The sequence below is a fragment of the Lagopus muta genome, chromosome 1 (assembly GCF_023343835.1).
Source record: "Lagopus muta isolate bLagMut1 chromosome 1, bLagMut1 primary, whole genome shotgun sequence".
NCBI classification, from domain to species: domain Eukaryota; kingdom Metazoa; phylum Chordata; class Aves; order Galliformes; family Phasianidae; genus Lagopus; species Lagopus muta.
Genome location: NC_064433.1, coordinates 174422488 through 174566666, shown reverse-complemented (window position 1 = coordinate 174566666; position 144179 = coordinate 174422488). Strand labels below are relative to the sequence as shown.

Here is a 144179-nt window from a genome sequence, read left to right as displayed (position 1 = left end):
CACGTCCTCTTGGGATCAGCATCGTCACACACTGGTTACAGCCTCTTTCCTTGGGTTCAGACTGCTAACCTCACTACTTCGGGGATTTTTCACTATGTCATTTTCATGGGATTTCAGGCAGATGTCTACATTAAAATGATTGCCATAATAGTTCCGATTCCACTTGTTCAAAATTATTTACAATTTAGGAGAGTACTTAAATTCAGAGTTCAGAATTTCACCAAATCACCAATGGCTTCAAGAAGAGATTCCAGAGCCCTGAGCAAAGAAAGAGAGTAAATGGATGTAAATGAAGACCTTCTAGAGTTATCATAAGCATGAATCTTGTAAAAATGAAACCTGGGATGCGCTTGCAACAGTCAGAATGGTATTTGTTTTTGGAATCAGTTACAACCCCCCAGCAGTTTCAAAGCTGGGGCAAAAGAACTAACGGTGGCTGCAGGCTGCAGCTGGTGTGCGTTCAGGGCATGCACTCGATAGAGTGCTGTGTTCAGCTCACCCCACAGTTTTACACCAGCGAACTGATGGCTGATGTAAAACACCTGACCTCGTGATCACCTGAGCTGGCTCCTTCCTCCTCACCCCGTGTCCCCGGGGCCCACTGCTGCTGGGCTGGCAGAAGCAGGAGTGGCTCCACGTCCCCGAGAGGCCAAGCGGTGCCCATGGGCCGTCCCACAGTGCTGCGTATCGCTGAGCTCTGAACTGCAGCCAGCTGGCTGGCTGTCGGCACGCAATCCAAACACTGGCCAAGGCTGTGCTGGCTTCAATAAAACCTTCAGGGCTGCAAAACAGGTCAGAGATCTCAAAGAATACAGCTTTTCCACAGTAATGATTAACAGGACGGTGGCAAAAGTCCCTAAGGCTTTGACTGGCTCTGTATGCACACATGAATACACCAACGGGAAAAACTATCCCAGAGAGCCTCTTTCTAGGAGAAAAGCCTCCCTCATGGTGGGCTGTCCTCAACAGACGCCATGGCCAAGAGCCCCTAGTTTCTTCTGGGATAGCAGAGAATGCCCCAGTGTCGCATTTAAGCCAAAGTTGAGAAGCAAGGATGGAAGGTCAGGCAGGGTTGCTATTTCCCTCACTTGTAGAATGGACCAACACTAGACCAGATTCCAGCTTCCAGTTCACAGACATAAGTCTGGAACTTTCCTAAATTCATAACCCCTGACTGAAAGTAGTATCTGTGAGACTGACTTGAATTGATACAACATGAACTTGAGAGCTGTGCTACACATCAGTGCATATCCAGAAAATAAGTGGTTACCTGTGAAATTCCTTATTTACAAAGGGAAATAACTTCCCAGTTAATGGTGGATCCACACAAATGTTTGCCTTTTTCATAACTTCCACTCATGGCATTTGAATGTGGTAAAATTAATTTAGAAAATTGTCCCATGTTTTACAGAGTACATCTTATTATCTTTCAGGAAAATACGTTTTTAAAAGAATACAGCTGTACTGCACAAGCAGGTTATTTTTTACATGTATCTGTGGATGTGTCTGTGTATATACACTCATATAATAGGTTTATAGAGGCATGTAAATGTGTTCTGTTGTTAGACAGACTATCAGAAAGAATAACATTCATAAAGAGATCTGAATCATTAAACATGCCTATTGTCACTCTTCCACTATGTTAAAAAATCTTCCAAAATGCCAAACTCTGGGGAATGAAGTATGGTGGAGACAGAATTCCCTCCTGACCCTTGTCAGCTTCTCTTTGGGATCTAGGGATCAGCTGTAGACACGTGAAGAACATCTGTGGTTCAAGCCCAGTTCTCTTTGCAGTAATTAGAGACATCAAGTGCAAGTACAGAGTCTTATACCTGAGGAGGAATAACCAGATGCAACAGTACAGGTTGGGGGCTGACCTGCTGGAGAGGAGCTCTGCAGAGAAGGACCTGAATGTTCTGTTGGGCAGCAGGTTGACCACGAGCCAGCAGTGTGTCCGTGTGGCCAAGAAAGTCAATGGTATCCTGGGGTGCATTACAAAGAGTGTGGCCAGCAGCTCAAGGGAGCTGGTTCTGCCCTTATATTCTGCCCTGGTGAGGCCACACCTGGAGTACTGTGTCCAGTTCTGGGCTCCCCAGTTTAAAAAAGACAGGGATCTCCTAGAAGGAGTACAGCAGAGGGCCACAAATATGATAAAGAGCTTGGAGCATCTACCTTATGAGGTAAGGCTGAGTGACCTGGGTTTGTTTAGATTGGGGAAAAAAAGACAGAGGGGGGGATCCGATTGATTTCTATAAATATCTGAAGGCAGGTGGGAGAGAAACAGATGAGGCTAGGCTCTTCTCAGTGGTGTGTAGTGATGGGACAAGGAGCAATGGCCTAAAACTTGAACATAGTTCCATACAGACATGTAGAACAATTTCCTTATGGTAAGGGTGACAGAACACTAGAACATGTTTGCCCAGAGAAGTTGTGGAGTCTCACTCTATGGAGATCTTCAAGACTCATCCAAAACCCTGTTGTGGTTTCTATTATAGGAATTATTTTCAATTATAGGAAACCTGCTTTCCAACCCTAGCAGTTCTGTGATTCTGTGATACCTGCGATTTCTGCTTGTTCTTTCAGTTGAAATTGCTCAAGCACAGCTCTGCTCTGTGCTCCTAGGGAACCTAAAGCAGGCAGTGGGGCGTTGAGAAGCGCAAAGAATGCCAAGTCAAGCCCACTGCAATCAACATTTCCTTCCTTTGTCAGGATCTTGATTAGCAATCTGATCTTTGCATGAGTTTCCTCTACCCCAAGCCAGTGTCAATAGTAAAGCAAATGGATAAAATGTAAATACACACCACAGAACTCTCGAGTTGAAGTGGATAACATTCCTTGACCTTCCCACTCATAAAGCTGCTTTACTTCCTCCTCTACAGTGAAGATTAGATGTTATATAGTGTTTACATTCGTTTATATGGCTACATCCTCCAATCCTTTATTCAGCTAAGCCTCTGCCAAAGCCCAGGTGCAGGTTTGAAGGGCAGTAGGAGTTGTGGCCTCCCGTTAACACCTCTTACCCTGGTGTTCAACCTTGCTCATGTGCTCACCTGAGACTGAAGGCTGCTATGGAGGAAAAGACAGTGATTGCTGAGCTGGGGGAATTCAAACCCGTGAAAGACTGCTTTGTTTAGCTCAGAAAAGCAAGCGGAGGGAACAGAAATGCAGCTGAACCCAGTCTCAGCATCAGACTATTTTTGTGTATATTGTTAAACCTTCTTTTGTGTGCATAAAAAAGAGGAAGACAATAGCTGAAGAAGCAATCACTGGAATTGTGACTCCAGCTCTCCAAACGCTTATGCCAGTTTGACAAAGCAGCTCTTTGGAAACAATGGCCCAACGCTGGTGAAGCACTGAAGGGAGAAAACAAGCCATCCAAATTAATGGGATGCAGCCATTCCGTTTGTTCTGCACTTGTCCTTAGCAGAAATACCAGGAACTTTCTTTAGTATGGCAAAATAAACTGAATACAGAAACAATTTCTAACAATTTTTAAATCAGCAGTCTAACAGAGAACTGATCATTAGTGTTTTAACTCTGCTTACTAGTCTATCTCTATGTAGATAAATAATTTAATTTGCTTTATGGTATTATTTAGATTAACTAGCTGGTGCTTGCATGGCACACTAAATATGTAGAACACTATAAATGTTCATATCATGGAATACCCTGAGTTGGAAGTAACCCACAGGATCACTGAGTCCAACCCCTGGCTCCACGCAGCACCACCCAACATTCAAACCTTATGTCTGAGAGCACTGTCCAAACACTTCCTAGAAGTCATTTCATGCAGTTTGGAGTACTTACAGGGTATTTTACATGAAATTAAAACATTCTAGACTCCATTCTTTTCTTTGCTGAGGATCAAATGGATGTTTCAGACACCTCACCGATTACTTAAGTATTGCCCAATAATAAATGTAATAGGAAAAAATAATAACATTGCAGACAGACAATATTCCATGTTCACACACCCCACAACCTCCCCCAGCCTTCCAGGAAAATCTCTGAGAAGAATCTGAAGTCACTATTTAATTGTTTTTCAGTTAGTTGCTCATTTCTGCTTTGGAATGAAAATATTTATTGATGATCGCACTGTCAGGTCCTCCAAGAAAAATGGCTTTGGGATCTTCCTGAAAGCAAAGCTTTGAACACTGTAGTATCTGTTTTTAGGGAACTATGAGCATATCTTCTTCCTTCCTTCCATAAGCTGCGCTTGTGTTTTCTCTGGCTGCCTGTATTCTGCATTTTCAGCCTCTTCATTTGCTTCTTAGCAACACATTTTCAAGGCAACAGCACCCACACTTTTGCCATTACGCCTCAATATTCAGTGTGTAAAGACAAAAGAATACAGTTTTCAGTTTAGCTGATCTTTATGTCATGTTAAGAGAAGCAACTAGAAAGGAAATAACAGCATATCCAGGTGCAAGAAAGAAGCAGTGCTGACCACCTACGACCAGAAAGAGCATCCCTGTCCTAATTCTATGATTCTATAGTCACTGGAGCCTAAGGAGCATTTGGACAATGCTCTCAGACACAGGGTTTGGATTTTGGGTGGTTCTGTATGAAGCCAGGAGTCGGACTCAGCCATCCTTGTGGAACTCTTCCAACTGGGGATACTCTATGATTCTGAGACTCTAATTCCTACCATGACTCCAAGGCAGTGACCTTTCCCCCTGCCTCCTTCAGATGCCACGTTGTCAGAGGTCTTAAGGACCAGCCAGGCTGCTGGGCACTGGGAAGGGCTCACTCAATCAGATAAGGGGTAACATTTCAGCCTTGAGGTTCCTCCTGCAAGAGCATAGACAGAACAGTCCCATCCAGTTCATTGCAGCAAAGTCACTTACACTGAGTCAGAAGAATTGTTCCCAGGAAAGACTTCCTCTTCAAAATGCTCAAGCACCAATTTGATTTAAAAGGCTCAAATTCTTTGCCCTTTTCCAATAACACATTCACTGAAGCCCTTGGAGACATGCTTACATCACTGGTAGGTTCCCATTTCCCATTCTGTTTCCACTTCCTCTAGTATTTAAACTGTTCTGTCACACATTCTTCCCTTTAGTCTGACTTTGCTCTGCTGTGCAGAGGTTTCAGCCAAAGACCTTGGGCCGGGGCAGATTGAAAAAGGGAAGAAATAGGCTGGACACTAAATAGAGAAAGAAGGAGCCAGATGGTCCAAATTCCCCTTCGGTATTTTACTCAGAAACTGCTCAGTAAGAAATGCAGAAGAAGTCATAAATGCTGAGCCTAGAAGTGCTTCATTCCAATCTTTCTGAAGCAGAGATGCCATCTGGGCCTACTGGGAAGACAGAGATATGAGCTGATGTTCACTGAGGCAGGAACTGGACTTGCACCTCCTTCACCCTTGAGGTGTGCATTGACCACAGAGCAGGGCAGGCAAAACTGGGGAAAGCATTCAAGGAAGGTGTAGTAGTGGCTTTGTTTGTGGTGCCACTATTGGTTGGTGTCCACAAAGACTCCCCTGAGCAGCAGATATTTTTCTAGCTCTAGAAGGCAAAGCAGAGCTATGATTTGGGTATTAAAGTGTCATTTTTCCATAGTTATATGGCAACACGTTCTAAATGAGGCTGCCACATCATATGAACAATGACACCAGACTTGATACACTTGGAGATTTTTCCTTGTGTAACCCAGACCCTGCATGTAGACCTGACACTGACCTCGTGTACCAGCAGGCAGTGTCGTGGTAACTCTGTTGTTTAAAGGGCTTTTCATTCTTGATTTCTTCCTGCAGGCCAAGAGTTGGGGGGGCATGGAGATGGTAGGGAAAAGAAGCATCAGTATGGAAGAGTGGATATGGATGTGGAAATGGATCCATTCCCATCTGCTTCACAGACCCCACAGCCCATCTTCTAGCCTGGGAATTGTATGTCTACCAATGGACAGGGAATTTAAGGTAGGTTCTTAAACGTTGCATTTACCTGTAAATGGCAGCACAGGTTGTTTGTATTTCCTTGCACACATCTGGAGCAGTTTAGCCCTCAGAAGCAGCTTGATCTCCAGTTCTACAGATACTGCTTCTTTCCTTCCATTCTGATCTCCACTGTCTGCTCTGAACCCACACTGTCATGCATGGGGAAACACTTTGTGTGCAGCTTTGTGTTGCAGGGTTCACACATCTCTAAAAGATTTCCTTTGGGCTTAATGAATGGTACACACTGGCCTCGCTTAGCATTTACACAGCATTAACAGACAGGAGACAGAGGATATTGCTTTATGGCTAGAAAGATACAGGGAAGGCTGACAAAGGTGATCAAAGGTACAGAGAGGCTTCTGTGCATGGAAAAAAAAGGTTGAGAGAGTTTCTGAGACCCCAGTCCCCTCTCCCCCCTCACCCCCCAAAAAAAGGGTCAGGAGGAAAAACTGAAGAGTTATAAATTACAATTAACACAAAAAAAGATGAAGAAGGATGAAGAAGGAACTACCTGTCACCTTTTCTTAATGCAAGAACTAAGAAGACTCAAACAAAATCAGCAAGATGCAATTTCCAAAGAAAACTAAAAGAGATTTATTTTATACAGACTGGAATTTGTACAGATGAACCATGTTTAAATCTATAGAGTTCCCTGAGACAGAATGTACGGTAAATGTACACTGGTTCCAATCCATTTTGGACATCCTCATGGAGAAGAAGTCTATCCCATGTACTAAGGCCCCAAAGGCCCCCAAGCCAGAAACATCTGCATGCTGGAACAGATTTATTTTGAAACATCTGAATATTATGACTTGGTCCTAATTTTCCTTGAGCCACTTGTGTTGGTTTTCTCCATTGCTACTGAGCATCAACACAACCTTAACAAAACTAAATGTCCTTCTCTCTTCAGCCACTGCTGGGAACAGGATACTGAGCTGGCTGGGGTTGGCTCAGTGCAGCCATTCCTACCTTCTCACCCCGCTTTGGTGGCAAGCAGGCCTTTTCTAAGTGCATTGAGAATGGCCCAGTGACTTCAGGAACTGGGTAAGGGAACTCCCATGATACCACTTTACAACTGCTAATTGTAAATAGTCCCAAAGTTGAAAATAGGATTGAACGGAGCTGTACCATCTAGTGCCTGGCCATCTTCCTTGCACCCCAAGATGCTAAGGACCAGGAAGGGGAACACAGCCCCCTCATCTTCTCCTCCTTCCTCCTCAGCTCCAGCAAAAGAAGTACAAGCTCCTTAATATATTATTTCCCCTTTGCCTCTGTATCATCTCTTTTTCCCATCCACATGCTTCACAGCATTCATGCATAATGGCCACCATGGCACAGCAGCATCCACTAGGCTGGCAGATTTTTAGGAGCAGATGGCCAGGGATGTTGGGCAAGATAAAACTATTCTGTTTCTGCACAGAAGCACAGCAGCTTGGAGCTGAGCAACGTTTTCTTTCTTTCCCATTTCCCCTGAAAGCAAATACTCTGCAACATCAGCAAAACGTACATCCGTACATCGTATTTTACCCCTGCAGCAACCTAAGATCACAACACTCGTAATCATTAAATCCACTTGAGCTTGGCCTCCAGTGCTGGCTTCTCAATCCCACTATTTAATACGAATGATGAGATGTAATCACCATCCTGCTTGAGCTGCCCCCATCACTGCTCTCACTGCAGCTGCCAGGAAAATCACAGCACAGAAGCTCAAAAAAGAAAAAGTAGCTGTAAAATGGAGACTTGGGTGAGGGCAGCAGCTGTGAGAGCCCACAACTATGTGACACCTCGGGAGCAGGCACAAACAGATATGGGTTTGCTTCATTCAGGGTGCAGCTGTTTCTACTGCAATACTAGCAACTGAGCAGCCCCACACGTCAGCATCATCATCTCACTGCAGAGCAAGGCTTGTCATTTTCTGTGCCTTTTGACCAAAATGCTGCTTTGGAGCCTGTCCAGGCTGGGGCTCTCCCATGCAAAGGAGACACACCGGTGGCAAGGCTGTTCTGGAGCTGCTCCAGGAGCCATGCCTACCTGCCTGTGACTGACTTGTGGCACTGAGAGACACGGTTAGTGGGGATAGTGGCTGTGGGCTGATGGCTGGACTAGATGATCTTAGTGTTCTTTTCCAACCTCAATGATTCTGTAGGGCTTTGGTACTGAGTGAGGTAACTCCTTACTCAAGCTCTTCTTCCAGCTGGAGGGTCCATAAGTGCTCTCCCTTGTGCAGGAGCTTTGTAGTCCAGCAGGCTGAGAGCTCAGCTACAGCTGTTTGCTCTAAAAGGTTACCTAAAAATGTCATTGTCTCTATCTGGTTAGCTACTTCAATTGCACTTACAGAGACAGATTTTCTTTGAAAGCTCTGTCTCACTGCCAGGTCAGGCTGAACTCAGGCCATTCAACACAGAGGGGACACTGAGAACTCAACTATTCTGCACACTCAAACAAAGGAGGGATAATTGGTAGCTGCAACAAGTGGCTTCCCAACTTGTATGCACTAAGTAATGCCTAACGTGGGTCTGCTCTGAGTAGGTACCATCCATGTGGTCATGGGTAAAAGGCATCCATACAAAACTGGCCCTTGTCAGCAAACCAGGAGGAGTGTTTGGGAAGATGGGATTAGGATGTCATACGATCTGGACTGACTGCAGAAATGGTCTGAAATCAGAACAATTAATTTCATGCAAAATAATGTACAGTTTGGCACTCTTGAGAAAGACAGCTGAGGGTCATATGGAAAGAGTCTTCAGGCAAGAAGCAGATCCTTACACAAGGTATAGAGAGTATATTCTCTGTCTCTACCAACAGTAGGACAAAATTATCAGGCTTCTATGAATACTGTGGGACACTTCCCAGGCCTGTGGATCACCTACAGGCTGTCATGGGATTTGGGTGTACATTCCCTTTATTTGACAATGTCTTGGTTTTGGAAGGATGGCCAGGTGCAAGGGACAGGGAGATGTCATTTATCCCAGCAGCTCCTAGCTTCACTGCTCACAACCAGCCTTGTATAAAAAGCAATTGGCTTTCGAAATCAGGACTTTTTCTCTCGGGTACTAATGACTCAAGGGAAATTGAGGGAAATTGTACAATCTGTGTAAGCACCACAGTAAGTCAATTTGAGGACTTAGAAAAACAGGCTAGACCAAAAAAAACCAACATATCCCACTACTTTCAACTTGCCTTTGACTTTGGGAAATCATGATAATGCTGGGAACTTCTCTGTTAATTCTATCAGTGCTTGGAAACCAAGTACCTTGGGGCCTTAAAAATGCCATCATCAGGCAGCCCAAATAGGTAAACAGACATCATGAACCAGAAAGTTGGCAGGATGTATTTGGTAGAAAAGTCTTTAAAAAGGAGATTGTCTTTAATAAAAGACAATTATAACAACATGTGACCATAGCAACACCGAACAGAGCTGCAGAATGGAAGAGGTAAATACTCCCTTTAGCAGATGGATAGCTCTCCTGTCTTCCATTGAAATTGTCTGCTGAAAGGCTAACATCAAAGATTTGTTCAGAAAATTGTTATCTCTGAACTCCCTGTGCACACACATTTCCCCTAGGCCTCAGGAAAGCTTTTTCTTTTCACAATGTGAGTGCTATTTTATGGGGATGCATTTGTATCAGTTTTCAGACAGCAGCCTTGGGAAATCTGCAGGAAGCAAGGCTCCATCTTGTTCAATCCTGCAGCAATGAGGCCTGGTCTTCCCCTCCTCCCCAAGGAGATCCCTGCTGCTCACTCCTTTGAGTAGCTGTGAGCAGTGTTTTGGTCTCTAAATTTCTGCTTAACATCGCCAAGCTGATGTGGGAAAAAGAAAAAGAAAAAAAAAAGAGATCATGTCAACAGGAACAGGGAATTCTATGATATACAAATAATATGGGTGTTAGCTTTGTTCAGTGCTACTTTTGTTCCTTTTTGAAAGAAAGAGTTTATTTTCCTGTGAGAAGCAGAGCCATCAGCCACTAAGCCAGGTCCACCATTTCCACACAAGCAGAGAAAAAGCTGTCCTACTAGTCCCATGGGCCTTTGGTTCAGTATTTACTTTTCCCTTTCGATTCCCTGCATGAAGTATTTTCAGGTGACCCCGTGTGGGTCAATAAATAATATATCATCCTCTAATGAAAAAACCTAGCTACGTCAAAGGCGCCTTTCAGTCTGAAGCTGGCTGGAGTTTATCTCTTACCTTCAACTGGCAGTTTAGAAACATTACGACAATCAGATAAACAGAAATGAATAAGCACTTCGATGGTTCAATATCTCACCCCACAAGTGACAATAAAAAGCTCATAACTTTTCAAATGGCACATTTATACGTGCTGCACGCAGAGGAAGGGGACTTGCCCTGAGGAAGCAGAGTGGCAGCGTGCTGCGCTGAGCCCAAGGAAGTGGCACACAGTGCCCACACACAGCTTACACAGCTGCAGCTAAAGGGAGAACCCACAAATACCGTTCTCCACTAAATGGTTAAGTCCCACTGGTAGGACTTCAGATCATGCAGCAGCCAATGTTTTACCTGCAGGTATCATGAAGCTGTAGGATAAAAAGGATCCCTTGTTCTCACTATTTTTCTGGTGGAAATAATGAAGGTGATTCGTGGGTGTGACAGGACAAGATCAGAATCCAGAACTTGTGAACCCCGGAGCTTAATTTCCCGCTCTGTGCAGAAATGCTGTGTATAGTCAACAATACTTGAAGCAGAGGAGATGACAGTCTCACCTTGCTCCTAGAAGTGCTCCTTGCGCTTGTGCAGGAACTATCCTGGGTGAGACATTTTGTTAGGGTAACTCCACTGGCTTCAAGGGATCTGTAGCAGAAGGGCCTTTTGTTTGCATTACTGCTAAGTCATCGCTGACCCTACTCAGCACCTCCAGCTGTATGGAAGAAAACATTATATACACATTTTACAAGCAAAGATGCTGATTTTCAACGCAACCTTTTCAGGTTTAACGCGTGGGAGAAATTGGTGACTTCTTGAATGGTAAACAGGAACAATTTTTTTTCATGTCTAGCTCTTCTCTTGCCAAACAATGGTGTTAGTGTGACTCCAAGGCCAAGCCAAGTTTCTCACCAAACTCATGTGCAGAGCTGGGAATGGCAGTGGGTTAAGACAAGACCATGTTATACAAGTGCATGTGTCACACTGTCCATTGCTACAATACAGCACGTGGGGATTAGAATTGCAGAATCATTAAGGTTGGAAAAGATCTCTAAGATCATCCAGTCAAACCCCAACCCACCCCACCGTGCCCACTGACCACGTGTGCCGCACCCACACGGCTCTTGAACGCCTCCATAGAGGTGACTGCACCGCCTCCCTGGGCAGCTGTGCCACTGCCTCACTGATCTTTCTGAGAAGAAGTTTTTTCTACTATCCAACTTGAACCTCCCATGGAACAATTTAAGGCCGTTCCCTCTCATCCTATTGCTCTCACACGGGAGAAGAGCCCAACCCCACCTTACCACAGCCTCCTTTCAGGCTGTTGTACAGAGCCATGGGGTCTCCCCTGAGCCTCCTCCACACTGAACAATCCCAGCTCCCTCAGCCGCTCCCCATCACACTTGTGCTCCAGACCCCTCACAGCTTGGTGCCCTTCTCCGGACACATTCATCACACCCGTGATGAAATGTAACATGCTCTGCAGCCGGTCCGTTCCCAGGGTCTCAAGTCCCATATTGATCAGCAGAAAGTACTGATGCAGCACCAGATACAGTGGGCACAGCCCCGCCCCGACGAGGCCGCGGTAGGTCAGGTGGCACTGGTTGCTCGGATTTGTCGCTGCGGGTCACCAGCTGTGGCGGCCTGAAGATGCCCGGCAGCCACGTGCTCCCGGGGAGCGCCCGCGTCCTTTGGACCGGGGTGCGACCGCTGAGTCGGGGGGACGGCGCGCACAAAGGCTCTGGAGGCGAACCACCCGGCCCGATCGGCACCGGAGGCCCGCGGGCCGCCACCGGCGCCAAACACGTTCCCCGGGGCACGCGAGGCGCGGCGGGAGCGCGGTCCGGCGGCAGCTCCTCGTTCGAGGCCGGGCTGGGCCGCAGCAGCGCCGCCTGCGGGGTGCGGGATGCCGGCAGGGGGCGCCGTTGGGCCGCGGCCGGGTGGAGGCAGCGCCCGCTGGCACCGAGCGTGCTGCTCCTCGGCTCGGCTGCTCGGCTTTCTCCTGGCAGAGCAACGAGGGTGGCTCGCAGTCAGCGTGCACACAATTAAATCTTAAAAGCTTTCCTAAGCTTTACCCTGCAGTTAAAGCAGGGGCACGGCTGTTCTTACATTCTCTTGCTAAGGCGATCCCGGTGCAGGGCACTCCCAGTGCTGGGAGTTTGTGTTCCGCCCTGGTGAGGCCGCATCGGGAGCACCGTGCCCACTTCTGTCTGCCCAGCTCTGCAAGGCAGGGAACGACCGGAGAGAGCCCAGCAGGGAGCCATGAAGATGACTGGGGTTTGAGTCACCTCCTTTACAAGGAAAGGCCGAGAGACTTGGGGCTCTTCAGCCTGGAGAAGACTGAGAAAGGATCTCATCAATGCTTTCACATATCTGAAGAGCTGGGTGCCAGTTGGACGGAGCCAGGCTCTTTTCAGCAGTGCCCAGCGACAGAATGTGGGGCAGTGGGCACAAACAGGAACACAGGGAGTTCCATGCTAACACAAAGAAGAACTGCTTTGCTGTGAGGGTGACAGAGCTGCCCAGAGAGGTGGTGGGAGTCTCCTCTGGAGACATTCAAAATCCATCTGCATGTTTTCTGGTGTAACCTGCTGTAGGAACCTGCTTCAGCAGGGAGTGGGACCTGATGGGGGTCTCTTCCAGCCCCTATGATTCCATGATTCCATGAATTACCAATGTCCCTGGTTCAAATGAAGCTTGAACAATTTTCACTCCTCAGGCCCCTCAGAGTCAGTCACCCAGTCCTTCTTCTCCAGCCCCATCAGAAAAAGCAAGAAATTCAACTGTGACTTCAAGCTGTTCGCTAGACACCTCCTGCCTATCTGACATCTTTGTTGGCCTCCCTGTGGCAGCAGGGATCTGCTTCTGGGATGCCAAGAGGAGTGGCATGAGTGGCTATGGCCTTTCCCTGCCAAGGACACCGAGACCAAGTAGAGCTGCCACGAAAGGAAGAAATTGGAAGGTGGTGAGGCACTGGCACAGGCTGCCCGAAGAGGCTTTGGTTGCCCCGTCCTTGGAGATGTTCAATCAAGGCCAGGCCAAGCTTTGAGCAACCTGATCCAGTGGAAGGCATCCCTGTCCATGGCAGGGGGTTGCAACTGGGTGAGCTTGAAGGTCACAGAATCACAGAATCACAGGGTTGGAAAGGACCTCAAGGATCATGAAGCTCCAACTCCCCTGCCATATGTAGGGCCACCAACCTCCCCATTTAATACCAGACCAGGCTGCCCAGGGCCCCATCCAATCTGGCCTTGAACACCTCCAGGGACGGAGCATCCACAACCTCTCTGGGCAGCCTGTTCCAGCACCTCACCACTCTCATAGTAAAGAACTTCCCCCTGACATCCAACCTAAATCTTCCCTCCCTCAACTTAAAACCATTTCTCCTTGTCCTGTTGAAAGGTTCCTTTCAACCCAACCCATTCTCTGATCTATAAGTCTATGACAGTACTCAGACACTACATGATGTTATTTCTGTGCACACGTGTGCACACTGACTGATTTGATGGAGGTAAAAAGGTGGATGCTAGCAGGCAGAGGAAGAAAATGAAGGGGAAGGAGAAAAATGTCAACACATTTGGAAGGCAGAAAATGTTTCCTAAAAGCAAAGGTGGGGGGCCAAAACCAAGTGGGCACAAGAAAGCTGTAGCGAGGATAAGAGATGGAATTTGAGGTGGGGCTTCCTACGGCTTGTGGGGGGACAATTGGCTGCAGCTGGCAGATCTGTCTCCCAAGAATTACTTTTTTTTTTTTTTGGCTCTGCATTGTTTCTTTGGCAAAAACAAGCACAGTGTTATCTGGAAGTTATAGGAGACAAGTGTGTGTGGTCTAAAATATTGTTCTGATACCTGAGCATAGGTCTTCATACTCCTTTTGAGACTGCACCAGCGCAGTAAGTGCATCAGCAAGCACTTGAGAGACCCATTTTCATTTTCAGCAACTGGGAGTCTTTTCTGGAGAATCATAAAAACTTGTTGAAGAAAAGGCCTATAGATGTTATAAGCTGTCTTTCTGCCAATGCTGGATTATTCTTAGAGCACATTCCTACAGCTTTATTTAGTTACATTTTAAACGGTCAATAAAACAAATTTACTCTCTAATCCATCTTCCTGAAAGCTCTGCTGATATGCAGCTTAAGTTTGAATTTTGCAGTTCCCACAAGTATTTCTTGTTCTCTTTGAGATAAGTTGGGTTTAGGATTGAGCAAAACAAGAACAAAATAAGTAGACAGATAACTGGATTCTCAGTTTGGATTTTAAGTACTGGCAAAATACTGCTGTTGTTTAAGTGCAGTCTGCTGCAATAACTAACATACAGTAATATGTGTGGAAAATATTCAGTGTTGTAAATACAAGCAGTTGGAATACAAGGAAAAAATCAATTAACTGTGGCTGTCAAGCTGTTGCTTCTTTGGGGAGTCCCCTATTAACATAGAGGTTGCCCTCTGTTTAGTACGTGATGGATATTTGCCTTTGGAAAGTCCAAGAGTAAGTGAGCTTGAACTCAGGTCTGAGTTCAGGCTGGCAATAAGAATTTGAAGAGTGCTCTGAAAAGTGGCAGTCTGGGACAGAGTCTGCCCCTACGTGAAGGAAGATTAAAACTCAAGTTGTTCTACGATGCAGCCAGAATGACTTATGGAAAGCTTTAAGAAATGGCCAGCTGCAACGTCAGGGGACTTACTGTAGCCTCCACTTCTATAGTCACTCAGATGTAGTGGTTAACTTGAATAAGCAATAAAATGAAAAGGAATTGTTCCTGTTCTCTTAGGAGTGGAACGGAGGTTGTGTGGGTGCTGGTATTTCCCAGATGCTATTACTGTTCTCTGCAGTTTCTTCTCCTTTGTTTCACAGGGGTTGTATGAAAGCAGTCTGTACAACACCCTCTCGCCATCCTCTCCTTCCTTCTCCAAGCACATGTCAGCAGCAGTTGCACTTTACTGAACCCCAGGGGCCTCCCATGAGCTTTCAGCAGGGATGTGCTGCTGACAACTGGATGAATGTGTAACCAGGAAGCTGCTGCAGAGCCTGCAGGAGATGTCCCCATGCCAATGCTCATGCTGCCTGACCACTACCCTGATGCCATCTTCACCAACTGATGGCAGAGATGTTGCTGGTTGCAGAGGAATGTAAAGACTTGCCAGCACTGGGTCTTGTTCCAGGTTTCAAGAGAGGAGTGTGCTGTGCTGGTTACAGGCTGTTCTTCTTCTGCTTATCCCCTCCGAGCAAGCTTGACCCCTTCTGCCCCTGCTGTCTCCAATCTGTCTGCCTCCTAGAGCCTTCCTCCCCCCACACCTTTTATCCTTGGATGAACTTAGTGCAGTCAGGCATGCTAATGAAGATATTTCCTTTCCCTCCTTGCTTCTCTGTGCCAACAGGACAGATGTCAAAAGCAGAGGATTGAGAGGCTTTCAGCCTCTGTTCCATGGCACCCAGCAGCTGAAATACGGTGCTGCAGAAGAAGTCCTGCTCAGACGTTGACCTGTGGAACAAGCATGGGTCTGTTTGAAGTGGCCCATGCACAAGATAGTCAATGCACCAGGGATGTGGTGGGGCACAGCAGGATCAGTGAAGGCATAAAACATCCCCACATACTCTGGTTTCTAAGAATTCTCTGGGGAACATGAGGAAAGAGAAATCAGAGGCTCATAAATTCAGAAACATTGATGATTTGTGGTGTTGTTATGAGCCCAAGACCTCTGCTATTACATCCTGCAATATACACAACAATCATCTGCAAAACATTTTCTTCTAATTTGGTTCCTGGAAACAGCTGAAACACCACAATCCTTCTACAAACAACAAGCTCGTGGCAGACCACCAGCATGGGAAAATTCAGTTCAAACAGTCTCTGCATTGCAAAATAGTAAAGCCACCAAAATCCTGGTGATAGTGTAAATGAGAGGCTAAGCTACAGGTGACAGTGCTTGAAATATGCTCAAAAGTTATAGCTACAAATCTGCTGAATAAGAAGTGCCACAATGCTCACTTTGTCCTTGACATCCACTAGCACTGAGTCAGTAACAGCAATTATTTAAATTTCCAGAAAAAAAAAAGCAAAACAACAACTAAACAGCTTCTCATTAAGTCATCAGAAAGCACATTTTCCCCAGCTGAGTCACCCCTGAATGACTGTCCTTCTGAGTAATGAGATTCTTATGCCACGGTCCCTGCTGCAGGATCCCTGCTCCGCAGATCTTTCTGCTGCCTTGCTCGTGGCTGGCTTATCCCTTGCAGGCTTCCCAAAGGAAACAAGGCAAAGAGTCACTGCTGGATCTCCATCAATGCAGTCTGTTTTGTCCTCCTACTTGTTTGGGGACGCTCGCTGCTGACTGGGACAGCCCTTGCAGGCAAGGTTGGGCCTTTCCTCACTGTACAGACACCTCCTGTCATTAAGCTTTTATTTGTGTCTCAGTTTATCAGCTTTAACTCCACACCAACTTATTTCACCGTCAGCATTAGATTCAGGTGTACTTCTTGGAACAAACTGAGCTAAAACTGTTCTGCTGCATTCCCAAGCATGAAATAGGGCAAACTACCACAGTTTTCAGCATGACCAACTTCAGAGAACTTGCTTCTGGAGAAACTTTTCCATCGCTGTACTGACATGACTTGTATATAAAGCGTATTCATATTGCTTTTGAATGCTGAACAGCTTGGGCCAGCTTCTGAGCCACAGCTCGTACTTGTTCAGCATGGAGGTCTCAGAAGCTAGTAGCCCCCATTTCCTTCCTCCCTGAGCCTGGTATGGTCAGAAACACCCTTATGCACAGTTTTACATCCTCATATCTACTGATAACTCCTCCCTTACAATCAGAGCCACCATCCCAAGAGGCTGGGCTTGAGCTCTGAGCCAGTATGTTCTCCCGCGTCACCCCACAACTCTTCCAGCTGACTCAGGCTGCTGCTTGGAATTCTCTGGGAGTAAATTGCCCCAGCAGGACTGCAGGCAGGGATCAGAGAACAGCCCTGGGAACTGCAGAGGAGGCTGGTTGAAGTGCCTGGATTCAGATGAGAAGGACTGGCCATGCCAGTGAGCTGGGGGAAATGGTGCCAGGGGATAAAGTGGCAGAAACACTGGGGATGGTGAAGTGTGGGATGCTGTGGGATACCGGGGGGAACAAAGGCTTCCAAGAGTTACTGGCACAGACAGCCTTCAAGTTTGATGTTTGCTAACTTCTTAGGAACCTGAATGTTTTTCTACCTGAGTGGCTTGAGTACATGTTGTTTTTGCATAATAAATTTTTTCAAATGATCTCTTAGAGTATTTCCCGCAAGGGTTGAGTGTAGTGGTCTGAGCACTGTGTAACAGGACCAGCTTTTGAAGGGATAAGATGTACTTTCAACTAATTGCCTGTGTGCTCAAATTCTGTCCTCATTTCCCAGCTCCTCAAGCAGTGGCCTTATCAGAAGAGCAGAAGTACTTGTTAGAGGTTTCAAGGAAATGGTACAAGGAATGGACTGATGTTGTTGCCACCCATACAGAAAAATCTATTGCAGGTAACATCATTAAGGGCTCCAATAATTAATTACACCGTATTTGGTAGTGGTACAAATTTTCTGAAGAGGCAGCATAGGTAGAACTAACACTTATACCAAGTCCACAGCAATAAGTGCAGCTATGAATACTCTTTTGGTACATGTGATAGCACATGTTACCCTGCACATAGCAGAGGGGTTGAAACTAGATGATCATTGCGGTCCTTTTCAACTCAAGCCATTCTATGTGATGTATAACTGAAGGTTATCAGCAGCTGATGAAAGCATCATCTTCCTGAGGCAGGCAAACCTCTTCATTCTTCTTCTCAATTTTTCCCTGTGCAGTGAAAACATCAGTAGGAGCCCCACACTTCCATTAACATGTACATATGTGCACTGCAAGAGATTTGAAAATCTTGACTCATCTGAAGATGGAACAAAGCACCTGATGCTTGTCTGGAAAGCTGCAGTAAGTCCTACTCCTATGGGCACATGTGCAATCACATAATCTCTATCTCAAGATCCTGAGCTATCATAGAACACTCTGACTTTTGGTCTTCTAGTACAGATATCAAGATATCTGTAAACAATTCTGATGGTTCAGGAAATTACAATTTGACCTGCATTGCCTGTTTCAGTGTTGGAAAAGAGTTAGTTCCAGGACATGTGTCGTACATAGCAGCACTCTATTTTGTTTTTGTGTATGTGTGTATGTGTGTTGGGGGTGGTTCTGTCGGTTGTTTTTGGGAAATGAGACTTGTGTCCTCCTAAGCAAGTGGCCTACACCTCCAGTGTCAGTACATTGCACCTACATTGGGGATTCTTCTTTCTCACAGAATCACAAAGGGGGCTGATGTTGGGAGGGACCTCTGGAGGACATCTGGTCCAACCCTCATTCAAGCAGTGTCACTTAGAGCCAGTTGCCCATGAAAAGTGTTTGATCATGAAAACCTTGGAAAACGTGTTTCTCAGTTTCTCTTGCCGAAGTTTTTTCATTCTGCAGCGAAAACTTTCCTTTGGACTGGCAACAATGGAAAGAGGAAGCATAAACCGTCTCCCCTTGAGTTTTGTTTGCCTCAGAGAGAGATATGTTTGATATTCTGTGTATGTGTGATTCTATGTGCAGGCCAACCTGAGTGAAGCTGAAGTACCTGTGAAATATCATAGAATCATAGAATGGCCTGGGTTGAAAAGGAACTCAAAAATCATCTAAGCAAGGACTTCAAGTTGCTCGTGTCATTTGTTACTGGGTTTTCTTTGTCATCAGACCATACTATAAGCAGATCATTGAGTTCTGTGCTGAGACTTCTCTGGAAGGAGGTATTTTCAAGGGCAGAATTGGCCATGATAGTGAGCAGGTATTGCTCAGCCCTGGATTCACCCTAGCATTTCTCTGTCTGTCTCTGCACAAGTAAATCTTGTCCAGTGCTAAAGAGATTGCTGGCTGGTTACTGAGTGTGCTCAATTTGCCCAGCATCTCATATATCACTATCTTTCCTTACCAGAATTAATAACATTTTCCATATAAAGGAGAAATGTTCATGCTTGTTGTGAAATCACAGATGCTCCTGTTTACTTGTTTAGTGCAGCAGAGCTGCTGGCAGCCTGCATCTCACATGCATCGTACGCATGTGCCTCTGGTGGGGAGTTGCATTCCTGCCCTGCCCATGTTCCTGTGGGCAGCATCTGAGGGCTAACAGGAGGTGGCAGAGTGGGTACAAGGAGGACTCTGGAACCCCCATCAGAGACCACATGGGGTTTTCCCTTCCCAAGGAAGGGAAGGAGGAGGTGATGTGGGAGGAAAGTGAGGCTCCCTGCACACATCTGCTGCCTGAAGCAGGGATGAATTTGTCTGCACAGCTCAGACATTTCTGAAGCTGCTGAAAAGCCATTTCCTTTTGAGTAGATGTGCTTATGAAAGCAAAACCATCGCCTAGGTCCGTGAAAGCAGGAAGACACAGCCACAGTTTAAAGTCTGCCAGTTACGAGCAGTGTGCTTCACGCCTCCAAAGAATGCAACTCGGGGCTTATTTCTGAGCCCAGAAAGCTCCAAGTAATATTTTCTGCAGCATCATATTCTTGACACAGCCACTATGCTCCCCCACTCCTTGCTAATTCCCTTTCTGCTGGTGAAAATTATTAGTTAAAACACAGTTTTAAAAAATTCTAAGCAAATGAATGGAAGAAAAAAAGCCATGACATCAGCAAAACATACTAATAGATATCAAAGGGACGCTGCCTTCAGCTATACCCATCAAATACTGCTGACGTCAACGCGGGGCATATTTTAGCCTCCATTGCTTTGCATTTAGGATGCTGAAGCGCATTACATATAATTGGCTCCACCTACATGTAATTTGTTGAGGAGGAAAGCAACAAGATGCAGATTCTCACCAGGACTGCAGGCACGAGGTGTGGTCCTGACAGCCTCACAGCTCTCCTGCAGACAGGCCTGAGTCAGGAATTGCCACTGCCTCGTGGTCCTCCCCTGCCTGCACTGGAGTCACTATGTACCCCTGTATCAGAATACTGCATGCAGTGGGTGCGGGTGGGGAATGTAACTCCTGCTTGTATTTTCAGCTTGGAAGCTGAGCACATGGCATCTCAAACATTACAGATTGCAGAAGGAAATACTGATATCACCAAAAAAGGCCCCAGTGCTAATGCTGGCTTGATCATTCTAATCAGAAATTAGATTTGTAGTAATAAGCAATATTGCTATAGTACTTAGAGCTTCACTACTGCCAGCAGGCAGGTCGGGATTCCATGTGAGCCAATGGGAGGAAAAGAAGGAAATGGAAGCATGCTGCTTTCCAAGCAGCGAAGAGCAGGGGCTGTTCTTAGCCAAAGGCTTCATGCTGGGATGGATCAGGCAACTGCTCTGCTTTGCCAGTGTCCCATAAATGTTTTTTGGACCACTTCAAAACCTGAAACTTCTTGAAGAAGAGTCCAAGATAGCCATGAACACTTTGCTTCATATGGATCTGATAGAACAACTGGTGCTGGCCTCTGGCAGAGCTGTGAAGAGAAGGCTTGCTGTGTTATGGACCAGGGCTCTGATTTCATGCTGCTCAGGAGCTCATGGCCTTGCTGGAGTCAGCAGAAGGTGCAGGTAGGTCAGACCTTTAAAAACAATGATAGATGTGGCACTGAGGGACATGGTTTAGTGGGCTGTATTGATAGTATTGGGCTGACAGACTAGATGAATAAGAGATCTTTTCCAGCTTTGGTGATTCTATGAAAAGCAGATCTTGCACTCTTTAGCTGCATCTGAAGAGGGAGGAATGAAGTTACATTCGTGCTGAACCTGACCTACTCAACCAAACAGCCTACTGCAGGCACTACATTGTAATATGATTGCCTTAATCTTCCCTCCTACAGACTGTCATTAAAAAAAAAAAAGTTTGAAACCCCTCCTGTAAGTCTTCCTGAATCTTTTATGTGTCTGTGCCTTAAAATAAACACACTGCTTTAGCAGAGCTGGGCTGGATCTGAGCAGCCAATTTCTTTGCAGAAATTCTTACTGATGCCCAGGAAGGGAAAACCACCACTGCTCTCCCATCAGGGGAGATGCTCACCTTTGGGAGTTTGGCTGCCAAGGTGGGGGCACCAGGCAGCAGCAGGGACCTTGGGGGTGTAGAAATGTGCCTCATCCTTTCCCATACAGATGGCCCCTGTAGGCACTCACTACTGCAGCATCAGACCACTTGTTCTTTAATTAAATCTCTCACATCGTATACCTGATACAAGGACATCTCATGTGAAGTGGAAATAATACACAGAATGCTCCCTTGAATGCCCAAGGCACTTGAAACTCAGATTCCCAACATCTGTCCCTGCTTTTCTCTCTGTTCCCAGCAGAGCAAAATGAGCAGGGCAGGAAAAGGTTCAAACATATGGCTGCAGGTCCTGCCTGCCCAGCAACACGCAGCAAGCAGAGAAAGCTGCAGGGAGCAGCTCTCAGCATTTCCAGTACAGACTGCTGCTCAGAGAGGCTCTGCCAGGGTAGAACACAGCCAGCCGCTGTGCTGAGAGATATTTGCTCAGATCAGCCCATGCCCCTTTTTTGCCGTTGTTGTGTTTCTATCTTGAATAACAGAATCATCTATCTTTATATCCTGATAATTTGTAAGACACTGCTCAGTTAACTAAAATATTAGCTGACCGTAAGGACCTAGAATGTGCCAGCCTGTTCTATCACTGCCTGCAGGGCTTCTCCTCTTTACCTTGGTGCTTGGAGAGATCCTTAAATGTGGTCAGCGAGGGTTGGGACTGGAAGGCCAAGTCACTGCCTGCTCCAAACAGGCCACCTATAGAATGTGTGAGTAATTCATATTAGATAGAAAGGTATCTGTGGCTGCAGCTACAAAATCCTTCCATGGGATTATCATCAACTCCAGGCAGCCTTCTTGGTTCTTTTTCCTTTGATTACAGCTATGATGTTCTGGGACATGAATACTTTCTTTTGGCTCAGCTGCGAGAGGTGTGATGCAGTGGGTGAGAGGAGCACCTGAAGATGTGTAGGCTGTGGCCAGGGTGCTGCACTTGGCTGCACTTGGATGCTGACTGTGATTTGAGTGATTTGCATAGGGCTCGGAGGTAACACCACCTCCCATCCGCTGGGATATTTGCTCACATAGCTGGTTCAGGATGTTTATAGGAGTTGAACACCAGCAGAGCACTGCAGGGCAGGTTGGCCACAGCTCTGGCCCCTGTGCTGGTACCAGCATCAGTATTTTCATATCAACCCAGGAACCAAAACATCCTGCAGTTAACAAGCCCTGCCCCACCTGTGGCCAATCTAATGGAAGTTCTCAGAAAAGACTCAGCGTAATCATAATGAAAGGCTGTAAGTAATCAGCAAAAATGAGCAGTGATGTGTGTTTTGATAGAGCCATTGGAGGAAGAATTTCTTTTTAATGGAAAATATACTCTAGGATGGAAAGAACACGAAATTCAGCCTGCAAAAGCACAGGTCTCTCTCGACTGGACAAAGTGCTGTAATAAAAACCTGAACTAGTTGGAGAGCCTGGAAGGGAAGTGATGTGCAGGAGACGTGGGCCTGGGCACCCTGCTCCAGGTGTCCCTGCTGGAGCAGGGCTTGTCCTGGTGGGCAAAGAGGTCCCTGCCAATCCCAAACCTTTACAGTTTAAAATCTAAAGTTTGACGTGTTGAGATCTTCTGGCTCAGGGGACCTTTCCAAAACTTGTATATTTTTTCTCAGCTGGAATAGAAAGGAAATAAAACCCAAATATCAGACCCTCCTACAAGATGCTGACATCCATTTTGACTGACACAACAGCAACATAAACTGTTACGGCGAGGACCAACATCCAGTGTCTTCAATCCAAAATGCGGTGTGCTCGTCTCTGCTTGAATTAAAGCCGGGCAATTAGCACGGCCCTGCAGTAATGCTGCACAGGCACCAGCTGGCGCAATAAATTATGGCTCTGGAATTGATTTCCCCAGCAAGCTGTGGCATGCGAGCAGCACAGGCTGGAGGCTGTCCGTGTGGGGAAGCAATGCTGCTGCTATGGGCTGTGGGGAAATAACGAGTGCAATTTTCAGTAACTGTTTATAAGGGAGAGACCAATGCATTTTGTGTTTCAGTGTAATTGGAATGAGTCCTCTCGACTTTGCCAGAGACTGTATAATGGCTTCAAACAAATGGGTTTTACCATAACTTTAGGTGATTATAATCAAATGTCACTTTATTTATTTTTCAGGGCGGATTTGTCAGGGGAATAATACCATGTTTTGAGTTATCACTGCAGTGAGAAGTGCCAACAACTGTCTTCAGATTTTTAGTACCCAATTAGCAGTGCGCTCCTCTCATTACTCGTTATCACAGATTCATTTCATTTTGCAGGGTTTTAGTGCAATGTTTACGAAGCTCTTCCTCCATTGAAAAGCACTGTGTCCAACTGGAGCAGTGTTTGGGCTGTACTGGCTCACACGGACGCTGAAATAGCAATGCACTGCATTAAGCTGAGGGTTGGGAATGCCATAGCAGATGGAAACAACCACCACCACCATTGAAGGAGGTGGAAATAAGGGAATCAGAAATAGTATTGATATCATCATAAAATAAAAATATGGGGAATGCAACAACATTTATGATCTCAAGAGACATGAATGCCTCCTGTATGTATGTCTGACATCCTCCATATGTAAGGTTTGCTGTGGTTGTTCCAGTGCGCACGGCCCCGGCCCCCTGGGCACATGCTATATAAACAGATAAACAGACCTGGTTCCCCCTGCTGTTGGAGGATAAGACAGTAACCCACCAGGATGTATAAATGAATGTGAGAGATGCAAATTTACAAGTAGATACTGAGAAAATTGTGGTATCATTAGCAGCAGACACCATACATCTGATGCCTCTGAATTCTTGGCCCTACACAGGCATCCTTTCGAAGGTGAGTTTCCAGGGTAATTTTGCTTAGGAAGATAACAACGTGGTCTTACTGATGCACTTGGTTTATGAATGACTAATTTTTAAGCAGAAAGCTTGTATTATATATAAATAGAGAGGAAGGAGAAGGTATGGTGTCTTTGTTAGGGAAATGAAGCTGACATTCTGCCCAAGCGTCTCCTAGTTTGCATGCAGGGAACAAATCTCAGGGCAGCACCAGAGAAGAGAGAAAGAACAAGAGGAGGATGGGAACTGTCAAGTTGGTTGGAAAGGGAAGGGAACAGAGAATGGGACCATGAGGGAGAAGGATCTGCCCTGGGAAGCAGGTATGAGTTAGGAAGTGGGGAGTGGCTCAGATGGAACCTGGGGCTTGCACCCCTGAGAAACTGGAGCCTGTGGGGAGAGTAAGGTGAAGCTGTGAGTGGGGTGGGAGAAGTGAGACAGATGGGAGAGGAGGAAACGGCTGACTGAGACTGATCTATGTGAGATAACAGGAAAAGTGTGGAGGCTGGAAAGGCAATAAGAGGAGGATACTGAGCTCAGGTAGGTAGCCTAGTTAGAAACACTAGCAAGAGGCACTTTAAGGGAGGAGCCATGTGCCCCACAGGGCCAGCTGGATGCAAATTATAGGTGTGTGGTACACAAGAGGTTACGTTAAGTAATAGTCATTCTTTGGCTTTAAAATAGAAAATGGAAGCAGCTATGGAAGAAGCTATTCTGTTTGAGGTATGGTGGGAGAAGAAGAGGTAATTGTCCTGAACTAAGGAGGAACTGTCCAGACTTGTGAAAACTCCACAGCGAGGACATTCAGGCAGTGGCACAGGCACAGGTCACCCTGTTGGGTCTCCACCTCAAGCATTTTCAAGATCATCCTATCTCTTGCTCTGTTAGCTCTAATGCCTGGCACTTTCACACAGATCCAGTGTTTCCAGTCCTAGAGAGTGATAAATGATGAACACCTCTGCTCCTCCCACTTGGCTTTTATTAAAGAGCAGAAAGCTACTTCAGTAATATTATCAAGTTTGCAAAGTCAAGCATGCTGAGGGCAGGATTGGGAGGAAGCCTCTCATCATCCAGATTCCAATGCCTATGCAATAGCATTCAAATATTCAGGCTGAAACCACTGTGGCATGTGAGCAGCGGCCTCCAGGTATTTACACGGGCTGAAGGCCTTGTGACTACCTGACAGCCTGGTGGACTGAGGGCTCCACCAGGTGGGATCTGCTGATGCTGAAGTGTTCCTAACAGAGCTATACCAGAGCCCTAAAATCTGAGCTCCTCATAACCCATCAGATGAGCTGGCAGGCAAGCAGCAGATTGCATTCTGAGCTCTGCAGCTGTTGCACCAGCAATCGGTGAATGACGTTCACACACGAAACATTTCAGTTTTCACAAATGATTGATTTCTGACAAAATTCTCTCTGCTGTCAATTTCCTGCCCAGCTGTAGCTCTGAAGAGAAAAGAGCACAGCAGAGAAGAGCTGTCCCTCTGCAGAAGCGCTGTCCCCACTTTGGTGATTTCCCTGGCCACTGGCAGGTTGGTTATCTCTGTTGCTGCAGGCTCTAACCAGAGGAAGATCAGATTTGAGAAGCATAGGCAAATTCCACGGGAGCTTGGAAGATCACAAGCAGCATATTGGGTCTGAGCCAGCACCTTGCTGCAAAATACTGTGGCGGGTGCTTGGTAGATGGCCCACTGCACACCCAACAAGCTGGAGCTTCTTCAAAGCTCCCTTCTGCAGTTCCACTGTTTGCCCAAGCAGATGGCAGGATTCCATTTTTTTTGACACTGAAAGAGAAGAAAATGTTTCAACAGAATGAGACCCCCTCTTCTCTCCAAGCTTCTTGGGTAGCACGTACATGGCAAGAACCAAACTGCTTTTTTTTAATTTTTTTTTATTATTTTTTTTTTTCATAGTAGTACTCTAAAACAAGCAAACAAAAATCCATAACACAAATTTTGCCATCAGAGAAACTGCAGATGACATCCAACCACCTGGCCTGCACAGTGCAGTGTGCCTTGGAGGGATGGAATTAGCTGCAGTGTTCACATCTCGCAGCAGACTGCCATGTCCTCATTCCTACAGGCACCTCCTGAACCCCAGTTTCCACCACCCCTGTTGGCTCTGCATGGCATGAAAGCAGCCAAAGGTTGGTCCCAGGATGAGCCTTCAATTAGGAACTTGGTGAATCTGCTCCACAACCATAGCATTTCAGCATTGGTCTTGTTCTTGAATACTGTGGGGCAGCACTAAACTTTGTGTCAGACAGAGTGCACACATTGCCCACAGTGGCCAGTATGCCTCCTTGTTTACTGGTTCTAATACAGCAAGAGAATCACAGAATCACAGAATGGCCTGGAGTTGAAAAGAACCTCAAAGATCATTTAGTTGCAACCCCCTGCTATGTGCAGGGTCGCCAACCAGCAGACCAGGCTGCCCAGAGCCACATCCAGCCTGGCTTTGAATGCCCCCAGGGATGAGGCATCCACAGCCTCCTTGGGCAACAAGAGAAACACTACATTTTGGGTTTGATCTTGGGCTTCTTTGAAAATAGCACAAGAGAAGCATTTGGGAAAGGCTAATCTTTACGTCTGGTAACCAAAACACTGTGCAAGACCAAACCAAACAGCAAACCCTCCTGTCAGCCATTGTACAGCTCAGAATCATACTTCATTAAATCATCTTTATTTCAGTATTTTATCAAAGACATACACGGTTTTCCAATTATGTGTACAGTTTTGTAAAATTATCATTTTTAATTTAGTTGATTACATGTTGCAGAAGGGGAGCTTTTCTCGTCAAACACCATATGTGCTTATCAAAGCCAAAAAGCTAAGGGCAACAGTAAACAGGAGCGACACTGTTCTAGAAGCACTGTTAAATCAGTTCTGAAGCTTTACATTTCTGTTTGCAAGAAGAAAACTTTTAGTGAACTGTGAATGAATTAATCATAACCATGTTTGGCTTTATTCTTCACCTCAGTTTTAGTTTAAAAAATCATTGATTTGCATTTATAAAGGAACAAAAAATGTTTTAAAAGAGACTATTTAAAGAAGACCGAACTTGTCTCCCACACTTAGTGTGTGAAAGCTCTCGCTGTTGATGTTGGTATTTCTGTATGAATAGCATTAATCATCCATAAACACAGATCTGCGCTCATAGATTTGAATGTGCTGTGCAATTATGGCACATAGAACATTTCTAAAGCTTTTACCACTGCTACTGTTAGCCCTGATGATTTTAAGCAAACAGGCTTTTAATTACACAAAAAATCCTTTTCAGTTGTATGTAGCTGTGTGTTTGCATTGCGATCCATGAGATGAATCTTTTATCTTACAGGAAGCTGCTGAAAAATTCTATTAATAAATCAAGACAGAATTGTCAAGTCCTTGTAAAGAGTTATGCTTCCAAACTTTATTAAGAACCTACACTAGAACAACCTCTGACCTCTTTCATAGCGACTAAAAGTATATGAAAGCTTTTCCAAAAGTATAGAATCGTAGGATTGCTCAGGTTGGAAAAGACCTTAAAGATCATCGAGTCCAACCACAACCTCACCATCCTACCCTAACTCTAACAACCCTCTGCTAAATCATGTCCCTGAACACCACATCCAAACGGTTTTTAAACACAGCCAGGGATGGTGACTCAGCCAGCTCCCTGAGGAGCCTATTCCAGTGCTTCACAATCCTTTCTGTAAAGAAGTGTTTCCTGATATCCAGCCTGAACCTCCCCTGGCATAACTTGAGGCCATTTCCCCTCATCCTGTCACCTGTCACCAGTGAGAAGAGACCAACCCGCTCTCGCTGTAAGCACCTTTCAGATATTGGGAGAGAGCAGTAAGGTCTCCCCTCAGCCTCTTTTTCCCCAGACTGAACAGCCCAGTTCCTTCAGCCTCTCCTCATAGGCCATATTTTCCAAGCCCTTCACAAACCTTGTTGCCCTTCTTTGGACCTGCTCCAGCACCTCCATGTCCTTTCTGTACTGAGGTGCCCAAAACTGAACACAGCACTCGAGGTGAGGCCTCACCAGTGCTGAGTACAGGGGCAGGATGACTTCCCTAGTCCTGCTCACCACACCATTCCTGATCCAAGCCAGGATGCCATTGGCCTTCTTGGCCACCTGGGCACACTGCTGGCTCATATTCAGCCGACTGTCCATCAGTGCACCAAGGTCCCTTTCCATCAGGCAGCTTTCCAGCCACTGCTCCCCAAGCCTATAGGGTGCCTGGGGTTGTTGTGACCAAAATGCAGGACCCGACACTTGGCCCTATTGAAGGTCATACAGTTTACCTTGGCCCATTGGTCCAGTCTATCCAGGTCCCTCAGTAGTGCCTTTCTCCCCTCTGGAAGATGAAGTAATGAAGTAATGCCTCTTTTTTTATGATGTTGGCCCACAGTGTAGATGTGGATGTTGGCATTACTGCAGTGGAGGCTGAACATTCCCACCAATATTCTGATACATGTTGCTGTGTGACAGATGGCAGCAGAGGGGCAGTCTGACAGAATGGTGTCTGACATAGAATGCATGTGGAGCAAAGGTGTGTCACTGAGTTCCTCCATCCAGGAAAAAATATCACCCACTGACATACATTGTTGGAGACTAAACAGTGGATGAGAGCACAGTGAGGCAGAGGGGGGTGCATTTCAGCAGTGGTGACAGTGACATTGGGGTACCTCCTCTGTTGCAGATTATTATGAGCAGGCTTTTGTTTATTGCTGGTGAAAATGCAGAGCTTATGGCAGTGACTATGCTGAAAAATAGAGTTTTGTGGCTGAAAATTTGTTCTATCAAACAGTGTTGTTGTGCTCTTCCATGTTGTAGTTTCCATGGAAACAAATAGGAGGCATTACTTTTGGAGTGGCCTATATGGCCACTTTTAATGTCGGGGGATTTTTATTGTAAACACTGAAAAAAGATTCAGAATGTTAATTCATAGTGAGACAGTTAGCTTCAGACACTTGGGTTTCAAAAGGTTTTGTTTTCAAATGCACAGCCTATGTGCCAGTATAAAAGGCACAATTGGAGAACGTCTGTGTTTAGACACTGCAGAGTTGAAGCATTTGCACATCTACACTCAACTTACATTTGCATGAATACATCAGAACATTTTTTAATTCTCCCTTACGCATTCTCTTCTCTTAGGAGAAACGTTCAGGAACTGACAAACCTGTGGAATATAACCCTCAAGCTGGCCATTAACAAGAATCAGTGATTTCCATATAATTATCTAAACCTCCACAACAGACTGATCCACCAAACACACAGAATGTTAATGTGAACACTGACTTCCAATCAGACATCTCCCTTCCCGTAATTAAAAAAGTAACAGCAACAGGGGGAAACTAGCACTGGTACCAAAATTAGTGGTCTGTGAGAAGTTCTTCAGAAAATTATTGATTTGAATGAGAAAATAGCTTCAGCCTTAGAATTACAGAATGAGGAAAATCATAGAATCACAAGGTTGGAAAGGACCTACAAGATCATCTAGTGCAACCATTCTCCTACTACCCTTGCTACCACAGGCACTAAACCATCTCTCGTAGCTCCTCATCCAGACACCTCTTGAACACTGCCAGGGACGGCGGCTCCACCACCTCCCTGGGCAGCCATTCCAGTGCCTGACCACTGTCTGAGAGAAAAAGTTTCTCCTTATGTCTAATCTAAACCTCCTCTGGTACAACTTGTGGCCGTTTCCTTGGGTCCTGTTTGTTGCCTGGGAGAAGAGGCCAAACCCCTGCTCATCACAACCTCCCTTCAGGCAGTTGTAGAGTGCAATGAGGTCTCTCCTGAGATTCCTCTTCTGCAGACTAAACTATCCCAGGTCTCTCAGCCATTCCTTATAAGACCTTATGCTCTTACCTTTTCCTTACTTTTTGTTCTGCAAAGAAAGATGAGGACTTTTACATCAAATCCACACCTCAAAGATGAGACGGGGAGGACTGTAGTTCTGTGAGAGTCCATCTGCTCCTACGGAGCACTCAAAATCCTCTACTTGGGAACTTTAGTATTCCTAGCTTCTGCACTATGTTCCGTATCTATATCTATATCTGTTCCGTATCAACAAAGGTATGCAAAATACATAACTCCTACTGAATTGAATGATTAATTAGATTTTTCCAATCTCTCTGCATGTGAACCCCTACAGTCTTTGCCAATTCTTGAGGGAGCTGACAAGAAAATACAGCGCTTCTCTTAGCATGTGCATAACTAGCCATGAAACATCAGAAAGTCATAGCATCATAGAACAGAATCCTAGAATCCTTGGAGTTGGAAGTGATCTTTAAAGGTCATTTTGTCCAACTCCCCTGTAATGAACAGGAACATGCATAGCTTGATGAGGTTGCCCAGGGCTTTATCCAGCCTCGCCTTGAAAGCTGGCAGGGATGGGAGATCAACCACATCTCTGGGCAACCTGTGCCTGTGTCTCATCACCTTCTCTGTAAAATATCTCCTATTACATCCAACCTAAATCTCCCCTCTCTGAGCTTGAAATCATTTCCCCTTGTTCTATCACCACAGACCCTGTTATAGAGTCTGTCCCCTTCTTTTCCATAGCTCTGCTTTAGATACTGAAAGTCCTTCCTATTCATTCACTGCCAGCAATGGACACAGGAGTCAGAATATGATGTAATGAAATTATCCCTGTGAGCAGATGCTAAATACCCCTCAGTGAGAAAACTACCAAATTGAGCATGTTACAGCAATGATGACTTGAATGAAAAAAACAGCAAGGATGTACCTCACTCCTAAATGCTGCTGTATCCACTGCACACAAGCAGAAGAGGAAGCAGTCCGCTTATGCAGCATTGTGCCCAGTGTCACTGCTAACTTTGTAAGCACTGCTTTCAAACATAGAATTTTTATGTGCGCTTCATGTACGGGCAGTGTCAAATTCAACAGTCATAGCAATGTTAGACCACAGGCAAGAGTCCTCAGTGGAACTGGATCACAGAATCACAGAATCACCAAGGTTGGAAAAGGCCTTCAAGATTATCCAATCCAACCACCCACCCATCACCAATAGTGCTCACTACACCACGTCCCTCAACACAGAATCCAAACGTTCCTTGAACACCTCCAGGCTCGGTGACTCCACCACCTCCCTGCGCAGCCCATTCCAGTGCCTGACCACTCCTTCAGAGAAGCAGAATTTCCTAACATCCAGCCTAAATCTCCCCTGGCGCAGCTTAAAGCCATTCCCTCTTAATGGTTGTACTCAAAAGTAATGGTCAAAGGCTCAGTGCCCAGGTGGAGACTGATGCTGTGTTGTGTTCCTCAGGGCTGGTATTCAGATCAGTGGCCAGCAGGGTGAAGAAGTGATCCTGCCCTCTGCTCTGTGCTGGTGAGGCCTCACCTGGAGTACTGCCTTCAGCTCTGGGGCTCCCAGCACAAGGACAAGATCAGTCAGACCAGGTCCAGAGGAGGTCACAGGGATGGAAAGAATAAAGGCTTTAAACAGAAAGAGGGTAGAATTGAATTAGATGTAAGGAAGAAATTATTTACTCTGAAGATGGTGAGGCCGTGACACAGACTGCCCAGAGAAGCAGCACATGTCCCATCCCTGAAAGCGTTCAGGGCCAGGTTGGATAGGGCCCTGCACAGCCTGAGCTGGGAGGTGGCAGCCAGCTCATGGCAGGGGCTTGGGACTGGATGTGCTTTAAGGTCTCTTCCAGCCCAGACCATTCTATGATTCTGTGACATTAAGCAGCCCCAGAAAGTCACAATTTCTCATTCTTGGTGACACATAGCAGCTGTGTTTTCATATTTCCTATATTGAAACTGACATTTGTGTAGTTTAAAAAATATTTATAACTACTCTCATAGATGTGTTTTTTAGGAAAGTTATCCACTGAATGAACAGCTGTGGCTACTGGTGCATTTGGACGTATCATAGCACAAACAACAGAAGATGCCAGCGTTTAGACCTGCAGTCCTGTAGTGCAGACTGATAGTTTGTATACTGCAAACATCCTGCTATCAGCCTGCACAGTCAGCTTTCTTCTCCCTCTCATCGCCCCAGATCACTGAGTCTGTAATGCTTATCAAAAAGCTTACAATATTCTTGTTGGTTTTACCTTTAAAAGTTACCAAATTTAGCCAAGAGCAATGTTCTGCTGCTTTGTGTTCCTTAACAATTACTATTACTCACTGAAGCACAACAATTATCATGCATACTTTTTAAAAATGCCAAAGCTCTTTTTTTAACCTTTTTTTTTCTATAAATATGTACTTGCACACAATCCCATAATGCAGAAAGAAAAAAACAGCTTAGAAACATAGTGGCTTTTGTCTCACTTCTTCACTGGTGAATTATGAATTTTCTGCATGTAATATAATAGAAGAAAAAAAGGCTAATTAGTGTTTTGATACGTGTGTGTGGAAAATAGCTCATGGTCTTCTATTGGCATCCCTCCTCCTAATTTGCAATTCAGAAAAACCAGAGAGTTACAACATAAAAAGTGAGTAACTATCACAGTTGAGTCTTCAACGTAGCCTTCCTGTTTTCTCAAAAAGGAAATGGAAAGATGCAGTGGTCAGTCTCAAAGCTTTTCATATACATAGCAAGTACACTCTTGTCGAATGCATGTTTCCTCCAGATACTCACTGAAGGCTCTTGGTGGCTGCTCTGTGAGTACCATGGAACCAGTGATATTTAACATCTTTGCAGTGGGATTGTGTGCACACTCAGCAACTCTGCAGATGACACCAAGCTGAGTGGTGCAGTTGACACGCCAGAGGGAAGGGATGCCATCCACAGGGACCTGGACAGGTCTGAGAGGTGGGCCCATGCCAACCTCATGAAGTTCAACAGGGCCAAGTGCAAGGTGCTGCACCTGGGCCAAGGCAATCCCAAGCACAGATACAGGTTGGGTGGAGAATGGCTTGAGAGCAGCCCTGAGGAGGATTTGGGGATGTTGGCTGATAAAAGATTCAACATGAGCCAGCAGTGTGTGCTTGCAGCCCAGAAGACCAACTGTGTCCTGGTTTGCATCAAGAGAAGTGTGAACATCAGGTTGGGAGAGGTGATTCTGTCCCTCTATTCTGCTCTCATGAGACACCACCTGGAGTACTGCATCCAGTTCCAGAGCCCCCAGCACAAGAACACAGAGTGTGAAAGAGAGCTGTGGGCTCCCTTGCTGGTGCAGAACTAAGAAGGTTTATTGTAGGTGCTTACAACCTTTTATACCCGTGAAACAACAACTGGTCACATGTAGAAGCCAAGCACCTTGTGTGTGTTTATGTCTGGCTCAAGTTACTGCTGAGCTTCTTTACTCATTAGCAAGATAATGACTTCCTTTATGCCACATCTCCCTCTTCTCTATTAATAGAAGAAGCATGGTTCAGAAACATTCCTAAAAGTAGCTAAACTAAAATTAACACACCGAACAAACGAAGGATTCTTTAGAGTCCAAACAACAGCCCATATCAACCAATCGCAATGGTTCAAATTCTTATGACTCCTTGGTGACGCAGCTGACAAGTGCAGTGTCTTGTCCCATGCTGTTGGTGAGAACCCAAACCACTGATGAAGGGTCTGTGATCATGTTACAGCAGATGATGAGGCAGATCATCATCATCATGACCCATCATGCTGTGTCCATCCCCAACGTGTTCCTGTGAAGACACAAGCATAGTCTCGGCCCCACGTTATCACTGTCCAATGACTTAGAAAATTAAGAACAAAGCATGCTTTAGCTATTCTTTCCTGAGGGGTCATACCTGCACTCCCCCTATTTTTTTTTTTTTAATATTATTTTTAATAGTAAAATCTGTTATTTTTTAAATCACTGAAATTACATATTCAGAACCAGAATGATGAAAGCCAAGCAGGTGCAGGTAAGACATACAGTTGTAAATATACACTTTACATTCTTACACGCCAGAAGATATTCAGCCAGTCAAGTTGAATTATACAACCAAATATTAGAAAGCTTCCTACATTGCCAATCTGCTGCGCATGAAGACGTCATTTAATAGCAAATATTGTTTTCTAATTTAGAATTCAGGCATAGCACAACTTTCAAGCATACTTTCAACATTGTTAGGCTTATCTTAGAACTTTCTGGAGCACTGAACAACTGGTACAACAGCTGAAAGGTTCAGAAAAACACACTGCACCAATGCCAACAGCTGGAATGAGTGCGAGTCCAAACACCAGCATACAGCTCAGCAGCAGCAGCTTTCACAGCTCCTGCTCCCACTCGCCGACCACCACCACGCCTGGAGGTTTGATCCTCCTTCTCTCAGAGCCTGTAGGCTCAGGATCTGCAAGCTTTGTTTTGAAGGAAGCTGAGTTCCAGTAGCTTCCACTCCAGCGCCTTTTGTTGTACAAATTCCTTAGTAGTGGCATTCCTTAGAACAAGCAGCACCTCTTCCCAGTCAGTGTTCGCATGATCAATCCCTAGCTTTGTCCAGCAAAGGGAAATCAGATGGGGACCGTAAGACTTCACTCACTCTTGCGCTTCTTTCAGAAGGATCGGGCCTCTTCCAGCCCATCTCTCCACAGGGCTTCTTTCAGCTCTTTCACTAGAGCATCTTTCACCTCCCTTTATTGCTAGAGCTTCTTTCAGCTTTCTTTTGCTAGAGCTTCTTTCTACTCTCTCGCTGGAGCTTTTTTCAGCTCCCTTTTTCACTACAGTTTCTTTCAGCTCTCACGCTAGAGCTTCTTTCAGTTCCTTTTCTCACTAGGACTTCATTCAGCTCTTTCGCTAGAGCTTCCTTCAGCTCCCTTTTTTTTTTTTTTTGCTAGAGCTTCATTCAGCTCCTATTTTCACCAGAGCTTCTTTCAGCTCCCTTTCTTGTTAGATCTTCCTTCAGCTCTCTTGCTAGTGCTTCAGCTCTTTTGCTAGAACTTCCTTTATCTCCTCTTCCCTAGAGCTTCTTTCAGTTTCTTTTTCTGCTAGAGCGTTATTCAGCTCTTTCAGTAGAGCTTCCTTCAGCTCCCTTTTTTTGCTAGAGCTTCTTTCAACTCTTGCTAGAGCTACTTTCAGCTCTTTTGCTAGAGCTTCCTTTATCTCCTCCTTGCTAGAGCTCCTTTCAGTTTCTTCTTTTGCTAGAGCTTCTTTCAGCTTCCTTCTTCTGCTAGAGCTTCCTTCTGCTTCCTTTTTTTTTTGCTAGAGCTTCCTTCAGCTCCCTTTTGCTAGAGCTTCCTTCAGCTCCCTTTTGCTAGAGCTTCCTTCAGCTTTCACAAGTTTCTTTCAGTTCCATCTCACTAGCTTTACAGCTCCCTTTTTTGCCAGAGCTCCTTTCAGCTCTCTTTCACCAGAGCTTCCTTCAGCTCTTTCACTAGAGCATCCTTCACCTCCCTTCTTTGCTACAACTTCTTCCAGCTCTCGCTAGAGCTCCTTTCACCTCTTTTACTAGAGCTTCCTTCAGCTCCCTTTTCCATTAAAGCTTCTTTCAGCTCTCTTTCCCTAGAGCTCCTTTCGGCCTCCTTTTTCACTAGAACTTATTTCAGCTCCCTTTTTCACTCCAAGGGGACCTTATAGTGGCCTTCCAGTATCTGCAGGGAGCCTTAATGAAAGTTCATGAAGACTTTTTGTAAGGGCACATAGCAACAGGACAAAGGGTAATGGCTTTTATCTGGAAGAGGGTAGATTTAGACTAGACATGAGGGAAGAAATTCTTTAATGTGAATATGGGAAGAGGTTGCAAGTGCCCTCTCCCTGGAAATGTTAAGGTCAGGTTGGTTTGGGCTTTGAGGAACCTGGTCTAGGGGAAGGTGTCCCTGCCTATAGCAGGTAGTTGGAATTAGATGATCTTAAAGGTCCTTTCCAACCCAAACTTTTCTGTGCTGTTCTGCTCAGGAACATGTCTTAGCAGAAGGTTGTTAGTTAGGATAGCATGGTTAGGTCATGGTCGGACTCGGTGATCTTTAAGGTCCTTTCCAACCTGAGTGATTCTGTTCTATGATTCTGTGGAAATGTACCTTAGTAAAACCTGGGTCCTATTAGCACTGTGTTTGGTAGTGCCACTGTATTCTCCCTCCTCGGTATCTGGCTCCTAATGGTTCTTTTGCTCATTCTAATAATATTGTAATATTGCCATGCTGAACTCAAGCAATCTCTAAAATAATCTGAAGGTATTTTCTATTAAAAAAAAAAGAATCATTTTCTAAATATGTTTCAGGTTCTGTAACAATGCTAGGGAGAAAAACAGAATGGCTTCCAGAATTTCTTTAAAAATACAATGAAAGGTAATTCAAAATTGTGGCATTTATTCAATGCCATGACTCCAAATACGTCTGCATTTGAAGAGAACTTTCACCAGAAAGGGACAGACAAAACAGCTCCAGCCCTTTTCAATGCAAGAAATGTTAAGCATTGGACTCCACTTTGAAATGGAGTTCGCTTATTTAGCAGACCTAAAGAACAAATAAAACATACACACAAAAAAAGCACAATTCTTTAGTAAGGAAGAAGAGCCCAGAGTATGGCACAATGTTTTGAACACACCCTAACTCCCCCAAAGCACTAGAAATCCATACCAAATGTAGTATTTTACCTTTTAGGTTTTTTTGTTTTAAATTTTATTTTTATTTTATTTTTTTAAATCTAGTATTTTCGTAAGTAATTGTAAAGTTCCTCTCCACATTCTCTGCAAGATCTGTGCTAGGCAACCTCTCTCCTGGTTCACATAACCTGTGGAATGCAGACATGATCCTCCTGTAATTAAAGCTCCCTGATGTTGCCATCAGGAATTCTATACAAAGAGCTGGCAGGCAGCATCTCTGCGTTTATCTGATTCCTTAAAATCTCTCATGTAGAGCCAATCACAAGCCATTAGAGGAAAAGGAAGAATACAATTCATTTGAGCTTCTGGGAAGGAAAATATTATGCAGTTCCTTTTAACGCTGATGTTATCTGCAATCTTCCTTATATATCCAACACGTTCTTAAACAAGCTCCCCCAAAAAGAACTCATCAACCATGATAGTGCATTGTGAGGTTTGGCTTACTTCACAAAGGAAGAGGCAGACCACTTTGTGAATGTTTTGAATACAGACCAAACAAAGTTATTTCTGCCCCGTCAGACTCCATTAATAAAACTGGAAACAGATTTCAGAGATCTCTGTATTTAAAAGATGAAGCCACTGTTTGTTTGCACGGCAGCTGACCTGCATAGCTCACTTGTAACAATCAATCAGAAGCAAGGATTCAGCAAAATGGACAGCCCTTGAGTACAGATGATGGAGAATATTAATTCCAGTAGTAACTGAGTATCTGGAGGCTTGCATGTAAAGAGACTAATGTATTATACATCTCACATCGTTCTGTGAGAAGTTAGAGGGCTTTGAAAGCCTCACAAGTTAGAGCCCATGAAATGTTCACATCAAGAGGGAAAGCAAAGACTGATTTTAGATGTATAATCTTCAAATCAATCCAGACAAACATGAGGGGAAAAACTGAACAACTTAGACTGTAAAACCACTCTAGGAGAGCAAACAAGCTGCATCTGGATTATCTGCATCTGGATTATTTAAACTTCCAGAAGAAAAGTTGCATACGTACTGACTTATCTTGAAATAAAGCAAATTAAGTTTTGCTAAATGAAAACTGAAGATTTTACATATCAAAATTTCTTTCAAAAAGATGCTTCCACTGGTCATCTTGGACCCACAGCTGAGAGACCAGGCCAAATAACGTAAGATAAATTTCATTTTAATAGTGAAAGCAACTAGTGGCCTCACATACTTCAGGTTTACAAACATCACCACAAAAAAAAGTACCAAAGTAATGTAAAGTTATACACGTATATGCACCAAGAAGTGCACATGCAATGCTGCGTGTGGAAACACTGAGACAGAGACATGGGGAGCAAGCCAGCATGTCCTGGTCAGCTTTGAGCTGCTGCTCCAGGAGGATGCAGACCTTCTGTAGGTCTTGTGGTCTGGCTGCCAGTCCATGCAGATGACTAAAGGTATGACAGCAGATCTGAAATGGTACAAAATCCCTATGTGCTAACATCTGAATTTCACCTAAAGACACGCAACCTGATATATGACAAACTTCTGACAACACAGTTCAATGTTAAGGTGTGTGTGTGAATGATTAAGTCCCTGTTCCACACAGTGAAAAGCCACGGATGTAATAATCACAACTTCAAATACAGCAGGGTACGATCTGTTTGTAAATAGTATGCCTATTCATTACAAACAGTAGAGTTCCCAAGCGGAAAATGACTTGAAACCAAATCACACTGGATATTGTCATCAGGAGCATTTTTAGTTCTGATGCTGAGTTCCAGTTCTTTGGTCAGTCACTTCTCTCTTATGCTAGCTCTGTAAATACTCTGACTTCTCATTCCTTCAGCTTCCACTCCCACAAAGTGGCAATCCGTTAGGTAACTTGGATGCACTCTTTATAAAGTTCTGATTTTTAGAGGAAGTCAGGAAGAACAGTATTCCAAAATACTCCCTCTCTTCTCTAACTCAGAAACCAACAATCGACTTAAAAACCAATTCTAGAGAACTACATCATGAAAAATGTAATTGCCACAGAACTACTTTTGTAACAGCAAACTGAGATATAAAAGGCACTGCATTTAAACACGTTCCTTCCACAGCTCAGGGCTGTCAGCCTAACACAGGACACTCCAGATACTTAGGGTGTGAAACACTGAAAAGCACAGAAGACAGCAGACTGACCATGAGGGCTCTGCAAAGGGTGCAGTACTTACCTTTAGAGAACATATTTTATTTCATATTAGTTTTTGTTCCAATATACAAAATAGAGGACCGTAGTCCCAATTAACATTTTACATAGTGACACAGCAAATCATTTCCACCATTTACAACAACTGACAACTTTCCCACACTCCCCCCCGTATTATAGCCAAGAAATAATTCCATACTGCTTTACATACCAAACAGTTATCTTTTGCACTTCCCTGCTTCTTTACTTTTTCTAACAAAGTTGCAGTTTCAGATAATAGTTTAATTGAGAAATTACATTATTTCAGCTGGAAAAAAAAAAAAAAAAAAAGCAAAGTGAAATATATAATTTGGAATACTATCTCAAAAACCCTACACAAAATAAAAGTCAGTGTCTTACAAAAATAAGTTGCAGAAGTAAAACCAGTGAATAAAACACAAGTGTTTTACATTTCGTTAGGGTATAAAGTATTTAGCAACTAGCCTCAGCTTTGAGCTACGCCACAAAAAAAGAAGGACCAAACATTTATCAATTAGTAAAAAAGAAACACGACAGTTCTTTAGTTCTTTTACAATACTGTACCTTTAGTATGCAAAGGACTTCATCCTTTAATGTGCAGCATTAATCAACTGCCTCACCCGTTAGCCCTTTTCCCACAGAAAGCTGAAAAAAGGTTTTAAAACTATTTTAATTCCTTAAGAAAAATCCAATCGTATTTTCTGCATCCCCCACAATATTGAAGCTTTACTTTGCAATGCTGGTTCTTGGACAGTTTGATCACTATAAATGATTTTATATAAAAGTGTTCTAGCCTAACCAGGGCTTCAGAAACTTTGTGTTTTACAAAAGCAGTTTGTTACAGTATGACAGTTGCTAAATAGCCCAATTTATTCAGTGACCCTGTTAAAGATTAGTTCAACTGAGTGAATAGGTGAAGTCATTTCCTGAGCTAAAAGATACAGGTAAGTAAATAGTTATAGCAGCAGACAGGAGACATTCTTTTTAAAGTTTGCAACAGTATCAATAAAATGACCTTAGAAAACTACAATAAGGTAGAAATCACTAGCTGAAGAAGGGAGACAAGGACATCCGAAACTTGATTGCCATCATCAGGAATGAATATCCCCCGACTTTCCAGAAGTTACATTCAGCTACTGACAGACAAAGTACTGTTAAGAGGAAGAATGTCAAATCACAGTAGTTCACATTTATTACAGATCAGGTGTTCTGTCAAGATTTAATTCTTAATGCTATTTCACAAACCTAAAGTGAAGTATAAGCAGTTGGTTTCAGAATTTTTCACCCTAGGGGTGAAAAACCCTCTTCTTTATACTACTTTTAAAGGAATTTGTAGTATATCTCCAGTCTCATGAAATTCTAAGCCTATTTCTTTTTAATGCTTAGACACAATTTGTACTTGAGACCTTGAGTGGTTTTTGAGACAGTCACCCACGTGACCAACATAAGTAACATAAGTGGATCCATTTTTAGGAGAGGGAATGATATTCTGAGAATGGTTCCAAACTGCTTAGAGCACAAGACATTAACAAACAATTAAAGAACTATCAAGACTGGTATACCACCACCGCACCACCTTTTTCTTGTGATATGCATTCATTAAAGTCTTCTATGTATTATTTTGATCACTTTTTACACATTAATGGAAAGATAATACTCTGATTTAATAAAAGTACCCCACTTAGATACCAGTTCCTCCAGAAGGAAATCTCTCTATGTTACTCATTTTTAAAGACATTGCAGGCATTGCTTTTAGACTTTATATCAGCTCTCTTTTTTTTTTTTAAAACATTTAAACATAATTAGTTTTAATTCAAATTAATACATAAAATCCCCAATACCAGCTAGAATAAAGGAGATTCTAAGTAACAAGATCCTAAGTAACAATAATTTATAAATAAACATATACTATTACAAACCAAACCTTTCCCCATACGGAGACTAAAAGCCATAATCTTGACTGATTGTTCCCGATCATACATTATAAATAACGTAAGCTTCTTCAGAGAAGCAAAACATAATTTGCCTCCCTGACACTAGTTTGTATCTTCGGTTAAACTACTACTATCAAGAAGGCAATTGGGCCCAGATATATCTTTTTGCTTACACAGTAACGTTCCAGCCTCGTTCTTTCAAAATTAAGCACAGGAAATTCAGTTTCCAAAGAGTCCTTTACCTCTTACATATGAAGTCTATATAAAATAGAGATCTCTAATGCTCCTATTGCACCAATCTGGCAGTGCTGCTAGAATCTGATTCAAATTCCACTGAATTCCATGAAAGGTTTTCCAGTGACCTTAATAGGCTTTGAATTAGGACCAGTATTTGGAGACAGTACATCCTAACAGAAAGCTCCTGCAAGAGTGGCTGGTATCTCTTTTTTGCTTATGAGATGCAGTGGAGATGTGCAGTCAGCATGATACCTGAGCAAATAAAATGAAAATGATACAAAGGTCTTAAAAATCCCAAGTTCTTTGCTTAGCCGTGTGCAAACTGTGCTACTGCCCCTGGAGCTTCCAGCTTCCTTTCTTTCAGTGCTTGCTCCAATGCAAGGCGTAACAATCTCTCTTCACTGTAACTCTGTAACTCCCCCTCAATCCCGAGACTGATAGAAGAGGATGTAACCAGACTCAGAGTTCTTTGAGATGTCTGACGTCAACCCGTAGAATTCTTCAATCGCTTGCGCATCGATTTTCTGTATGTAAAATACCAAACCCTTAATGTAAGAACATCCTGCATAACACACATCACATTAAGTTCCACTCTAGAAACTATTTTCAAAGAACTTCCACGTACTAGATACAGTTCTGAAATCCAAATAACTCTTACAATTCATTAAATTTTAGTTTCCTATCTGTCATCAGCCGCACAGATGGTAGCAGATACACAGGTTATGCACAGATGCGTGTTCACTTTTAAGGATTAGGTGAACCTATGAATGCAACCAGAGGTGCACTGCTTGCACAGGTTTCACATGGAATAATTTTAAAAATAACAATATTGTGCTGAGATGTTTAATTCACTATCTAGAATGTATGTACAATTTATCATTTTTAACCCTAAACACTGGAAGCTGATCAACTGCAGATGAGAAAAATCAGAGCTCAGAGAATGAAGGTTAACTTTTTCCTCAGTTCTTCATTCAATTTTTGTGGAAAGATTTTAAATATCTGTAAAGTGAAAAGAGTATATGCTGATTTTCATCACCTTAGCATACGAAACAAACTAAAAGCAAGCTATCTTGATGTTCTATGCCAAGGGCAATTAGGCTACAAACAACAAAAAGGCTGAAAGGTAAATCCTCCTTCACTTAGACTTTATTTAACCTCATTTCCATTGAAAGAATGGGAATCTTTCTCAGGAAGGAGCAAGTTATTCCAACTTGTCATGCGAATAACAGACAGCAAGATGCTTAAGATCTGGGAAGAGAAAAGATTCTTTCCTTCCTCCTTAGAAGGGCTCAGAGGGAAAAAATAAAGGAAAAAACCACAAGAAATTCCAGGTGTTACTGCTCTGGAATTGGAAATACTGCACTTTGTGAAATTATATGAGATCTACCACAGCAGCTTCTTTTTTCCCTGGAGGAAAGTGAACTTTTGACCTTATCAAGGTATTTCAATTTACAGTGCATCTTGATAAGACATACAAGCAATCCTTTTTAACTTTCCCCAGCAACCCTGCATATTTCCATGTTTGGCATTTACTATGTGAAAAACAATCCATAATGTGGCTTGGTGATAAGAAATTCTTACTACCCTTGACTTGCTCTGCCAATTAACACTGTAAGTCTAATACCTGTCTCGCTCATTTTCCTTGTTTTTAATTATGCAGTTTTGTATATTGTAAGGAAGAATGAAAATTATTCATTGTACAGGCTTAATTAAATTTAATAAAGGATTTGGACAGCATAATCATACTTCTGTTACTGCGTAAGCAAGGACAAGGTGGAGAAAAAGATGACAGAACAAGCAAAAAGCAGAAACAATCTAAAACAGTGACTGTTCTTTCCCTCAATAAAGAATAAAAGGTAACTGACAAAAAAAAAGCTGACAATGTCAAGACTGTTGAAGAAAATGGACAGTGATAGGATAAGGGGGAATGGTTTTAAACTGAGACAGGGGAGGTTCAGGTTAGATATTAGGAGGAAGTTTTTCCACACAGAAGGTGGTGATGCACTGGAACAGGTTGCCCAAGGAGGCTGTGGATGCCCCATCCCTGGAGGCATTCAAGGCCAGGCTGGATGTGGCTCTGGGCAGCCTGGTCTGCTGGTTGGTGACCCTGCACATAGCAGAGGGTTGAAACCAGATGATCTTTGAGGTCCTTTTCAACCCAGGCCATTCTATGATTAGTTAAAAGCTATTTATTTATTTATTAACTTGTTAGGAATTCTTGAATTCCTAGAAGCAGGCTAACATTAGCAACAATATCATAAGCAAAAGATTTTTCAAGGATTAACTTCTAGATTTTACATTGCAATCTGACACGTTTCAGTTTACTTTGACACTTGTTGCATCTTTTTCTGAAATCATCTAGGTCACTTCATCTAACAGACTACCAGACTGATGCAGCCCAATAGATCAGACATTGAATATATATACTCATACTATGAATAAACATCTTGTGCCAAGAAATTGTATACTCTCATAATGGTAAAATCAGTTCACCTGTGCTCTATTTGCCACATGCTCTGGCCGAAGGAACAGCTTACCAAATGAAGGTGGAAGACACTGGCAATAAAGAAGTTATAAAAATTGAAACAATTCAAATTGTTGTGCAGTCAAATTGTAAAGTGCAGCTCTGCACTCACAGTTCTTTCTCATTTGGAATGGGCATTAGCATGATAATGTCTTCTATGTCATCGAGCAGCAAACAGGCGTGCAAGTGCTCTGATAAGTATGTGAAAAAAATCCAGGGTTACTCAAAAGCTTACCTCAACAATATCATCATCAAAAAGCAACCAAAAATCGTGACTCTTCACTATTGCAATATAATGTCCTCTGTTAGGGCCACTGTAAAATACAATTAAAGAAGAATTCAGATCACAACACACACAAATGTACAAATATATTTCACTAAAGCGTGTGGCTTTTTTTCCTTGTAGTAAGTAGCATTTAACACTAATTAAATGGGCTACCATATAATTTCTGTTTGGATGTTTCTTTTCCTTTTTTCCACCAACTCAAATAGTTTTCTCAGCAACACCTTACATACCTATGTTTTACACATAAAATTAAGGACTATGCAGCCCAGGCATGAAGACATAAATGAAGGGAAATAAAATAGAAATAGAGATGTGAAATAAATAAATTATTCTAATGCTTCATAATGATTGAATAAATCCCAAAGAATTTCACAATCTTCATAAAGAAAAACACATAGTTCAACTACAATCTCAATATGATATCTCTTTATCTGTTTGAATGTTAAGGAAAAAATAAAGAAAAAAACAACTAAGTTAAACTAATAATTTGGGAGATTGAAAAATCCTTACAGCAATGAAAGGGTTTCCAATTTAAACTAAAACAGCTATAGTTATATAATTAACATAGTATAATTATATTATAACTGTATTATATATTACAGGGGGCCTATATATTAAGGGGGCCTGTGAGAGCTGGTCAGCATTTAAACAGCTCTTCTTCAGGATCAGTGTGTTCCTGTGAGCAAGAAAACAGGAAAGGGTGGCAGGAGACCTGTGTGGATGAACAAGGATGAGCATGCACAAACTCAAAGGGAAGAAGGCGGCTCATGAAATGTGGAAAAAGGGTCTGACTACTTGGGAAGAATACAGGAATGTTGTCAGGGCCTGCAGGGATGCGACGAGGAAGGCTAAAGCCCGCCTGGAATTGAATCTGGCAAAGGGGATAAAGGATAATAAAAAAGGCTTCTTTAAGTATGTTAACAGGAAAAGGAAGACTAGGGAGAATGTTACTCCCCTACTAAGTGAGGGGGGTGTTCTGGTAACAGGGGATGCTGAGAAGGCGGAGATACTGAATGCCTTCTTTGCTTCTGTCTTCAATGAAAAAACTCTCCCTCAGGAATCCCAGACCCTGGAGGTTAGTGAGAGGATCTGGGGAATGGAAGAATTCCCTTTAGTCAGGGAAGAGGTGGTCTGAGAGCACCTAGGCAACATCAGTGTACCTGATGGGATTCATCCACAGGTGCTGAGGGAGCTGGCAGAGGTGATTGCTGAATCACTCTCTGTCACCTTTGAGAGGTCTTGGAGAATGGGGGAGGTGCCTGAAGACTGGAGGATAGCCAATGTCACTCTGGTCTTCAAAAAGGGCAAGAAGGAAGATCCAGGCAATTATAGGCCAGTCAGCCTCACCTCTGTCCCTGGAAAGGTGATGGAACAGCTTGTGCTGGATGCCATCTCCAGACAACTGGAAGAAAAGGAAGTTATCAGGAGTAGTCAGCACGGGTTCACTAGGGGGACATCATGCTTGACCAACCTGGTAGCCTTCTATGATGTTGTCACTGGCTGGGTATGGATGGGGGTAGAGCAGTGGATGTAGTCTACCCTGATTTCAGCCTGATTTTACCCTGATACTGTCACTCAAGACATCCTTATAACAAAGCTGAGGAAGTGTGGGATAGATGAGTGGACAGTGAGGTGGGTTGAGAAGTGGCTGACTGGCAGAGCGCAGAGAGTCGTTGTTGGCACTGCAGACTCTGGTTGGAGACCTGTAACCAGCGGTGTTCCTCAGGGATTTGTGTTGGGTCCGGTCTTGATCAATGTCTTCATCAATGACTTTGATGAGAGGATAGCCACCTTCAGCAAGTTTGCTGATGATACGAAGTTGGGAGGATTGGCTGACACGCCTGAAGGCTGTGCTGCCATTCAGCGAGACCTGGACAGGCTGGAGAGCTGGGCAGTAAGAAACCAGGTGAGGTTTAACAAAAGCAAGTGTAGAGTCTTGCATCTGGGGAGGAATAATTGCATGCATCAGTACAGGTTGGGGGATGAGCTGCTGGAGGGGAGCTCTGCGGAAAGGGACCTGGGTGTCCTGGTGGACGACAGGTTGGCCATGAGCCAGCAGTGTGCCCTTGTGGCCAAAAAGGCCAATGGCTTACTGGGGTGCATTAAAAAGAGCATGGCCAGCAGGTCAAAGGAGGTGATCCTCCCCCTCTACTCTGCCCTGGTAAGACCTCATCTGGAGTACTGCGTCCAGTTCTGGGCTCCCCAGTACAAAAAAGACAGGGATCTCTTGGAAAGAGTCCAGCGGAGGGCCACAAACATGGTGAAGGGCCTGGAGCATCTCCCCTATGAGGAAAGGCTGAGTGAACTGGGTCTGTTCAGCCTTGAGAAAAGGAGACTGAGAGGGGACCTGATCCAGGTCTATAAATATCTAAGGTGTGGAGGACAGAGTGGCAAAGCTAGACTCTTTTCAGCAGTGTGTGGAGACAGGACAAGGGGAAACAGCTGGAAACTGCAGCATAGGAAGTTCCGCACAAATGTGCACAAGAACTTCTTTACAGTGAGGTGACGGAGCACTGGAACAGGCTGCCCAGGGAGGTGGTGGAGTCTCCTTCTCTGGAGATGTTCAAGACCTGCCTGGATGCCTACCTGTGCGACCTGCTGTAGGGAACCTGCTTTGGCAGGGGGGTTGGACTCGATGATCTCTGGAGGTCCCTTCAAACCCCTACAATTCTGTGACTCTGTGATAATGCACTGCTCTTCAGTTTAGGGCAGACAAGAAAATTCTCCATAACTGCAACATGAACAAAGAACTCTAAGAGCACCCTGATTGTTAAGCAGATTTCAGATAAGGAAATGATGCACTTACCTGAACCACGCAATTGAAAGTGAACAAGTATTTAATGCAGCTCTGGAACTGCCTTAACCTGTTAACAACACTCAAAGAATTTGTAGGTCTGGATTAGGGAGAATCTGTTATTAGAGTTATATGATATGGGATACGTTTCACTTTTCTTTTGATATAGTTAGGCTCACATAAATACTCCTATGAATACACTGTTACTACTTTCCAAAGTGATCTGTGGTGGCAACAAGGCCATGTATTCTGTCCGGATTAGTAGCACCTCCTCACAATGCTTTCTTTTCTAAGAAATTTTTAAGAGATCTTTAAATGCTATTAGCTATGTGATTTTGCGAGTTTCTTTCTTTTTTTTTTCCTCCATTAAAAAAAATAAAAAACACCTTAGCTTTTTATACAAAAATCTCCTTCATAATATACTGTTATTACCTTCCACAATGAACTACCACAGCAACGAGGTCATACATTCTGTCAGGATTGGTGGCATCTCCTGAGGTGTTAAATAAACGAAGCTCTAAAGGAAAAACTACTCTATAAGAGAGTTTTGTGTATCTGTGCAGCTGATCCATATATTTAAATCTCTTCAAATGGAGAGCCAGAATCATAGGCAGTTTTTTTACTTTCATCCTGAAAAAACAAGCAAACAAAAACCAATATTTCCAGTATTGAAGCAAACAATTCTGCTGATATTAACAAACAAGTAACTTAGACAGTTAAGTCTTTAAAAAAATGTTGCAAGTATTAATAAGGTGCTCAAATCATCACCATCCATGTAACAAATCCTGAATTTGTCCTGCACTGCTAAACTAAAACTGGAGTTGTATTAGAGGGGCAGTGCTTGGAGAGCTAGAGCCTGTGGGAAGCCCATGTGGGATCAGTTTGGGAAGAATGACATCCATGGGAGGAGGGCATGGAGCAGGGCAGAGAGTGACCTCAGAGCAGCAGCACAGACTGACATTATGGACTGACTCAGCCCCATGCTGCCCTGGGGGAAGGAGGTAGGAGAGGGTGGATAGGGGAAAGTGTTTGTAGCTTGGCTTTAGTTTCTCACTGCTCTCGTCCGTGTGCAATTGTGTTAGCAGTAAGCAATAAATTACATCAATATTCCTTGTGCTGAGTGCCTTTTGCCTGATCTCCCTTATCTCTACCATGAAATTATTCAACATATTTCCCCCCCGTGTCCCGAGGAAAAGGAACAGGAGCACAACGTGATGGAGTTTAGCTACCTATCAGAGTTAAACTAACACAGAGAATTTCAGACATACCTCCCTATAGCTTTCCTGAGTTTCCTAAAGCAAACCTAAACACCACTTAGTATACAGTGGAGATACTGCAACAAAGTTGTTCCAAAGATTCTGTTACAGTTCAATTTCCCATTAAACCAGTCAAGTCAAACAAGCATTTTAGAAAAGGCAATACTACTTTGTCACATTTATGCTACTTCAAGTTTTCACATCAAGCCCTTCATTTAACACTACCAAGAGATACAGACAGCACACTGTTATTCCCCACACCTCATGCTGCCAAGACAAGATAATGCTAAGCTCTAGCACAGTAATTTTGTACAAACATTGCAGCATTATTTTATTGAAGTCAAAGCCTGAAAGTGATAACCTAATTTTATTGATGGCTTGCTGGCCCCTTTCCCTTAGTTTGAGGGAGTGAAATTTTGCATCAGTGCCTACAAATTCACATCAGTAAACCATAGCTGACATGGCAACAGAGACTTAAATTCTCTGGGAGATAAATTTGCCCGCACATAATTTTATCAAACTGCCTTGAGCCATCAAAGTAGCTCCAAAGTGTCAACAGTACAGCCCAATGAAGGTTTCAGATGCGTCTACTAAGACTGCATTTTTGCAATGCCAGTAAATATGTTTGTACAGCATAATTCTTTTTCAAGAGATAAGGGACTGTGGACAAAATCCTTCCTTCCCTTTTTCTCATTAAAAACAGACTTGATAGTAGCTGTGGAAACCCTGCTAGACTCAATTTTTCTCCTTTGTCTGCAAGGAAACTAGGAAATGAAAAATGCTGGAGAAGGGCTGACAGATGGCAGAAGCACAGTTACTTTTTATTACTGATATATGGATATAATTTCTGCTCTGATTCTTTTTGCAAAATTAAAGTCCTCTTTTAATAAAAGAACTGTGTTTGATAGTAGGAGCTTTTTCAACAGAGAAGAAAGTCACCTTTGCTAGTTGAGAAGACACTATGATGGATAAACATTACGCTATAGAGATGGAAGAAAATTGTGACTGCAGTAAAACCAGTCACATTGAAAACAAGAAAAGGCTGTGTTTTGCCAGTATGTCCATGCCTACAGTACAGGCTTATGTCAACACAACTTATTAATGGTTAGGGATCATATTACCTCCCACAAAGAAAAAGAGCTAGGGCAACAGAAAACAACAGGACAGACCTTAGTTCGCAACCACCCTCGTACACCTCAATTAGTAAGCTTAAGCAACATATGAATGCAGACTTTGCAGATGAAACATGCCAAAAGCCACATGTTAAATCTATGGTAAACTCACAAACAAGAACCGGTGGTATAACCAGTACAGCATGTCCCCAGCTCCATGTTCCCATCCCTTCAACTCATCTATGCACAGACAAATCCTTTCTCAGATTAAAAAAAAAAATACAGCACACTACATAGAATCAAGAGGTTTTCTTCGAAGATGTAAACAAGACTAAATTAAATATTAGACAGACAAGAAATATTTTACACAAATGAACTCCATATTTCCATGGAACTTCTAATGCTTTCCATGAGCACTGCCATACAGATGTTTACCACAGCTAATTAAAAACTCAGAAAGTAATGTTACAAGCATAAGACCTTTCACCAATTCAGTCAGAATTATCAAACTGTTTCTTGCAGCAACGGTAAAAATGATTTAGTTATTCAGAGGAACAGAAATGCAGAGTCCCATAAAAAAATCAGTGAAATTTCATCATTATCAGCAATTCTTCCTTTATCACTCATAGCCCAACTTCTCTTTTTATCTTATTTTTGGCCTTAAGAATATTACTTTCAGAATGAGAAAAATAAATAATGATCAAAGGCCCCCCAGAACACTCTCGATAGATTCTCATTACTTACAAAAGGAGGCTCACTGAACTGAAGTAAGAGAAACATAACCAACTGACACTTTAGAGGAGGAAGAGTGAGAACATTTCGGAGAGAAAGCACTTTCTCCTCCTGCCTCATACACACACAGACACACACAGAAACACGAGTATTTTCATGAAAATACTTGCATTGTTCTTCCTTCTGATCTAACCTACCTTTTATGTGCTTCTTGCTTACTGCGGCATTCTTCACAGTAATACTTGTATTCACTGCACAGAGTTTCTGTATTGCTGAAACCCCTGAAAGAAAAAAAAAAAACATTATAGAGATAGTAGCTTCTTACCTAAAATATATGTATAAACGTATGCAAAAAAGCCCCATCATTTTATTAAGCTTACACAAACTAAAATTTGCTAAGTCAAATGTCCATGAGCTTTTAATTTTACTTCCTTCTTTCAAGGTCAAAAAAAGACAGGTAAAATATAGTTCAGATTTTTGCATCTACCTTAAGCAATGAGTAATTGAAGTATTTTGTTCTACATCAACAGAAAGATCTAAGAAGTCTTCATCTTTGCTGCTTATCTGCAGGGAAAAAAAAAAAGAGCAGATTAAAAGGTTTAAACCTGTTAAATTCATTCAACTCTTTACCAGTTTCACTCCTGACAGAATATATCTTCTACCTTATAATGGCTTCCCAAAACTTGTTACAAGTGAAATGTCTTAGCATGACAGACACTTGCAAGATCTCTGTTTCTAATTTTGTTCAGAAAGAGGGAAATGTACATGTGCCCAAGGAAGTAGAATCATTTAATTGTTCATGCTGGAAAAGACCTTGAAGACCACCAAGTCCAACCACAACCTAACCATCCTACCCTAACTCTAACAACCCTCTGCTAAATCATGTCCCTGAGTACCACATCCAAATGGTTTTTAAATACATCCAGGGATGGTGACCCAACCACCTCCCTGGGCAGCCTATGCCAGTGCTTCACAACCCTTTCTGTAAAGAAGTGTTTCCTGATATCCAACCTAAACCTCCCCTGATTTAGGCAGGCCAGAAGAGGCCATTTCCCCTCATCCTGTCACCTGTCACCAGTGAGAAGAGACTAACCCCGTTTTCTCTGTAAGCATCTTTCAGGCATTGGAAGAGAGCAATAAGGTCTCCCGTCAGCCTCCTCTACCCCAGACTAAATGTAAATGTAATCAAAGAAGAAATTTCATCACAAATCCTGAAAAATGGTGGTGGATTAAATCCATAGTGGTCCTGATAATCAGCAACGTTATTAAAACATTCATGAAATAGCTAGTGTCTCTCCTTTAGCATCTGGTAGTCTTTCCCTTTTGTACCTTGAGATATTCAGTGTTGCTGGTGAAAATGTCTACTGCCTTTTATGACTCCTACATACAAAGGTGAATGTTTTCAGAAAACAAGCCTGGTTGCAGTACTGAAAACTTGTTCTCTGACTCAAGAGACGAGAAGGGCACAGTTGCTAAGGGCAGCATACATGAAGAACAAAAACACAGCTGGTCAAGACAACTACTGAGAACTAACATAACTGGCGAAATAAAATGGAGTTGAGTAGGATCTTCTGCTAATATCTGTGAGAGGACTGGGGAAAGATTCCTCCCACTCTTCTATAGACATATTTCCAAGAATAAGTGCACACACAGAAAATGGACTGCTACACCAGTATGCATCAGGTCTATAATATAATTTAAATGTTTAAGTTTAGACTTCCAGAAATTTGTCAAGATGCTTTTTGGATGGAAAAAGAAGCCTCCCGCATCTTCAGCGGGTTGTGTGTTCCCCATCTCCAGGGAAGTAATACAGTTTAGGAGCATGGAGATGAGCCATGTTTCAAAATAACCCACTGCAAACATCACTTTCAGAACTACCAAACTTAACAGTGGTAGGCAAAGGAGTCTAGTGGAAATCCTAGGGGAAAGGGACACAACTAGGGCAGCTGACCTCAACTGGCCAGAAGAATATTCCATACCATAAGACACCATGTGAAAAAAAAGCTACAAAACTGAGGAGGGGGGATTAGCCAGAGGGTTGCAGTTTCTGCTTGAGGACTGGCTGGCTATCAGTCAGCAGGTGAGCAATCGTGTGTGTGTATATACACAAATATACACATATATATGTAACATTATTATTATTTCTCGCCTCCTTCTCTTTTTCAGTAAGTAGGTTTTATTTCATACCACAAATTCCACTCTCTCCCCCTCCACCCCCCTTCCTCACACCCCACTTCTCCCCCTTTTCCCACTGGCAAAGGCAGGAGAAAATGAAAGTCAGCACAACAACTGGCTGTTGTGCATTTCAGATCATGAAAAGCCATTCTATGGTTTATCAAGTGCATTTTTTTCCATCTATATACATAGTTCAGAAATTGCTATTCTTTGTTTTTAAGTTTTTTCAGCCACCAGTATCTGAACTGCCAATTTACTCACATAGTTTTACCAAAAAAAAATTAAAATTAACCTCCCATTCTAACCATGCCCCCTTTCTCTCCAGAGGTTCTATTTCCAATAAACATTACTATTTTCTGATAAATCATGTATTTATTTCCAGTAAACATCAAATCCTCAGACTAAAGTAATCTTATCTTCTATGCTACGTATTCCAACTATATACAGGATGTAAAATGAAGATGGACATGGTCAGAAAACCTCATCATTTGCAGAATGAAGTCCCAGTCTATTGAAAAACCCTCATGAGTTCTCCTAACACAATATATGCAGCTGAATAGTGATGTAGAATTCAGGCATTCCAACATTCTATACCTGGAGTTCCAACATATCTGCAATACTGCATTCAGGCCTGGGGCTCCAAGCACAAGAAAGATCCAGAACTGTTGGAATGGGTCCAGAGGAGGGCCACTAAGATGTTCAGAGGGCTGGAGCACTTCTCCTATGAGGAAAGGTTGAGGGAACTGGGCTTGTTTAACTGGGAGAAGAGAAGGCTCCAATGAAACCTCATTGTGGCCTTCCAGTATTTGAAGGGAGCGTATAAACAGGAGGCGGAACAGCTATTTACGAGGGTGATAGTGATAGGATAAGGGGGAATGGTTTTAAACTGAGACAGGGGAGGTTTAGGTTAGATATTAGGAGGAAGTTTTTCACACAGAGGGTGGTGACAGACTGGAACAGGTTGCCCAAGGAGGTTGTGGATGCCCCATCCCTGGAGGCATTCAAGGCCAGGCTGGATGTGGCTCTGGGCAGCCTGGTCTGCTGGTTGGTGACCCTGCACATAGCAGGGGGTTGAAACTAGATGACGTTTGAGGTCCTTTTCAACCCAGGCCATTCTATGATTCTAGTTAAAGGGACCAAGCCTTGTTCTCACATCCTGGATGTAATTTTGCACAGATTGCTCACCTGTAGCCTGATGGCCAGTGCCACAGACAAAACTCAGAATGCTACCACAAAAAAAAAGTATTACTTTTGGTTTGGAATTTCACTTAGCAATATGCATTACCTCACGCACAAAAAAAGACTCTTGCAGTTGTAGACTCCCATATATGCTAAGATAGAAACTATTTTTCAGTGAAGCTGAAAGGAAGGGCATGATTTATTGAGAGGGAAGAAGAGAGAGCAAGACATAGATAAGTCTCCATACTGCTCCTGTAAGAGAGACCACTGAGATTTTCTTTAATGTTACCCCTCAGCCTGAAGTATAACAACTTTCTATCATGGAGAGTTACATGAAAATGAGAATAAATCCAACTGCTGAAAAAGAAAACCATCATCATTTTGATCCAATGTTTTTGGCCCAAGACTGTTTCCCCTTTGTTAATAACATTATTTTCTGGTTCTCTGATACAACTTCCTGAAATTTTGAGGAGAACACCATAAAAATCAATGAAATTCTACGTATTTTTTTCCTATCAACTACCCACAATAAAAAGGTAATATTCACTCCGTCATATTTCCTATCTTTACAACAGAAGGGGAAGGAATCATAACAGGATATCACCTCTAGAGAACATAAAGACAATTTACAATCAGATTTCTAACTTGTTTAGTGTAACTTGATCCAAGACAAATCAGGTTTTTGTTTTATATATTCCGCTATATTCCATGTTTAAACTGAGGATAAATTTCTAGAATAGCCAGTTAAATAGAAGGGCTAATGAGTCCATGCATCCTGGAAAGAAACTCTTTTCTATAATCAGGACAACCAAAATTACAATGAACTCTTGCTCTGTCAGCTTTTAGAAAGATTGCACTGTTTTGAATGGTTAGAAGATGATCATTCCTATTTGGAAGTAAAATAGAAAAACAAAACATATCTCAGTTTGCATTAAATTCCACATTTAAGTAAAAAACCAACAAAAACTAAGGTTATTATCATTAAGAAGCACTAACTCACTTCTTGTTGCATAACCTGCTGTATAGCATTTTAAGTTACACTTTGAAATCTAACCGCCAACACCTTCAATAAGCATTAAAGAGTCATTTGTGTTCACTGTGTTTATTCACACTGGTATTACATACTTGCTATGTCTAAGCGTGTTTCTTTCTAAGTGCCTATTTTCAGTTCACTGTGTTTTAATCAGACAGAAGCTGATATGCTTAGTAGATTATTATTCCAGATTATTAGGGCTAGGAATACAGAAGAAAATTTATGATATTCTGATATTCTTCTTCTTGTGATATTCTTTAAAATTCAACTAGCCAGCTTTGAGCAGATGTGGCATATCCCATTCAGCAACAGCTAACAGAAAAACAGAACCAAGCAATATTAGGAAGGCTCAGAATTGTGATAGGTCCAGTAACTAACAAAATAATGCTGGCAAAGAATTCTTCAGCATTTTTAGACTGTGTTAAGACTGCACGTAGATCAAAATCCTGACAGGAATAATTCATGATGCCACAGTGAGGAATGGCAATGACATCAGTCCTATTAAGAGACTAAACTAAAGACATATTTTATGATAAGTAAATAGAAAAAAATCAGTACAAGAACTAAAGAAAAGTAATTTGCAGTTGCCATGAAGTAATAACTAGGGAGCATAAACCAGAAATAAAAGGTGGTAGGCAGAAATCAGCACTTAAATTACTCAAAATATCAGGATCTATTGAAGTCTGCAGTTGCATTACATATCACATTAGGAAACTTTTTTTTGTTGATTTTTTTTTCCCCCACATCAAAAAGATGATATTTCCAGAAGACAGAAAAAATACAAGTATATAGTTTTCGTCTGACTAATTCCTCCTTTCCATTGCTGAAATATGTGCATTATGTAATTAAGGCAAATAGGTATAGAGAGTCACACAAAAAATACAGTCATTTAGCTTTTTACAATATCTAAGGGCACAGACCGTGAAAGAATTACTGTAATTTTCATATTGTGCTGCTTTTTCTGAAGCAGGCAAAATTCAATTATAAGTTTTTCTCCAGAATAGCTTATTTCTTCTACTGTAGAACTATTCTCCAAGAAAATTTTAGCACAGCTCACTTAAAAAAGAAGCTTATTTCTCACGGTCCAGTAAGAAAAGAATTCCTGTGGACAGACATTTAAGAGGAAACAACAGTGCTATGATTTCAATGGATTTAAATTTCACAACTAGAAGTCTATGGAAACTGATTCAGAATGTTTATTTCTGGAATGCACGACTAAATATGACATGAAGTCTTTAAGACATCACTTTGGAGAAAAACTCCCCAGCCCTGTGCAGCAGGCTTCATTGCTCCTACAAATACAACAACTTAGACTTCTCTAATCTCAATTTTGAAGTTATGACTCCACAAACAAAATTCAACTGGGCATTTTCCTAATACTGATCAATACCTTTTTTATACAAATCATGCACCTGCTGCTGGAAATTTCTCATTGGCAAATTAAAAACAAAACCATTCATACAGATGTAAGATATCTGAGGAAAGAAATGAATCTAATCTACCAGTCTGTTGAGACAAATGAATCATGCAACGAGGTTCTGAAATGTGAAGAATTTGCTTTATGAAGGAAATACGGACTTACAGTTTCACACGTAAGACATCTGGTTTCATTTGTTAACGTTCCCTGAAAGATTTCATGAACCCACGTTGGGTCTGGTGGGCTGTTATTTTCATTATCAATATTGCCATTGGGCAAGCGACCATTTTGCTTCTCTTGTTTTCTTTCCTCTTGCAAGATATCCGCAATTGTATTTAACAGGTAGTTTAAGAACTCATGTGCATCCTGCTGCATGTAGTTATCAAAAAGCTCTATAAGATTAACAAAAAAAAAAAAAAGAAACAGGATATTTTAAAAATGAATTGGTTAGTGCTATACTATAAACAAGTTTTTTTAGAAAAGGAAAATTTCAAAATTAGTCTTTGTTTCGGGTTTGAATCATTTGTGATTTGTGTAAAAGCACCACCAAAATCAGGACTTCATTTATTAAGCCAACAATTCTCAGGGGTGGAGAAAGACATACCTTACATTCTTGTAAATAGCTGATGAGAATTACCAGAAAAGTAAGCCATTCTGCAAGAAAACTTGGCCATTACTCTGCTACTGAAACACTGGTGCACATACAGTGCTGCCCGAAATTTTATAGCTTGCTTTGGACCGTACTCCAGAAGTCAGTCCATAAGGATTTGGATCTCCAACAGGGGTATTCTACTTCTGACAAGCTTAGACCAATGTCTTGGATAACAAAGGGCATTTCAAATGGCATTAGACGTTGATATTTTCACAAATGAACTCGGAACAGGAAATATTTCAGTGGTTTATATATTCTATCGCATGATTAACACAAACTACAAGCAAAGGAATGATTTGAACATTTCTGTTTCTGGATAATATATAATGTATAATAAAAGTATGCACAAACAGTTGTTGACATTTCTAAGCATAGTTGTCATAGGATTCACTCAGCTGACAGCAAATAGTATCACTGGCACATATTTCAGTGGACTTCAATAAACTGAGACATCATCTGAGTCGACAAATCCTTTTTTATAGGACTAAGAAAAACAAATGGCACTGAACTTGATTTACTAACAGTCACTTTTCCCTTCCTGACCAGGAGTTCTTAGCAAGGAAATTTACCTGCCAATTTGAAAAGCATTCTATATAATGGGCTAATATCACAGATGTCTTTTTAGCAATTGCGCCAATTTCCTTTTAGTGCAAGAATATTAAGAGACTAAAAGAGACAGGCCTTCACTGGAGGGATAGTTTCCAGGATTGGAAAGATGAACATAAAAAAAAAGTCCTCAGTGAAGTTTAAGTTTAGAAGTGCATCCAGGGACTACTTCATAGCTTTGCCATCATTTGATTGCATCCAGAAGTAAACGTCGAATTGAAATACATAAAAACCTGAATTACTAGCAAGTTCAAGAGAAGGTGATGTTAATCTGTATCATCTGGAGAGCTGCAATGAAGCAGCCAAGCATATGAATCAAGTAGGTTATTTAATGAACACCTACAGCACTATTTTTGAGAAGGAAAAGTTCAACTCTGAATCTAACCACCTACGAAATCTTTATTTAATCAAGTACATCAAGGCTGCAAATCTCCTGAGGTTAAACACTCCAGAGATTCTTCACCATGCCACATAACAGATCTCTTAGGGATATCTCCTCAGTTGGTTCATTTTATGATTAGAAGAAATTTAAGCAAACATAACAGTATACCTTCAGCTGACCTCAAGCCAGTAGCTGCTTCCCAGCCTGTTAAGCTTCAAGGTAATTAATAGATGCATGTTGGATTCAGGCTTAGAAAACAAAGACTGAATAGCAGCATTGTAAAGTGGAATACGTGGAGATTATGTTTTCAGTCATTGCCCTGGTACAGCTGGATGCTTACTGGAACAGAATTTAAGTATGCAGTGCCAACCTATCCGATACTTTCTGCAACTAACTCTTCTCTAAAGTTCAAAATTGTACACCTTTACAATGAGCAAGTAAAAGCATATATGATGTCCACGTTATCACTGCTCAAAAAAAATTACCCATTTAATTCTATAGAAGAGGTAAGAGTATCATCAGCTAGAGACAAAAAAAGCAAACAAGAGGTGAACTTTCACATCTGATCAGAATATTTTCCAATATTGCCTTCTCCTGCTTAAAATTTGAGTGTCATTAAATAACTGAGCATTACAAACAACTTTATTAATAAAAAAAAAAGTAACTGTTCCTGTGATCTACTTTCTACTTTCCATTTGAACCATTCTCTACACAGTTAACATTCATTGATTAAATAGTGAAAGAATAATGGATTATTTCTACAAACACATTGAAATGCAAAGACATTCAAGTAAACTCACTACAGAACTGAATGAGTTTCCTATTCTGCACAGGTCAGAGATAAGAATCTTTTTTTTTTTTATAAGAAACATAAAACGTTAAAAATCCCTGGAAAACTCTAAAAATTTGGGATATTTATTACAGTTAGATAAAACTGCTTATTGATTTTAAAATGCATTAATTATTTAAGAAGTAAATCAACATAAGAAATGCAAAAAAAAAAAAAAAACCCTAAACCTAACAACTTAAAATTTATAGGATTTTAAGCTAGATTATGGCAGGGATGCCTCGATGTGCATTCCATACAGTCAATTTGGCAGACTGCTCACCACATTCAAATCATAACAATCTTTTCAGAACAAAAATAAAAGCTTTAGAGTGAATTCTGATTACGAAAGTACAGTTCTTAGACAAAACTAGCATGCAATTTCAGAAGCAGACACTGACAGAAGACTCAGTTATACACAAAGAGAGATGATATTCTTTCTGGACAGCTCCAAGGTTACACTCTTATTCTAAGGTTACCTCTACTTCACACTACAGCACAAAGAACACTTCTCATCCATAATATGTAGATATGCCACCATTTCAACTTCAGAACTAAGTCATACTTGCTATATTACACAAGAAAAAAAAAGAAGTTACCATTTTCTTTTCGTAATCTTGTTATAAATTTCTTGGGAGGTATAACTCCAACTTTTTTCTTCTGGGTGGCTATACTGTGGAAGAGGTCAGCTAAGCATGTAAGGAGATTCTCTTTTTTTCTTGGTTGACTTTTGTATGCTAAGACTTTGTCTCGAAATGGACGACAAAAATAAAGTGCCTGAAGAACTGAATTGCAGTAGCATGTATTCCCAAACTATAAAAATAAGAGAGAGATTTATTAGTTTGCACTGTGTTACTGTGGGGGAATAACATTTAATTCAAAACACAAAAAAATCCACATGAGCAAATTTTCTGTAAGTCATTTCTTCTTTACTTTTAAGATCACAAAACAGAAATGTGCTTTACCACAGAGTAAGAAGTATGTTGTATGCAAATATGACAACAACAAAAAAGTAGTGAATTTGATCAACGCTATAATTTTATCTTCCTGTAAATTTATTAACAGAATTATGCATTAACCCGGCTCAAAACAAATACCACCAATTTCACAGCTGCCCAGGTAAAAATAGCTATCCATATATCACATCTATTCATCTATACAAGAGTACAGAATAGGTACAGCATGACTTTGTACTGTGAGAAGAGACCTTCTCAGGCACCTCAGAAATTGGTTTCTCCACATCTTATTAGCTGTGATCAACATCAGAAGTAACTCCTTTAACCTGCTCTTATGTTTTCAGTTCTCATTTTAGGTGACAGAACTGCCTTTCTGGAGTTTTCTTAAAACAGTGAACTGTGGCTTATTGAGAATATGAAGCTATGTCAGAGGTATTAAGTCTCAAACAGAGGTGGGAAGGAAAAGAACTGACCATGGGCATTTTTAATGAGGTAGGTCACTGAATTGAAATGGTGCAGAGACAGCTCTAAGAGCATCCACAACTCCTGTTGTCAGAACACTGTGCATTCCTCTTCCCCTGACTTTCCAGGTCCCAGGCACAGCTTCCCTCAAGTCTTGCCATCACTGATGCTGTCTCTAACCCATCCCAATGTGACAAACTTCCCCATCACTTCTGTGAAGGCAACATGAATTGTCAGTGAAGACTCACTCATTTTATACAGCCCTCCTGCAGGAAAACCCATTATCTAACACAAAGTGACAAAATTCTTTATAAGGCTGTCAGCAAGTAATCTAACCTTTCAGCAGCAGTCACTCAGACAGCAAATTGAAGCACATACCTACTACGCACCTCCTCCAACATATGAAAATAATGTTCTTATTTTTTATATGAAATATTAGCAAATAGAGGCATGAAATTATAAGAAAACTCTCCCCTTCACAATTCATTAAGAACAGGTTCTATCAACAGAGAAAAAGGACAAAAGACTTTATATCTTTGGAGTAAAAGGAAAGCTCCTCTTTTCAGCTCTCTCCCAGTTCAGTGACAAACAGGAGTACTATGCAAGTTAATCAGAAAGCTAGCAAGGACACTGTTTATGTTAAAAAATTGAAGAAAAAAAGAAATACAAAATACAGCTTATAGAACACTCAAAATGCACTGAAATAAATTAATAAAAGGACAACAAGAATTAATAAAAAGACTTTTCAATGAGTCCTTCTCCTTCTTTCTTATAGCTCCCCTTCATATTCTGAAAGGCTGTTATCAGGTCTTCATTTCTCAGATTACTTTTGTGGCCCTCCTCTGGATGCACTCCAACAGCTCCACGTCCCTCCTGTACTGAGGATTTCACATCTGGACTCCAGGTGAGGCCTCACCAACGCAGTGTACGGTCAGGATCACTCCCTCTCTCTGCTGGCCATGCTGCTGTGGATGCAGCCCAGGATGTGGTTGTCTTTCTGGGCTGCGAGGGCACACTGCTCATGTCCAGCTTGCCATCCACCAGCACTCTGAAGTCCTGTGTTCAGTGCTTTCATCCCCAGCTTGTATTGACAGTGAGGGCTGACACAATCCAGGTGCACGTGGCTTTGTTCAATGTCATGAGGTTCTCCTGGGCCCACTACTTCAGCCTGCCTAGGCCTCTCTGGATGGCTGCAAGTGCTGCCTGCTTCTCAGATACTTCTCTCTCACACTCCTGTGTGCCAGACAATGTGTCCGTGCTGCCTTTTGTCCTACCAATACTGCCCAGTGCTAACTGTCAATCTGTCCTCTTGGCAACATAGAGGGCCCTGAACTGGACAGAGTGCTCCAGCTTCAGCCTCACCAAAGTAGATGAGGAGGGTCTTGATTTGCTGGCTGTGCTCTCCCTAATAAAGCCAAGAATACCAATGGCCTACTTCGCCTACTGCTGGCTCATGTTCAACTTGGTGTCCACCAAGAACTCCAGGCCTTTTTCAAGAGTGTCACTTTCCAGCTGGGTGCCCCCAGCACATCCTGGAGCCTGGAAAAGGACCCTGCACAAAGCCTCCATGCGGTTCCTGTCAGGCCCTCTCCAGACCTGCTGAAGTTCCTCTGGATGGTTGCACAGCTCTCCAGCAAGTCAGCATTTCCCTCAGTTTCACATCATCTGTGCATTCTATCCCATCATCCAGGTTGTTAATGAAGACAATGAACATGACTGAATCCAGTCTCTATCCCTGGGGTATTCTGTTCTTTACTGGCCTTCAACCAGACTCTGTGCCACTGACCGACAACCTCTAAACCCAGTCACTCAGCCAGTTCCAAATCCACCTCACCATCTGCTCATCTGGTCCATACTTCAGTCATACTTCTCTTTTAAGAGAAACAACGCACTATTTCAACTTCCACGAGAATGGAAAAAATGACTAATTGAAGTCATGACAGCTGAGCTGCATCTAAGTCAGCTTATCAGTAAGACTGTTTAATGACTGTACAGCATATACCAGGATTTTAGACTCCTAGACCACGTCAGTACTAAGAACCTAGAGGCAGAGATGTGTTGTAGTAGCAGGACAGCATTACAAGTAATTAGTTTCACTACAAAAAGCAAGATGACAGATCATGTTAAATCAACCTTGTTTTTGTATGTACTTTCCAACATATCCCCAAATAAAATATTTAGTAATTAATTTCAGACAGAATCATACAATTTCTAACAAGATACATTTTCCATGGGTAACACCAGAAATTACATTTTAAATTATTCCTGAAAACTAATCATCAAATTGAACCATTTCATATGATTTTCCACACTTGCTTTCCCCTTCAGGCTCAGTATTTTTTAACATCTCAATAAAAATGGCAGATGTGAAGACTTAATATCACCAACAGTTTCACAGATTTTTCCCTGTACTGTATTTATCCACTTAAGTTGGCATATTACCAACTACAAACAGTATATTCCAAATAGCTTTTTATTTTTTTAAGTCACAGTTTAATTGCAAGAAAGGGCTTCATAATTACCCTGTAAAAAGTGAAGTGAAATAAATGATCAGCTGAATTTCAACTATTATTTCATTGAGATATTTTAACAAATATGCTGAATATTTAAATACATTTCAAAATGTATATTCAATGACTGCATCGTTCAGCTTTTTAACTACTCACTCAGGGGCAATCTTGTGATCTAACCAATCCAGCTACAACATTTCAAAGCAATAGAATTAGGAACTGAAACTTACATTAACTAAACCAAAATAGTGTTCATTGACTGGAAATTGTTCTGGACCAATCTCTTTCTCCAAAGCTGAGGCATTGGCGCCCTAGGAAATCAAAAGCAGTAAAACATTAATGTTGCAACTATGCACACAGTGAGGTTAATCAGTTGAGAAAAAAAAAATTAAGTGAGGTTTTTTTGTAAAGATAGATGCCTTTCCTCCAAAGATTTTAAGACAAGCATGTACAGCTAGGAGTGGCAGCTCACACGCACTGCAGGCATCTGTAACACAGTCACAACTATGAGTCTGACCACAGCACACATGTGGGGAAACAAGCCACTCTTCAAGAACCAGATGTTTTGTCAGAACATGTGCACTGAGGTGTAATTACGCATTTCACATGACATTTCAATCTTCATTCTCACATATGTATACTGTACAGTTAGTTCAGTCAAAGGCATTTATCCCCAAGCAATCATTGATTTACTTTGACTACACACACACACACACACACACACACACACACACACACACACAACTACTGGTCACAGCTGTAGGCCTTGTTAACACCAGACCTGTAAATTTGGATCTCAGAAAAGAAATTTAGACTGGGGTTTTGCTGAACTCAGGCATGCTGAAGCAATCCCTCTAGTCAGGACATAGAAAAACAAAAAGAAATTGGAGAGAATGGATGAAACACTCTCCTGCCAGAAGCCTGAAGGGTGGAGGCAGTGAAGTTTGTGATCCAATCCATCAATCATACATGGCAAATTAACTAAGCATGTTTAATTAACTTGTTTCTTAATCCAAAGGCAAGCATACAGGCAAGATAATATTAGCCATGAATGCAGGAAAACCAGTCCTTTGAGTTCTGTTCTCTCAGCATGTTTAGATTGGCCACAAAGCCATTTCATACAGATCCAAAAGCAGATAGGTCACCCAGCAAGTCTTGTGTGCCATAACATAATACCTACATGCTTACAATAAGAGCATCTAGCACTCTCTCACCACCAGAAAGTTATCTAAATATAGTCCAAAACGCCCTAGAGATACAGGGTTCCAGATACATTCTGCTCAAAAACATCTCAAAGTTGCACCATTTTTACGTATTTTTAAATGGAATTAAACAGTTTTGGTGTACTGTGTTCATTAGTTTCAAAGCACAGCTTCCTCAGCAGCAACCACGTTAATGTAGGATCTCAAAGCAGGTGATGCAAGGCCAAACGGTGAGCTACACTCCAGGAGTGAATTCACACACTGCAACATATCTCACAAAAGTTAAGAAATGCAGACCATTCACAGAAAGCAAAGACTGCTCCACTTGCTGTGAAAACACAAACTACTCAGAGCATTTTTTTTACAGACCTTGACTTCTGTAAAATTAAAGGATAGCATAGTACAGCTAGCACTGGCCTACACTAGAAATGCTGCAGGTGCTGCCCAGCAGCTCTGTTAGTTATGATGCTCCAAGAAGTCAGAGAAAGTATCTTTGGTTACCCTTTGCTTCCAACTGATGCAACTGGTGCAATGAAAAGTGGATTTCAAAGGATGAAGAATTTGTTTTCATTGTTATTTAGACATAAAAAATTCTATTCTCTGGAAAATTCAAAGAATAAACATCTTTCTGCAGGTCTTATATTGATTGCCTTTAGTGAAAATCAATCCTGCATCACTTACGTTGCATACAACATCACTCTCTGTCTACATACATACATACACACCTCCTATCAAACTAACATTTGAGCATGTTCCAGTGTGAAGTCAGGCCTAAGTAAATTAAAAAATAGCACAAAGTACACAGCAAAGTATCCTAAAAACAGGTGTGACTCCTTCCCAACTGTATCTTTCCTTACATTAAAGATATAGCAAATGGCCACGGACTTTGTAGCAATAAAACTGACTCAAAATCATAAGCAGCATTAAAAACAGCTCTTAAGATTTCACAGCTGCTCTCAAATGGCAATGTTAGTGGTAAGGGATATAAGATCTCATTTGAGATTATAACACTCCATGACTACTGAATGCCTGTTTTTTTTTCTTGCAGCCTTACTGAAATCCACCCCTGAGTTCTGGCAAGGCGAACATTATTTACAAACAAATCAGAAAAAAAGGAAGTGAGGAGGCCATTTATCCTATTGCTCAAATCTCTACTTCATAAAAAATACATTAATTCTAGAACAGGTTTTTAGGAAATTGTCTGTTTTCAAAGGGTGGAGTGGCTGCTTTACTCCAGCTTTGGAAGGGAGAATATTGTGATCGAGACTTTGATGTTTCTGTTTGTACAGACTAGAACATTATATTTAGATTTCTAGCACAATAAACATCTCCCTAGTAAGTAAAATATGCTAAGATATGCGTATATTAACAATACAGTTCTCTCATTATTCAAGGCTATTTCATTCAGTGTTCAGACTTTCACATGAATTTCAGAGGATGACATTACTAATTTCAATGCAGTTGTTTATGAATGTTTTATCAGTACAAACCAGCACGGATGTTTTAAACCAATACAAAACCCCGCAAGCTACTCAGACTTTCCTCTACAGCTCTGCTTTTGTCTGTCATAAAGGATGTTATTCCTTCCCACAAATAAATAATTTAAACTGTGCACAGTGCGTTAGTTGCAAAGGCAGGACGTAGTATGTAGCAGGAGCTTGAAAGTATGTTAAACCATACACTCACATCTGACACATAACAACTATTGTAATATCTAAGTATCCCTCCCTCTGAAAGGTTTCTTGGGAATTATTATGGTAAGCACTATCAGCCCCAGCTGATCCTCACATTTTGCACATACAGATGCAGAGGGGAAGCACTGCAGTACCAACTATTGCAGTATCATAAGATCTTTTGGACAAGAGGTCAGCAGAGGAGTAAAGCACAAGAAGAGTCGCACCTCGTTACATCTGCCATGAAAGACAGGAATTGGGATCAGGAGATTTCACTCAAAGATGGCTGTGACAGAGTATAAAAGCTCTTCCTCTGCCATCTAACTTGGACACGGGAAAATCCCAAAAATGATCTTCTACTTTTTGGGGTGCACTGAGCAACTCACACAATAGACACTCAGTCTCCCATAGAGCAGCTTAGCTCTGTGCAGATGAGAGATGGGAACACAACCTTCGCTTAGTACAGGGGGCTGGTTTCCCCACGTGAGCCCAGATGTGGGAACAAACAGAATCACAGCACAGTTGGAACTGGAACGGCCTCTGGGTCCGCCTGGCCCAAGCCCTGCTCCAGCAGGGGCACCCAGAGCAGGGTCACATCCAGGTGCCTTTGCAAGACCTCCAGGAAGGTGTCTCCACAGCCTCTGAATCACAGAATCACAAGGTTGGAAACGACCTGCAAGATCATCCAGTCCAACCACCCTCCCATTCCTATTAGTACCACAAGCTACTACAGCATATCTCATAGCTCCTCATCCAGGCACCTCTTGAACACTGCCAGGGACGGCGACTCCACCACCTCCCTGGGCAGCCATTCCAGTGCCTGACCACCCTTTGAGAGAAAAAGTTTCTCCTAATATCCAACATCTGGGCAGCCTGTGTCAGTGCTCAAACTGCTGCTGCCCAGGCAGTCTGTTTTAGAGGCACAAAAACAACAAGCAGTAAAAGCTAATAACGCCATACTACTGGTATTTACCCATTTTTTGCATTGTATTCGTATCTTCGTATCACCACCACCTACATATCATCATGTCAGCATCTATAAGCACCTATGCATCACCAAACACTGCTTCACATCACCCATCTTCCAAGACAGTGACAATTATACAGGCATACAGAACACTACACACAACACAGCTTCACAGTGAAAACTTCAGCAAGTAAGGCATGTGAGAACATAATATGAAATCTTAACATGCATCTACTTTGGTGTCCTACAGTTCATCACTGGAACAGGAAGAAAGACCATAACTTAACTAACTTCATCTGAATCAGATCATTTGAAGCACTTGTTAAGAGACAAGTGCTCTGACGTGGAAAATAACACCATGATGTAATGGATGTTTGAAAATACCAAAATACTGACCTCTTAAACTCTGTGATTATTTCCATGTAGAACAAAGAACTACAACAAACAGGGAAGAAGCCAGTTACATAATGAAACAAATGTTAAGTGGTGTGTGTACTGGCTGATCACCGCAAAGATAAACTGCACTACACCACTATGCAGGCACTGTGAAAAGTCACCCACCTTGCTGAAGCAATGGTGTTGCTATTACTTTCACGTTTATTATTGCCCTTTCTTGCTGCCCCAGTGGTCTCACTGCCGGGGCACCATACATAGAATTACTACTGAGACCAACTAACAGCTAATGACTCAAAGATGCAAACCAACATATGGTAAAATTTAAATGGATGGAAGAATCAATTTAGAAGCACACACACCTCACCTAAGCTAGAAATAATGTAAAGGTACCTAACACTTTTAAAGGAAGAAATACAAGTGAAAAAAATAGCTATCCTACATGACAATACTGTCTAAAAACAAGTCAGCAAGCAGGCAAACAACAGTGCTTTTGAAGTGTCCTGCCTTGTTATCATCCAATCTAGCAGGCAGCATTTCTCTACACTGACTTGACTCAACCAGCCTAACATGCTTTGAAGATTAAACTGGTGTTAGTTCTACTATAGAGGGTGCTGATCTATCCCTTCCTAGATGAAAAATCAGTTGATAACACAGTAGGCCACCTTTTCAGCAGTTTGCTGTTAACAGTTTTAACTGTTATCCTACTGAGATTCAAGTTTCCTTAGTAAAAAATAATCATAATTTTAAAAAGAAATTTCTTACAACAAAATTTGTATTTGCCAAAGTTCTCTAGATGTCTTTTTCCCTTAACACATGCTAGAACCTTCCCTGCAATGCCCTTCACCTTCCCAAGAAACAACACAGACTGAAGGCGTCTGACATAACTAATGTTACATACACAAATGTAAGCCAAATTTCTCAAATATTACTGAGCTATGCATTAGTGAGCTTGAAGAAAAATGCATCATTGTGACTGAACGGCACTGAAAGTGAGAAATTCAGTATCCAGGAATAATGGTTTTCTCAACAAGAAGAAAACATCACAGGTATAAAATTAACTTACTTACAAATAAAAATCAGAGTATAAGCATTCATTTATAATAGAGCTTTCACTCTCCCCCCAGAAGTATTTGAAGAAATTTCCTTGTCTGTGCCACAACTGAAGGCACTCAGTTCAGAATTCCATAGCCTCTATCAATTAGTGCACTGTGACTGATGGAATCTTCCATGAAAGATGAAATACAAAACTCCACTCTTCAAACCACCTTTTATTAGAATATGTAAACTTGTATTTTTCTGTGTACTTATAGAACCCAGGCTTAAAACAAACAATATAGCTACATTAAATCAAATACAAACTGTATCTGTTATTTCAAACCAAACCAAAATGAAAAAACATTTCTTAGGATATGGTTTCCGGCCCAGGAAGAAGTGAAATATGCTGAGTGTGCTTCAGTGATACTCAGTGTTCATTTATCTGCAAAAGAACATGCTTCAGTAGGGCACAACTTCATCTTCTAGTTTGGATAGTTTCATGCTTTTGAAATACTTGTAGCATTATTTTTCTTCACTAATTGGCTTAAGATATAGTCCTGTGTACTCTAATTGCATGCAGCCCAGACAGAATGTTTTCTTAATGAGCACAAAGTGAACCATCCCTGCATGGGCAAAGACAACAGTACAGCACAAAATTACCTTCACATTTGCTTTTTGCTACTACACCAATTTTTTTGAGCCTGAGCACAGACATTGTATTTTCCTTCACAGCAGCTGGACAGACAGTCATACTTCCTTCTGTTTTGAACACTCAAAGCAAAGATAAATTACTGACAAATATGAACCTGAGACTCAATGAATCGGGGCTCAATACTTGGTCTTCCACTGACTAGATCCAAAAAACACAGAAAGATGCAATTCTCCTCAAGCTGCTACCCCATGCAAAATGGATTTTGTCAATTACCCTCGGAAGGAAATATGGAAGGAAATCATACCACAGAACAAAAGAAATGGTGACGGCAGTCTCAGTTTTATTTATCTTCTATAATTCCAGAACATTCCTGAGAGAACACTGTTTACAACAGCTGGTGATTTTGCTTCCACTTCCTCTGATCAGAAGGCTTTTACCAGCAGCACTACAACACATCTCATCATGGCACTTGCTAAGCAGGATCCCTAAAGGTCAAGAGCACTACCTTCACAGACTTACAGTGAAAGGTTGAATTACACCCATGGACCAGACAGGAAGTCTGTGAAATGAATGTAAAAAGAGGATTTGATGGTGACATGAGAAATCTTTCACTGCCTAGAAAGTACAAGCACTCAGAAGCATTATACTCACCTTCAAAAAACAAACAAGAAAACCACTTACCAAATCACCCACAACACAGAGGGAGAAAAAGTACAGTAACACATTTGTTAATAAACAGCACACTACATAATGTTTAAAATACACTTTTAATCCACAAAAATTGCCGTTTCATGAAAACAAATGCTGTTTTCCCTATTTCCACAGACTCACTAAAACTTCTTGAAGTTATGAAAAATGGTAAAAGTGCTCTTCTGCTCTGGTACATTTATATTGACACATGACTTTGATGTATTTATGCTAATACACTAAACCATTATGGTTATATGCTACAAAACTTATCTAGGGTTAAGTGGGTTTTCTTCTTCATATTTTTTTAAGACTGAAAGATCAAACAGATCTGATTTGAAATACAACATTTGTTAAAAGCATTTTACTTTTAGAAACTTCCTAAACCAGGAAAACAAAAGTTGACCCCTACCTGGGCCTTCTATACTCTTCCTTCCTTCAACAGATACACTAGAGAAATGTAAACAATCTTAATTAAGGGACAGACATCCTTCTACCACATTCTTACAAAATCATTCCTGCAAGTCTTGATGCAAATCACTTGCTTTGCCAATTTAAAAAGTAACAAAGCCCACATAAATGATCATCAGAATAATCAACCCTTGTGCAGTAATGGGATCAGCTGGTCCCACCGACACGGCGAAAAATTCACTGCTGGCAAGACTAGAGTCCAAGTAGGTATTCATTGTTTCTTTGTGCTTAGAACCCAATAAATGAATGTTCACATGTAAGTCAAACGACACAGGCACATTTCTATAATTGAAATTATTTAAGTAGTGAGCCAACTAAGAAATTCTGTGCTGTGACAAATACTGCTTTGCAGCTATACAGTTTCAGTGCTTTCTTCTTTATGTCTTGTATTTCACGTTTGTTTTATATGAATTTTTAGTTACATTTAGAGTCAAACGTGTCCAAAGTAATTGGTGCATTTTAAGCACTGCCCCAAACCCAGCATTTTAAGCAGCAAATGTGTAGCTTTATTTTTTTATTACTATATTGCAACATGTTGCACCTACAAAAATGACGATGACAAATGCCACAATCATGTCACAATCATTATGAAAAATTCTCCTTATTGCAACTCCAACCAATGAGTGAAGCTCCCTGCAGTGGTACAGGCTCTTGAACTGTCTACAGTTCAACACACACTTCTCCAAAAGTGAACTGGAACAGGCTGCCCAGGGAGGTTGCGGAGTCTCCTTCTCTGGAGATGTTCAAGACCTGCCTGGATGCCTACTTGTGTGACCTGGTGTAGGGAACCTGCTTTGGCAGGGGGGTTGGACTCGATGATCTCTGGAGGTCCCTTCCAACCCCTACAGTTCTGTGATTCTGTGAAAAGTGAGTGTAACAGAATCATGAAAACAGAACACATGCCAGAACACTCCAGTCCACTGATAAAGGCAGATTCAGGTCACCATGCCAAAGTGAAATGGCGTGGCTGAGACGCAGCACATGCTCCTCCTTGCCAGCCCTGCTACATAAGCAAGTCAGTCAGCTGGATGAAGGAGCACCACAATGCTGCTATTTTCCCTGTGTCAGCTCTCTCACCCTCTTGCTTTCTTTTCTGCTACCTCCTCACTTTGAAGCGATGTTTTTCCTTGCTGCAGCTCTCAATTATCACTCCTTTGAGCTTGAGTCTTCCTTATGCTTTCCTGCAGAATCTGTAAAAACTGATAATTGATTACTGTCTAAGTATCACAATTTGTGCTTGAGAGTAGAGTGCAAACTAAAGGAACAAGAGCAAGTACATAACAGCCATTCTGTCTGAGTTCAAGCCCTGGCAAACATCAATTTGCATTAAGTGCAGATTTCACAATTAGGTTTGAAAAACCTACTGTAAAAAGATAGTTCCCTGAGCAGTAATGAAGCCCATACATGCAAACCTATCTCAAAGTTTACTATAAACTCTGCCTGCAATTAAGTGTTTAATAAAACCTCTCCATTGTGACATCTGTGGCAGGTTGCACTGCTGCCTTCCCTAAGCTCTGCCTGTTTCCTCTCAGCAGCCTCCAGCCCCACATGCTTGTATTAACATCAGCATCTACAAGACCTCTTCATTCTTGTCAAATGTGACTGAAACAGGCAGGAGGGTACTGGGGGGTAAGGAGAGAGGCAGGAAAAGGATGGTAGGCAACGATTCAGCATGACTGGTGTGTGCACACGGTGCATTCAAAAATAAACCTAAAACCAAAAATTTCTACTGTAAGAAACACACAAACTCCTCAGGCAGAACACACTATTGCATCATTAAATCTACATTTAGTTACAGACTGTGTGTTTGATGGCATTTTTTGAAATCTGAATTAGTCACCGAGGACTTTCTACAGTAATACTAGCCAAGTATTACTGGCTACAAGTATTACTGGCCAATACTAGCTGACCCTGCATATGAGATGCTAAACTAGTAGGGAACAATTAAACAAATGCCTGAAACATTAAGCAAAAGATTTTCATGTCTAATACTACAGCTGGTGGATTAGCATCACATCTAAATTTCACTATGGTTTTCAGGTTGTGCTAACATAACCAACAAATTTCTAGAAGAAACACCGAAAAACAAGTACCAGCTATCGTAACTTCCTTCTGTACGTCTGAGATGGACATCTCCATAGCTTTTAATCTATCCTCTCTACTCCAGCTACTAGAAGACTTGATACCTTTCTATGACTGCTAAGCATTTGCTGGACTCTAGACAGCAGAAGCAAAGTCAGCAGGACTGTATTCAGCCCTAATTTTATGTGAGTATAGCTTGGGACATATCTTTGTTGCAAGTTGCACAGGTTATTTTACCATTTCTCAACCATGCATAAAACCTCCTATCATTCAGACAACTAAGAGTTGTTTTGCAGCTGAATGCATGGATGAGGGTAAAATGCCAGGATCTACTTCGACTGTAAAGACATTTAAACAAACCAACCAACCCAATCACCCATACCCTTGCCCATTTGGCAAAAAGAACAGTGCAGCACATAAGCCACACAAGAGAAAAGTTGTTTTCCAGTCGCTTTCTGCAATCTTGAGCTTTGTAATTAAGGCTTACTATAGCACAGGAGTGGTGATATAGGGAAAAGAAATCCAAAGAACCCTGAAGGGATAGAATAGGAAGACCTGCAGTACTACTGATATAAACACTGGAGTATAGATGCAGCATGAACTAATGAAGAAAAAAAAATCATTTTGTAGACAGAATGTGCTTCTGCAACATCATCTCAAAAGGCACTGTGGCCTTTCTGACATCACTCTTCACCATATCCCATTGGCCAGTGCTGGAAAATCCACCTTATTACTTTCCAATATTCAGAGCTTCAGAGAAAAGGGTGCATTGTATTTAAGTGAGTAAGCAGCAGTGAAAACTTGAATTTGGATACAAAAAAGAAAGTCATGAAATGAAGGACTGAGATTGAAGAGATTATTCAGCGTGGCTCCAGATAGGTCTGTTACAGGCCACCAGCACACAACATGTGTTAGGTTTGTGAATGCACAAACCATCTTGTGGCAAAAATTGCCTGCTGCTGGTTTCGTACTAGCCAGACGTCAGATGAGAATCAACCTGAGAATTCTTCCAATAGGCATGGGGAAAAGGCAAGGAAATGTTCTGAGAATCTTCAGAAACTTGTCTGAGAGTTTATCAAATGGTAGCTTGTCACTAAGAATTGCCAGAAAAAGAAAAAAAAGAAAAAAAGAAAGCATTACTCAGCATTTATATTCTCGTTTCTGCAAAATTAATGCTTACACATGATTATTATGACTTCCTTAACATTTAAAAGATCTGCCTGGCCATAACCACATCGTTCTCAACAATTCCTATGTAAATATCAAGTACCTCTCCATGCTACCTTCACTGAAACAGCCAATTCCTATATTAAGAACTGCTAAACTTTTACAGGGGGTATCCTGAGCCAGCTGTCCTCTCTCCTGCAGTACCACTAAATCTTAAGCACCAGAAAAGGCACAGGAAAAATCTCATGCTTGGGGTCTATCCAGCTCAGAATACACAATTACAATTGGACAAGAAATACCTCACTGACATCAGAATTTCGGCTTCATGGGTACAGACAATTAATTGTGAGGTTTTTAGTTGAAAAAAAATTGTTTAGGTACTGATTTGTATGCCAGTGACAAAACACCATTACCAACAACCACACACACAGGAAATTTTCAACCATATGCCTGGGTGATCCACACCTACAGCTTTCATACTGTTACAAGTAGAGAAGTGAGGTCCCATACTGGGCCTAAATCAAGGGACTGGCACTGAGTCTACGATGACAGAATGTCCAGCAGGCAGCTGTGGGTAAAGGCTCAAGGATCAATCACAGTCTAGTCTGAAATGTAACCGCTCCAGAGAACGAGAACTGCTGTTCCTTCATTTGGCCATACAAAGACCTTGGCGTACAGCTCCTGCATTCAGGGAATCGGACCCTTGGAGTTCAGATGAGAAGCTGTCATCTCCCACGTCGCAAAGAGCGCTGCTCCAGCCGGGGGGCGCCCACCTGAGCCACCTCCACAGGCGGCCACTCCACATTCTCTCGGGCCACCTCTGCAATGCCCGCTGGAGACACCGAAGCCTCCCTGCGGTAAGCTTTATGAAAATCATAAATCGGCGTCCAGAACGCACCCATCAGCATTTTCCACTGCTCAAAATCACAGCACGTTACAACGCCAACCCAGCAACAGAACAACCAGAGGCAGAGGCTATTTTTCCCCTCCGCTCTCTCCTCCCGCCCCCGTGGCAGCAGCGCAAGGGCCGCCGCAGCCCGGAGCCCCTCAGGACGCGGCGCGGTGGCCACGAGTCCCAGCGCGCGCTGCCGGACGGCGCACAGCGGGACGGCCCCGCGCAGCACCGGCACGCGGCTCCGCGGCCCGGGATGGGCAGGCACGGGCGGCTCCCGAGGAGACCCTGTCCTGAGCGCCTCCGTCGGAAAGCCCCCGAGCTCTGCCCTTCCCCTGGGTGCAGCCTCCCAAAGCCGATTAACTGCGCTGGCCCCCGATCCCCACCCACGGAGCGCGGTTCTGCCCCACCGCCCGCCCCGCGGACCCCTCCGAACGGCGCGGTCCCTTAGTCGCTCACTCACCATGGTACAGATGGAGGCGATTTTGGAGACCGTCATTAGGATTTCCATCCGCCCAGCGCCATCTTCCGCCCAATCACAGCGCCGAGCGGGGCCGGGCCGGGCCGGGCCGAGCGGGAGTAGGAGGGGATGGGGAGGGCAGAGCGTACCGCCCCCGCCGGCGCCCACCGCGGGACTCCCGCAGCCCGGCGGGCCCCCAACGGCAGTACGAACGACTCACGACTCGGCGCCTCGCAGCCTCGCCCACGCGAGCCCGTCCCGCCTCACGCCGGGCCCTCGCTCCGCCGGGTCACCGGCCGCCTCCCGGCCCGCCGCCCGGCCCCGCCCCCGAGCCGGCTCCCGCCGCGCCGAGCGCCGCCGGGCACGCATGCGCGGGGCGGGGCCTCGGCCGCCTGAGGCGTGGGCGTCGCGCCTCTGTGTGCGTGGAGCGGTGGCGCGTGAGGGCTGTGTCTGTGCGCTGCGAGTTTTTCTTTTCCGGGCGTTTCCGGCTCTCTCTGCTTCCCTCGCGCTGTCTCTAGATTAATGGCCCCGAGGTTTCACCGAGTCTAGCACCGACTCCCCCGGCCTCTGTTATTTCCAAAATAAAGTTGACCCGTAGAGTCGATGCTTGCATCAACCACTCAAGGTGTCTGCTTAGGGATGAGATGAATCATCTCCTCGACGTGTTTCTTCTTCTGTGCACTGCAGCAGCAATCTGGATGAGTCGTTCAAGATGTTTATGTCTACATTAGCCATGTTCCACCCTGTCTTTTTGCATATATGGAAGCATGGAGCAGATTGAGATGCATTACAATTCATAATGCATAAGGCGACCTAGGTCGTAAAGACATACTTTCACCATAAAAAACATACATTAATATCTATAAAACCAAATTATGATCCATTTTTCAGATTGGATATTAGGGAAAGGGTCTGCGCCAGAGGGCGGTGGGCACGGAACAGCCTGCCCAGGGCTGTGGGCACAGCCCCGAGTGCCAGAGCTCAGGGAGCGTTTGGACAGAGCTCTCAGACACAGGGATTGATTTTGGGTGGTCCTGTTTGGAGCCAGGGGTTGGACTCCATGTTCCTGTGGGTCCCTTCCAACTCGGATGTTTTGTGATTCTATGGTTCCATGATCCTCAGAAGTAAACATTCCTTAGCAACTAAGTTAATGGGAATAAAGAATAAGTTTTCCTTCAGCTAAAGCATAAGGAATGTGACTTTAAAAAGTTTTTATGTCTGAACTCTTTATTGAAATGTGAGATATTCTTGAGCTTTTATATAACAGCTGTGGTCTAGAAGTGTATATTTCAAAAGTATAGTATTTGAGAAAATGAGTGCTTCTTGGATGACTGCGTTCTGTAAGTGTTGCCACAGAAACAATGGGGGAGGACAGCATCAAGAGAATGAGAAATAGAAACAAAAGAAGTGGATTGGCCATCTATGAGAAAAAAAAAAAAGCAAGAAAGGATATTTGACCAGATAGACACATCAAGCCATCGGATATCCAGCAGTTCATCTACTGAAATTCAAAGCTGCAAGATAAATTTGTAGGAGGACTGCTTTAAGTATTAGTCAGCCACGCTGCAGGACATACTCCTGTATAACCCCAGGAGAACAAAGTGCTCAGAGATAGCAGAAGGACAATATGGCACAAAACTGCAAAATGTTATTTCACTACTGCAGAAGTTTGTACAATTAGTTGAGATATAATTCAGTTTGCAACCAATTATGTGACTTTGAGTGAAACTGTGAAGGCCATAGAGAACTGAAGGAATCTTGAAAGGCAGTCATGGAAAGCCAGAGATTGTCTTGAAGTTTCTATCTGTCTATAAATTATAGGGCAGAATATAGTTGGAAACACAGAGCAGATCACACCAAGAGAAAATTTAAATATTGTGCAATATTGATCTACATTTAAAAAACGTGGGGGGATACATGGCTATGCTGGCCTGTATCTGACAGGTGTGAGGCTAATTGTGGCTGGAGACTAAGCAGAGGAGCTGGAAAGATGTTGAATTAGTACAGGCATATTGAAAACAGCAACAGTGTGTAAACTGAGATGCTGCATTGTGATCAAATTGAAATCATGCAGAGATTGGACACCGTCACTTAATTGTCATGACTAAGCCCTTAGGGCAAAAGGAATTTTAAGTTTCTTCTCCTCTCCTCTCCTCTCCTCTCCTCTCTTCTCCTCTCCTCTCCTCTCCTCTCCTCTCCTCTCCTCTCCTTTTCTTTTTAACCAGTGTAGATAGGGTAGACCAGGATTGTGTGTGGGTGTGTACACACACTCACATTTGTGGAGATTGAGCTCTGAGAGCAGTTACAAGTTCTGGTAGTGCATATAGATCATTACAGTAACAAACCCTGTCTGAGAGAAGACATCAGTTCTATCTTGTATCCTCAAGGAGAGACAAGTCCACCTGATGAAGCGAGACAAGCATCTTTGCCAGCCTTAGGAGAACTTTCAGATAGGAACAGGGAAGGGAGATGGCAACACAGAGGGAAGAGAAGAAACAGTAGTCAAGGGCAGTAAGAAAATGGTGCAGCATGCATGTTGGGAATAAGAGACCTCAGGAATGATGAAATAGGGTGTGTGAGAGGCCACCCACCTCAAGGGTATGCACACAAACGCCTACAGACTGGGAAGCAAGCAGGAGAAACTAGTGCTCTGCAAGTATGACGTGGTGGGAGTTTGTTACAGATCACTTCATCAGGCAAATTAAGTCTTCTGTAAGGAATTTGAGGGAGACTTAGATCCCAGACTGATGAGGGATTTCATCCTACCTGACATCTGCTATAAGCACAACAATCACAATGCAAGCAGTCAAGATTTCTGAAAGGTGCAGATGATTTGATACTGGATGGGCCAGCCACAGGTGATTGCAGCTGGATCTGCCATGCCAGCAAGGCAGAACCATGGGATGTGGGTGGCAGTCGGTGTCTTGGTCACCAAAACCTTTGCTGCAGTGACTGAGGAAAGGTGTCTGTGATCCTGAGACCACAGGAAAAGAGCAGCAGACTACACACCCTGTGCTTTAGAGAGAAGACTTCAGCTTATTCAGCAGCTCTGATTGGAGAGCTGGCAAGAGAGCATGAGAATTGTCCATCCCAATAATGAGGAAAACAAATAGTATTTGTTTTCAGCAACAGGAAAGCAAAATTTATATGATCTAAAGAAGAGAAAAACAGTGACTAAATGGGAAATTAAGGTCAGGGTTATCATAAGATCTATATTGCATGGTAAATTCATTCTAGTCAAATGTTTTAGTATAGGCACAAGCAGAGCTTCTTAAAGATATGGTGAACAGGTCACGCCTGCAGATGTGAGCTGTGTTATGGAGTGGTAAATGAAAAGAAATTAAGAGTTCAAAGTGGCCAAGCCATTTATCTGCCTCTAAAGTCTCTCACACTGTGTAGCTGTTACAAAATGTTTGAATGACCATGATACCTAGAAACAAAAATCAGAGGCCAAAGTCCTTTGCCTAAGTAGACTCTATGTAAGACATTGAGAGAAAATCCATTCTGTCTTCTGAAGATTTTATAATCCAAATGTGTAGAGGCACCAATCGATACAGAGGAGCAAGAGAAAACATAACAAGTGTGAACTGCTGCCACTCACCCTGTGCCTCTCCTTGTTTCATAATCCCATGGTTTGGCAGCAGCCCAGCTTACTCAAAGGTGAGTGGGTAGGCTAGATTTTAAAACTGAAGATCAGCGCAGTTCAGGTATGTTTGTGCCTGTTTCATCTCTGCAACAATAGGAGGCTTTGCTGAGTCTGAGGAACATCAGGCTTTTATTAGTGTTGCTTGTCAACAGGATTGGTCCCATGAATCTCTTTCTCCACTCTGCTAACAAGTCAAACCACCAGCCAGTCAGGCTGTTGCTGCAGTATCTGAATGCAGACAGATTGCATCTGTTGTTGGACTAGTATGTAGTGTGACCAAAAGATCATAGCATAATAGGACCATAAAATAATAGGATATTTCTGGTTGGAAGGGACCTCTGGAGGTCTCCGGCCCAACCTCCTGCTCACAGCAGAGTTGGCTCTCAAGTCAGAAGGCTGCTTTGTGTGTATACTTCTTTATTTGCTTTGGAAACTCATAATTTTTGATCCAGATAGCTCTTGCAAAAAGACCACGTGAATTCACCAGCTGGATTTTGATTGACACATAGCCCAGTGAAGGTCATCCACCATCCTCATGGTGGAGTAACCAGCCCTGCTCTAAATATACACTTTAACTTATAGGCAACAAGTATTACAGGACTTACGCTACAAAGTAATTGAGTGGGACATAAAAGATTTTTTTCCACAATTTCTATTCCATAATTCCAAGAAAACCCGAAGCAGAATGCAAATTACACAGAATTGGAAACTTAACACATTATGTAAGTGAAATTGGATTCTTCTTGAGAACAAGAGACACTAATGAGAAATATATTTCAAAAGTGCTGTTATATCAAATCATCTTGGACTGACTGAAAATACTTCAATGTCTATATTAGTAAATTAGTATTTGTAAATTATGGTTCTAGTACATTTCCAGGAAATCAGGCTTTGTTCAGGACAGCTGTACAAGCTGTCTGGGAGCCATGGCAGGGAGTGATGGTTGTCAGACTGAACATGGGAGGACTCAGGCAAGCATTTCAACAGGTGAGACAACACATTTTATTCATTGTTTCAAAATAAGAAATTCAATCTCACTTATAAACAAGGCATCAAGAAATTCTTCTCACAGAAAACTATACAGTGATGGAAGACTATAAAATTTATGAAAATTAAGCTTGTACTTAAGATAAATATTATTTTATTCCTTACCACTTTTCATCAATAAATATCAGAATATTTTACAAATAAATATGAGAAATTATTAGACATATATGAGAATTATTAGACAAATTTTGTAAACAGGAAAAGATAGGTGAAGGGGAGTTCTCATGCAGAGTAAGTTTGGCTCATGTTGATTTATACCTTATTTCAGAAGGCCAAAGCTTTCCTCAATCAGTGTGGCTTTGTTTTTAAGCAGAGCGTAATATTTGTTTCTTGCAGAGTTCACAGATGAATTTACTTTAATACTTGCCTTTTTCGCAGCTTCATATGGATCACCTTGCTACATATGCAGCTGGTAAATAATTCACCTTTTATTATACAGAGGATTTTCAGCATCCGAAAAGTTTGAAGTTTAGAAGGGAAAGTAAATACAATAAATTAAAAATGCTACTGAACTGAATAAAAATTTCTATCAACAGCACTTAAAACACACATCAGTTAAGACAGTTGTCCTATAAGACTGTAAAATAGAAGAATTCAATTGTACTGAAAACAACAGTCTCTAGACTCAAAAAAGTTGGAGTTCTGCTTAGAAAAATTGCCCTTCTATATAGCAGTAAATTCTTTTGAAAAACACTGTCATATACTGCAAGAGAAATCTGTATATTTTGGGTCCCAGTGATCTTGATGGGATGAAAGGACGCAAACTGGGCATTAAAACAGTAACTGTACACTTTTTGATACTGTTCTGAACAGCTGCAGAGGCCTCTGCAGGTTTCTTTGGAGAAACAGGGCCACTATTTAAAAATGGGGTAGTTTAATATTGTAATGAAATACTATGATTGATTTCTTAAAAAGGTAATGGATTTGGTCCTTGACACATGCACTAGAGGAACCATTGTTATCAGCTCACTCTCTATGGAACAAAAACCTTGGAAGTCAGTGACAGTTCATGTGTGCGCTAAACCTATCTTGGAAAATCTATTACTAGAAGTGAGGTACAGAATCCTTCTTCAGTGCACGTGTTCTCTACCAGAACACCTGGCAAAGCTTCCCTGCTACAGTCAGCAAGACGGTATTTTTGTGATCTCTGCAGCATTTCTCCAAAAGCAAGATCAGCTGTCATGTTATAACAACATTGACGCACAGCATGACAACAGGCAGCCCCCAGGTAAAGAGTCTTTGTGCCATTTCAGCCCTCAGCCTCCTCCACTAATCAGTTCGTTACAGTACCAAGATGCAAAAGCAACTGAGGAGGAATATGTAAAACAGCATGCACATAGCAGATAGTGGAAAAGCACGTAGTGGAAAAAATGATCAATAGGGGGTGGAAAAATTACTCAAAACAGCTTTCTGGAGATAATCAAGTTGTTAAAGAGCATTTACTGTTAATAGTCTGTGTTTTTCTTTAAACTAATGGGTGGTTCATTATTTCTGTTTTAATAGAAACATATGTTGCAGTTAGCAATATTTTGTGTTTCCATAGATCTAAAGCAATTATTCAAGTGTGTGTTGCAATCAGTTCTTAAACAATGCTCTCTTTGTCAGCAATACAGAAGTAGAGTGATTTTAATTTTTCTCTCTTGGTAGATTTACACCCTGGAAGACCCACAGTTCCCTTCTTTACCTGCACATGGTCAGTTAAATGCTGCCATCTGGTTATACTAATAATTTAGTTTTTTCTACAAAGAAAAATATAAGATAGATTGTTGCATGTATATCAGAACTGACAGTGCTTAATTTTGTGTGTATTAGCACCCTGTGCCTTTACAGTGCAGTAACCCAGGCATCACCTCTTTGTCCTTAATGACCTCATTGCCTCAATCCATTTCTCCTGCAATTTCATTTCTCTCTGCCCCCCTACAGCATTTCTTGCTATTTGCCCTTCTTTTCCTTTACCCAATTTTGCCCCTTTTCCTGCACTGCTGCTTCCTCACAGGTTGGCTGTGGCTGCCTTAGAACAGCACAGATGCTGTTTAGCTCACGTTACTATTTTGCATATTCCATTAAGATCTCCATAGCATTTCACAGATATTAATGGACTGATCTTTAACATAAGTATGTGCTTCTTAAATATGTGCTATTATTCCCATTATACATATGGGAAAGTTGGTCAAGGTTATTTTTGGTTGGTCATAGACTGGTCAAGCTTATCCTTTGTTAATTCTCAGTTTCACTTCTCCTTGACTCATCATTACTTTGTTCTTTTCTGGCTGTACATATTTGTTGAGAGCAGATGTTGTCTCAATGACAGGGGTCGTCAGAGCGTAGCCAACTCTAATTGTTATCATAAGCCTTGTGATATCTGATAGTTCCCTTCATAGATCCCAGTCCCTGGAGTAAGGTGATGAAGATTACTTGAGTTCCTAGCTCAATAAGCTAGAAAACTGAAAGATGTGATAATAGAATACTGAAAATGTTCAAAACACTATGAAAATAAAGCACACTTCTTTTTTTTTTAATGTAACTATTTTGCTGTATTTTGTGGTATAATTGATTTTGTTTTGGATTAATGATTTAAGAAACTGACACATCTGGGACTGCAAATGTTAAGAATTATTTCCCGTTGTGGAAAGGAGGCTGGCTGCAAAAAGGAAATCACTCAATGAAGGCTAATGCATACTTGGCACAAATTTCAACTCTGCAAAAGCACCTAGGAAAAGAATAAGTGGAACTGTAATCATATGTGAAATGCCTTAATGCAGAGAACAGCATTTTTTACTCCTGTTATTTCTGTATTTGATTCTTCTTCTCTTTCAAGAAGAATCTATGAAGGCAGAAGAGAATTTTCTTTACTCATCTGAAGATACGTACAACTACAAGAAGACATTTGCTGAGAGACTTACAGCAATCAGCTCAGCACTTGACTTTGCAATAATTCTGGTTACTTCATACATTATTAAAAAGAGCATTTGGTAGCACTTAAAATGAATATCATTCAACTCTGTCTTTATGTACTCATACAGAAAAGTGAATTTTATGTGGTGTATTTTGAAGAAAGAATTTATGCTTACTGGAATTCAGCTAAGACTAAATAGAAAACATTACTTGAAATAAAACTAGAAATATGTTATAAGGCCCTTTCCTCCAGCAAGATTGTTTGCCATTTCATAAGCAATTAAAGACAATGATGTTAGGGACTCTGCTCAGAACAATTAAAGAGAAATACAAATGGCTACCTTGGATGCCAATAAACCAATACAAATTCACAGAGTGCTTATAAAATAGAAGAGTACTCCATAAACATTTTTACTTTATCAGTGTTACAAAGTTGGAATCATAGACTAATGCAATCTCTGCTACCTATGGAAGTTGTAAGTCCAATACTCTGCAAAAACAAATGCAGCTAGATCAGATTGCTCAGGGCCATGTCCAGTCAAGTTTTAAATAGCTCCAAGAGTGTAAATTTCACCAACTCTCTTAGCAATTTAGCTCAGTTTTGTACCACCTTTACTATAGAAATGTTTTCATTATTTTGAGTCAGAAATTTTCCATACTCTAACTTGTGTCCGTTGCCTCATCTTCTACTGTGCACCTCAGGAGGTCTCTGGCTCCACCTTCCCTGTATTCTCCCATCACACAGTGGAAAACAGATATAGAAGATCCCCTTTGCCTTCTTTGCTAGCTGAACAAAGCTAGCCCTCTCAACTTCTCCTATGTCCCTATGCTTCAGTCCATTAATGTCTTACTGGCTTTCTGCTGGGCTTGCTCCTGTATATCTTCATCTTTGCATCCTGGGGAGGTCAGAACTGGACACAGTACTCAGATGTGGTCTCACAAGTGCCAAAACAGAGATAAATAGATCCTTTTTTTGCTGGTCAATAGTCATGGATGTAGCTGAGTTTGCAGCAAGGGCACACTGCTGTTGTCTGACAGGATCCTCAGATGTTTTTCATGGAATTAATTATAGAATCATAAAACGGCTTAGCTTGGAGTGGACCTTAAAGCTCAACTAGTTCCAGCCCCTCTGCCATGGGCAGGGTTGCCAACCACTATATCAGGCTGCCCAGGATCCCATCCAACCTGGCCCTGAATGCCTCCAGAGGTGGAGCATCCACATCCTCTCTGGGCAGCCTGTTGCATTGCCTCAACACCTTAGTAAAAAATGTATTCTTAACATCTAAGCTAAATTTCCCATTTTACTTTAAAGCCATTCCCTCTTGTCCTGTCACTATCGGACCATGTAAATAGTTGGTCCCCTCCTGCTTGTAAGCTCCTTTCATTTACTCAAATGCTGCAACGGATTCTGCTTGCAGCCTTTTCTTCTCTAAGCTAAACAAGCCCAAGTCTCTCAATCTATCTTCACAAACTACTTCAGCCTTTTGATCGTCTTTGTGTCCCTCCTGTGGGTGGGCTCCAACTGCTCTGTGTCCCTTCTGTACTGGAGGCCCCAGGCCTGGACACAGTAATCCAGAGAAGGGCAGACTGGAGGGGGACAATTCTGTCTCCCTCCCTGCTGGCCACTCCTCTTTTGATGCAGCCCAGGATACTGCTGGCCGTCTAGGCTGCAAACACTCACTGATGGCTCATGTCCTTCTTTTCATCCATTAGGATCTCCAAATCCTTCTCCACAGGGTTGCTCTCAGTGTGTACTTCTTCCAGTCTGTACTCATATCTGGGATTGCTTTGACCCAACACCTTGCACTTGGATGTGTTAAACCTTATTAGATCTTTATATGCCCATTTTGAGATTCTTCAGCTCTCTAGAGATGGCATCCTTTCCTTCTATTGTGTCAACTGCAACACTCAGCTTAGAGTCATCAGCAAACTTGCTGAGGGTACGCTCAAATCCCACTGCCTTTGTCATTGATCAAGATGTTGAAGAGCACTGTTCCCAAGATGGACGCCTGGGGGACACCACATCTCAACATAGAGCTGTTGACAACAACACCTCTGGCTACAGCCATCAAACCAATTGTTTGTTCACCCGACAGTCCAGCCTTCAAACCCATAGCTCTCCAATTTAGAGATAAGGATGTGGTGTGGGAGCATGTCGAAGGCTTTGCACAAGACCAGTTGCCTTCCCTTTGTCCACCAGTGCTGTCACTCCATCACAGAAGGCCACCAGATTGGTCAGGCATGATCTGCCCTTGGTGAAGTCATGCTGGCTGTCTTGGATTGCCTCCTCATCTTGTGTGTGCTTTTCAGCAAAGCGACTTTCCATGCAGTCAGCTCTCAGCCTGTTCTGTTGCACTGGATTATTAAAATCTAAGAGCAGGACTTTCTATTTGTCTATCCTCAACCTCAATGTCCCTGTCATTCCATTTCTCCAGTCTCTGTCAGTCCCTCTCAATAGCAGTTCTGTCCTCCAATGATTTGACCACATTCAACAATTATGTATCATGCTCAAGCTCATCTGAGAATTGTCATGAAACAAAAGAAAACAACACACACCACGCTTGTTTTTATAATGCAATTTCATTGAGATTTCATCAGTTCAAACTCAGTAGGCCATTACAATAAACTGTTCTTATATACGATGCTCCATGTCACGCATTACACTTCAGATGTCAGGTATTACATTTCAGCTGCATATTTAGATCTATGTAAAGCTGAATCTCTTTTCCCTCCAAAGTTAAGCCTGTCTTAAAAAAAATAATGGCCGTAGGTTGTGCTCTGTTAAATATACTCCGTTATACTTTATAGTGAATAAAACAGTCACACGCTAGAAATCAGATAAGAAAAAGGGTAACTGAGACTGACCCCTACCAGTCAGCCTGAATTTTTTCCTAGAGTGTACTTGTTTTGCTTTGGCCAATCCATATTACACTGACTAATAGTCAATTCTGTCCATGCCTGTTTATTCCTTACAGAAAAAAAAAAATCTTTAAAGACACCGAGAGTTTTTTCTAAGCAAAATCAATACTATTTAAGAACTGACTTGGTGCCACTGCAGTCACCAGGAGGTCTGCCACTGCATGACAGTTAGATTAAAAACTGTCTCTTAGTTCTCAGTTATCAAGTTAAGGACAATCACTGAAACATTTAGGGCCAAATAAATAAATAAATAAATAATCAGCCCCTGGGGCTTCATATTTAATGGATTTGATAAAAAGAGGAAATGTCTCAGAAATAATTAGTGTACTGTAAGATAGCTGGACTGTTTTTACAGTTTGGATCGCTGATACTCAAGAGCAATGAGTGGGAATAGCAGCAAATCTGTGGAGCTTGCTGTGCATTTGGAGGCTCCAAGAGCCTGGATTACGTAGCCTAGAGGGACAGAGGTGTAAGGGGAACAGCATTCTTGTGTATAAATAATTACAGAAAAAAAGTCAGGGCAAACATCTTTATTCTTCAGGATAAGTTCATAACAGTTCAGACATAAACAGAAAACAGCAGTGTGATTCCAACCATTAAGCTCCTTGCTTCCCAAATTGTAGTCAGTGGCTGCTGCAGAGGGTTGGGAAGGGTTTAAGAGCAACTGTGAAAAATTAGATTATGAAAAAATAATAATTTAGAATTAATTATATGTTTCAATACCTTATATACTTCAGTACATTATCAAAAAAGCATGCCAACAAAAATTCCCACATTATGCAGATTTACTGCTGGCAGCAAGCAGGTCAGTTTCCTCTACAACAGAACAGTAGATAGTATCTGGCTGGCAGAGCTGGTAATTACCATGAGTGGCTAGTCACCTTTACTCAGAACTACATACACAGTGAAGCTGATGCTAACAACATGAGGTGTTGTTTGTTCCTGATTAGATGGGCTGGGCTCAGAGGAGGTTACACAGAGATAGGTGACCTCAAAAACACAGCAGCACTTAGGAGAAGTTTGAGAAAAAAAACTGCATTAATGAAACTGGTTTTCTGAGAAGCCACTCCACTAGTAAGAGAGGAAAGGGTCACTAATTGCTTTTCAAATGAAGTTTGATAAATGGACTATACTCTTTGGTACCCATGAAAAGCTGGTCTCAGTTACACAACAAGCTCCGTGCATGTTCCTAATGATTATGTTCCAAATGATTCTTAATGGTTAATAATGCAGTTTTTGCATGTATAGATATACATAGAATGCCATGTTATTCAAATAAGCCCCTGAATGACAGAATTTGTTCAATGTTTCATATTTTATGCAGATTTTATGAGATAATGGTAAAATATTTTGTTTGGCTTCCTGTCTACCTCTGTCTAGTACCATTTTGAATTAGTAAGTAATGTACAAGAAGCAGCAATGTACAGAAAACCTTCTCCAATGTGTGATGTGCTGACCTCATCACAATTTTTGGTCTTTGTATCTTGCCTTTCCTTTTCTCTCAAGGGCACACTGTCACAGTTTTGTGTCCCTCTCTCTATGAAATGCTTCACTGGTGATGCAGCTCAGTTATTACACTGATGTTAGCGCTTAGGCAACTCCGCAGCGAGCCGTTCAAGGAGTTTGTCTGTACAGTCATGTTCTTTGGAGGCAACTGGTTGCTTCAGTACAAATGTTACTGACTTAAACTCTGGGAAACTAGGCTCTGGCTTTTAATATTTACAGAATGGGTTTCGTGGAGGAACTGGACAGATTACTGGAAATAAGAAGGCTGTTAGAACCAGAATCATTGAGGTGCTAAAGAGACCTGTGAAAGGGAACAAAATATGACCTTGAGATGCCATTTAAGAGGATCTTTTTGAAAGGAGAGAACACTAGAATGACAGGATCAACTTCAGCACTTACACATAACTTTGAACAGTATATTTTTGATCAATAGTGCAAGGTAAATGCAGCACTTCTGTGGATGGGAGCCTGCTATGTGGTAAACAATCAATTTCATAATCTTGATTTCCCTTTTAAACTCTTGGGTTTGCCTTTCCATCACATTACAACTGCAGATTTTTATATTCTTTATTTGACACCTGATCTCAGTTATTTTTAAAATTTTTGCTCCAGCTATAATCAGCTGTTTTTGTTTGTTTTCTGTTTTGTTTGTTTTTCATATAAAGAATATGTTATGTAGACACATGGGAAATCTACACTCTACTGAAGTGGAATATATTTTTCACATCAAAGCACTTCACAAACTCTCATTTATTTAAATTCTTTACACATCTCTGATTAATAACCTCACAGAAATGGCTGTCACACTCCAGATCTTTGTACCATTTGGTCCTCTGAGATTAAGAACAAGCTAGATCCCACTGTGCATTTAGAAATTCAGTAAAGATTTCCTGGCAACCCCACATGCAGAATCATCATAGCTCATTTATTCTTTAGAGAGAGCTGTTGTCCAGGCAGATGCTGCAAGGAAGTGTCAGAAAAAAAAAAAAAAAAAAAAAAAAAGGAAAAGAAAAGAAAATGGGACTCCCAAAGACGATATCAGAATCCTGACTGTGGGAACTTGGTGACTGAACATGTTTTTCCGGCATATTTTCCGCTTTGAAAAATAAATTCATGTTTACCTAGTCTTCACACCCCTCACTTTGAATGGGTCCTACCTTTCAAGCTCCTTTTGCCAGCAGTTTTCAAATTTGCTCTACCTCCAAGTCAGCGAGACAAGGACAGAAATTCAGTCTTATCAGCACGTAGAGAGATTTCCAAAGTACAGCAATGGGTAGAGCACCAGCCTGTGATCTTCGTGGGATTTTAGATCTTCATGCTAAGCTGGGTGTTGCCACTCATGTTCAGCCTGATCTTGAGGATGTTATGTTTCTCAAGCAGAACCAGCTTCTTAATGTACAGTATAGGAGAAACTGGAATTAGCATCCTACAACTGCAGTTTGAACCTGCAGTTCAGGCTAGGTTTCTGAGGTGATGAATCAGGGCAGTGGGGGGAGCACGTGCAGTCAAGATACAGAGCTGTAGATCTCCCCTATATCTGCTTGCCTGCTTGCCTAGTAAATGATCTATGGTAACAAATTCTGAAATATAACTGTTTCTTTGAAATGTTGAGCATCAAAATAAATGTTAGAAATGAGAACATTATTGAAATTTCAAATAAACCCATCATGCTGTTTATTCAGGGGAAAAAAAAAACATAACAAATCCTGAATGTCTGACGGGATCCCAAGTAAAGCAGAGATCAATCCAGTCCACAGTTGCTGCTCCTTTATGAATTACGCTTACACACTCTGTATGCTGAAATCCATTTCAACATGTAGAGTTTCTTTCTCATTCTTTCCTGCTTGATGTGGAAATGTATCCTTTATGAAAATCACTGGCAAGGGCAAGGAGTTCAGCTCACTGAAAATAGTGATCTTTCTTCATTCAATAATGCCTTAGGATTGGATTTGGCCTCCTGTCTTCATTCTGCTTGATGTCCTTCCTGACATCTCTCTCTGTTGCCAATGCATTTCTTCACCCAAACCAGGACCGCTTCCTGGCACCTGGGCTGAATGCTTATTGAATGGCACACATTTGCCTTGCACAGGTATCAGAGGTATCAAGTTGGGTTTTTCTCATAGTGTGGAGCTGGAATACAGTCCATGCGTTTCCAACTACAACAGTTTAATGGGTTTTGTGCACAGACAGGGCCCCTCTGTGTCAGAACATGCTCCGCCAACTAGTTCTGCAGGCAGAACCTGACAGCGCACCTCATCCTTCACAGCCATTGCGGCCATGAATATTAAACTCACTGTAAATGTTGACAGAAAGGGCTTAGGCCCACTTTTTGTAGGACAACGTCAGAATAGCTGTGAAGTTAGTAAGCGGATCAAATATATTTTTATTTATTGCTTTAAGTAACAACCAGGCAGGCAGGCAGGCAGGCAGGCAGGCAGCCCGCCCGCCACACGCTTTCTGTCAGGCGCAGGGCAGGCAGCCCCGCCGAGGCCCCGCTGTTAAGGGCGGCCGCGGCACCGCCTCTTTCCTTTCCGCCCGCGCCGCCATCTTGTGAGTGCAGGCAGAGCCGGGCTGAAGCGTGGTGTGCGCTTTCAGGTGGCTCCGCGGCTCCGGGGAGGCGGCTGGAGGGGGCTGGAGGGGCCGTGTTGGCGGTGGGGTGGCTGGCTCGGCATGGGGACGGCAGAGCCCCGCGGTGGGGGATCGCTGGGGGAGCGGGGAGGCCGCGGCCTGCGGGGCGCGGTGTGAGGCGGCGCGCCGGGCCGGAAGGCTGCGGAGGGGAAAGAGGGTTAGAAAGGCTATGGAAAGGATAGAATAGGCTTTTTTCAGGACTTGTTGCGATAGGACGAGGGGAAATGGTTTCAAACTAAAATATGGGATCTTTGGGTTGGGTATAAGGAAAAAGTTGTACAGTAAGAATGGCGAGGCACTGGGGTTGCCCAGAACTGCGATGGGTGCCCTATCCCTGGGCACATTCAAGGTCAGGTTGGACGGGGCTCCGAGCGCTTGATGGAGCTGTAGGTGTCCCTGTTCACTGCAGGGAGTTGGACCAGAGCGCCTTTAAGGCTCCCTTCTGACTCAGGTGATGCTGTGATGAGTGGCATAGGTCAAAGTGAGAGCAGTTCCAGCTGGATGCGGGGAGACACGTTTTTGTTATTGGATCAGGCCTCCAAACAAGCTGTGCAGGGAGACTGTGCTGTAGTTTACCTTCATCCCTAAAGGATTTCAGAAGGACCAGGCAAAGCCCTGAGCAACGTCTGCTGTCAGTTTTGAGAAGAAAGCAGGGCTAGGTGACTAGCTAACATCCCGTGTAGCTTCTATTACAATCTTACGTAGATCCTGGATATTTGTTTCTTTCAGTGTCTAGTAATGTTGTTTTGACCCTGCCATTTGGAAGTGGTATCAGTATATTCTGATCAGGCCTAAGAGTTTAATTTTTCTGAATTTCCTGGACGTATTGTTGGTCACGTGTTAAGTGAATGAACCAGTCGTCCTGATTAATTTGCATTCATTTTTACAGTAATCAGCGAAAATGACGAACACAAAGGGAAAGAGGAGGGGAACTCGTTATATGTTCTCGAGACCCTTTCGCAAACATGGTGAGTATTGTAGTGAAAGCACTGTTTTAAGTTACTGACCTGTTGGGTGTCAGCAGTCCCCAGGTAGTAATAGAACTGACAGATTAAATCAAAGGATATCTGACACTTTAGACCAGAAATCCACAGAAAGACATGAAAGTAAACTTGCAGCTCTTACAACTTATGTATTAGCATTCTGAGGTCAAGCAGTCATCACTTGAAAATGAATTTGAAGGTGAAGACAAGACCTGAAACTTTATTTTTACTTAAAACATACAGTTTGCCTCTTAGCAGTGAGCCATGATAGCAGCCATTCTTAGTGATATAGTAAATAAATATAAAGCTATTGCTGGTTTGATTTTTAATCTGAAGTGTATGAAGAGATAATTACTGCTTAAAAGAAGTTTGATTTCTGTTTTACCTTCTTGAGATTTAATTCTGAGTTTGTGGTGGTTTTTTTAATTAAATATTTTAAAATGTGTGATCTGTTTTCTCTTTTCCTCTCTTTTCCTATGTTTTTGAGTGTGAAATGTGAGCTTCATAGTATCCACATCTGTATCTCTCAACAGGAGTTGTCCCTCTGGCTACTTATATGCGCATCTACAAGAAAGGCGATATAGTTGATATCAAGGTACTTTCTTGCACTTGCACTCTTGATGCACTGTGATTAAAAATACCTGAAGCAGTGTCATCACTTTCTAGTTTGTTTTTTTTTGTGGTTGCCTTTCTGTTATTTGTGTCATGTGTGTCAATACAAGTATCTGCTTCTTAATTTCAAAGTAGTGCAGGAACAGCAATGCTGTAGAGCCAATATTAATGCTTCAGCATCACCTATTTTTATTTGTATAATATATATTAGACTGTGAACTGTCAGTTCAGCTGAAAAAAGGTGAGTGAAATATGCCATATCTAATACTTGTTGCATTTTGCCTACTGGCACTGCTTGCACAGCTGTCATTCTAGTAGTTACTTACTTTTGCCTGATCTGCGTGCTCTGTTGAGAAGAGCCATAGTTTATGCTGCATAATTTATGCAGTATCATTTCCCATTAATTATTTTCTAGTTGATTTTAAATGGCGTGCCCTGTACTTCCCGAAATGTGTTGTGTCAGCTCTGAAAGTGTTTTGCCGAAAATTCCTGCTTTATTGAATCCTTTAGTTTCAGTTTGAAACACCAAATTATAACAGCCACAGAGAAGTTGGCATGTAGTTTATGGGGCTGAAAACAGAACTACGCCATTCAGAATTACTGCTTCTTGACATTCTGGAGCTTGATGATGATTGTCTCCTATGATTGCTTGCTGAAAGCAAAGTGATCAAATCATTTCACCGGCACTGAAAGCAACTGGAATGATCACAGAAGAATTTAATAGTTTCTAGGTGTAACATGTGTAGCAATAAATTCAAAGGTATGAACAAAAAGGAGCACATTTAAGTCTGGAATAATTTGATATTTCTGTTTAAATAACTTGTGAAATAAAAGCCCCTGGCATTGCTTTAATGTTTTTAAGCCAAAGCTTGTAAAGCTCTGCCTTCATTCTTGTTTTAACAGGGTATGGGTACAGTTCAACAAGGTATGCCTCACAAGTGTTACCATGGCAAGACTGGAAGGGTGTATAATGTTACTCAACACGCTGTGGGTGTTATTGTTAACAAGAAAGTTAAGTAAGTAACAAAAATTCTTAGTGTAAAAAGTTTTGTTCTGGGGGGAGTTGATGTGTAGTGGCACCCTCCTTTCACTTTGCCAGTTAGACACTTTTTTGTCTTGATTGGTCATTCAAGGTGGGTAAAGTATATGTCCTTTTAAAACCCAGGCAAATGGTGGTCATTTGTCTTGGATCCTGTCAGAGGGAACAGTTCTTTATTCTTCTGAGCAGCACTTAATGACATAATTACATAATGAGGATTTTCACCTGATTCGCATTTATACTGAAGACTTGCAGATACTATTTTGTGGTCGTATCCAGCTGTATCCATCTGATTTTCACACACTTCTGTCAGAAAAAGATGCTGCTTTTTTCAAGAGTGAGACTGAAGTACACTGGTAATAGTTAACTTGTTTGTGTAGTATAAGGTTAAGGTTACTTCTTCTCCACCAACTTAATCCTAAATTGCCAGCATGTTATCGTATGCTAATAAGCTTTCACTTACATAAATACTATCCAATTTACATCTGCAGGAATGTATTCTGAGTGATTTCCATTTGAAGAAGAATTATCTGCAGTTGAGTTTATAGGATGACTTACATAAATGCCATAAAACTACCTGAAAGGACTGTTTTTCAAGTGCAGTGCATTAAAAGCTGATACGTTTTTCTTAGGGGTAAGATTCTTGCCAAGAGAATTAATGTGCGTATTGAGCATATAAAGCATTCCAAGAGCAGAGACAGCTTTCTGCAGCGTGTGAAGGAGAATGAAAAGAAGAAAAAGGAAGCAAAAGAAAAAGGCATTTGGGTTCAACTGAAACGTCAGGTAATGTTTTTGTTGTAGTTGATAAGATTTTTGATGCAATTGGCTAAGAAGAAACAAAAGCAGAGTAAAGCATGAAACTAAAAGCCACCTAGAGCCAAATCAATTGACTAAAATGTTCTCTTGCACAACAACAAAGCATTAGGCTGTAAATAGAACTTTTTGTCTGTTTAAAAAGACGAGCACCACCAACAAAACATGTTAATGGAGCTGAAATCCAGGTCTATGGCAGATGGTGTTGGAGGTGTCTGTAGCTGCCCTCACTTGTTTCTATTCCTTTTGTAGGAGGTTCCTTCTTTTAGAGTATAGTGACAGCATGCAGCATGTCTCCATCTGAGCTGTCTGATATGCTTGTTGGCTGAACAGAACTGTGATGTTCCTGGATGAAACTGATGCCTTTACCTATGAGCAAAGGCTTCCTGTTCAGGCATTGCTACCAGAGGGTTGCTAATCAGCGGCAGAAGCTGTGGCCAGTTTCTAGAAGAGTGATGTTGTCTCTGGTTTAGTTGAATTTAGCTGCAACAGAAACTGTTAAAAGTGAATGACTGGACTTCAGAGGGAAGGTAGTAGCTATTGCTTCTGGAACTAGAGGGTACTTTTTGTTGAATTGGATTAGTAACTTGCAGATGAATTATTGTCTTCATTCAGCAGCAAAAGTCAAATCTGATAGCAGACTCCTTTTCTTACAGCTAGTCTTTGAAGCAGATTTTAGAGAGAGAATTCCTGTGGTGTTTGTATAACAATGCATTAAATTTGTCAACAGAACTTCTGTGTAAGGTTTCTTTTGAGCTTTTGTGCCCTGAGTTCTTTCTGTTTCTGTTTACAGCCTGCTCCACCAAGAGAAGCACACTTTGTGAGGACTAATGGGAAGGACCCAGAGCTGCTGGAGCCAATTCCCTATGAATTCATGGCGTAATGCATGTTGGAAAAATAAAGATCTGTTTTTGGACAAGTGTCTGTGATTGTGGCTGATTCCTTTGCAGTCTTTTTTTAAAGAGAATATTAGAAAACTTTTTCTAAGCTTATTTCTTTAGCTTACATTACATAGTGCTTTGTTGTTAAAAACATCGGTGCCTTTTGCTCATCAGTTTAGTCATTTATGTAGACCATAAACCTTGGGGATGCTGACATTTGCTATTGCTCGATGATGATCATCCTCCTTTGATTACCTAGTGAGGTAATATGAGAGGACATGGAATAATTTCACCGGCGAACTGAGAGCAAATAGCAAGAACTGTACGGTGTCTCTTAAGGTTAAGGTTTTTTTTAATGGGATAACAGCTGGTTTCAGATACCATCAATAGAAGCTTTTGGCTGAAGGGCCTCAGTTTAATACCAAGGAATAATTGGGGAAATGTTTTTTTCAAAGCACTTCTTGAGAAATGGCTATGGGAAGACAGTTGTTTCACCACTGTAGCCAGTAAAAGGGTTTTTAGGACATCCCAGAGTCAATATGCATTCTTAAATAGTTTAGAAGAATCTGCTTAAAGTGCCTTGATGAAGATGGGACAAGTCTTACCTGTTCATGTGCTGATGAAGAATGGCAGTGTGGTACTTCGACATTGCATGTTAGATGTGGAGTGTGCTGCCTTCACCTGAAGGAAGCATGCTGACTGCTAACTTTTGCTGCTTTTTATGCACTCAGCTTTTATGAGCAAATGCATTTGTCTTGGAGCAGTGGGATATGTATATTAAACTGTAGACTGTTATCAGCTTATTTGGCTTGGGAGCTTCCACTGCAATCTAAAATAAATGTTTGACTTGTAAGGTGGGCATTTTCCATTAGGCTTTATGTTTGTAAGAGTTAAATGAGATGCATTTTGGGGATGAGATGCTCTTTGGGGATGGTATTCCCATCTGTTTTCCTCCTGATGCGTGCTTTTGTGAGTTATTTTATACTTTACTGTGAAGACTGGAGTGGATTTGCTGTATCATCCTGATGGGAACATTATCAGCCATGAGTAAGTGTTGGGTAGTTTTAAACTAAGTTTTATGGGAGCTGTATTTCTGGAGTTTTCCACTTCATCTTGGTGATTTCGAAGGTTGCTGTGCAGGCAATAGCTGATCATGAGTGTCTGTTTGAAATCTGTGTGGGCTGGGAAGAGCAGGAGGGCGTGATTTCCTTCATCTGCATTCCCAGAAGTGATGGAAAATGAAACTGGGTTTGCGAGAGAAGAGAGCCTTTTTGGGTTTGCTGGGATGTTTGGGAGGACAGACTGGCAAAGGCTTAACCTTGTCATGTGTTTGTAGGTGCTGCCTTCTGGTTACTGCTGGGCTGCTATGGATTAGACCCACTTGCTGTGATCAGCAGTTAGCTATCCTGACAGCTGTGCCTACCCAGCAAAGCCATGCAGCTTTGTGTGGCAGCTGCAGCTGCTTATCCTAACAGACTTCTGTGAATTTTATTCTCTTCCACAATGATTTTGGAAAACTTCCTGGAGAAGGTTGCGAAGCTATAGATTTCTTTGATAGTTGAGCTAGTGCAATTTCAGTTTTGCAGACAATTCAGACTTACCATTCTGGAGCTGGTGGTCACATTACCCTTGTACAACAGGTGGAGAGTGGAGTGCTCATGGACCAGCACAAGCTGTTATGCTCCTGTGTGGTGCTGTGCATTCCAGGCAGCCTAATTCAGAGGTGAGGGCTGAGGTGTGTCAGTCCTTACTGCCTTGAACTACTGCAGCTGGTTCCCTTCCTCCTCTGCTGAATACTCAGAAGAGACACAGGAAAACCTGAGCTGTCACCTTCATCTCGTGCATCATTCGTGCCAGGATCTGAGCTTTCTTGGGGGCTTTGTAGGCAGTGTGATGCATGGTAATGCTTTGTGTGAGTGGGAACGGTCAGTGAAAGGGCAGAAAGGACTGGGGAAGAGAATCTGTGCCTGAGGAGCGAGGAAAATGCAGACACCTCACATTCCTGGGGGTAGGCAGGTAGGCAGCTGCCACAAGGGCATACAAATGAATGCTTCTGTAGTCTTCCGGCTTAGTGATAGAAGGAAATGCTGACATACGTTGTCTTGTCCTTGATCCAGTCAGTGCCTCAGCATCATAATCTGAAGGATGGTATCCTGCATGGGTACTGTGTTGGGATGGCCCCAGCTGGTCCAGAGGGTGCAGGGAGCTGTGTGAGCACACCTGTCAGAGGATGTGATCTTGGCTGTCCTGACACAGGTCCTCCTGTGGGCCTTTGCAGAAACCTTGAGGTGCGGAGGGCTCCTGTAATTCGTGGTGTGTGAGGAAGGTGTGTGTGTTCAGCTGGGCTTGCCGTTTGTATGGGAAGTGCCTTATGATTCAGGAGTGCTGCTGGTGTTCCCCACTGTGTGTTGGCACTCTGGGGCTGCAAATTTGCCTTTATATGGGAAAAAGATACCTATACCTGTTTAAGAATCAGGTTGCAGCTGGTAGATTTCATGCACTCATAACTGTCCTGGCTCAAGCACTGTCTAGGGATGCAGCTCCTGTGCTCAGCACCCGTACAGCTCAGGAACCCAGAAACTGCCAAGCTCTGGGTGAAGCTCCTGATTCCATTTTCTGCTGTCTGGCTTTGGGTGGTAGCTCTTGAGCTGTCAGTCACCATTTTGCAGACTGCAAACTGCATTTTGCAAACTGGCCAGCCACAGACCAATGAGGATTAGAAATGGGAGGCAAAGCCACGCTCAAATGTGGACTGGAAACTCATGGGGGCACAATGCACGCATGCTAGCTCACAACAGAGGTTCTCAATAGTGTTCCTGCACATAGGGAAGCTTTGTGGCTGCTGCTCATTGCCCCACATCCTCAAGACAACATCAAGACAACATCCTCAAGGTCCCCTGCCAGCCAAGCCCAGAGCTTGTAGCTGCCATTCCCGGAGGTGCTCAAGACCAGAAGTCCTTGGGGCGGGAACACAACTTGGGCTGAATGGTCTTTGTATGAAAGGCCTTACAGAGACTGTAGGGTTGGCAGTATGGGACAACTTGTGCAGAGCAGTACAGACTGGTGCTGCCAAGTAGGGTTTGCAGCTGAGAAGGAGATTCCTTGGAATGGCTTTGAAGCCCCTATGTCCAAAGGGGGGCTTACTCTGTGGTCATTGCTGATCTGAGCTGCCATGTGAACAAGCTGAGCCCAAATGGCTTCGGCCATGGCAAGGAGTTGCTTCATGGTGTGTTCTGCCTTGGTTTGTGCAGTCACATCAGTGTGTGACTGTCACCCCTTGTCCTTTGGGGTGTGGGCATCGGGCAGGACACCCTGAGCTCTGCAACTGGCCAGGAGCAAGAGGAGCTCAAGTTATGGGGATGATGTTTAGTGCTGCTGCTCTCACAGCTCAGCACCTGGCAATCTTCTGCTTGGAATGGACTCATTTTAATGCTGTTCTTTCAAGGGCATGCTGGATGTACCCTGATAGCTCTTTTATAAAGAAGTGTTTAAAAATAGGCTGTGTTTGCAGCGTGCACAAGGCCAGAGACAAGTGGTGGTGCATGACAATGGGAGCAGATGACAATAGCATGAACCTCTGGAAACCAAAAGCTTTTAGTGATAGAGGAGAAACCTTGTTTATGAAAGGGAAACTGCATGATGGGGAGTGTTGATGGAGAGATTTCAGAAGCAATCTGGGCTAAAAATGGCCTTGATGCTCCTGTAGAGGTTCTTGGACACTGGAGTAATACAAACAATAACAAACTTCGACAGACTGCTTTAACTGATGATGTTAACTGCTGGGAATCACACGTAGCCCTTCAGTACAGAACAGTGGTGTTGTTACCAGGTGGAGTTTCTGAGCCACAAAGGGAGAATTTAAATGGGCTAGAGTGTGGGTTTTTGGGGGCCAGTTGGTGCTGTGGGGTGCAGGGAGCCCGCCCCATTCTCATCCCAATGGTGCCAGGGGTTGGCTTATCTTGGGAGCGCCTCTGTGATGGCAGAACAGGGTGGGTGGTGTTGCTCTGGCAGCCTTCTCCTGAGCTCTTGAGTCACTGGAAGTTCCCAAAAAAGTGCTGAGCAGACATGGCATCTGGGCACTTGCTTGGGCTTAGGGAGAATGTAGAAGGGAGGATGAGAGAAAGTCAAGAACAGTGTGATTTGTAGTTGTGTACGTTGTGCTCTCGGAGGGAGGAAGGTGACAGCAGTGCCTGGCATGTGAAGAAGTGCCATCCTCTGTGCTTTTTCCTGCTGGCTTGTGTTATCTCTCTGACAGCAATAAAAATGGAGCATCCCTTGAATGAACTATTCAACTTGTCAAGACTTCTATCCTTGCAAAGCGTCGTGTTGGAGGGGTGGTGTTGGGGATACCAAGGCAATGGTTCACACAGGGATTTGAGCTGTTAGTGGATTCGAAGCTCCTTTACTTGTTGGGCTGTGACCTCAGGCCTGGCGTGGATCAACTTTCCTCAGAAACTTTATTTCCCTTCAGAAAAGCAGAAAGCTTATTTCAAACCCCAGGGTCAAGTGGAGTGTTTGAAGCTTGATGGTTGGTGATCTGCAAGGCTGGGGCTTCAGGCTTTGGGATTTTGACACCGGAGGGATGCATCCAGATGCATAACTGAGATAAAAGACTAAATCGTTTCCCTTGTAATGACTCGAGAGCCCAGCTGCGGAGGTGACACATAATGCAGGACCTGTGGGAACCAGGAGCTGAGCTCGATGATCCTTGTAAATCCCTTCCAACTCAAGATATTCTATGATTCTGTGATTCCGTCACCACTTGGGCTGGAGCCACACCCTACAAACCCACCGAGACCCCAAAGCCGCTCCGGGCCGCATCGCTGCCCAGGCTTCCCCAGCATCCTTGGGGTCCCACCGGGCGCTACGGGGACGGGCGGACGCAGATCCCGGTTTGCGATTCGGGAGCGCTCGGCGCGGGGTGCCGCGGGGAGGCGGTGGGCGGTGCGGTGCTGCCGGGGGCGGCTGCGGGGCGGTGCCGGCGGTGCCTTTAAAAGCGGGCGGCGGGGGCCGAGACGGGCGCTGCCGAGCTGAGCGGGGACGAGCCGGGCCCCATGCGCCTGCCGGGCATGTCCCAGCCCTTCCTGCTGGCTCCCATCGCCGAGTGTTCCCCGGGGCCGCCCGGCGCCGAGCTGCGGCTGGCAGTGCTGGGGGCCCGCGGCGTCGGCAAGAGCGGTGAGTGCGGGCTGTCCGTCCCTCCGTCCGCCCCTGTGCTCCCTATCCCTCCGTCCTAACGCGGCCGCTCTGTTTCAGCGCTGATCGTGCGGTTCCTGACCAAGCGCTTCATCGGGGACTACGAGCCCAACACGGGCAGCCTGTACTCTCGCCTGGTGCGGCTGGACGGGGAGCAGGTGGCTGTGCACATCCAGGACACGCCGGGCTGCCTCCAGGTACGGGCGGCTCCGGCCCAGACCCGCGAGGATCGGGGAGCGGGGGGGTCGAAAATCTTTGGGGGGGGTCACAGAGGTTCCCAGTGGTCATCCTCGCTGGCCGGGATGTACGACTCAGAACCCTTGAATTGTACAGGGTCACGACGCCGTGTTTTGGGCAGATTTGGCTTTCAGCCCTTTTTCCTGCTACCCACTGAGCCGCACTTCGCTCAAGGGATGCCCTGCGCTGTGCTTTGCTCAGCTACGGTCCATTCTCTGCCACTCAAGAGCTCAGCTTACGAGCGTCTGTTTCCTAAAAAGGAAACAGCTGGCCCAAGTCCCCCCAGGACACAGCTCAACCCCCTTAGCAGGGCTCTGTGCTGGGCCGGGTGCTCCCAGCCCCATGTCAAGTCCCGTGCCAAGCCCTGGCTGTGTCCCTCTACAGGTACAGGAGGACTGTGTGCAGGCACCGGACGCGCTGTTGAGGTGCATGAAGTGGGCAGAGGGCTTTCTTGTGGTCTACTCCATCACGGACCCCGGCAGCTACCAGGCGGTCCGTCCCCTCCACCAGCACATCCGTCAGCTCCACCCCGACGCCCGAATCCCCATCGTCGTGGTGGGGAACAAAGCGGACCTCCTCCACGCCAGGCAGGTGCAGGCCAAAGAGGGGCTGCAGTTGGCCAACGAACTGGGCAGCCTCTTCCTTGAGATCTCCACCAGCGAGAGCTTGCAGGGCGTCTGCGAGGTGTTCCAGTACCTGTGCCGGGAGGTCAGCAAGCTGCAGCACGCCGAGCGCCGCCGCCCGACCGTCATCCCGCGGCCGCGCTCCCCCAACATGCAGGACCTGAAGAGACGCTTCAAGCAGGCGCTGTCGCCCAGAGTCAAATAGAGCTGCTGCCGGGGGCCTAGGGGGGATGCCACAGACTTTATATTTTTGTAAGCTAGTGAATAAATAATAAAAAAAATCTTTATTTTTGCACTAATGCCAACGGTATGGACGTAAGTATGTTGGAGCGTGCGGTTTCCTTCTCGTTCTCTTTTGTTTGTGATGGGTTATTTTTACCAAAAAAAAAAAAAAAGAAGAAGAAGAAAAAGAGAGAAAGTGCTGCATAGCAACTGAATGGAGATGGTTGGAGAAGGGGATTTGCATTTGCCGGGAGGTTTGGTTCTGCTCTCTTGTGGGCTGGGGTTTGCTGCTGTACTCTGCTCAAGTGAGTTCTTTAGGCATTGGTTTCCTGCTTGTAAGATGGGCATGGTGCTGATGTAACGCCCGTATAAAATGCTCAGCCAGCCTTAGGAGGAAAAAGGAAAAGCAAAAAAAAGCCATATTAAACATGAAAAGATAAGACTGTCTGTAATAATTCCAGTTATCATCTTTCCTCCTTCTTGCACCTACAGTCAGCTGAGCAATGACATGCACTTAGCAGCATGCTGGTTTCTGCTCTGCTGCATTGTAGTCCCATCCCACAGTGCCCCAGGCCCCAGTGCTGAGCAGGAGGGGCTCTGCCACACGTTGCCATGGGATGAAGATGAGCAATCTGCAATGGAGGTGTGTGTGGGACTGCTGCTGCTTTCTCTGGAGAAATGCAATTGGGGGGACTGGTGTGTGGGCTCCATTAGAGAAAATAGCTCATTTAGAGGGAATCACATCTCTATCCTCTCCAGGGCCATTTCCTAGCCATTTGGAAACAGGTCAGACTATATACTCTGATTTTACGTAAGCTCTACACCAATCAGAGTGTTTTTCAGTAACAGTTTGCTGGCTGTCTAAGCACAGAACGTGGGCTTTGCACTTCAAATGTGCCTCTGAAGTATGTGTGATGTGTTGGTAAAAATAAAACTGCTCCATGCTGAGTGGAAAATGTGGAAGTGGAGCAATCCGTGCAGGGGAAGGCTTGCTGGGCATACACAGAGAACTCTGCAAAGGGGTTGATCACTCCACACCCTTCCCAGGGCATGTGTGCATTATGGGCCCTACAAAGGAAGCAGGAGGGCTGAAGGGAGGCAGCAGGGTTAGACCTAAACTGGGAATGGCAAGTGAAAAGCACAGTGACAGTCTGGACGAGTGAAAGTACTTCTTGGAATACACTGGAAAGATTTATTCACCATAACATGTGCTCTGCCAGGTCCAGGACTCTGACCTGGGGGCTTGGAAGTAGCAGGGTATGTGCTTAGTGGGAAAGACACTGCCCTAGTGGGGCTGATGACAATGCACAGGACACACATTGACAGGGAAATCTGAAGGGGAACTTCACTGTCTTGAAACTGGAGGAATATCTATGTGTCCATACAACATGCTAAGTCTTGGTGTTGTCTGAGGACTTGCCTCTCACTGCAGTTGTCCAAGAGTGAGGAAGAGCAATGGGCAATGACCTTTGTGTCTGTTGCTCCTAAGAGCTGAGGATGTGGTCGTGGTACTGAGGGCAGCTTGGTCAGGAGGCAGCCGCTTTCCCAGCCCTTGTGGCTTCAGGAAAATGGCAGGGCATGGCCTGGCCTTTCTTTGTGATCAGAAGGAAGGATGAATCTCTCTCTTTCCTCCCACTGCCTCCGCAATGGAGCAGAATCACAGCAATTTCCCCCAGTAGGAAGGATGAGTGGGTTTTCAGAAGTGGAATCATGCACTATTATGGCTGTTACTACATCAGCATCTCCACCTGTCAGGCTATTTTGTCTAGATATCTCCCAGAAATTAAATCACCCATCAATGCTTTAAGACTTCACAAATTTTAGAATAGCTGATGCCACCAACCTGCTCTGCGTGATTCCATTCAGGAGCCACAAATCCCAAGGTGATGCTACATACATGTAGCTTCATGGAGGTTCCCCTTTCCTTCTGCCCTGGTTCAGCAATCTGGACCCAAGCTGTTCCTCACTGCCTCTTGGCACATTTGGTGTTCAGTGCTGCACATTCACACTGTGTTTCTGTGGTGTGTTTTGATGAGGGACCATGGATGAGAAGGACCACGGACAAGAAGGACCACTCTGACCCTATAGGCAAGAGCTGAGTACCAGCTTTGGCTGAGGAGCAGAAATGGCCAAGGCTTGTATGGACCATCCAGCAGAGATATGTCCAGAATGACAGTCCCAAAAAGTTGGTTACGAGTTAGAGCACAGCTCACAAAATAGCAGATCAGCTTCAGTTTTGGATAACTGGTGACAATTCAGGCTTCCAAAAAGCCCCACTGATTCTCAGCCTTGCTCTTAATCCGCTTTCCTCTCTCCATGTATCAAAAATAAAAGGGGGGGGAGAAATTGATTTCTTTTTATTGAAAAAGGTTTTGAGATAATTGGTCTATGATTTTTTCTCACCAGATTCATTGCTTATTGCTCCTGACTGAAAGAAGCAGGATCAGATATCTAAGTACATATCGTGGCTTGCTATGCTGGTGCATACTGTGGAGCACAAGCAGCTATATTCCATTTTACCACACTAAAAAGAAGGTACAGACAAAAAAGAAGGTATAGAAACTGAGTACCTGCCACACTGACCAACAATATTTCATTTACAGCTGAAAAGCAATGTAGAAAAGTTGGCACAATAATTGCAGCACTCTCTGGACCAATGATAACAATCCATAAGAGACAGAGGCCTCACGGTGTGTGATGCTGTGAACTGCTGCAGCCCCCAGCACCCCCTGTCCTTTGCTGAATAAGCATTGCGCCAAAGGGCTTTGCCCACAGGCCTGGGCTTGGTGAACAGTGTTTCACCCTTGATCTGTGCTCAACACTCCCATTAATATGTATCTGTCCAGGAAATTGCACAAGGTTATTTAATAGTTCAGCCCACGTTACTGGGAAGTGGTAATAAATTCTTAAAGCTAGAATATTTCTCTTGTGAGATATTTGGCTCTTTTCCCATTACTGAAAACATCCTTTGCTCGGGTTGCAAATGGTCATGGTAAACATTGCATCTCCTCTCACGATGTTAAGCCAGTATCAGCAAATATTGCTGCTCAGCTCAGCTCAGCTATGGGAAGAGGAAGCTGAGCTCTGCTTGCTAGGTGGATCACAGCACCCTTCCTGCAGCTGATATCCCCTGTCCCACCGCAAACAAACCCCACATCAGGACCACAAAGGTCCTGCCTATTGCAAAGCCTTCCAGAAGCCTTTAGGAAAAGGTTTCAGCTGAACCACGCTCAGCAGGCAGATTTGCCACACACATCTTTTCTAAAATGAAGACGATAGATCCTTAATTCCGGGAGGCAGAACTGGCAAGAGCCCAAGGAATGCAGATATGATGGAGAAATCACAGCAACAGCAGCTCTGCATTGGCAATCCCTAGGATTTGCAGCAGCTGGGGATGTGTTGCAGGCACCTCAGAACGGATGTGATCAGGCTGGTTTGGGTGAAAGTGGGTGGGTTGCTTTCAGCTGCTGGGAGAAAAAGACCTGCTAAAGGACTGTTCTGTGGTTTTCATGCAACAAAAATAAAGGCTCTGGCTTTTATTTAGTGTGAGACTGAGACAGAGTGCCTTCTCTGTGCAAGGGGCTTCCCAGCTCTTGGCTGTGTTGCGTTGTTAAGGACAGCTTTGAGACACAACTGGTGCTTCTGGGGTGAACCCAGGCAAGTGGGTTTGGCTGCATTTTCACTGAAAAGAAAGTGCAGACCTTATTTCTTCTTAAAAGGCAATATAAAAGGTCAGCTTTGGAGATTTGATATTTTTTCCAACACAGAGCAAATGGATGCAGATGGAGGATAACCCCTGGAGTACCTCTAATACTAAAATAGGATGTGCCTGTCTCATGTCAGTGATCTTGGCATAGAAGAGCCCACTGAGATTTGTGGGCTTTTGGTAGGAGGCAGGGGCTGGTGCTAATTTGGGCTTGTACCTTGAAGATAAAATATGCATCTGGTTGTTGAGATGCTTGCTAATTTTAACTCCAGTTCTGAATAACAGAATAGTATTATTAGTCTGATGTAAAACTGCCCATACTTTATATGCAAAATTGCTGTCTCTGTAGTGAAAGAGTCTGCTTTGATTTGCCCAGATACTAAGGAACAGCAGACAATAAATATGCATGCAATTAGGCTAATTTCAATAAATAAATAGAGGTATTGCCTAATATATCTCAAATTCCAAGAAGCCATGCATAATATGCAATGGATTGTTTTCCCCATCCTTTGATTGTTTCAGGGATCTCTGAGCAAGCTTGCTTAGAAGATGTTAGAGTCCATTTACTTTTGTTAATGGGAGGCTCAGATACAAAAGCTGGTGAAATAGAAGCAAGATCTGAAGCAGAACTGAGTCATTTTAACCTGGGTAATGAGCTGTCTTGCTGCCTGCATCATCCTCTTGCATGGTGAGGGGAAAACACTGCAGGAAATTGGCACTTCCATGCACATAACACTGCATTCCACCCTTTGCTTTTTGTGCCCTCCCTTATCTTTACCATCCTGTTAATTCAGTCACCAGATCCCAAGTTTCTCAAGGCCCTTCTGGAGTGAAGCTCTTCCATCTCTGCCAAATGGAGATGGAACTCATCGCTTCTAATCTGTTACCATCTATAAATGCGCTGAAAGTGACCTCTGTGTCACCAGCTTGGTGACTGATGGAAATACTGAACAATATCAGCTCTTGTGTCATTCCCTGGGGTCCTCTGTTCATTACTGGCAGCCAGATGGCCCATCACAACATTGGTAATTATTCTTTGACCTAACGGTCCATCTGATGTTCCGTTTGTCTAACAGTTTATTCATCCAACCTATACTTACTGAGTTTTTACAAAGCGTCCAGTTGTCCAAGCTGTCCTTGTGAGCTTCTGAAGATGGGCAGCAGCCATGTAGTCACATCAGCATCCTTTGCTGAATTCCATCTTGTCCCATGGATGTGAATAACTTGTGGCTTCTCTTGGTAGACCCTCACTTGTTGCTCCTGCTGTTTGTCATCGCTTTCCTTCACAAATCATTTTGGGTACATGAAGAGCCTTTGCCAATGAAAACTTATGCAAGAAGGGCATTGAATACTCTGGCCTTCTGCTTGTCATCTGCCATTGGGTTGTCTCTCCTACGCATCAGTAGACCTACAGTTTCTCCAAAATGCCTCTTGCTGCTGGCGTGTATAACATCCCTTCATATTTCCCTTTGTCCCCACCAGTCTTAGCTCCAACTGGGCTGTGGCCTTCCTGATTTCATCCCAGAATGAATAAACAACGTTTGCATGCCCCTTTTTGTTGCTTTCCCATAATTCTGTTTGCTGTAAACTTGTTCTGTGCTTCAATTCACAACAAGCAAACAAGGGCACTGTCTTCTCATGAGTGCTCATTTTCACACACACACAACCTGCTTTCAGCCATGGTTACTATTATCTGGCCTCCCAAGCCTTCAGATGGGCTTATCTGTCAGCTCAGATCCTATCTCATTTGTGAGAGCCACAAGCTTAATGCTCCTACCTTCAGGCATTTTTGCACCTCAGCTTCTCCCTCTGGGGCTTGTCGTCCCTTCTTTACATTTAAGCTGCAGCACAGGGGTTTAGGCTGAGGATTTGGAAATATTCTTGATGAGAATAAAAAAGTTAACTATGGAAGAGGGTTCCAGCATTCCCATAAGATCTCACCCTCCAGAATTTCAAGGCTAGTCTAGAAATGCATACCAATAAACAAAGAAACAAGCAAGCAAGAAAAAATAAAAGGTGTCAAAAATAGCTGTTCTGAAGCTGACAAAGCTGGATGAATTCCTGAGTGCTACTCAGACCTAATTTTCTGATCTCTTCTGTGTACTGCCTACTTTGTTCATCTGTGTGTCTTCTACCCCTTTCAACTCCTTTCTCCAAGGCCAGGTCCCCAGAAGCCTTCCCCACATCTCCCATTTTTCATATCCTCTCTCTGCCCAATAGGGGAGCTGCTCTGGGGTGAGTCAGCCTGATATACAGAGCTGCCTCAGGTCCCCATTGCATCTTCAAGTGTCACCATCACACAAGGGGAAGAGATACCTCCACCTTCAGTACCACCATTCTCTTCCTGGAAAGCAGCAGCACTCAGTGGCTCTTCACCAAGAAAAACAGTGACATCTAATCAGATTTGGGAGAGCATCCCAGGTCCGAAAGATTCTATACTATAAGCATATAGTGGCACTGTAAGCATAAGTATAAACAAGCTGGCATGTACATCTCACTGCCTCTCTTTCCAAGCCCACCTGCAGTTCAGATCTGGCAGCCAAGAATCTGGATGCTCACTGTCACCTCAAGTCATGCATGTGGCAATTGTATCTGCCCCAGTTAACCGAGGCCAGATGTGGTAAGTGCAAAACAAACCCCAAAAGCTCCACACCTTCTAACATTCCTTGGTGACCCTGTGCAACCTCCAGCTTCACTGCACTTCTACAGTGGTTTCTGGAAGTGTTAAAATGTGGGGATTCTATGCTTTGATTTAGTTCCCAGTGAAAACTCTGAATTTGCTATAAAACCATGGCTAAGGTGGGATCTCATTTTTGGCTGGTATTTTGCTCACTACAAAATGTGAGAGAAAGATGATGTCTCTATCATTGGGTGAATGTTGTACGTATATAGGGATGCAGTCAAACAAGGAAGTTACAGACCTTACGACATAACTTGCTGTATAATAGTGTATAGCACTTACACAGCATTTAAAACTGGTAAACGTGGAGAGGCCTCCTGCAGTTTGTCAGCACCTGTTTTTGTCCCAGAGAAACTCTGGGGCAGCAAACTCCTGGCAGAAATCTTGCCCAAAATGAAAGGAAACTCAGAAGCCCTGTATTTTTTTCCTTTCTGTTCCTGGCCATAATCTCTGCATAATTTATCTGCCAGCCAGCTGCCTGAGAGATTTATTACGGACAGACATTTGCAATGTCTCTCCTGCCTGAATAGTGAAAATGTGCATCCACTGTTACCTGCTCTCAGGAAAATACAGTTTTCCTCAATACAAAGCTTCCACAAAGGCAAGCCAGATTTCCTTCCTCATTCATCACTCTAAATTATTTCTAACATCATATATTTTTGTGTTCCCAGTGTAAGTCTCGTGATGTGACTTTTACTTAAGAACACTGCCCGCTTGAGATGAATCTCTGCTGTCATTCAAGGAACAATTTCTAGCCTTCATGCTTGAAAAGATAAGTGATGAGCTGTGATCTAATGTGACCCCAAGGCTCAGAGAATGAGAAGGCATCCTTCAGCACCACAGCTTATTTTTCAAATCGTATGATTTTTAAATCATTCCACTGATGAGAAGACAGAGGTCTGAAGGAGAGAGGATGGCTCGTGGTGATTTTCTCCTTTCGCAGCATTTCTGTACATAAAGGAAAGGCCCATGGATCACTGAGTCCAACCTCTGATTCCAAAGAGCACCACCCCAAATCCAGTCCCTGTGTCTGAGAGTGCTGTCCAAATCATCCTTGATCTCCAGCACTTGGGGCTGTGCCCACTGGCCTGAGCAGGCTGTTCTATGCCCACCGCCCTCTGGTGCAGACCCTTTCCCTCAACCCCAGCTGCCCCTCCCCAAGCTACATACACTCAGATGTACCTCCCCAGATACAGAACCCAGCATTTTCTCCCATTAAATTGTATATCTTTGGTGATCACCCCGCACCCTGATACACCAGCATCTCTCTGTAAGGCCTTTCTAATCAGCAGCTTTGTGGTGCAGTGGCTTCAGGTTAAAAAAGGGTAGGCAAGGAATTCAGGAGCCTTTTCCTGACCTGATCCTGATCAAGAAGGGTGAGCAGTGCTGCATGCTCCTCACTTTGCTAGTGATGACCCAGAGGAGGAGGTGGAGGCTGGAAAGGCAATGGGACAGGCCAAGGTTGGTCCTGGCATCCTCCCCATTGAGAAATCTCAGCAGAGACATGCAATAATTTCTGCTGTGCTTTGGGAAAGGAATGGCTGGTTACATCACCCTGCTTGTTTTCCTGTTGCACTTCTCCAGGATTACTGAGATGCTTGATTCATCCCTTATGCTCAAAGCAAATGTTGCTCACTGAGGACTTCAGCAGCTTTGTTCAGTCTTCCTGGGGTTGTGCTTGGATGCTTGAGCAAACTACTACTAGCAGCATCTATGATCTGAATCGGGCTCTTGACACTACCCATCAAAACATGGCAGAGGGCTGCACTCTATTGGGAGAGCCAGAAGCAGCCAAAGAAGGAAACCTGCAGGAAGAAGAAACCTTGTGAGCATGAGCCTTTGCTTGGTGGAATGTGAGAAGTAGTCCTGTTTCTAAAATCACCTCAATGAGCACCACAGGGATCTGTGACATGGGAGCAGCCAGGGGAGGCTCTTACACCAGAGCTAGCAGGATAAAGCCTCAGCAGAAATTGGTAATGCTCAGTAAGTCTTACGAAGGCTACTCCAAAAGCGTTGCCTCCTATTTAATGATTTTGGAACACAATATCAGAGATGGATGTTTCTGGTATGGACACAGAGCTTGAACCTTCCTGCCTACATTCCATTAAATTTTGTTGCTGTGCAAAATATGGCAGCAGAGGGGCAATCTTAATAATACATTTCTTTGTGTGATGTTGTTGTTTTAAAAGTATGCACAACACTTTCTCATGAACTTTCCACCAAGCAGAGGCACTGGCTCTAGGCCTGCTGAAAATAAAACTCTGGTGCCCACGGAGGGCTGCAGGACCTCACCTTGTTCCTGTGTCCTTCCCCAGTGTGAGGTTATTAGGGTGGGACACTAATGGCTTTTCTTCCTGGGAAAGGAGATGAATGCGATCAGCAGGTAATTGGGTTTGACCCTGCTGTGGTAGCCCATTGGTGCCTGGTCACAGTGGAAAGCAAAGTGCCTGTCCTCTCGTCACCCCTCCCTTACTCTTCCTATGCAAAGGCATTGGAGAAGGCAGTGTCTAGAAGCCTCCATGACTGCACAGGGTCATCAGGGCATCCTCCTCGAGGCCACAGTTGCTCAGTTGGGATGTGTGGGTTTAGTGAGTGCCAGCTTCCCTTGGACCTTCCAGTTCTGGCCTGCACATCTCCCAATATAGTCTGTAAGTGCCGGCTGATATTTATTTCTTCCTCAGAAGCATCAGACAGCCTTCAGTAAGATTCATAAACCTCGTGAGTGCTTGACCCTTCCTCCAGAGGCATCCCTGACACATGGCTGCTACTTATTTTTGTCAGGGCAGGGTTACATGCCTGTGGAGACCCAACTTTCCCTTTTCTATCTGGAGTGCCTGCAAGCCCCCACATCCCAGCTGCTTCACTTTGCCCTCCAGAAATTTCTACGGGTCAGGTGAGGAGAGAATATGAGTAACTTGTTGGGTTAACTTTCATCTTCTCCTGGATTGCTTTGTGGGCACCAATCAAGATGCAGCTGGATAGAGGGTTTTTGGTGCTCAGGGTTTCAGAAGCGTGACTGCAAATGCTTGGTTGCACAGCTGAGCCAGTGAAGATGGGAGAGAGAGTGGTCTAAGCTGGGAAATGCTGCTGTGGGCCATTTCACTACTGCTTCCCAGCAGAGGCAAACATCACTTGTCTTTTAGCCTAATTTCTTTATTCATCTGCCCACCACAGGAGCCCTGCCAGGATATCACATAGGATGAGTGGTTTGAGGAAAATCTTCAGTTCCAGAGCTCCTCTGTGCTGTCCTCTGCTGAATCACTCGCTGCCAAGAGCAAGTGCTGATGATGGCATCAGTGACCACAGCTATGGGGGTATGCTCAGTTCCTGGCACTTTCCATCCTCAGCATTGCATCCTTACACATGCATTGGGGGAGGCTGCTTGGCACAAACATTTTCCACTTAAAGCACTGAAACAGACTCTTGACGACATCGCTTGTCAAGCAGCTGCAGATAAACGGAGCTTTTTGTTGCTGTTTTCAAAAAGCAGTGCCACACGTTGTTTTCCTCTCATCACACCCCAGCACACCCCATACGGGCACTGCATTCAGTGCTGTGGGACCGAGGGTGCAGCACAGGGTTTTGTGCTCAGAGCTGTCACAAACATACCATGTATTAATGTGGGTCATAACGTAGTTGATATGCCCATATACCCACACACTGCTGGAGGATTTGGCTTCTTTCCTCCCTTCTCCTAAGCAGTCAAGTAACTGGAAGAATTGTTCAACCTGCCCCTGTCTGCTGCTGTTTCCAAGCAAAATCTCCCAAACCTCCAAACAACCCATAGGAAGAGTAATTAAAGGAGTAGATCAAGGGGCTCTGGAGAAGGTGCTGCTCATAGCATTTATCTTTATGCTTGTTGAGTTTCTGACGTTCCTAAATGGATGTTTTGCCTTTCCAACATCCAGTCAACTCTGGAGCTGGCAAAATCGGAGCAAGTACCTTTCAAACCTGTAGGGAATTGCTGTGGTCACCCAGCAGGGCTCCGCTTCCCTGCCTGCTTGGCTGAGAAGCTGGACCCTGAGCTACAGTGCAGAGCAATGCCTTCACCCTAGAGATCACGACGCACTCCACAGAGCTGTGCTCTGATGGCACTGCATCATTTCTAAAATTCATTCTCTGAAAAAGCAGAAAATCTTGCACTTCTCAAGCCTTTTGAGAAGCATAATTTTGCTGAATTGAGGTACCTGACCTTTACAAAGCACAGAAAGTCGCACAGGAGATAAGTGCTACTATGAAGACCTAAGTTCCAAAATGAAAGTTTTATTACAAATACATTTTTGTGTCTTCTGCAAAGATTTATATTTGTATAGACAAAGATAAGTTTAAGGTTACGCTTAATGTGCTTTGTCATTTTTTATTATTTTCAGATTACTCCCACATGCAGCCTGATAGCTGGGCTGTGTCTTCTTGCAGTCACTGACATCATGAACATGAACACCTCTGTTGTGTTCACAGCTGTACGTAAAAGTGAACAAGAAAGTCAGTTTGTCACAAAGAGAATGTCAGAGCATGGATACACAGGTCAGCTTTGCTTTGCTTTTCTTTTTTTAATAGCCTTTATTTTTTGGAAACAGTAAAGAACAAAGTTATTATGACTCTTTCATGAGACTACCAGTAAAAATTAACTGATTACAGTTAAGAATTAGATCCAAGAAAAATCTTTAAAACCATGAAGTATATACCTATTTTCATGCTATTGCTCATTTCAGAAGAGCCTGCTGAGCAGGGCACTCTCTGAGGCACCCTGAAGGAGAGAAGGATTACTTAATGCACGCCAAGATGACAGAAAATGCTTTAAATGTATAGCTTGGTGGGTTTTGTGTGTGATGTTTTTTGGTGTTTTTTTTGTGGATTTTTTTTTAGAACAACTGAATCTGCATTGATTTTTCTGGGGGTCGAAGCTGAACATACATAACTGAAAAGAATAGCCCTAGGGAGAGCAGAAAAAAGAAAGACATGACACTTTACATTGATTTAGCCATTATGTTGTACTGGACAAATGGAATATAGCAAGAAAAGCCATTACACAGTTGCTCCCAAAGGTGGCTTTGATATTTACAAGTATTTACACACAATTACAGCTTTAAGTACAATATCTCTGCCCTTCCCTCTTCACCTTTTAAGCCATAAAATTACACGCTGCTTCTTAGTCATCCAAAGTATGTCACAGAGGTGGGCAAAGCATCACTGCTCTCCTTTTTATAGTGGAAGTACAAAAAGGATGGAGTGGGGAAAAAAAGAAAACTTAAGTAGATGATACAAAAAAAAAATAAAAGAAAGAAAGAAAGAAGGCAAAGGGCTTTTTCCACCCAGAAGAGTTGCTCATCCTGGTTATACTGGCTGCTGGGAGCTAAACCTTCCAAAAACCCTCCAAGTCCCAGTTCCTGAGGAACACACTGAAGACAGTGCCTGAGGCTCTGAAGAAGGGATTAGGGTTTGAACAGGGTTTGTCACTTCCAGCTCTGCATTTTGGGCAGTGGAGCATGACAAAATCAGCTCACTGCTGAAAAATCTCTCGTGAACAGAAGAAAATATTACGCGAGGATTACTTAAGATCCATCCAATGGTTTTAGAGAGTTCACATTGACTGTTTCTCGTCTTACTCCTCCTTCCCAGTGGAGAAGGGATGAACGCCATTGACTTTGGCTTGATAAAACCTAACCCCCAGCCCTCTCCCCTGACGCAGCTCTATGCCTTTCCCAGAGCTCAGCGCTGCCCTCCGCTCCCTGTGAGGAGCTGCAGCCGCCATCAGGCTCCCCTCAGCCTGCCCTGCTCTGGGCTGAGCACACCACGGCTTCAGCTGCTTCTCACACACCTTGCCCTCCAGAGCCTTCCCCATCTCTGTAGCCCCTTCTCTTTCCTGGACACCTTCTTGGGTTTAACAAAACAGGAGCTCCTGTGGACCACCTTTCTGCTTCGCTCTGGGGTGTGTGGCAAGGGCCCAAGTGCTGCTGCCTCCTGCTCAGGTCTGCCTGTGCTCAGGGCAAGCTGAGTGATGGTGCAGGCATGCAGTGTGCACAGTCCTGCTCCAAAAGGAGCTGTCTGGGTGAAGAGCTGTGTCGAACATCTCTGGGGCACCCTGGACTTTGAGGACACAGAGTTGTAGGGCTGTGCGTTACCAAGCTGTTGCTCCTCTCTATCTTAGTCATGGAGCCCTGTTTCAGATGGACCTCTGTGCTATGAAGGCTTCACTCACACTTGTAGTATTTTTCTTTTCCAAGTGGCTTCTGTGTTTGCTCTCCATTACTGTGCTGTGGCAAGATCTTGATTGTGGGGAGCTAAAATGGCACTATTTCACTGTTTGCTAACAACTCCAGTGTTTGGGAGGCAGTCGCACAATTACTCCCTCTATTTTACTGATAGCAAAGCAAAGCCAGTAATTGCTTTGGCTGACTTGGCCTGGTTTGTTGACAGCCTCTGAATTTGGAGAGGCCTCTAATCTTTAAGTAACGTTCTGAGTTTGACAGACTCTTTTCCTGGGCTTCATCCTCCATCCACCGCTGCTGAGCTGCATCACTCCTCACACATCACCTCAGGAGGAGTCGCAGCGACTCTTGGCGAGGTTTGGATCTCGGCTTCTCTAGCGCACCTCTGTCCATGTGATTTCATTTCTTTTCATTTTTGTTCTGTAACTAAGTGTAATTTTCAATGAATATCTGCTCGTGTATAAAACAATAACCTACCTCATAAACAGTTTCCAGTTTAATTATCCGTGTTTGTGTGGGAGTGTTTTCTTTTCCTCTGGCAAAGTGTCCTTATAAGGAGTAATAACACTGAAGAATCTGTTAGAGAAAACTGTTTACCGAAGCTTTACTATTTCACAGATTTTGCTGTAGAATCATTTACGCAAAGCTGTGAGTCACAAGCTGAAGTTCAGTGTCTGAAATTGCTGGCAGAGTGAATGAATTTTGTGCATCACAAAGAGATCAGTAATCTGCATGCATTACAGTCAATTCATAATTGCTTTAAAACCACATGGCAAATGATTATAATTAGGACAAGGGCTGTTAAAATCAAGAACAAAAGGAGGCCAGAAGCTGGAGTTCTTTGCTGCCTTCTCCTTGAAGGTTTGTAAAAGACATCCTAACTCATATCTGGAAAACACAATTTAAATCATCAGTGACCCTCCCAAGCCACTTTAGTGGTGGTGAATTTGGCCAGAATGTCTCCAAAGTGCAACAGTTACTCACAGTACCATGTCACAGGGACCTGGGCAAGAAGACCCAAAATAGATAGGTCTTGACAGTAGTAATGTCATTGCCCTGCCTGGATGGCTGAGCCTACCTAGTAAATTGAAATGACCCCTGCCTGCAGCTGCTCTTTGTGTCCAGGGCCAGCAGTATCTGCTGGTACCAACCTTCATTTAAGAGATCCCGTTTCCAGGAGCAAAGAAGAGGGCTGTCTGCATGTGATGAACATCTCTGTGGGTGAAAGATGCCCTGGGGAAGTTTATGTCACTTTTGAAAGAGGCGGCAATCCATCAGCTAAGGGGCTACAAAGAACAGAACAGGATGAAAATCTTGAAAAGAGGAATTTTTGTAGTAATAGGCTGAAAGCAAGCAACCCCCGGCAGTACAGGCAGTGACTGAGCTAGAAAGCTGTCAGAGCAAAGATGAGTTTGTGAGACTCAACTGCAAGCCATGGCTGTTGCCTGTGGATATCTGTGCTTTCTCCATACTATGGGCAGAGCAGCAGTGCCCATGTGAGCTCCCCCACGGGAGAAAGAAACTTTCTGAAGATGGCTGTGCGCAGAAGGATGCTGACTGCAGCGTGCGTAGGCATAACTGAATCAAAGAGGTGAACTCAGCCAGTTTGTGGCAGCTGGTACAGATCATTATTTAACTGAATCAGAGCACAGCAAATACTTCCTATCCTGTAAAACCAGATGAGCCTGAAAAAAAATCTGTCTTGATTTTGTTATTGAGATGTTGTATTTCCATTTCACTTGAGGATTTTTTGGAAGGTTCTTTTTGACAAGGCCAGCTGTTGTGCCCAGCCTACTCTCTCACCTTTTTGGTTAACCCTAACAGGAATGTTCACTTTGTTGTGGGCATGGTTTGATGATGTCAACCCACGGAGTGAGACTACAGGAAGGGAAGCATTGATCCCTGTGTTGGTCTATGCAGTAACACTGCTTTGCATCTGAGGAATGCAAGGGCTCAGGCTTCCTGACTTTGATCTACTCTGTAACACAACTTCCATCACAAAAAAACCCAAACAAACAAACAAAAAAAACACTGAGGGAGGGCCAGTAATTTCTCCTCACAGGTGAGACAGAAGCCACACGAACAGACTATTGCTTTTGCTGCCAGGAAGTCCTGAGTCTGCCAGATGGGAGGCTGCTGAAGACCCTCCAACAAGGGAATTGTTTCTTTTCCAGTGACTCCTGGAAGACACAGCAACCTCTCTTCCCTGATAGTCTGCAGTTCACATAAGACTTGCTGTAAGGCCTTCTGGATCATTCCGACTTCTTGCTCTCTGTAAAGCAGAGAAGACAACAATCCTGCCAAGATTTCTGCCTTACAGGAATGGCTAATTTGTGCCTGCACGAGGAGGAGGCCCTTCTTTTCCTAGAATTAAGAATATTCAGGCGTTTTGGATGATAATTTAAAATCTCCCTGAATAACAGAAGGAGTAACATATCAGGGCCTGAAAGCATAGTAACTAATATAATCAAGTATGTCATTGTGCAGTATAGTCCAGATTTTACCTCCTGTCAGCCATAAAAGAGCTAGAGAAAAGGAACTTCAGCAGGACCAGTACATTTTCACTGATACCAAATCTAGACAACAGAAGATCCAGGATGATGCTTTTCAAGACACAGTTCTCAGTGCAGCTGTTTCCAAGATATGAAGTGTTTGGAGTGATGCCCAGAGGTCACTGTGCCTGTGTTCTGACACAGCTCAGCAGCAGTGAGGGCATACAATGTGGTGACTATGGAGTCAGTGCTATCTAGGAAGAAGTTCTGTCAATCACCGATGTGAAACCAGATGTTTCTAGTTTGCACATGTGGCTGGCTGGCTGACCAAGCAACAAATTCTATTCATCTACTGGAATAAAAGTGTTTGGCATACAGCTGTCTCTTCCAGCATAGCAAGGAAGAAGCCTGTTGTGTCTCAATTAAATGGTTAAGTGCAGGATAAGGCCAAGGAATCCACAGAACTGAGATCAAAACCACTAAGTGCAAAGAGAAGCTATGGATTCTGGGTGCTTCAAAGCTGTGCATTTCATTTCCCTAAATAAATCTAAAACAATCTGGCTCTAAGTTTATTCTTTGCATACATACTACGCTACACAAAACCTTTGAGCACAAAGCCAGGAGGGTCCTATATGAAGGCTCCAGGAAGTACATCCTCTTGGCTGACTCACGGGCTGCGTAGTGGGCTCAAATGTGAGTAGCCATAAAGAAGATCCATGGCTCTGAAGTTGTTCAAAGACATATCCTAGAGATTTGACGCCTGGGTTGTTCGTTTTTGGGATTGTGTGGTTATCATTTAAGAGGAGAAAGGGTGGCTGGGAAGGCTTTTCCCATTTGTGGCCTTATCAAATTCCTCATATGTCTTTCTTAAGCCTCTCTTGCAAGCCAACCATTTTGTTATAGCTCTGGCACTTATTTCTTCTCTTTTCCTCAGGTCTGTGAGGAGATTAGTCTCCAGTGAGGTGTGCTAGTTTTGTAAGAGGCAAACTATAGTCTATGGCAACTTTAATTCAAAACTCACAGTCTTTTACAGGCTCTACTCATGGAGTGGATAGACCAAAAACCAGCAAAAGAGGCACAGGTGATGGGTTATATCATGGTATCTATAACAGGAGTTAAATACAGGTACTCATGAAGGCCAGCTGTGTTTCCAGTATGCATTTGAAGCCACTGGACTTTTCTTTTAGAAAACCAATAGTTACTACTAATGAATGTATCTGCATCTTGCATGGCAGCAGCTTAGTAAAAGTTCATTGGAGGTTCTTATGACCTCAGCTGCATCCTTCATGTTAGATAAGTGTAGCTTAAACAAACTGTGGCTGGGTGTATGATTGTCCAGAGGGATACTAAGGCGGCAATGGGCTGAGGAACAGGAAGAAAGGAAGCAGCAATAAATGCTATAGAGAACTTTCCATAAGCACTTCAGCAGCTGAACCTTTAAGACTGAGTTTGTCTTTGTTCTCTGACTTCCTCACAAGACAGGAGAAAATAGCTACAAAAATAAAAGCCCCAAAGAAGCCAGACTACAAGAGGTCTAATGCTGCCTGTAGGAAAACACTGGACATCAAAGTGCAGTTGGCTTCTTATCAACAGAGAGAAGGTGACATGTCAGACTTCATATGAATGCTTGACAAGGATCACATCTCATGGGTAAGTTGTCGTGTGGATATTACTAGTGCTTCTTGAAACTTGGCATGAAAAAGAAGTTTCTTCCAGGATATCAATTCTTATCCATCTAGTGGGACAGACAGAGGGAAATTCCTGTCCAGGGCATCTTCAGTTGTGGGGGAGGATGCAGGCCAGTTGTTTATTCAATGGGCATGTCATTAGAAAAGTCACATGACTGAAATAGCTGTGTCATTTGTTGGACTTATGCAGACTTACCATTAACTTTTCTGTCTTCTGTCAACAAGCTTTCCATCTCACATACCAACACAGTTCACATGCTGTATAGATTCATTGAATTTCTCTCAGTTAGAGACTACCCAGCTTCATTTGTTTTAGCTTGAGGTTTTTCTTGGGTGGTGAAGGCGCAGTTTTCTGCATTTTTAAAGAATGTTTAAGCAATTTCCAGAAAATAGATACTGGTCAGGACATGCTCCAGTTTTACCTAAATGATCCTTAAGAAATAGGCAGCAAATGTTCTAAGATAGAAAATTGCAGTGTTTCACAGTCTGAATTCTGTTTATTTAAAGAATGGACATGATACGTCCATTGTGAGCATAATCATAAATAAACTGGATGCATTTGCTATGACACTTTTATCTGGAACTCTTCTGGAGTTTGTTTTCTTTGGAGCGCAGTGCTAGCTGAAGACCCAAAAGTTGACCTTCATAATTCATTAATCATCGCAAACATCTTCCTTGAGGGGAAAAAAATATGTAAGGCATGTGCAGTGCTGTGAGGGCGCCTTGCTGCAGAGGAGATTTGAGGGTTTGGGATCTGAGCCAGAGGATGTTTTTTTCCTTAAAGTGGCCCATCCAGCCCCTGTGCATGGCCGATCCACCTAGCCCTTGTATGCATGGCTGTTTCTCCTCCACTCTTCACACTCCACCCCACCTGACAACTCCTCACCTCTCAGCAGATCATATGAAATGTAGGGGGTGGTGGCTTGGCCTGTCACTCCAGCTATGGCTTCACACTCTCTTACTATCATCGTAGACAGTTTCCAGCACATTTCCTTACGGGCAGCCTTTTGGTCTCTGGCTGCATCTGTGCAAGTAAACTAGCCAGGAACAAGATGTGAGCTTTGACCACAGCATGTAGCTGTACTGATTAGATGCTTATCAACACATTCCCTGCATGGTTTTGGACTCTGGCAGCTGCTTTTCTATGCAGTGAATTTCTAGACACAGTTAAGGAACAGTGGAGACCAAGGACTATTCCCAGTAGACCCAAAGGATGCATAGACCCAACAAACGGTAGGATCTACACTTCAGTTGTGGGTGAGTTCACATTAGCCAAGTAGATGCAAGCTGTGCTGTGCCACTTGCACTCAAAGGCTAAAGGCGATGCTCTGAACGTGTTCAGTTAACACATTAGGTTGCAGTCACTTGGATCCATTCTTCTTCTGTGCTCTCCTCACACTGGGTTTCTCTAAAGACAGAGAAAACCTGTTACAGAGAAAACCTGTTCTGATAACAAAGAAACAGTAGGAGCCCACTAGAAATAAACCTTTTTGGCTTTCTTTCTCAAATACATGAGACTTATGATGTTTCAATTCACAATAAAATATGCCTGATAGAAGCACTGTCTAACTAGAGCATATGAAGCCTGTAGTGAGCACTGCAACTGCTCATGATCTCCTAGAATTCAAACACACTGATACAGTTTCTCCCTCATATCACAGATGTCATGTCTTCAACCTGTGCTGCTTGGAACCGCTGCCTACATCTGCCTCACCAGTGCTGTACCACTGCATGCAAACAGGCTTAGATCTTTGTTGCGTGTTTTCATCAGGAATGTGGCCCAAAGAGTAGATCTATAGAACTAATGTCACACCCCTTCAGTCCACACTTAGATGGATCGGCCTTTATGGGCACTTAGCACCTTAGATCTCCCTGGTTTTGTCAGAGGTGTTTAGTTGAAAGGAACCAGAATGGGATTAGCATAGCACAGCTCTTCATAACTCATCAATTACCTTGGTGTAAATCCTTGTTTTCTCAAACAAATATGTTTTCAGCCTAGCTTGCTACAGAGATGGGATGCTTGCAGTGCCACGGCTTATGCAGGAGAGTATGTATGAGGCATTCCTCCTTAATTCTACACTATCAGATAGTAATTAATGTTAGCCAATATGTCTCAGAGCTCACTTCTCACGAGCTTCACAAAAATAAATGGTTAAGTAAAAGTGAAATAAGAGATCCTGTGCAATAGCTCTGTGCAGACAAGAGGTGGCTAACATCTTCGTGGATACCAGGGAAACCCTTTGGGAGAGGGAAATGAGGGCTTCCTCAGCCACTGGAAAAACTTTTGAAGTTTGCACAATATAATCCAGTGCCACAGCAGAACCCTCTGAGAAATGCAGTCCCACACTTCCCAGCTTCCTGCCAGCTACTTGGACCTCTTCACCCATATTTCTAGCACTAGTCATACTTCTCAGAGCAAACCCACTGCCAAAGGTATCTTCTTTTCCCCCAGTTTTCCAACTGCTCTTTTTAATATGGATAGGAGATAACAAAAAATGTTGCTTAGCTTTGAAGAGTCTGAGCCAGTGCTTGGAATACACATAGACCCCAAACTTCTCTTGGGAGGAGAAGTACAGAAGCATGCACCTGGAGATACAAGAGTGATGGTGGGCAGCAAATCAGAAATGCCTGCAAGAAAACATGCTTGGAATGCCATTCACACATACATTTTGTTATAGAAGAACAGGTGAAAATTGCCTTTCTAATAGTCTTGATGCAGAATAGGCAGAGCACTCTGGTCCTGCTCCAGCACTGCAGCATCAGAGCAAGGCTTCATTTTAAGGGCATGTGTAATCTCTGTAAAACAAATAGGATTATTCATGTGCTTAAAGTTAAGCACAGGCTGAAAATTGCTTCTCTGGCTGTGGGCCAAAGTGCTTAACATGCTGACTGGTTGTCTTTGGTCCCTTAGCTGCTCTGCTCTGCTGCCTTGGGTCTGCCACCACCACCCAGAGTCCAGGATAAAGCAACAACACTGGGAGAAGACCAGGGATACTGACTGGTGAGTCCTGAACACAAATAGAGTTTGTCAAAGAAACAGTGCTGTGTGGGCAGAAGTGAAAACAGTCTGTAGATATCTGAGGAGAGTAAACATCACTGATAAAGAAAAATTGCTTAGGCAACCCTGCTGGCAGCATAATAATGGTAAATGAGAGGAAATTAAGAAAAGGAAAATTGAAAATAAACAGTGGAAATGTATTTTAGATGAGAGAGTTGATATGGTGAAACTGCTGCCTGTAGTTTTGCTAACTTTTGTGCTTCCAATTCTCATGAGCTCATCAGTTTGGAACTGAACGAATTAACACTAATGTGTGGCTTTTGCTTTCATTTTAGTTTTTAATTGAAATGTCCTTGCATGGTTCAGTATATTTCTGTTACACATCAGACCACTCAGTGTCACGTCTGCAAGAAGAGAGATAATGAGCCAAATTCTGCTCTGAATATCAGTGCTCATCTTCATTACCCTCACCGGTTTTGGGCTAGTGCTGTTGGAGCAGTGGTGACCTTAGAATCATAGAATATCCCGAGCTGGAAGAGACCCACACGGATCACCGAGTCCAACTCCTGATCAGATATTGTTCCAGGCTGTTCAGCTTTAGGTGATGTAACATATTTTGGATGCCTATGTAATTTTTTTTAATCTTCAAAGATCTTGTTGTATCTTCACATATTTACTTCTACTTGACATTTTGCAAGATCGTTCAAGCAGCTCTTTCACGTGGTGAAGCAAACCACACACGGAGACCCTGATATGAGGAGCCTGTCCAAACTGTGAGTGTCACCAAGGGAGAACCAAACCCTGTGGTCCCGATGCTGCAGTGTGAAGATGGATCCTTTGCTACCCATGGGTTTGAGTTTCAGGTGGCTGCTGGCTTTGCTTCCACAGAGGACATGTTGATGGCTCACACCCTGGATCCAGACCCACGGGACAATTTCTCTCAATGAGAGGACTCCAATTGCCTGTGTTTAGCTAAATAGTGGTGGACAGAAAAGTTTGTGACGAGGCCATCATTGGCAGCATCGCTTTACAGCTTGATTCATTGCTGCAGCTCTTCCCTGCTATTTTCCTCCTTGTGGTTGCTAGAAGGAGCTGCCATCAGAGCAAGGCTGGAGGCTTTGTTTATCTTCCATGGGAATCCTTTCCTTGGCAAAAGCACCTTCTGCCTCCACAAGCGTTTGCTGTCTGAGCAAATAATTTAAAATAAGCTCAGTTTCTGAGGAAGCATTGCATGTTCCCCTTACTGTAACGCTCTATAAACACTGATGTCTCCACGAGATCGGACAGCATTGCTACGTTTCATGATAAACACAGATGGTGTTTGTGTTTAAATATGCCAAATGTGCTAATGAGAGCAAACTTGGGAAGGATTTATTTTCATGTTGTTTCCATTCTGGCCTCTGATAATGAAGGCTGCTGTGACCTGCCTTTGAGAGGAGGCAAATGTATTTATGTGGTGCTATTCAGGTTTCTAAAATAACTCAGGGAGGTTTTGTATGGTTGGTTTTTTTTTTTTGTTTGTTTTGTTTTTTTTCTAAAGGACACTGAGCTCCTGTTTTTAGAAGGTTTTACTGCCCTGTCTTGAAAACTGCAGACCAAGGCTTACAGTGGTAGTGTGGCTACTGCCTTGTGGGTATCTTAACTGCTTCTAAAGAATCTTTTCCTCCCTCCCTTCCTCCCCTCCTTCCTCCCCCTTCCTCTTACCCTGGCTTGAGGCAGGCATGTTGGGCAACCAGTTTTCAGACAAATGCTGACACAGGCAATTATGCTACAGGTGTCTCTAAGGAAGCAGAGAGCACCTGTATTTATCTTCTGTCTTTTGGCCAGCATATGGGGCATCGTACAGAGCCAGTGCAGCCCTATGCCACCAACACTGGTGATGCTTTGACTGAGAGAAATGAGGCAGCACAGAAAAGATGCTCATGTGGCAAATTCAGTGGTAACACACAGTTGCGAGAGGGTCCTCTGCCAATGCTCATCACCAGCCATGCTCCCTGTGGGTTCTCAGGATTTAGATTTTGATCCTTGTTATCCTGCTCCTTTATTACACTAAAGGTCACTGACTTTCAGGCAATTCTTCTCTTATCAAATATAACCCATGGTAGAGACTCTTACGAAATGATTTCTTAAATGCCTCTGCCCAAATGTCACTTTTTTCTGCACCCAGTTGGGGCGGAGATGCTGCAAGGAGAGCAAACTAAGCAGAATAAAAGAAGAAAGAATATATTTTCTTTATATTATTTTAAATTTTTGAAATCTTCTTGAGGTAATCACATCATGCAAACAGCTTTTGAACTGTTTGAACTTTGGAGAATGCTGGGTTCTTTGATAGTAACAAAAGCATCGCTGCATATTTTATGTCCCTGAGATCAAAATGGTGTTTAAAATCTTGTGAGCTTACAAGCAGGAGAGGGCTGGCTTTTTGGATAGGACAAGGAATAGCTTTAAAAAAAGAAGAGAGGAGGTTTAGTTCAGATGTTAGCAGGAAATTTTGTGCTCAGAGAGCAGTGAGGCACTGGCACAGGATGCCCAGAGAGTTTGTGGATACTCCAACCCTGCAGGTATTCCAAGCCAGGTTGAATGGGGCCCTGGGCAGCGTGATCTGGTGGGCTGCAATCCTGTCCACGGCAGGGGCTGAGGGCAGGGTGATCTTAAAAAGGTCCCTTCCAACCTAAGCCATTCTATGATTCTATAATTCTATGACTCTATGATCTTTAGTCTCCATTTCTGTGGGTTGCACATGTAGTGAGGAAGACGTTAGGGTGCTTATTTTCTTCTACGGTTGTTACCATTACGGCCAACAAGAGCTGTGTTATGGGGTGTAAGAGTCTAAAAGATAGCGACTGTGTTAGAGGAGGCAGCTGTATGTTTCCTTTGCTTCAGCTTGGCAACTGTAGCTGTATTTATAAGCTTACATTTCCTGCACTGCCAAGCCTCCTCAGCTTCCACTTTTGAAAACGAGTGATTACATACACTGCCTAGCTGAGTAACAGGACTGAGCCCAGGGAGCAGGAAATATCAGCTTCCATGGCTGCCTCAGCATCACAGCACCAGCCAGCAAGGCTCCCAGATGCAAACCACAGGGCAGGAACTGCTGATTATGCTCTTTTCTTTTACAGTGCTGTGCACGAGCCTTATAGGATGCTATTGGTCTACAGAGTTTGTTTCCATTAAGATCTGACCCAAGTGAGACATTTAACAGACCTGGGAAGAGTGGCTGGAAAGCTGCCTGATGGAAAGGGACCTTGGTTCACTGATGGACAGTCAGCTGAATACGAGCCAGCAGTGTGCCCAGGTGGCCAAGAAGGCCAATGGCATCCTGGCTTGGATCAGGAATGGTGTGGTGAGCAGGACTAGGGAAATCATCCTGCCCCTGTACTCGGCACTGGTGAGGCCTCACCTCGAGTGCTGTGTTCAGCTTTGGGCACCTCAGTACAGAAAGGACATGGAGGTGCTGGAGCAGGTCCAAAGAAGGGCAACAAGGCTTGTGAAGGGCTTGGAGAATATGGCCTATGAGGAGAGACTGAAAGAACTGGGGCTGTTCAGTCTGGGGAAAAGGAGGCTGAGGGGAGACCTTACTGCTCTCTTCCAATATCTGAAAGGTGTTACAGCAAGAGCTGGTTGGTCTCTTCTCACTGGTGGCAGGATGAGGGGAAATGGCCTCAAGTTGTGCCAGGGTAAGTTTAGGTTGGATATCAGAAAGCATTTTGTTACAGAAAGGGCTGTTAAGCACTGGGATAGGCTGCCCAGGGAGCCTATTAAATGGTTTAAAAACCGTTTGGATGTGGTGCTCAGGGACATGATTTAGCAGAGGGTTGTTAGAGTTAGGGTAGGATGGTTAGGTTGTGGTTGGACTCGATGATCTTTAAGGTCTTTTCCAACGTGAGCAATTCTATGAGTCTATGATTATTTCCTTCAAGTCAATACAAACATTACTGTTGAAATGATGATTGGATCACCTGCAAGAAGATGGTGTAGACATAGGCGAGTTGTACGCATTGAGTAACCCATGATGAAAGCTTATTTGTAGGTTAACTTTAAAGGAAACCAATGACAAAGGCCTGGCAAACTGGTCATTTACTGAGGCAAGCTTAAAACCAAAAACCAGTTGGTTGCCAACAAGTGAGTTGTCCAAGTAGCAGGTAAATACTCAAGAAACTTGGTTCTTTCAGTCTGTGTTGTGCAGATTCCTCCAAGACCTTTAGCAACTGACCTTGCACTGAGATTGTATCACCTAACTTCAGATATTTAGTCATCACTGGAGAGAGAAGGGCACTTCAGAACTCAATCATCCTCCTGGTCTCTAGGAGGTTTTCCCTGCAGATACGTGTGCGCCAGCAAAGCCAGTGGCACCGTGGTGGACCATATTAGTGGTGTGCTATCATAGGTTGGCTGATATCTTTCTGGTGCTGGGGAACCCAAACCTGGACACTAAATCTATATGTGATCTAATTCTTCCTCAATCTACCATAATCCTCGTGTTATTTCTGCTGGTAGGAGCAAAGCCTGTGGGCAGTTGTTGAACCCTGTCCTTTTTTTCCCCTCAAGGTACCCATGATGAAAATACAGAACTCAGAAACATTGGATTTTGGTTTGATTTTATAAGGACTAACAAAAATTGCCACAGCCGAGTGTTAATCCAAAATAAATGAGACATGAGGAATGAAGACATGGAGATCATTACATTTTTTCCACAGCACTTAATATTAAACAATTGTCCAGGACTAGAGAAGACAGCAGAAGTGCTTGCCTTCTTAGAAAAACAAAGTTTTTGAGGGAATGCCAACTGCCCTCCAGCATCTTGGTCTGGATCCTAACAGCAGCAATTGAAGAGCAGTGCAGAAACATGCGGAATATCTTAAGAACAGTAAGAAGAATTTGTAATTAGAGTCCCTTTCTATAAGCAGAGCAAAGGGATCCGGTCGGGAGGACAGTGCCAGCCAGAGCACTCGTGGCTTGAGGCAGCCCCCAGGATGCGCACAGCCGGCTGTTTGGACAACCGCGCTCCCCTCGCCACGGCCTGCCCTCGTTTCTCCTGACCACGGGCTCCATCTGGTGGCATCCGGACCACCGCTCATCCCAGAGCAGACCTGAAGGCAGGTGATGAAGTATTCCCACGTCCGGAGAGTCTCTTCCTCTGCAGGAATGGAAAATGCTTCAAAGGACTGGACAGAGCAAAACCGGAGCAAACAATATTCCATCACTCGGAGCACCATTATTAGGAACTACCTGTCAAAAATGACTCACCGAAATGGTTTTGAATTGGAAGAGGGTAGATTTAGACTAGATATTAGGAAGAAATTCTTTACTGAGGGTGGTGAGACACTGGAGCAAGTTGCCCAGTGAGATGGTGAATGCCTTGTCCTTGGAGGCATTCAAAGCCAGGCTGGATGGCGGGCTGAGCAACCTGATTGAACTGTAGAGTTGGACAAGATGACCTTTACGGGTCCCTTCCAACTCAAATAACTCAATGTTTCTATGATAATCTCTTTCCTATCCCAACCAGTCACAATTCAGTTTTATCAAGGCTTAGCAGATGTCCAAGATTTTCATGTATACTGAAAATCCCTGGCATTTATACAGCTTTAAATTCCAAAGAAGTTGAAAAGCAATGATTTTAAAGCACCTCTAAATTGTCTCTGGGCAAGAAGGTGTCACTGGGGATAGGTGAGCAGAACACGATAGAAGTGAGAGCGTTGCCAAAGGACATATAAGCTAAACCTTACTGTGGAAAAACAACAACAAAAAAAATAAAATAAAATTTATGGGATGTCAAAATGCATGAGCTTTCCTTGTAGGACATAACAGAAAAGAGCACTGCAAATAATCTGCGTCAAACTTCAGCAAGTCTAGCATTCGACATCAGATATTAAAGCTACTAAACACTCTTCTTCCGCATGGTCAACAGTGTGAAAAAATTGTTTTCTGCATGATTGCCATTCTTATATCTCCTGAAGGACTTTTTTTCTATTTCACAAGATGAGACATACCATTACTCATTTGTATCACATGTAAAACACACCATGCTGGCTTACTGTGTTCCAGTTTAGAGTGCTGACTGCTAACTGCAGGGGAGTAGTGAGTAATAAATGAACTAACAGCCTGCTTTGGAGCACAGGGAAGCCTTCCTGGAGATCAGATGGAGGCAATCTGGAGATATTTAGGTTAGGAAAAGATATAACAGAGCTTGCAGAGGCAAAACAAATGGGTTTAGCAGCAGCAATGGAGACCAATAAATCTGCAGAAGGTGTAATGAAGGAAGGCTGAGTCAAGGGTGCTCAGAGGGTGTGGGAGGATTGGGGAAACCTCAGGCCTATTAGGTTGCACCTGCCTGCATGCCAAACCTCAGATGAAATTATGAGCCAGAGAATTGAGCGTGAAGCAGGAATAAAAAAGAATGTGGAGATGTAAAAATGCAGTATTCCTCAAGGACTGGATTTAGACAAAGTTCTCCTGGTGCTCAAGGCAGATAACAGGCCCCATTCACAGGGGATGCTACTGGGAGATGCTCCATCAGCTGCAGATGCTCTGAGTCAGGAGGGTCGGAGCATTGCAAGGCAAGGACTGATGGTTTGGGAACAGGAACAGCAGCAGCAAGGTGGTGCTCAGCTGTATTGAATGGAGAGTCACACTCGTGGGAAGAGAGGCTGAGAAACTGATGAGTGCTCATCTTTTGGTAATGGCCAGCACTGAAAAAGACGTGGTACCGCAGAGTCCATCTACATGTATGGCACTGCAAATACTGCAGCAGCTGTGAGTGATGTTACTCTGTGTGGATGCCAAAGCACTCCTCGTGCAGCAGCCTCACCTTGCCCAAACATGCACACATTACAGGCCAGATGCCTAAATCAGAACAGGCTTAAAAATCACAGCATTTTAAAGAGCAAGTGATGTTTGCTCTTTGTTTGATGTTTAAACACTGCTTAGTTTAACGTGTTGATGAAGTGTTTTTATTTCTGGTTTATTTGTTTTAGAAGTTAAGCACGTGTTTTTTGTTAATATTAGTTTATACCCTTCAAAAGATAAAAAACATTGAAGAAAATAACCATTATTTTGCCATTTTGAAACAAATTCTGGAACCAATGGCACTTCCCCTGTGCACAAAACATGGCTGTTTGTTTCACATGCTCACTTGCTCCAACCCGATACGAATTTTCAATGGAAAGAACAGCTCTGAGTTTTAATCACAACTAGGGAGGAGCAAATCTCTGCTCATGTCTGAAGATTTCCTGCATCGCTCCATTTGGAGCCCATTCGTGGCCTCTTGTCAGAAACACAGGGGCTTCTGACATGGCACGCACATTCTTCATACAGATATAAAAGGATTTATCAGCTCTCACCTTGGGATAGGTAAACAAGCAGTTACACCAGCTCGAGTATCGTTTTATGAGCACAGCATTACCTACAGCCATAAAAGTGCGCCGAGAGGCTGAAGATCGCTGCTGACCGAGTGGCAGCAATGAGCGCTGTGTCGTGAAGCCGTCGGTTGAGGGTGATGTTGTCCACGAAAAGCCTTGAACGTGGCAATTCGAGCCGTTTTCCAGCTCCTTACAGGCTGTGGCACTGCGCAGGGCTCCCATGGGGACAGCAGATGTCACCCACGCAGCCAAAGCCCCCTCCGGTCACAGCCACTGTTACAGTTGTCTAATTCAGTGCATGCTGGATGCAGGTAGTTACAGAAAAGGTTTGCTTTTAGTAATAACCCCAAGGTTTAGCTCCTGTGACAGCTGAACCAGCCACGGGGCAATCTGTACTTCACATGGTTCGTATCTACCCTGGCAATGCCTTCCTACTGCTGCCCACTTCCTACTCCCGGCCCACTCATCACATAAACGACCATTTAATTACTCTTCACTCCAATAAGAGGCACATGGCTTGGACTTCAAGCAGCTGTCAGGAAACCAACAACCTGCTTCACAGCCGTGTCCCATCATGGTGACCGGTCTGCAAGAACCAACAGAGCATGGCAGCTGCTGCTGCATGGGAGCCACCTAGCTCTGGGTTGCCCTGCATGGTGCTGAGAGCAGGAGTGAGCTTCACTGCATCTACAGAAATTCCTGGGCTTGATACACATGCTGCAATTAATAAAACCTTAAAAAAAAAAAAAAAAAAAAAAAGTTTTTTAAAAAGTATTACTACTTTTAAATAGCAACACAATGGTACTCAAGAAAAGAGGTAACAGCCTCAAGTTGTGCCAAAGGAAGTTCAGGCTGGATACTGGAAAAACTTCTCCTCTGAAAGAGTAGTAATGCATTGGAACAGGCTGCCCAGGGATTTGGTAGGGTACCTGTCCCTGGGGGTGTTCAAGAACTGTGGATGTGGTACTTAGGGACGTGGTTAGTAGGTATGGGGGGGATGGGTTGACAGTTGGACTAGATGATCTGAGAGGTCTTTTCCAGCTTCAACGATTCTACAGCGCTGAGAAATGGGAGAGGAAGACATGGGCATTTTCCATGTCAAGCTGGTCAAGCTGTGCACCCTTGGGGCTGTGAGCAGCCTTGTTTCTGCTGCCACACTTATACCCACCTTGGGGATCTCAGCATTGAAATAAAACCCTCAATTAGAACAGCTGATGAGGCCGACAGCAGCAGGTAAGTGTGCATCTGATGAGCGTGGCCAGAGGCTGCTTTCAGGAGCAGCCAAAGCAAAAAGTGTGTTTTTGTAGATATAGGTACCACAAGGCTGGCACTCAGACTGGGTCTGCAGGGTCAGATTCTGGGAGGTGCTGGGCACCTTCCCCCCCCCCCACGTACCAAGGCTGTTCAGCCAAGGCAAGAAGCTTCATGCAGAAGCGTGTTCTTGGCAGGAATTATTTGCTTCAGGCAGCAGTCGCACAGACACAGGCATTTTCCCCATTTCCTTGCACTCGATATGAGCCATGTTAACATCCCAGTAAACATGTTTTCTTTTCAGCTACAGTGCTTGTAACACTATTTGCCTGAATTAGAGTGAGTTTGTTCTGCAAACTGCATTTACCTTTCCCAGATACAGAGCAGCTGTTCCCTGTACGCTCTCCCAAGGTCCTTGTTTGCACAGACTTTTGTCAGCAAATATACCCCCCTAAACAAGCCACTCACTTAGACTTTCCAGCACTGATAGGGGAGTTGTGAGCCCCGCAAGACACCTTCCTCCTTCCCTTTTTCTTTCATTATTAGGCACTAGCCTCCGAGACGGCGCCAACAAGGGTTTGCTCATGTCATCAGCCATGGCCATCAATCAGTGTTCAATTGTGAGCCTTCCAGAAGTGTGAAAGAAAGCAGCAGATGTTATTAATTCCTTCTTGGGTGAAAGCTCTTCGATCACACCCTGCTGACACCTGCTGCCTATCCCCTCCAGCACAAATGTGAAGGTTACCAGCTCCTAATCGGTACCCAACAGAAAAGATCCCCACCATGCCTCCCTCCAATGGATGCCCACTGAATATTTTGATTTTGGAGTGGGCAAAGAGGGAACACCAATAAGGCTTCACTCCATCACCTGTGGAAATCATATTAAATTGTAGTTCAGAACATCTCTTGAAACCTGCTTCCTACAAAGCCTAGGGTGGAGGTGGCTCTAATGGGGGTTAATTAGAGTGTTAATCACCACTGTAGCAAAAGTTAAGTCTTCTTCAGGCTTCTTCCTGAAGTTGTCTAAATAAGATGCATCAAATTAATCTAGAATCTCATTAGATTCTTCAGATGCCTTACTGAAGACGCTGTTACACTTTTCTCCCTACGTGCATTGCAGTCTTTCAGCTGTGTCAAATAGGTGCTCTGCTCACCCCCCTTTCTCATGCATTACACACAAGAGCAAGACATAAATGCAGATGTAAAGGGCCTGCCCAAAGCATTAGGGAGAACCTGTAGCAGAGCCAGTGACTGCACTTTCATCTCTTAAGTCCCACTTCATGGCTTGAAGATCATCACTCCCCACAAATAGTTGTGTCTGGTGGCTGGGCTGTGTGAATGAAACCCAGTGAGAGAGGAGGTGAGGTGCTGGAAAATGTGATTAATGCAACCCTTTGCCCAGTTTCTCTAAAGCTTGGGACTGAGAGATCCAGATGTCTGAGATCTGTGTTCTGGAACAATTGCCCTCAGCTATGCAATAGGGGTGCTTAGCATGTTTTAAATGAAGTCCCCATTAGGGCGTGCTGCTCATGAGGGACCTGGTGTGACAATGCTGAGGAGTGGAATGACACAGAATCACAGAATCATAGAATTGTTTGAGTTGGAAAGACCCTTAAAAGCCATCTAGTCCAACTCCCTGCAACAAGTAGGCACACCTACAGCTCCATAAGGTGCTCAGAGCCCCGTCCAGCCTGACCCTGAGTGTCTCCAGGGATGGGGCATCCACCTCTCTGCATGACCACCCTTGTTGTACAAAACCTTTTCCCTATATCCCTACACCAAGGGGAGCTCCTGACTTTGGCCAGCCTGCCCCAGCTGGCTTCAGCACAGGTTTTGGCTCTTGTCTTCCTAATCCTAAATCCACGTTTAGTCCTTTTCTGTTCTCCAGATGCAGGCATCCCTACAAATCTGTATCTTCTGATCCAAACCAGAGTTGGCAGCTCACAATGTTTCTTATAAGTGTGTAAAAAATGTTGGAGTCTCAATCAAAGTCAATTTGTTGCCTAAAGTAGGAATGCAGGTTATTTCTGTGTCCACAGTACAGCAGTTTCCACTGGTTTATCTGCTCCCAGATTCCTTGTAGAACAAAAGCAGACCCCCTGGCAGAGAAGTGCTTGAGGATGACCCTCAGGTCAGGTCCAGATTTCAGGGGGATGTGAGAGATGATCATCTCATACAGGCAGTGCTCATACAGGCAGTGTTCCTAGAACACGTTATTTTCCTTGCTCTAAACTTCCTGCCATGGGAGATCTCCACTGTCCTTCAGCAAAAGAGAGTTGGGTGCTTTTAGACTTCAGCGACATGAAGACAAGACATGGTTCTCTTCCTGTAAAGTGCCTGCAGCAACCCCTCCCTGTGAGTTGGCTTAATGCTATCTGAAGTCATTTAAGCTAATATTGCATGAGTAAAGAATGTTACACATCAACCACACATGAAAAGACAGCACAGTAATGGTCCTTGACTTCATCGTCAATGGCCTTAGCTGTTATATCTGGCCTATCTTGGGCTGGGGACACGTCCCCATCTCTTGATAGCAGTCAGGTGCAAAGCTATGGAAACAGTGATTCATGCACTCAGCTAACTTCACAGTTACTTCCAGGTTCAACAGTACTAATCCTAACTGTTCTGAAACAGGCAAAATTATCCTGGAAGCCCCCCTGACTACGATCCATTGAGAGATGGACCATGGACAGAAGAAGCCATGGCTGCAGGCTGATCTCAGGTGGGGGTTGTGGTCTGTGGAGCTATGCAGAATGATAAAGGGTTTTTTTTACATTGATCATTCAAAAGGGTTTTTTTTACATTGATCATTCAGTGATAGGAAGAAACCATGGTGATTTTACTTCCTATTAGATGGTGTGGATGAGCTAGATAGATCAAATTAAGCTGGAGCTGGAATCCAGAGTAACTTCTCACTAAGAATTCAGAGAAACTTGAGTGAACAAAGAGGGGTAATATTTGCTATCTGATGAAGGCAGAATGACTTCAATCCAATTGCACTGAGATAAATGTCTGCCATCAGAGCTGGCATTCGTAGGTGCCCCAGCCATCTCTCAGCACACGCCCATTGCCTGTAGAGGCTTGCAGCCTGCAGCTCAAACCTACGTGAGACCCTTTGGGTCTGGAGTGTGTTAGCAAGGGCTTATTCTGGTTCACATATCTGACTCTGTCAACAAGGGATGCTGTAGGAGCAGTGTGGTGAGATTGCATAGAAGTCATGTGTCATTTCTTGCTCTACTGAAAATGTTATCACAGCAGGAAAACTCTGACTTGTTGCCTCTCCAAGGAATATATTCCCATGCTATAGATATAACATTCTACTAGATGTTGTCTTATTTTCATTATGAGTTGGTGCTTTTCAAGGAAGACTGAGTTTGCTATTAAAGGAGATAGCTGTCTGGCTTTATTACCACTGTCTTCTCACTATTCAGACCTGTTAAGCTGACAGAGCACTGGAAATGCATTATAACCAAATGACCAATCAAGGGAAACAGCCAAACCTAACTGAAGGCTGTATCAGCTACATCAAGAAACCTATGAAAGAGGCACAAAACCTGCTTGCTGTGTTATCGCTTCTTATCAGGCTGGGATTTGCTTTGTGCTCAACAATTCAGTTTAACATGATAGTCAATGGTGAAGAAAGGAGGGGAACGTGGTGACAGTCACAGCAGCGTGGAAAGGCTTTAAAATGAACCAGTGAATCCAGAAAAGGGGAATGAAGAATGAGGGAAGTACAACATGGAACACAAACTGTTTGCACAGTCTTTAGGAAAGTTGTATTTACTGAGTAATCTTGGTTATCTATGCACATGGGCAGGGCATGGCTCTCATTATCTGTCCAAACAGCACCTGGCAAAATGGCACATAAATATCATTGATGAAAATTTTGTGTTAACAAGTACAAGCACAAAAGCAATGGAAGGTGATGTCTGCATGCAGAAAGCCCTTCACAAGAGTGGATGGCAAAGTTTAAAGCTAGGTGGCCAGAAGGATGCAGACAGCATTCTAAAGAATATAGGGGAACTACAACATTGGTGTTATTTTACAGCATAGGTGCAGAAAGCTTAAAAAATGCACCACAAGCTTTCAGTTTAAAAAGAACAGAACTTGCCTCTATACTGGGAAGTCTTTTAAACTGATTTTTGAAAAAGAAAGATTAGATTTCCTCTTTTATAATGAAATAATTTTAGTAGGTTCAGATTCTGAATGTTAACACAGATTTATTTAAGTTCTATAAAGCCCTTTGCTGGCTATAGAAATGGCAGCTACTTTTCATCATGCTAGGGTAAAGAGAGAAAGTATCAGAAGCATTGCTGTTTTTTATTATTTTCCTTTATTGGTACGAATAATGTCATTCAAAGACATTGGCTACAAAAGGAAATTTCAGATTCATCACAAGGGCAGCAGGTAAAGCCATCTGTTAATCTGTGATAGTGAAAGAGTGTGGCTGTCTTTGGATTTTGCAGCTTTCTACAAGGGAGGAAAAGCTTTCCTGAGTTCTCAGCATGTGACAAATTGTAGTTGCTATGCCCAGATCTGCCCAATCTCAGTGTTTCTGTCTGAGATTTCAAGCTTGCATAGTGAAATCTGATGACTGGTACCAAAAGGAGACAATGACACACATGGGGAGTTTGAGTTTTTAGGACTGTCATCTAAGAGCCCACTTTCCTCTCTTCCACACATAAGTTTATAAAATGTAGGCACTAAATGTTGCCATCCGGTCAGTGGATGGGATGACACTACGTGCTGAGATTGATTGGTTCTGGGAGGCAGTGAGAACCAAACGGTTTTTCCCTACTAATGGTATTGATTTCCCTCCATAGAGATGCATCACGTGCTTGGGAATCAAACACAGTCCTTTCTGTACCATGCAAAAACACAGCTCAGACTGTGTGCACCAGGGCAGCATGGGGTCATGTCCATTTGAGCAGCCAGCAAGGTGCAGTGTGGCTCCCTTCCTGCCCTGTGTGCCCAGGTCTTCTTCTGGAGAAGATTGCAGAGCCCACCCTCTTGTCCTGGCCATTGGCACGCATGTAAAACTGTGTAAAAGTGTGTGAAGCTGACCCCAACATGGGGAAGGGAGCTCTCACCCATGGCAGGGGTGGTGAACACTGCAGAAGCAGGGCCTCCTGAAATAGTCAGAGCAGCCATGGCAGCATCCATGTGAAGGATGTAGAGAGTGAAGGCACTTGGCAGCCCCAGGAGCTGCACCCAGGATGAAATGTGGTGAGCTTGTTCTCTGCTTGCTGTGTGAAATGCATGATCCTTCAGTGGGACCATTACAAACACAAGCCACTTGCCCAAGGCACACTAGGATCTGAAAAGCAACATGTCTATCGTGCAATTACTTTGCTTTCAGACAATAAACACTGGTAAACATACACTCAGAAAGGACAGTAAACTAAGCGCAGTGAATTAACACATTTTTGACAACTGTTTTAGTAAGACTGCAGGAAGATCAAAGTTTCAATTACTCACCAGCTAATGTGCCACAGACCACTTGGGAAATGCCACATGATTCAGTGTGAAACAGTACTGATCCTTCATTTTCTTTTTCCCCAATGTATTTTGGTAGCAATTCCAAAAGCAGACCATCATAAAAAGCGTTCCTTGAGGACATCAGCACAGCCCTGATTCACTGATCCATTTGACAGCAGCACTGCTGTCACTGAGTAGCATCCGCATCACTGCGGGGCAATGCAGCAAAAAGCTTTTAGTGCAGCATCAAGCCTTCATTTGTGCTGGAATGGGACACCTGGGGTACATTGAGGGATGCTTGCAGTATGCTGAGCAGTCTAGTAAGACAGGATAAAATGGAGACTTGTTGAAGATAGTCAGTGCAGCTGCTGCCTTCTCACAACATATGGTAGATGTAATCAAGCTGCTCTTCAAGAGTAAGATAGCTGAAACAATGGGAGCTGCCTCAAAACACAGATATGTATTGAGAAGCTGTTCAGGGACCAAGCCGTGTAAGCAGAGGATTTTTACTGGCTCTGATTGCAAATACAAAGAAGAAATTGTTATTTTGATGCAGGTATGTGTACATATACAACCAGAAAGACCAGAAAAAGCAGAGAGAATTATCTGAAGCACTAGAAAAGCATGAACTGGAGAGAAAAGCATGCATTTCTGGCTAGAGAAAGTGTCTGCTTCAAGAAAGGAGACCTCCAACACAGGCCTTGCTCCTCCAGGCTATTGTTTTTAATTGTCTTCATCTTTTACTTTCTTCTTTCTTTTTTTTCTCCTTTCTTCTTCTTCTACTTTTTCTTCTTTCTTCTCTTTATTTCCTCTTCTTTCTTTTTCCTCCTCTTCTTCTTTCTTCTTCTCCTTACTCTTCTTAATCAGTCAAGAGAGTTGCCTTGCAGAATTACCTGACTGTCCTTCACTGTCCTCATAACCACACAAGCATCAGCTCCTCTGGAAAGGGGTGGCAGCCTATTTCAGACTGCATTTGACATGCTCATCTGAGAGGTCATGGACAATCAAAATCCTCTAACTGCACACTCAGGAGCATTGCATTATTAAGGAACTTGAAGCTTTTGAGCTGATGTAGAATCATAGAATTGTTTGAGTTGGAAAGAACCTTCAGAGGTCATCAGGTCCAACTGCCTGCTGTGAACAGGGACACCTGCAGCTCCATCAGGTTTATCAGGTCCCCATCCAGCCTGATCTTCAATGTCTCCAGGGATGGGGCATCCGCCACCTCTCTGAGCAATTTTTGCCAGTGCCTCACCACTCTTACCATAAAAGACTTTTTCCTTATATTCAATCTACATCTCTCCTACCGATGTGATAAAGTGCACTTTGATTTGGTATGTGAATTAAATGATACTCGGTCACTTGTATCTCCATTTACGGTGATCTGGATCAGATCCCACCCTAGTTGGAAGCATTGTTCTTACCTCTCCCCTTTCCTCTAGTAATGATGCTCCTGTATTTCCAGTAGCAGGGCTCCAAAGATATCTGGAGGTTGCTGAGGAGTAGGCAAAGACCAGTTGGCTCCACAAAGACCCTTTTAAAACTGCTCTCCCTCTCACTCTGGCAGAGGTCAAAACCGCTGCTTGCTGACACCTCAGGAAACACATTTCCTCTGGTGAAGACTGCTATAGAAAATACAGTCATTATTGTACATAAAAAAGACACTTCTAAATCACAGAGAACAAATGTGAGTGAAAGACTCCTATACTTCTTTAGAGACCTTTTATTCCTTTCAGAAGGGGGAGTCAGCCTCATCCCAGTCAGCAGCTCCACAACCAGCTCTGCCAGCAGCTGTGCTGCTCCAGTGGCTTTGCTGATTCAGACTCTCAGAGTTAATAGCTGGTCACAGCTGCTGCAAATGGAGCTCTCCCTTAGTGATTCTTGAAGCTACTATCACCTAGAATGGTCAAAACACAAGTTTGGGGCTCTTTGTTTTTGTGTTGGTGCTTGCAGATTTATCCTATTCTCACAGGTTTGGCTGTTTGCAAAGCGATGGAGGAAAGAGATGGATAGGCTCATTGCCTATGAGCCGTTGGGTGCACTGGGGTTCTTCCCTCTCACAGTCCTCACTGCCTCCTCTAAGCACAGCACAGCTGGGGCCGTGCTCCCACACACCATTGGAACAGGATCTGCAGTCCTCTGAGCATGGTCTGCTGGACCTGGGGAATGAGGAGGAGAGATGTTTATAATAACAACCCAGTTTGCATTTTGTGAGTGTTGCCTGGAGCCATCCAGGGCCCTCCACATGAGCCAGCTTACATGAGGGCAGGGAATGGCCCCGTGCCCCGGGTTTCTCCATCACATCTTGCCTTGTATCCGCCAGATCAATTTTATCTGAACTGTTTGCTGCCCTCGAGCAGCAGCGAGAAGGCCGGAATGCTGCAGATAACTCTGCAAACAGAGAAGGCATGAAAGGGTCAGAGCCCCAAAGAAAGATCGATATGTCGGTTCTGCCAAGGAGATGAGCAAATTGCATTTGAGGGCTGGAGAGACAGCCACGAGAGAGAAAAACATGGTGTTCTCTCCCTTTGTCCCTCTACCCAGTGTCTGCAGCCATCTCCATCCCTTTTGCTGCATTTCCCGTGCTTTGGTTCACTGCCCATAGGTTGCTCCCAGCAGCTCAGAAACACTAGTTCTATCCAGGTCGCTCACTGAGTCTTTCCAGACACCAGTGCACAATAAAATCATCTTAATCTCTCCCTGCTACCTAATGCAACCTGAGGGACATGTTCTGTTTGGGATTTCTCCTGCCCATTGAATCTTCCCTCCCTACCCTGTTTGATTAATTGCCGAGCCATGGGCATACACAGCAGCACACATCTAATCCGCTGATGCAAGCACTTTGTTTTTCCACCCTCATCACTGCAGGATGATACTAATCAAACAACCACGGGTATAAAGCCAAGCTAAGGCACCTTTCTGATAACAAGGCATGATTTTCCCTTCAACATTACACTCTGTGGGAGGGAGGCCACTCAAACAGCCCTGTGTTGTTTCTCTCAGAAAGGGACAATAGTTTTTCCCAAAAAATCACATCTGGCCTAGTGAATGAGAAGCTCACGGGTTTGGGCATTGCCCAAATTGCAGAATCATAGAACATCCAGAGTTGGAACAGATTCACAAGGATCACTAAGTCCAACTCCTGGTTCCACACAGGACCATCCAAAAATCAGATCATACGATTGAGAGTGTTGTCCAAATGCTCCGTTAAACTCTGATGAGCTTGGTGCCATGATCACTGTCCTGGGGATCCTGTTCCATGCCCGACCACCCGCTGGGAGCCTTTTCCTGATATCCAATTGAAACTCCTCTTCTTGAAGGATCCTTCTTGAAGGATTCTTGGGCACCCTGGCTAAGGGATGCAAAGTGCAAAGCACTGATGCCTTGTTGTGGGAATTGGCGAGTGCTTTGGGACCCCCCAAGTAAATAAATGTGCCGCAGCAAAATCTGAGCATCTTCCTCACACAGTCAGAATGAAAGACTTAATTTAAGTAGAGGGCAACTCCAAACATTGCCTCTCTAGGGTGAAATGGTAACACACAGGGGTGTGCTACCTTAGGCGCTTCTTTCATCTACTAAAAATTGTATTTGGAAAATGATCATGTTCAAGGTTTAAAAATATTCCCAATGCTTTTAAGGTCATCTGGGGACAAGGAAACTCTCTCTAGTTAGGACGTGAGGTCGCCTGCGCAGAAACCAAGAGCAGAGAGCTGTAGGCAAAGAGCCCTCAGCAGCACCATGAGAGGCCTTCCTGAGTGCGCCCAGAGCATCCAGGTGATGCCAGCCCTGGGAAAGCGGGGACGTTATAAGCCTCTGTGTAAGAGTAGCGTCTATCTTTGCTTCCCTTTTAACAAGATTAGTCTTGCTTTTCTCTCCCTCTTTATTTCGCTGTCTGCTGGCCACCTCTGTGCTCTCACGCTAATGTGATTAGCGGTGCATGTGGACCATACTGGCAGCAACTGTCACAAAGATCTCTGCTTACTTGAGTGCACCTCTTTCCTGAATGAACTGTCTTGTGTTTATGGTCACAGGGGGTATTGTTAACTCCTGGATCCAAATAGAAAGGGATATTTACAGCCCTCCTCTAAAACTTGATTCAGGGAGACACTGAGGAAAGGAGCGGACAGAAGACAGATGTGTTTCCTACCACAGATGCTGAGGAGGTTCAATTGTTCTGCATATGTAATGACTTTTTATGGTTCCTTACAAATGCTTTTTAGACCACTAGAAAGGTGCCAAAGTCAAATGCGCAGTCACTTACCAAAGACAATTTAGTGACCATATCGCACCCTACAACTTTATATCTAGTTAAATCTGTTGGAGATGGGCATCTCCCAGGGTATAGCCCAGAGAGGAATCTCTCTGTTCCCCCAGCCCTGAGCCTTTCAAAGCATGTTTTTTTCCAAGCGAGGCACATTATCAGTGTCAATTCCCTGCAGTTTACCTTGTTCCAAAAGAGCAGAAAACAAGTGCTCCTAACTGTGCAAACAAATAAGTGCTTGTAGGTGGCAGAGCCGAAACGGCTGCTAGATCACAGGGCTGGGGAGAACAGAGGGCGGTGAACAAAGCCAGCATAATTACAGGTAAGGGGAGAGGAGGAAGAAAGCAAATTGCCTTGTTGTGCCCCAGCAGCCAGGGGACAATGCTACATGATGCCTCTGCCCAGGGCTGGCAGTTTTCACTCCCTCGTTAGTGTTGTGACAAGGGAAAGAGGAGGAAATGTACCTCAGCTGTGAACAGGCTTGGGGCTATTTAGAGCCAGAGACCACAGACCCTCTGTGCTCCTGTAACAGTAGGAAAGTCATTTCCCAGAGATCTTGCATTAAAAATGTTCAGGAAAAAGCAGTTGTTTGATGGGATGCCTGCAGGGAAGTCATTCTGCAGCTGTCATCCTGCAGTTCATCTCAGCTGCACACAGCTCTGCGATCCAAGGGATTATCGCTGACTGAGGACAAAGTACTCCTGTTGCTTATACATAGAGGAAAGGGGAAGGATGGTTACAGGTTGGGTATCAGGACAAGGTTCTTCCCCAGAAGATGGTGGGCATGGAACAGAATGCCCAGGGCAGTGGGCATGGCCCTGATCTGCTGGAGTTCAGGGAGTGCTTGGGCAGCGCTCTCAGACATTGGGTTTGATTATGGGTGGTGCTGTGTGGGGCTGGGGTTAGACTCGATGATTCTTATGGGTCATTTCCAACTCAGGATATTCTATGATATTCTGGATGCCCCATCCCTGGAGGTGTTCAAGGCCACATTGGATGGGGCCCTGGAGAGCCCAGTCTAGTATTAAATGTGGAGGTTGGTGGCCCTGCATATGGCAGGGGGTTGGAGACTTATGATCCTTGACGTTCCTTCCATCCCTGGCCATTCTGTGATTCTGTGATCCTGTGATTCTGTTATTCAGTGGGCAGCATGAGATAGCCAAGGAGGTTCTGCACCTCCCTTTATGCTCAAAGGCAAATATTACTGACTGGCCTTTGGTTGTGCAGCATGCAGAGTTTGGGAAGGCATTATCAAGGGTGTGTTTTCTCATATGACAAGTGATAGGATGAAAGCAAAAGGCCCTAAGTTGTGACACGGAGGGTTAAGATTGGACATAAGGAAGAATTTCTTCATGGAGAGTGTGGTCAAGCATTGGAATGGGCTGCCCAGAGCAGTGGTGGAATCCTCATCCCTGCTGAAGAGGCACATGACACATAGGTGTGGCACTAAGAGACGGGGTGGGAGATGGGACCTGGTGGGTCAGGCTGATGGACGACCTCGAAGGGCTTTCCCAGTCTGTGATTCCATTATTCTGTGACTGGTGCATGCTCTTACCAAGTTATCTGTGAACTCAAGCAGAGCAGACTCATGTCTGGAGCAGATTGGTAATTTGCAAATGGCCAGACCGGGACAAGATTGTTCAGCTGGAAGCTGAGCTGCTATGATTCAGTCAGTGCCATTGGGATGGCTACAGCTTGCAGGCTGCAGTGCATGGTCCTGCTCTGGAAGGACACAGAAGGGTTCCTCCCAGGGATAAATAAAGTGATTTTTGGTGACTTTGTATCAACGGACACATCAGAAAGGGCGATGCTTCACCTTTTAGGGTTTAGTAGAGCCTGTACAACACCATACCTTTGGAGCACATCTCTGCTAGATCCTGGTCTCAACTTGCACATGGAGAAGGAGTATCACAAAGCTACTGGTATCCTGTCAAAGCAATGGGGATTAACCCCAGTGACTCTGGCTCTAAGTGAAAGATACCAGTTGCTGCCTAGCCCATCTGCTGTAATTCATGTCATTTTTAAAACATCCCTCTTGTTCTGCATTTCCCCAGCCATTTGCTTCATCACACCTGAGCCAGTTCCCACTGCCACAAGCGGTGGGGGGGTGCAGGCCTGTAATAAAGAGGGAGTGCTGTGAGCATTTAGGAAATGAAGGCAGGAACGCTGCGAGTACTGGGCCATAAAAAGCACTCTGCAGGCTGTGTCTTGCTGGGCAGTTTTAGTTCCCAAAGTTGTTTTTCCCTAGTTGTTGTCATAAAATTTCAGGGAAACCACCTACGAGCTTCAGAAGTTGCATGGGGGAAGGGAGCACGTGGGGAGGTAGTTGTTAAAGCCTGGAGGGGCTCTAGTGCTGAAACTAGCAGGTCTTGGTAGGACTTGGCCATGTGGGATGGTAAGAGAGCCAGGTGTGTGGGATCCATTCATAGAATCACAGAATGACGGAACGGCTTTGGTTGGAAAGGACCTGAAAGATCATCTGGCAAGTGGAATTAATACCAAAATGAATAAAGTTAAATGGTAGAGACTCAACCATAATCAGGTAAGTGTAGCAGGGAGTCGTTTTCATCAGAAGAGAGTTTTTCTTTTAAACTATAAACCTAGATGAAAACATTTTTGTTCCATCAATGGCTGCATTGTCTGTATTTTCCTTTCACACCCATCATACTAGTAGCAAGTTATATCCAGTCATTACACCTTGACCTAATTAGGAATGTATAAAATGACTGGGATGCCTAGTTCCTGGCTGAGACTGCAGGTCTGAACAAATTGGTAAGTAGAACTGGTCATAAACATCCAAAGACCTGCATTACCTGGTAGAAATAAAGCCTATCTGCAGTAACAAGGAAAGGAACATTTTGGCTTCTTCTTTTTTTTTTTTTTTTCAAAAGAAAATCAGAAACCAGAGATAAAGCCAAACAAGTAGTTTGATCCCAAACAAAAGGTTTTGCTTCGGGGTGTTCTGTGATGTAGACAGTGTTGTGTTTGTTTCTACTCTAAGTCAAACCAAACTTTGAAGCTAGAGTTCTCCCAGAACTGCAGCTCTTCTCCTTCCTTCACTGCTTGGTACCAGCCCGGTGTCTTCAGCCATCCCCATGCCATGCTCCCACCCTCTTGCTGTGAAAACACCACCCTGGTGCACCCATTTCAATCCTTTGAAAATGATTTCCACTTCTCACCCATGCACAAGGTGAAGGTCCTGTATGGAGAACCTCATGGGGTAAGGAGCAGACCTTGGCTCGAGGGCTCTATGGTGGGGATATGGCAGTTTGTCTGCAGCACTGTGGATTCAGGCCCCCAGACAGTCTTTATTTCAGCTTTATTCACAGAACAGAGCTGCATTTGGTCTCTCTCTGCCCTGGGGCAAACTGTGTCACCTCTGTGCCTCCACCAGGAGAATGCCTTCCTTCCCAGAAGCTTTACAAGACCTGGACTGTGCTTGGGAAGGCTCACACAAAAGCTATCCTGGCTGCCTTATCTTCCCTGTATAAACCAAAAGTATGTATTGCTGGCAAGAAAAACCTTCGAAGAAACCTCTTTATCCCTTCATCCAAAGAGTTTACTGTAAAACAGCGGGCTCTGGGTCTCAATTTGCTGGAAAGTGCAGTAATGCAATTAGCTAGGCTGATAGCGAACTGAGTGGTGTGAATTCTCCAGAGGAGAGGGGGGACTATGCTGGACAAAGATAGAAGGAAAAGGGAAGAGGAAAAAACTAAAGTTTCCCCTGCCAAGAAACCTAGATCTTCCAAGATGTTAGTGATAATTATGAGCTTCACTTTGATCAGAGGAAATGTTAAGTCCAAACTCAAACCTTTCCTCCTTTTAAAACAGATATTTTCACTCTTTCATTTCTAAGTAGTATTTCCAGTGCCCTGAATTTTCCCTTGTTTGGTTCAAGCAGCTCAAAATCAATTTCTGTGGAAATCCATTTTCCCAAGAAATATGTGAGCCCAATCCATCCTGCCAGGATGCTTTGAAGCTGAAGCCAAGCTCTGCCCAATCCTGGCACCCCACACTCCTCCCACTTTTCTGTTGCCCAAAGCCATACCTTGCTGATGACACACCATTACTGCACAGCACTGTCCTCCCTGCTCCAGCTCCCCAAACCTTTGCTGGCTTTGGGCTGCTGGAAACCAAGCAAAGCTCTGGCTGCATGAACATCAGGAGATGTGGTAGAGGGGCTCTCCTGTGTGCTGGTGGTGAATGCTGACCTTTGGGTCTGTAGGTCTTCCACTGTGTGAAATGAAGAATGCATTTCTCATGTCACTAGATGGCTCTATCTGCTTTCACTAAACTCCCAGAGTTTTCTTTTCACAATCCCAAATCAGCAGCTGCATGCTTGCAGGGTCAGCAGCCACACAAAGTGAAGGTAAATCTCTGGTGGGTGGAAAAATGGGCTTGTATCATGGTTTTCATTGTGTTTTTGCTAACACCTTTGAATAAAATGATTGTTGTAAAAAAATCTCACATTTTGAGATATACATGAAACAACCCCACTGAGGATGAAGTTTGGAGTTTCCTCACCTCAGACTCCTCAAGCAGCCCTTACACTCCAGTAGATCTGAGTCAAAAAAAGAGGAATTTGGACATCTACTGGATGATCTACAGGTGCAGATCAGTAGAGAATGAAGAACTGCCTTTTCTTCATTCTTTGTTAGGTGGGAGACAAAGTTGGGCTTCTGCATACAGGTTTGGATGTCTCTAACTGAAAAGCTAGCATGGGTCTGATTCTGGACAAGAAAGAAGATGAGGCTATTGCTTTTTCAAGAAAAACAAACAAACAAATAAAAAACAACTTTATTCTACAACATAACACAGCATATTCAGGGGATCCACTGTTTGTATTGGTTTAAGGCTGGGTATTTTATCAGTTGACAGATCTCTCAAATGTCTTGAATGTCTTTGAAGCAAAATTCCTGCCCGGAAAAAGTTACTATCTGAGGATGTAATACAAACCCATTAAAGACTGTGAGCACCTCTCTCCTGATTTCAAAAGGATTTGAATCAGGCCTTGGGGAACAAGTCTTTCCTCACATCAGCAGCTTTGAGGAGACAACCCTTGCAAGGACAACTGCTGGCAGGGCTGTCTGCAGGACAGCAGCTTCTAACAAGACACATGACCAGCGTCCATAGTAGGAAAGGAAGCAAACTTGCTTACTTAGATAATTAACAGGGATTTCATAAAGTACAGCTGCATAACATGTCACTGTCAGACTAATGATTCATGAAGTAGCAATTGTTTTAGTAACATCAGAGTCCACAAAAACAGTCATCCCATAGAGGATGGGGAAAATTGTTTTTCTCCTTCCTGCAAGCAAACAGACTACGTGCTGCAGAAATGCCCCAAGGGCTCAACTGGGGCAGGAAGGACTCCCACATCTGCTGTGTGGCAACACTTCTGTTACAACCGGCCTTCAGAGGATGCCTGTTTTTATGGCCACGGGTAGCTGCAGGCACAATTTTGCACCTGCAATTTTGGTTGGACAGATAACTGCCTTCCTTATTGACCCATGGAACTCAATGCCTTGAGATGCCTGTGTAGTGAGTACAAATAACTGTGTCTGATTTAAAAAGGCACCATTTGCAGGACAGGCAGACACAATTCCAGACATTGTGTCCCTTTGAAAATCAGCAATGCCATGAGTCAGGAAAACCTCATACCCCCTGAGATGTCCTTCGTTTGGGCATGAAACTGCTTCCTGGAGTTGTCCTGGCACAATTTCAAATACAGTGGTGCAACTGAGAAGAAAACCTGGTCCATTTTGCTTTAATCTGGTCTTGTCTAACGGCTGTGCAAGGGGTTTTGTTCAAGGCCTGGCCCTTACCCCACAAAGTCAGCAAGTTGGGACAACTGATGGCAAGCTGGCTGGAAACAGGGGGCTCTGAGCTCTGCTCTGCACGGCTCTGCTCTGCAACTTCAGTGAAATGCAACCCATGGCTCCTGCAGATGAGAGAAAATTAAGTAATGAGGATTTCCTCTATTTCTTCTGTCAGGGGAATCAGTCCCTCAAGAAATGCATTAAAATCTGCTAGGCCAGAGGTAGAAAAATCATCACCTGAAGACAACGCTCTTACAGAAACCAAGTCTTTGATACTTTGACGTGCTTCTTGAGCACAGGGAAAGCTAGTCAGTAAAGTTCCTCATGGCCTAAAAGCAGAAACATCTGTCGGAGTCAGTTTGCTAGGCTGAATATAGCAGCAGGAAAGCCCAACTGATTAACTCCATCCTCCTCCTAGCATGTTGTTGTGCTGATCAGAAATCCCCAGAAAGGGCTCCTGAGGACACAGGCATCATTAGGAGCCAGCCATAATTCTGTAAACAGAGAGATCAAGGACACATTATCCTAACTGCAGTTTACCTCTGGCATCCAGTTTGCGTAATTCACACCTACTTCATCTGCTCTCCCTTAGCCGTGGGACAGGCTTTAATTTAGGAAAAGAGGAAGGGCCCACGCTGTGATGAAGAACAGAATAAAACTGATATTGTTGTGAGGAGGAAAAGAGGGCTGGCTTGCTTTTCTACAGTACATAAATCCATAGCTAAGTGAGAACAATCGAAAATGTATTATTTTAAAAGGTACTAAGCAACTTGGATACTGTTTAATGCATTTAAATGAAATAACATTTATATTTTATTTGTACAGTTAAAATGACTTCAACTTAGAGCTCAGCTTAGCGTGACATTTAATAATGTCTTCAGCTTTCCCATACCTGTTCACCCAAAGAACCTTTATTTTCACTTTTGCATTTTGGACTGTCAAAGTAGTTAATCCCATCACTTTTAAGACATTTCAAGTATCAGAATTTACTTTGTGATGTAGCTAATTTCCTAATGTCAGGCTCCTGAAGCATGAGTTTGACTGAGCACTCAGCATACACTGCTGTGTTTGCATTATGCAAGCTCTGCCTCTCATCAAGTCTATAGCCTCCAAGAGTTGTCACATTTCCCATAAACTGCCTTCCAACTAACTCATGGCCATAACGTTGAGATGTGGAATCAGATTGCTTTGGTTTTCAGACTGTGTCAGTGCCCTGACAGGAAGATGTAAGGAGAACTGCTTCACTGCAAGCTTCTCCTCATCATCTCCCTTTCAAGGATGCAGTGGTTCCAACAGGGCATTCACATTCAGCATCTGGATAATGTTTTGACATCCACTCAGCAGAAAACGATGGAAATATCCATCCTGTGGGGGTAAGCCTCAACATTCCTATGTGTTCACATATTACCAAAATGGAGCTTTGATAGCCCAGCAGTGAATTATCTGCAACATCTCCTGCAATACGCTGTAGGTGAGATGAAGGAATATCTAGGAGGAAATACTTGTTCTGATTTCTCACAGACCTCTAAGTTTGCTGGCTGCAAATATCCATACACTGCTGAAGTCAAAATATTCGAT

At 43.5% G+C, this 144179-nt stretch overlaps 3 protein-coding genes and 2 non-coding genes across 13 annotated transcripts; 4 read left to right on the top strand and 1 right to left on the bottom strand.

Annotated features, from left to right (window-relative positions):
- Window positions 1-38644: 38644 nt before the first annotated feature.
- On the bottom strand, window positions 38645-73729 carry USP12 (ubiquitin specific peptidase 12). 7 transcript variants are annotated; one of them, XR_007374600.1, is made up of 10 exons: window positions 73421-73729; window positions 61964-62044; window positions 58405-58618; window positions 55505-55731; window positions 50023-50099; window positions 49733-49816; window positions 46868-47065; window positions 44989-45043; window positions 43591-43669; window positions 41311-41355 (listed from the first exon to the last, which is right to left on the bottom strand). XR_007374600.1 is itself a non-coding variant. In XM_048933700.1 (9 exons), the coding sequence occupies exons 1-9, from the start codon at window positions 73466-73468 to the stop codon at window positions 41254-41256; spliced, it is 1110 nt and encodes a 369-aa protein (XP_048789657.1). In that variant the 5' UTR covers window positions 73469-73729; the 3' UTR covers window positions 38645-41253. The 7 variants fall into 7 exon arrangements, 2 of the variants coding, with proteins under 2 accessions (XP_048789657.1, XP_048789658.1); XR_007374602.1 differs by having other exon boundaries at window positions 41323-41355; window positions 44802-45043; window positions 45113-47065; XR_007374601.1 differs by having other exon boundaries at window positions 41323-41355; window positions 44802-44996; window positions 45113-47065.
- Window positions 73476-92424, top strand: RPL21 (ribosomal protein L21). 3 transcript variants are annotated; one of them, XM_048933732.1, is made up of 6 exons: window positions 73476-73485; window positions 88948-89026; window positions 89575-89636; window positions 90557-90669; window positions 91325-91475; window positions 92299-92424. In XM_048933732.1, exons 2-6 carry the CDS (start codon window positions 88960-88962, stop codon window positions 92386-92388), a joined length of 483 nt encoding a protein of 160 aa, XP_048789689.1. In that variant the 5' UTR covers window positions 73476-73485; window positions 88948-88959; the 3' UTR covers window positions 92389-92424. The 3 variants fall into 3 exon arrangements, with proteins under 3 accessions (XP_048789689.1, XP_048789686.1, XP_048789687.1); XM_048933729.1 differs by lacking the exon at window positions 73476-73485 and adding an exon at window positions 87905-88025; XM_048933730.1 differs by lacking the exon at window positions 73476-73485 and adding an exon at window positions 87929-87980.
- On the top strand, window positions 90273-90348 carry LOC125688512 (small nucleolar RNA SNORD102). Its single transcript, XR_007374770.1, has one exon. It is a non-coding gene; the product is annotated as a small nucleolar RNA SNORD102 (small nucleolar RNA).
- LOC125688524 (small nucleolar RNA SNORA27) lies at window positions 90731-90863 on the top strand. Its single transcript, XR_007374782.1, has one exon. It is a non-coding gene; the product is annotated as a small nucleolar RNA SNORA27 (small nucleolar RNA).
- Window positions 92425-92546: 122 nt separating the features above from the next.
- RASL11A (RAS like family 11 member A) lies at window positions 92547-98744 on the top strand. Its single transcript, XM_048933727.1, has 3 exons — window positions 92547-97561; window positions 97640-97776; window positions 98201-98744. The coding sequence occupies exons 1-3, from the start codon at window positions 97441-97443 to the stop codon at window positions 98642-98644; spliced, it is 702 nt and encodes a 233-aa protein (XP_048789684.1). The 5' UTR covers window positions 92547-97440; the 3' UTR covers window positions 98645-98744.
- Window positions 98745-144179: the final 45435 nt, after the last annotated feature.

Bases quoted from the DNA above. Each gene is read 5' to 3' on its own strand.
- USP12 (XM_048933700.1), bottom strand. From the start codon at position 73,468: ATGGAAATCCTAATGACGGTCTCCAAAATCGCCTCCATCTGTACCATG. The intron at 58,619-61,963 runs GTAAGTTTCAGT...TTATTTTTATAG, and splicing joins ACTATTTTGGTTTAGTTAAT to TTTGGGAATACATGCTACTG. The intron at 47,066-49,732 runs GTAGGTTAGATC...TTGTTTTTTCAG, and splicing joins AAGCAAGAAGCACATAAAAG to GATGAAAGTAAAAAAACTGC.
- RPL21 (XM_048933732.1), top strand. From the start codon at position 88,960: ATGACGAACACAAAGGGAAAGAGGAGGGGAACTCGTTATATGTTCTCG. The intron at 89,637-90,556 runs GTACTTTCTTGC...TTGTTTTAACAG, and splicing joins GCGATATAGTTGATATCAAG to GGTATGGGTACAGTTCAACA. The intron at 91,476-92,298 runs GTAATGTTTTTG...TTCTGTTTACAG, and splicing joins GGGTTCAACTGAAACGTCAG to CCTGCTCCACCAAGAGAAGC.
- RASL11A (XM_048933727.1), top strand. From the start codon at position 97,441: ATGCGCCTGCCGGGCATGTCCCAGCCCTTCCTGCTGGCTCCCATCGCC. The intron at 97,562-97,639 runs GTGAGTGCGGGC...GCTCTGTTTCAG, and splicing joins CCGCGGCGTCGGCAAGAGCG to CGCTGATCGTGCGGTTCCTG. The intron at 97,777-98,200 runs GTACGGGCGGCT...GTCCCTCTACAG, and splicing joins ACACGCCGGGCTGCCTCCAG to GTACAGGAGGACTGTGTGCA.